The sequence below is a fragment of the Carcharodon carcharias genome, chromosome 4, assembly GCF_017639515.1.
Source record: "Carcharodon carcharias isolate sCarCar2 chromosome 4, sCarCar2.pri, whole genome shotgun sequence".
In the NCBI taxonomy this organism is placed as follows: domain Eukaryota; kingdom Metazoa; phylum Chordata; class Chondrichthyes; order Lamniformes; family Lamnidae; genus Carcharodon; species Carcharodon carcharias.
The window spans coordinates 122,932,983-123,077,161 of NC_054470.1; the positions used below are offsets into that span (position 1 = coordinate 122,932,983).

The window sequence follows — 144,179 nt, forward strand, 5'->3', positions numbered from 1 at the left end:
AAATAATTAGACTAATGACATAGTCTTTAGGTTCTACCAGACTCTCATCCCATCCCTCTTCCTTGCAATTGTCTCAGGCTGAACCTGTTTTCAACTTTGGTGTCATATTCAATCCTGAAATGAGCTTCACACCATCGATAAGTGCCAATTGCCATCTCCATAGCATCAGCCAATAGTTAGCGTTTCAGGCTGGTGAAACTTTGTCAGAACTGGGAGTGCTTGAATATAGTTCTATTAATTGAATACATTGTATTTATTGCTCACAATGCCATCTCCTCTACTCTAGGGAGGCCAAACGCAGATTGGATGATGGCTTTGCAGAACACCTCCCTTCAGTCTGCTGGCACTGAGCTTCCAGTCGCCTGTCATTTTATTTCTCTGCTCCAGTCACACTGGCCTTTTTCTCTTCAGACTACGCGGTTTCACTGAAGCTCAACTTAAACTCATGAAAAAACACAATCTTTCAACTTTCCTCTGTCTCTTTTCAAAAGCATCAGCTATTGGTGATATTTCTGCCTTCCCACTATATCACCTCAAGGCATTTTTTATGACCTTTACTGGTTTCATTAGGATCTTTGGTAGCAAAAACAGGAAGGCAGAGTAGCTGAATGGCTATAGATTAAGGGGTGGGGGGGCGTGGGGGGAGGCGGAAATGTGCAACAAGACCTGGGTGTCCTCATACATCAGTTGCTGAAGGCAAGCATTCAAGTGCAGCAGGCAGTAAGTAGTATGTTGGCCTTCATAGCAAGAGGATTTGAGTACAGGGGCAGAGATGTCTTGCTGCAATTATACAGAGCCTTGGTGTGGTAAGACCACACTTGGAATATTGTGCACAGTTTTGGTCTCCTTATCTGAGGAAGGATGCTCTTGCTACATAAGGAATGCAGCAAAGGTTTATCAGACTGATTCCTGGGATGGCGGGACTGACATATGAGGAGAGATTGAGTCGCTTAGGATTATATTTGCTACAGTTCAGAAGAATGAGGGGGGATCTCATAGAAACCTATAAAATTCTAACAGGAATTGAGAGGGTAGGTGCAAAAAGGATGTTCTCAATGGTGGGGGAGTCCAGAACTGGGGTCATAGTCTGAGGATGTGGGGTAGACCATTTAGGGCTGAGATGAAGAAATTTCTTCACCCAGAGTGGTGAGCCTGTGGAATTTGTTACCACATAAAGTAGCTGAGGCCAAAACATTGTATGTTTTCAAGGACTTAGATATAGATCTTGGGGCAAAAGGGATCAAAGGATATGGGGAGAAAACGGGAGCAGGCTATTGAGTTGGATGGTCAGCCGTGATCATGATGAATGGCAGAGCAGGCTTGAAGGGCCAAATGGCCTACTCCTGCCTCTAGTTTCTATGTATGGAAGATAGTTTAATTTCCACCTCTATATGCAGGGTTACGGGGAAAAGGTCGGAGATTGGCACTAAGTTAAAATGCTCAGTCGGTGCAGACACGATGGGCTGAATGGCCTCTTTCTAGACCATGATAATTCTGTGATTCGTCTATGCCAAATGTTCTTCATGCTACCTGAGGGATTTCCTGATATGTCATGAACTTACCTTTACTAAGGCATTGTATGCCCCCTTGTCCAATTCCTACAATTAAAATTTATTTTCAACCTATTTACTATCTTGAATATGCAATTTGTTTTCAGAGCTAAAATGCCGGAGATTCCAGTCTTTTCTCATATCTTGGACTGCTGACAATAGACACAACATATGCTCGGGGCACAAATTGGACAGACAGGAAGGACTGCATATCCCCATTGCTTCACCTGAGTGTGCAGGCTGGTGTCATCTCCCTAGCTTATTTTCATGATCACATGTAGGAAAAAGTCAACCCTCCCATTTTTCTGGCTACCTGAAGTATAAAGGGTGAATGCACTTGAACAGAACCAAAGCCCTGGACATAGCTGCCTGGAAAAAAACAAAGAAAGTTGCTGGCCTATTGCTGCATTTAAGCATACCTTCACATATATAGCTTCTCAGTACCACCTTAACTCTTGTCCCTTTCGCCTAGGCCTCCTCAGCAACTGACCCTTCAGAAGATGCCTTGCATCGTCACATTCCACCCTCCAAGCACCAGCATACACTGGCGCTACTTGTGATTTTAAAGAGAGTGAATAATCTGCATGTGGTGAACCACCCAGCATAAGTAAGCAGTATCAGGTACTGACAGCAGGGACATCCTAGTTGGGAACTTGCCACAGCGAGATTCTCTCCTAAGGACTTCAGGGGCACACCATTGAAAGACAATTACTTGCTTCAAACCTGTTATACGAGGGTCAGATGGTCCACTAAGGAGGTTCAGCCCTACAGAAAGAATGGAAAGCCTACCGTCAGGCTTTATGATGCTGCCTCACACTGCAGTACATTTTGGAAAGTATGACCACCCTCAGACTGCAGCTAGACTCTCAACAACCAATGTCACCAGCCTTTACAGCTTTGGCAGAAACTCAGCTGCCAAAGTTCTGGACTCTATAATCAGAGGAATAAATACTCACCTTAGATGGCTGGATAGGTACTTTCAAGGAGCCACTCAGCTTCTCTTCATGTGGACACTTCTGCAGATCAGTGGAAGTGATGGGCCACAGGCCAATGAGAGCCATGCGCTCATGAATCATCTCTCACCATCCCCCAATCCCCCCAACCTTATAACCTCTGCCCTTTCACTGCCTCAACCATCTTGTAATCACCAACCATGAGCATCAAGGGGACACCAATTTCAGGTCTGAAGCAACTAGTGGTAGTAGTAATAGTGGTATACATTTTATAAAAAGGAATCATGGGTTGAAACTTAGGTGAGAAATGAATGGAAGTCAATTATTGTGTTGGAAATGAAATAAAGCAATCACATTTAGCACTCTGAACTTCACTGCAGTTTAACAGCAGTTTCTGGTCCTGCATCACCTATATACTGCTGCTCTGAATGGTTTCAATGCTCTCTAATGAAGGATTGAGCAGTGGGAAGATTGGAACAAAGGCTTAATGTAAAGCAGCTTTGTGATAGCAAGTAATCATTCTCAAGTCTGTGCACTTCCAGTGAGTGAAGATTTTATTCAAGCATTTGCTGGAAGAGATCAGATCTATCCTGGTTGCTTTCCCAAAGATGTCTCAATAATACAAAGTCTGTGTCACAACTTACAGTTCTTGGTTCTCATTGCAATACATTGGTACAGTCCTCAATCACTGCTGTTGCTTTAGAACACACATCACATAACCTAATCCATGAGTGGGACAATCTATCCTGCAGATGTTCCCTGTATCTCAGCTTTTGGCCCCAGGAGGTTTGTTAGTGTCTGAGGCCTAATGACTCCGTTTCTTTATCTCCTTAACACTGTTTACCCAAGCAGTGAAGGCCATTAAGTTTTATGCCTTGTAATTTTTTAGCTGGGTTCCCACAGTACTAGTACATACCCCCCATGCCTAGAGTGTTGGCTATATTTCCAATCATTTGCAGAAAAAGTGCTCATAACTACATTTGTCTATTCTATAGCTATTAATATTAAGATGTGAAACAAAAACAAAAATACCTGGAAAAACTCAGTCATATATATGGACTCGAAACATTAACCGTGCTCCACTCCGCAGATGCTGCCAGACCTGCTGAGTTTTTCCAGATATTTTTGTTGTTGTTTTGGATTTCCAGCATTCACAGTTTTTTGCTCTTAATATTAAGATGTGCATTATTTGTTTTACATCAATTTGAATAAGAAATAATTTCAACTATCCCACTTCATTGGATTTTTTCAAGCTACAGGAACAAGCTGTTCAATTAACTCATCCCTCATATCACTTGGTGCAAGGTGGTGACATGGTCTTTGTCTACTGCTGTTTCTCTGCCCACTCCAAATGCAGGCTTCTCTATGATGAGGTTGTGGAGGATGGAAGAAATGACTATGAGGCATATTGTACGGAGCCCTACCGAAATGTGCATACTCCTAAACTGGTTCAACAGTCCTACAGTATGCCCGATTACTTGATTATACTGGTGTAGGTCTCTTAGCTACCCAATCACACTTCTCACTTTTGGCTATAATTTTTTACATTCCTCTCAATAAATCCCTTCTTGTTGCTTCCTGCAGGGATTTGAGGTGATTTTATTAGCTCTTATCAAATCACATTACGTCATGTTTGCTTAATCAAAACATATGGATTTTCATTATCTACTCACCCTACATGTTCAACTCATCTTAAAAGGCATTTAATTCAAGTTTGAATAAGTACTTATCAATTTAAATAAATAGGTTATATCTGTGTGACTATATCAATGATAAGATTTGCATGTAAGGTTACAGCATTAGATTGCAGTATTGTTCAAAAATAAACTGCCAATTTTATATCTGAAAGAGGTACTCTGCTGCAGTTCAAGAAAATCTCAGTCATTATTACTAATCCAGCATTCACAGGGCTTAAACCATTGGCAATGCATTGGAACAAAGCCTTCCATACCTGTGGCTTTACGAACAAGATGAGAGAATTCATTGGAAGTAAATAATGCAATTAATTTATATTTTTACTTTATTATAAACTATAAAATGTTTTATTTACTAATTGCAAATACAAAAGATTAGTCTCAAAATATTGAAGGAAGTAGGGAGCAAGAAAGCGACAAATGGATTGCAAGATGTTTAACTTCTTTGGGATGAATCCTAATGTGAAGGATGGCATTACCAAAGACACATTTCCAAATTTTACATTTAATGTTAGTGCCCAGCATGTCCAGGAAAGCTATAGATGGTTTACAACTGGAAATAAGTGGTCTAGACTCTGCTCCAAGAACATGTCTGAACTCGAAACTACCAAATACCCCAGCCACTGTGACATTTCAAAGACTACCAACTACTAGTAAAATGGTAGTCTTTCTGTACACACTTATTTGAATTGGATAGGAGGCAATCACAAAATTTAACGTTGAACATATTCATTCCATTATCCTCGACTAATCAGAACCAGAGTCAGAGATAAAAACAATATTGAGCCACCCAAAGTTGATTTAAGGCAAACACCATCTGCTGGTCAACAGAATTCATTTCCATTTCAGGTATCCAGCCAACAACAGATGGTCAGCTCAGGTGAAGGATAGCCAGATGCAGAGTAAAATTACCTCTGGCCTACTTCCAAGATAATTTAGATTGGCTCATCCCTCCTGGGAGTGGCGGACTGTGCGAATATTTTCCTTTCATCCCAACAGCTTGGGTTAGTTTGGATCTCAGTCCCTAAGGTGAAAAACTAGTGCTTAGCCCATCTAAGAAGTAACTGCAGAGAGAGAGGTGACACTGGTTAGGATTTTCCTAAATTACCAAGAATCTGGAAAAGTCCAGGTGAGTTTGAAAGTAGCAAATGCAACATCACTATTCAAGGGGGAAAAGAGAAATCAGGGGAGTACAGACCAGTTAACCTGACGTTAACCATCAAGAAAATGCAATCTATTCAGGAAGTCTTAGCAATGCACTAAGGTCATAATAAGGTCAGACAGTTGACATGGCTTTATGAAAGTGAAATAGCGTTTGATTAAATGTTTTTTGTTTGAAGATGCAACTAATTAGGTAAAGGGGAGCCAGGGAATGTAACATACTCGGAATTCCAAAACACAGCTGTTAAGGTATGACACAAAAGGAAGCAGAAAATAAACAAGGCATTTGCAAATTGGCAGGCTGTAAATAGTGGAATCCCACCAGGGGCCTCAGCTTTATATAATCTATAAAAATGACCTAAGAGACTAAGTAATGTATCCATGTTTACTGATGATACAGGCTAGGTAGAAATGTAAGCTTTGTGAAGGACACGGGCTGCAAAGAGATATAGACAGGTTAAGTCAGTGGGCAACAAGATGGCAGATGGGGTATAACGTGGGAAACAAAGGGCAGGATTTTCAGCACCCACCTGCCACCGGGATCTTCCGGTCCCACCGCAAGTCAATGGACTTGATGGGGCCGGCCAAGGAGGTTGTTTACTTTGGAAATAATAGAAAAGCAGGTTTTTTAAAATAGTGTGAAGTTTTGAAAAGTTAGGTCACAGACTTGATTGTACCCATACAAGGGAAATAGAAAGTTAGCCTGCAGGTGCAGCAAGCAATTAAGAAGGTAAATGGTCCTTATCACAGGAGGCTGGAATACAAGGAAGTCACACAACAACTGTAAAGAGCTTTGGTGAGACCACATCTGAAGTATCATGAACAGCTTTTATCTCCATATGCAAAGTACAGCTAAGGTTCACTAGGCTGGTCCCTGGGATGAGAGGGTTGTCCTATGATGAGAGGCTGAGTAAATTGGACCTATACTCTCTGGAGTTAATAAGAAGTGATTTCATTGAAACATACCAGATTCTGAAAAGGTTTCACAGGGTAGACATAGCTGGGGAAGCAGAGCATGGGGCAGTGTCTCGAGCTAAGGGGATCAATCATTTACAACCAAGATAAGGAGAAATTTCTTCACTCAGAGGATCGTGAACCTTTGGAATTATCTACTCGAGGGCTGGGGATGCTTTAAATCATACAGTGTATTCAAGGCTGGGATAGGTAAAAATTTCCTGAGCTCAGGTAATAAAGGGAAATGGAAAAGGGCAGGAAAGTGATGAGGCAGATGATCAGCCTTGATCGTATGCAATGACAGAGCAGGGCCAAGGGGCCATATGGCCTATTCCTGTTCCTAATTCTTATTGCAACATTCAGATCCTTCTAGAAGTTTATTAACTGTCCCACGTAGATTGAAAAATTCTCTCAGAAGCACTTTGAGATTCATCTGAAAATTAGAAAGAGAAAGAAAATTACTTAGAAACAAAAGTTGTTTATCAGCAAGAATCATTTAAAAAGCACCACCACCATAAGCAGTGAAGCTATAATACATTAAATGCTTACGGATCAGTTATTGGTCATTGGACCAAGTTGAAGTAAGGGTGTTGGAACTTGAAGTATTACATTGCATCTGTCATAAATGGTTCACCAATGGACCATTCACATCATACTCAATTTTTTCATGGATCTTGCTTCAATCTGGAGCAACTCTGAAGAGTGCTCCACTATTAAATTTAATGCAGGAAACACACAGTTGACCATCCTATTTATATAGGACACTAACAACTGGCACAGAATAAATTGCTTGTCTCAATCCAAGTGTGCATCAGTCCTTAGATATGGAGACCAAAGCTGTGCAGAGTGTTTCACATGTGGTTTAACCAAAGCTCTTTACAATTGCAGTGAGACCTGCCTTGTTGCACTCCCACCCCCGCAACCTAGCAATAAGGGTCATTTACCTTCCTAACTGTTGCTGTACCCACAAGCTAACATTTTGTTGTTCTTTTACAAGTACAACCAAGTCTTTCTGAACACAAAAGAAAAAAATCACCACAGAAACTAAAATGGACCCGATTTATTTCTGTGCAGCTCTCAATTTGCCACTTCCAATTTGCCTTCCAATACGATGCAACTATGAATCTTGGGGAATATTAGATAACAATGTTGTTTGGCTCAAAATGCTCTATTCAGACAATGTAATCCAAGACAGAAAATCTAGAATCATCATGCTTTTTAGTTAAAGTGAATACCATATACAAGCTCACTGTCAAACCCACAAGTATATGGTTCAGATCCATTCCTGGTGGCACCACAACCATTCAGTCAACAGAAGCCACTGAATGGATCATCAACCTTAATTTCCCCAACTATATGAATATAAAACAAACGTGGAAAGAACAACAGTCTCAGGCTTGGAACCAAAGCTGCAGGTAAATTGAATTTACAGAATTAGGCAAGTATTACCTATTCAGCCTTTTCAAATTGAAAACACCCTAAAGCACTATATAGAAGAGAGCTTGTACCATGGTGAGGGTGCAGGAGAGGGAGTGAGGAGAGTTGGGAAAATTACCCAAAGCAGCTTTGGAAAATAGAGAGATTTGAAAGTAGGAGACTGGGAAGAGAGTCCTGCAGTCAGTTCTTGTTGAAAATAAGAGTGACATCACAAGACAGCGTGAGACAGCAGTGGAGAGATCAGAACCAGCGTGAGTGCGGGGAAGCTTCAAAAAGTGACGTCAGCGCAAAGGTGAGAGCTGATTGTTCAGTAGTGGGTACATGTTTTTCTCCAGTTTAAAATAGATTAAGCTAAGGAGAGGAAAGGGTTCTAGTTTTTATTTAAAGTACATAAATAATTTAACTTTTATTTTTAAACTGTGTTTAATTTAAAGTAAGGCTTTTTTTCCAACTAGAGGCATGGCAGGGCAGCTCAGTCCTGTGTTATGTACCGCCTACAACAGGTGGGAAGACCTAGATGCTCCTTGCGCTCTGACTTGACGATGTGTGCAGAAAGTGCCACCAGCCGCAGCTACTTGAGCTCCGTGTTTCAGAGCTTGAGCGGCAGTTGGAGGTACTGAGGTGCATCCGCAAGGCTGAGTGTTTAGTGGATAGCACGTTTTTAGACATGGTCACCCCACAGCTTACAGAAGTGCAGACAGAGAGGCAATGGGTGACCAGTCAGAAGAAAGGTATTCAGGAAATCCCCAGGGTGCATCTCGCTCAAGAACCGTTTTTCAGTGTTGGAAAACAGTGAGTGACGGTTCCTCTGGGGAGTGCAGCCACGCTCATGGCACTGAGTGGCTCAGCTGCACATGGGGGCAGGGGGAGGGGGAGGAAAAAGAGGGGAAGAACAATAGTGGTAGGTGACTTGATAGTAAGGCAAACAGACCATCGTTTCTACAGCCATAGACGTAACTCCAGGATGGTATGTTGCCTCCCTGGTGCCAGGGTCAAGGATGTCACTGAACAGCTGCAGGGCATTCTAAACGGGGGAGGGCAGACAGGTAGATCATGGTGCATATTGGTACCAACGGCATAGGTAGAAAGAGGGATGAAGTCCTGCAAGCAGAATTTAGGGAGCTAGGAAACAGATTAAAAAACAGGACTTCAAAAGGTAGTAATCTCTGGATTACTTCCGGTGCCACGTGCTGGCGAGTGTAGAAATAGGAGGTTACTCCAGATGAATGAGAGACTGGAGAGATGGTGCAGGAGGGAGGGTTTAGATTTCTGGGACATTGGGACAGTTTCTGGGGGCGGTGGGATCTGTACAAGGCGGACGGGTTGCATCTGAACCGGAAGGACCAACATCCTTGCGGGGAGGTTTGCTAGTGCTGCTGGGGAGGGTTTAAAACGAACTTGGCAGGGGGATGGGTTCCTGAGAGGAGGTTCAGCAGGGGGAGATGCACAGCCAAAATTAGGAGAAAGAGCAAGTGAGTTTGGAAGGCATAGAAATTATAAGCCAGTTAAGACACAAGGGAGTTTGGCAAGGTTGGATGGTTATTTATTTTAATGTAAGGAGTCTGACGAATAAGGCAGATGAGTTCAGGGCACAAATTAACACATGGAAGTATGATGTCATTGCTGTCACAGAGACATGGTTGAGAGGGGGCAGGATTGGCAGCTCAATATTCCAGGATATAGGGTCTTCAGGCAAGAAAGGCAAAGAGGGGGTATCATAATACTGATCAAGGAATTAATTACAGCATTAAGGAGGGATGACATCTTAGAAGACTCCTCAAATGAAGCCATATGCATAGAACTGAAACAAAAAAGGAGCAATCACATTGCTGGGTGTGTACTATAGGCCCCCAAACAGTCAGAGAAAATAGAAGAGCAGATATGTCGGCAAATTTCAGAGAAGTATAAAAATAATAGGGTAGTAATAGTGGGGGAATTTCAACTTCCCCAACATTAACTGGGTTAGTCATAGTGTGATAGATTTAGAGGGAGCGGAATTCTTAAAATGTATCCAGGAGAGCTTTTTAATCCAGTATGTAGAAGGTCCTACAAGACTTAATTTTAGGGAATGAAGCTGGGCAAGTGGTAGAGGTATCAGTGGGGGAGTATTTTGCAGATAGTGATCATAACTCCGTTAGATTCAAGGTTATGGAGGAACAGGACAAGGATGGGCCAGAAATCAGTTCTAAATTGGAGGAAGGCTGATTTTAATAAGGTCAGATATGATTTGGCCAGGGTGGACTGGGAGCAGCTACTTTTAGGTCAATCTGCATCAGAGCAGTGGAATTTTTCAAAGAAGGAAATAGGGAGAGTACAGGGCCAACACATTCCAGTAAAGACAAAGGGTGGGACCAACAAATTTAGGGAAGCCTGGATGCTGAGGGATATACAGGATTGGATAAAGAGAAAAAGGGAGGCTTATGACAGATACCGAGGGTTCAAAACAGCAGAAGCCCTAGAGGAGTATAGAATGTGTAGGGGGGGGGGAACTTAAAGAGGAAATTAGGAGAGAAAAAAGGGGCATGAAAAAACATTGGCAGGTAAAATAAAGGAAAATCCTAAGTTATTTAACAAGTACATTAAGAGTAAGAGGATAACTAGGAAAAGAGTAGAGCCCATTAAGGACCACAATGGTAGAGTGTGTGTGGAGCCAGAAGACGTAGGTAGGGTTCTAAATGAATACTTTGCGTCGGTGTTCACAAGTGAGAGGGATGACGTGGGTATGGAAATCAGGCAAAAGGATTGATGTAATTGAAAAAATTAGCATAGAAAGGGAGGAGGTTCTAATTGTTCTGGTAGGCTTAAAAGTAGATAAATCTCCAGGTCCGGATGAAATGTACCCCAGGCTTTTGAGTGAGTCAAGGGAGAAGATAACAGGGGCGCAGGCAATTTTCAATACCTCTCTGGTCACAGGAGAGATGCCAGAGGACTGGAGGGCAACCAATGTGGCACCATTATTCAAGAAGGCAGGAAGGGATAAACCAGGGAACTGCAGGCTAGTCAGTCTAATCTCAGCGGTGGGGAAACTATTGGAAGCAATTCCGAGGGACAGAATTAATATACACATGGAGAGGCCGCGAGTAATCAAGGACAGTCGGCATGGTTTTGTTAAGGGGAGGTGATCAGGTGTATAGATGAGGGCAATGCATTTGACATAGTCTACCTGGACCTCAGCAAGGCTTTTGATAAGGCCCTGCATGGCAGACTGATAACGAAGGTAAGAGCTCATGGGATCCAAGGCAATTTGGCAAATTGGATCCAGAATTGGCTGAGTAGCAGGGAGCAGAGGGTAATGGTCAAGGGGTGTTTTTGTGACTGGATGCCGTGTCCAGTGAGGTTCCACAGGGATCAGTGTTGGGTCCCTTGCTGTTTGTGGTATTATAAAACGATTTAGACTTGAATGTAGGAGGGTTGATCAGTAAGTTTGCGGATGAAACGAAAATTGGTGGGGTGGTAAATAGTGAGGAGGATAGCCTTAGATTACAGGAGGATATAGATGGGCTGGTCAGGTGGGCTGATCAGTGGCAAATGGAATTTAATCCGGATAAGTATGAGGTGATGCATTTGGGCAGGACAAACATGGCACAGGAATACACAATGAATGGTCGGACCCTGGGAAGTACCGAGGATCAGTGGCACCTTGGCGTGCATATCCACCGGTCCCTTAAGGTAGCAGGACAGGTAGATAAGGTGGTTAAGGCGGCATATGGGATACTTGCCTTTATTAGCCGAGGCATAGAATATAATAGCAGGGAGGTTATGCTGGAACTAAATAAAATGCTGGTTTGGCCACAGCTAGAGTATTGTGTGCAGTTCTGGAATCCACGTTATAGGAAGGATGTGATTGCACTAGAGCGTGTGCAGAGGAGATTTACCAGGTTGTTGCCTGGGCTGGAGAGTTTTAGCTATGAAGAAAGATTGGATAGGCCGGGGTTATTTTCACTGGAGCAGAGGAGATTGAGTGGACGGGGGGGGAGGCATGATTGAAGTGTATAAAATTATGAGGGGCATGGATAGGGTGGACAGGAAGGAGCTTTCCCCCTCGGTGGAGGGATCAATAACCAGGGGGCATAGATTTAAGGTAAGGGGCAGGAGGTTTAGAGGGAGAATTTTTTAACCCAGAGGGTGGTGGGAATCTGGAACTCACTGCCTGAAAAGGTGATAGAGGCAGAAACCCTTATAACATTTAAGTAGCATTTGGATGTTCACTTACGATGCCATGGCATACAAGGCTATGGGCCTAGTGCTGGAAAATGGGATTAGAATAGATAGGTACTTGTTTGATCAGGGCCTTTTTCTGTGCTGTAGTCCTCTATAAATATGAGATGGGGCAAAATGGAAAGGTTTGAGAAGAAAATGTTAGTGTGGAGGCAAGGTGGTTGAAGGCTGCAAATAATGGTGGATGAGGAGGAAAACTAGAGGTCAGAAGAGTGTAGTGAAAAGGAAACTATGGATGGCCAAAACTGCACGCGTATAGTCAAAGGTTGAAAATTCTTTGAAAGGCATTGTAAAGTGAAGCAAGCTTACGTTAAATGGATAGGCTATGAAGAATATTTTTTTTTAAATTAAAGTTCTCAAACACTGTGCAAATCACAGGTCACAAATGAAATAGTTTGTGCAACTTTCAAAAGGATAGCGCTGGAAAATTTCAGAGCAATAAGCACATTTCTGGGACTCAGATCAACAGAATACAATCTATATGTCATTTGAAATAAATGATATTGATCATCGATGTTGATGAGTATACTGAAACAAGGAGGGTAACAAGGAGTGATTTGATCGAAGTTTAAGATATTAGGGAGAACAGATAGGGTAAATTGGGAGAAAATATTTCTGCTAATTGGAGATTGCCCTCAGCCCTTGGAGAGTCAAAGCCAAAAAATTAGAGCCTGGCCTTTCAGGACTGAAATTAGGAAAATGTTCAGATAGAGGGTTATAAAAATTTGGAGCTTTCTCCAACAATAGCAATGGCAAAACCAATTGTTAATTTTTATTCTGGGATTGATGGATTGTTAGTCAAAGGTATTAAGAACTTTTGGGCTAAAGGCAGATCCATGGAGTTAAACCCCAGTCAACCAGGATTCCATTTGAATGGTGGGACAGGCTCCAGGGACTAAATAGCCTTGTCCTGTTCCTATGCTGTATGAAATGGATCACATTGTCCTCAAAAACACTTTTTAAAAACAATATGGGCATTTAGCAATCACCCAACATAAAGAAACAGGCTTCCACTCACCTACTGAAGCAAAATCACAACTATTTATCTGCTAACATTATATGCTAGTAATCAAATTCGTAAAAGACAAGTAGGGACAGAAACAGGAGGAGTAGACCATATAGCCTGTCAAGCTTGCCCTGCCGTTCAACATGATCATGACTGATTTTGGGCTTCAACTCCACTTTCCTGCCTGTTCCCCATTTCTCTTGATTTCCTGAGAATCCAAAAATCTGTCTATCCCAGTCTTAAAGTAAATATACTTACTGTTGGAAGGATTGAGCTCGAAGATGACCTCTTTGGCATTTCTAAGTCCTGGGTCATTCAATGGAGAGCTGCCCAAAGAAGCAGGAAATAAGCCAAGCTTTTGGGATTCCACAGACACTGGTGAAAGATCTTTCAAAAACTGTGCTTCCAGGGAAAACAGTTTATCTGTTTCAATTTCCTCACTCATATAATTTATTTCACCATAAAGTTCTGGCTTATATTGGTCTTTATCTTCACTGTTACTATTGAAATCAGAAGCTCCCATAGGTTCAATTAAGTCTTTTCTTTCACTTCCACCATATGCTGTGGTCATATTTTTATACACTTGCGCCAATCTACTGCGCAAATTCTGTATGTCCAAATGGGAATCATCCAGTTGATCGATCTCCATGCTTTTAGAACTGTTCAAACTATCATTGCCAAGTACATCAGGAATAGTCTCCTGCAAAATGCCAAACATAAGAGGCTTTGTTGAACTGGAAAGGTTAGCAATAGAATTCTGTGATCCGTTCCAAGGTAATGTACGGTCTGAGTCACATTCAGCAAAGGATGGAAAAACAACAGAACTTTCCAATGTTTTATCATTTTTGCACAGTTCCATTACAAAACTTTTAGACAGTTTCTCCTTCTTAATTGGAGATTTGGAGCTTAATCTGTCGAGTGTCAAAAATTGCAGACAGTGATCAGATTCAGTCTCATCTGAGAAAGCTGCATTGCTAGAGACACTTGTTTTAGAAGTGACGTGACAATCCTCACCAACATCTAAAACTTGGGAATCAGAAGGAGGGGGGAGAATTTTACTGGCCAATGCATCATTTGCATCACCATCTGTGACTTTATTATTGAAGCAATGTGGTTCATCTTCAGATCCAAAATCTGAGCAATCTATTCTGGATTCCTCCCAATTTCTACATTTGTATTTGTTTTTTTCCCATAGGGGTTCAGCTTTCAGACACTGGCTGTTCTGCTTTTCATTTCTGATGGATTGACAGTTTGAGCTAGTTGATTCTGCATCAAGATTAGGAGCATTTTCACTCCAACAGGTCCTTCCTTTGACAGATGGCAATGCTTCTCTATCAGCTGACACAATCCAGCTTTCCTGTGTTTCATTAAGACAAAGAGCAGTTGCAACTGGGGGAGTATTCTTATCGATAGATCCAGTTAGGTTTACACATGTAATAGATGAAGATTCTTCAGGCTCTAATAGAACTTGGCCAATGGTATTGTTTCTGTATTTTGGACACATCGAGACAGACTCTTCCTGGTGTTTCCTCTGCGCAAGTTCCGATTCTTGAACTGCACATCTCCAGGAGTTCCTAATATCTGTAACTGTAACAAATTAGTTTTAAAAACAAAAATGACTAAACTAAGGAGTGAAACTTGGAGTTGTAAAATTTCTTACAAGGGTGTGAAATTCAGCAAATCAACTTTACTCAAACCAAAATATTCATTGCACAGGTCTTCCTTAAAAGGCAAGATCAGGGTTGGTGTTCAGTTTTTCATGTTCACTTGCTTATATAGTTATGATTTAATTTGACATTAGGCCCTGGATTAACCTTGCCTTATCTTGTATAACTCCAACTTCTTTCCATTCATTTGCTTACTTGCAAAGTTCAGAAGTGTTTTTCTAAACATTTTCTTGTAATTTAATCTTCTGACACCTAAGATTAGCTTCATTGAGCAAGTCCATCAGGTCCAAACACTGTACTCGAGACAAGGCCTGAGCATAACCATTGGATATCAGAGCTGCCTCAGGCTTGCACTGATGTAGCAGTATAGCGCCGCAATTTTTTTAAACCTTTTATCAATTGTTGTTCTGCAGAGACTGACATGGCAAACGTTGAAACAAACAATCTGCAGGTGTCAACAAGTTTGTAGTTCCCAACTCCTTGCGGTGTCTCAAATAGCTAGTTTCATAACTTCATTAAAAAAAGGAAGAACTGTGCAACACAAACTAGATTTCTTCTATGATAGTTCTGACTTTTACAAATTTAATTTGCATACTTCTGCAGGTATTCATCCAGCTGCCAACCTTTCACACTCCAATAACTTAAACTTCATTGGTTAAGGTGAAAAGCTTAAAGACCTGAATGGTTAACGTAAAGCTCTCAAGCTAAACAGTTTATAAAATCAGGCTACTGAGAGGAAAAAAAATGCAACTCTAAGTTTTGTGCTTGAGAAACATAAATCATCAATAAGCACCTCCTGCCGAAGCTCAGCCTACATAATTCATGAACTGAAAGTTACTGCTGCCTACACATATGCTCAGTCTTAGGGCGATTCGAATGCTCAGTCTTAGGGCGATTCGAATGCTCAGTCTTAGGGCGATTCGAATGCTCAGTCTTAGGGCGATTCGAATGCTCAGTCTTAGGGCGATTCGAATGCTCAGTCTTAGGGCGATTCGAATGCTCAGTCTTAGGGCGATTCGAATGCTCAGTCTTAGGGCGATTCGAATGCTCAGTCTTAGGGCGATTCGAATGCTCAGTCTTAGGGCGATTCGAATGCTCAGTCTTAGGGCGATTCGAATGCTCAGTCTTAGGGCGATTCGAATGCTCAGTCTTAGGGCGATTCGAATGCTCAGTCTTAGGGCGATTCGAATGCTCAGTCTTAGGGCGATTCGAATGCTCAGTCTTAGGGCGATTCGAATGCTCAGTCTTAGGGCGATTCAGTCATGATGTTACCTATGGAATCAGCATGGATATTGTATACTCCTTCCTTATTGGAAGCAACATTTACAGGGTTGACGCTCAATAAATTAATATGACCTTTCATGTTCCTAGAAAACAATTCCATATGCCCCAAAAGTATATGGGTCACTAGTGTGGAGATAGGGCAATGCAGATAAGGTAACTGAATCTGGACTAGCTGAAATTAATTTAGCAGTGACTTTATTCTCAGCTAGAATCCACAAGTCAAATTTGATGATCTTCCTCTCTGTTCAAACACGGGATTTAGCAGCCAGTTACTAGCTTGTATATGCTCAATAATAGTGTCCATTAGAACACTTTCCAATAGTTGCTCTGTTTCTTTTTACTCATCTCAATTAGGTGTATTTCCTAATGTATTCCCCCAACTTCCAGCAAAGGATTTACTTTCCCAATTTAACTTACACCATGTCAAGTATGCAATCAGGATGTGTGAACAATTCATTGATGACAGGTTTCAAAATGGAAGGCCAGTGGAACAAATACCACCCCATGAAACAGCAATTCTAACTTCCTGCTGCCCAGTTTAATTCATATTTATAGTGCAAATGCAGCAATTTCTTTACACTCTGGTGTCAGTGCACTGCTATTTTTTTTTTCAGTCAACATCACAAACTTTCCAGCAATTTGTGGCACATCTCTTTCTCAAGCTGTTAGGTTTTTATTTTGCAGCAAATTTTAGGCTATTGGTCCTCCAACTGGCCTTCTCTGCATTGTCTTGACTCTGCATCATTGGGGAGATAACCCTCGACCATCTACATTACATACTCTGGAAAATCTGGCTCAAAACTCTTCACCATAAAACCCACGTCCGGATAAGCTGTTGGTCACCTTTCCAACTAGCTCCTTTTGCTTAGTGTTTTTGATTTTACATCTGATATACTATATAAATGCAAATTGTTATTGTATTAGCTTCTCATGTAACTTTATCAAGGCCATCCTTGAAGTTTAGATGAACTACATTTTGCAGTATTCTAATGTCCTAAAGGTCATTCAAAGAAAGTCAACAAGATTGCTCAGGGAAGATCATCTCCTTCTGAAGCTATTCTGAAATAGTGCTATGAGGAATACTGCACTTGGGTGAGATATCAAACAGAAGTCGAATCTGCCCATTTCCCCAATACTTCAGACATAGCCAATGATCTGCCAAACATTCATCCTTCAATTAATGCTACTGAAACAGAACAACATGCAATTTCTCATTCTTGCTTTGATGACATTGTTGTAAGCTAGCTGCAAACATGCTTCTTTACATTAGTAACAATCTTTTAAAACAATCAATTTGTTATGAAGGGTTTTGGGACACCAGGGCATGATAGGAATGCAAGTTTGTTCTCTTTGTACCCATGTAATTTGAAGCTTTGATTTGCTAAAGCTGTGCAAACTGACATCTGCTTCCACATCACAAATTCAAATTCTTGGCTATTTTAACAATAATTTTACAAGTAGTCAGCTGCAAAAAACCAACAAATTTAGGATACTGAAAAACTAGTAATTATAGTGTTCACAACTCGGTATCACTGAGTGTATGACTAAACTTAAATTCAACTACAAAACAGAAGATTATCAGAAAGCTTACTCAAATGTTCAGGTGTCCTTGGTAACTCAGTTTGTGCAGTGAACGGATTGCTTGCTGGCGAGCCAAATAAGTCAAGGGGCACATCTTCCTTTTCAAATAATCCAGATGAATCTTTGATGACAGTATCTGCTACCTGTAGTAGAAAATCATTCACCAATAAATATGCATTTGGTCCTCAGTGTGAGAATGAATCCAGTTGGAGCCTTGAACAAGCTGTACATTGTAATGAGTAATACTCTTCTACAAACCTAAATTAGATCATCTGAATTAATTACCTCACTTGACCCAAATAAATGCCCCTTCCAGATGAGGTACTAAGCCAGGAGAGATTTGGCATGCGCTTTGACTAATATAAATGATTATGTATATCAGAGGTGCCTTCAAGGAGGAGAGTGCTTGGAAACAGGCCACAGACATTACTGAGGGGTAAAAGATGGGCATCCAATACTGGAGCTTCCTGGTCACTAAAGAAATAAAGAATCTCTTTTGTTTCATTTTAAATAATTTGAAAAACTACAGAGAACCAAAAGGGGAAATGAGAGGACCAATGAATAGGTTAGCAGGTAACACAAATGGGATGTCTTTAATAAACAAATAATTTTAAAAAGTCAAAGGAAGGTTGGGGTTGATTAGTGATCAAAAAGCAGATGGCATGGCTGGGGCATTGAATGAATACTTTGCACCTGTCATAGTAATGGAGGCGGGGGTAGAGAAATTGGATAGGTTGAAACATCAATAAAAAAGGGAGGCACTTAAATGCTGGCAATAGACCAAGTAGAAAAGTCATCTGGCTCAGACGGTCTGCATCCAAGGTTGCAGAGGGAATAGTGAAAGCTTTGACTATAATCTTTCAGTCTTCCTTGGATGGAGTAGGTAACTACAAGCCAGTCAGCTTCACATCTATAATTGGGAAAACTGAGACAACCTGGGACAAAACTGCCACTTGGAAGAATGCAGATTAATAACAGCCAACATAAATATCAAAAGGTAAAGCACAATGAGTTCTTTGAAGTAGTATCAGAGATATCAATGAACATAGTACCATTGTGCATATATGGACTTCCTGACAGTGGGAGATAAAAGTGCCATGTAATAGACTTGCTCGCAAAGTTGAAGCTCATGGAATTGCTAGGGCAGTATGGATATGAAATTGGTCGAGAGAAAGCAGGGTAGTGGTGAAACTGTTATTTCAAGTTGGAGGAAGTATACAGTGGTGTCCTACATGGACATTATGACCATTGCTCTTTAATCTACTAATGGCCTGGACTTGGGTATAGGTGGCATAATTTCAAAGTTTGCAGTTGACACAACGTATATAAATGTATTAAACGGTGAGGAGGATAGTAGATTTAAGCAGTGCACAGACTAGTGAAAGGGGAAAACACTTGGAAGAAATTTAATTCAAAGTGTGGAGTAATGCATTTTGGAAGAATGAATAAGGAAAGAATTAGTTAAAAACAGTACCATTTTAAGGGGTGCAGGAACAGGGAGACCTGGTGGCTCCAATGCACAAATTCTTGTGGGTAGCAGGGCAAGTTGAGAAGGCCTTCAAACAAATTGCAGTATATGGGATCCTTCGCTTTATAAAAAGGCACAGAATTCAAAAGGTAAGAAGATATGGCAAAGCTGTATAAATTACTGGTTAGGCCCCAGCTGGAACAGTATCCCCAATTCTAGGCACACGCTAAGGCAGATATCAAGACTTGAGGGCGCAGAGGAGATTTACCAACATGACACCAGGGTTATGAGTTTTTGATGAACATAGGCTAAAGTTGGGATTGTCTTCCTTAGACTTAAAACATTTAATTGAAGATATCCAAGAAAGGGTAGATGGCAAGAAACTTTCCACTTGCAGGAGGGCCAGTAACCAGAGTTCACAAATTTAAGATAACTGGCAAAAAAGCCAAAGGGGAAAAAGGAAAGGTTTTCTTTTTAAAGGTGGAGAGTTATCACCTGGAATAGACAGCCTGAAAGGGCGGTGGAATCAGGTTCAAGAGTAACTTTCAAGATCACACTGAATAAATACTCGACAGGGAGAATTTTGCAGGCTATGGGAAAAGTGGGAATAATTGGATAGTTCTTGTAAGAGCCAACATACATGTTGGACGGAATGGCCTTTTAGGTTGCATGACTCAATGGTTATTTTTTTTAAAAATGGGATGTTTACTAACCTCTTCTGCCAACTTGTCAACAGCCTTCTGGAGATGTTCTTCTCTTATCTTAAAGCGATTTTTAGGTTTATTCAGAAGTGCTGGACTTTGAGCCTTGTCCCTTTGCTGTCTTCCCATCATATTTGCATATGGAGTCTGCAACTTACTTCCAAGAGGATGCATATTTACCAATGGCAATTCAGATTCCTGAGAATAAACATTTTTATATCAGTTTAATACTGGTAAGATGCCCACTTGCATCATTAGAGGCACAATTCTAGTACTGAAAAGATTTCTTACCTCTCCAAGATATGAAAATTGTATTTCGTCAGCTGGATCTCCAACTGCAATGCTGCACCTACAAGATCAAAAGCTTGAATTAAGCGAATATTTCCAGTCATGGTTCTGAGGTGGAATTCAATCTTAAGTGAAGGTCAAAGCAGATATTTAATGAAATATAGATAAACCATTAATATTCAAATTTAACAGTACTTTGGGCTGGTGAGCAACATTTGCAATGATCTCTCCTCAGTACCTGTCTCCAGGTCATTCCACTTAAAAACCATCCTTCTCTTTGCATCTACCCATGAATACTAGTTCAAGGACTATTGAAAATCAGATCACTGTGTTTTCAATTTCAGTAAAACCACCCTTCCCTATTTTCACTACCACCATAGGCAGTTTTCAACTATCAGTAGCAGTGACTCATTTAAATCTATTATCCTGGTCCTCTGCTCTGAATCTTGGCCCATCATACTAGCTTGTTAAAGCTTGTTTTTTTTTTTAAATTTTCTAGTAGGGGTTAGAAAAGCAAGACCCGTAGATCTGGTGTACTTGGATTTCCAAAAGACATTGGATAAGGTACCATATCAAAAGTTAATACACAAAATAAAAGCTCATGGTGTAGGGGGCAATATATTAACATGGATAGAGGATTAGTCAGCTAACAGGAAGCAGAGAGTTGAGATAAATGGGTCATTTTCAGGTTGGCAAACTGTAACCAGTGGAGTACTACTGGGATCAAAGCTGGGGCCTCAACTATTTATGATCTATATCAATGAATTGGATTAAGGGACAGAATGTTTGGTTGCTAAGTTTGCTGATAAGTAAGAAAGTAATTTGTGAGGTGGACATAACCTGTCTATATCCCTTTGCAGACTGAGTGGCCAAAAATTTGGCAAGTGGAGTATAATGTGGGAAAATGTGAACTTGCCCACTTTGGCAGGAAGAACAGAAAGGCAGCATAATATTTAAATGGAAAGATTGCAGAACTCTGCAGTAAAGGGGGATCTGGGTGTCCTGGTGTGTGAAACTCAAAAAGTTAGTATTAAAGGTATAGCAAGTGATTAGAAAGATAAAGAAAACTGTTTATTGCAAGGAGAATTAAATATAAAAATAGGGAAATTTTGCTACAACTGTAAACAGATATTAAAGAACATTCAGTTTTTCTTTCTCACTGGAATGCATCTTTTCTAAGGGAAGGACACACCATCCATGGCTAACTAAAGTTGTTAAAGATGGTATCAAATTGAAAGAAAAAGCGTTTTAATTCTGCAAAGATGAACAACAGGTCAGAAGGTTGGACAGAATGTGAAGAACAGCAAAGAACTGCTAAACAATAAGAAAGGAGAAATTAGAGTACGAAAGAAAGCTGGCTGGAAACAAACATAGGAGTTTCTATAGGTATTTGAAAAGGAAAAATGTAAAGTGAACAGTGGTCCCCAGTGAATGGGGAAATAATAATGGAAAATAAAAAAACGGCAAATGAACTAATCAGATAATGTGTCTGACTTCACTGTAGCACATGCAAACAACATCCCAGAAATAACTGAATCAGGAGGTAAAAGGGAGGGAGGAACTTAAAACAATTAGAATCACCAGGGAAAGAGTAGAGAAAATTATTAGAACTAAAAGCTGACAAGTCCCCAGGCCCTGACAGACTTCATCCTAGAGTCTTAAAAGCTGCTGCTGCTGAGACAGTAGATGCATTATTTACCAAAATTCCCTAAATTCTGGAAAGGTCCCATCAGTTAGGAAAATAGCAAACGCGGTTCCACTATTCAAGAAAGGGAGGAGATAAAAACAGGAAACTACAGGCAAGTTAGCTTAACATCTGTCATAAGGGAACTGTGGGAATCTATTAAGGATGTTATAGCAGATTTATTGGAGTTCTTTGAAAAAGTAAAAAGCAACTTAAAGGGGAACCTGTGAATGCGCTGTAGATTTCCAAAACACATCTGACAAGGTGCCACATCAAACGTTACTACACAAAATAAGAGCTCATGGTGTAGAGGGTAACATATTAGCATGGATAGAGGACTGGTTAGCTAACAGGAAACAGATTGTAGGAATAAATGTGTCTTTTGGGTTGGCAAGATGTGACGAGTGTGGTGCCATAGGGATCAGTGCTGGGGCCTCAACTATTTACAATTTGTAATAATGACTTGGATGATGGGACTGAATGTATGGCTGCTAAATTTGCAGATAGCACAAAGATAGGTAGGTCAGTAAGTTGTGAAGAGGACATAAAGAATCTGCAAAGGGACACAGATAGGTTAAGTGAGTGGGCAAAAAAATTGGCAGATGGAGTATAATATGGTGAACTTGTCCACTTGACGGGAAGAATAGAAAAGCAGCATATTATTGCAATGGAGAGAGTTTGCAGATCTTGGAGGTACAGAGGGATCTAGGGGTCCTGGTACATGAATCAGGAAAAGTTAGTGTGCGGGTACAACAAATGCTTAGGAGGGCAAATGGAATGTTATTTATTTCAAAGGGAACGGAATATAAAAGCAGGGTTGCTTTGCTACAGTTGTACAGGGCATTGATAGGACCACATCTAGAGCATTGCGTACAGGTTTGGTCTCCTTACTCAATATAATTGCATTAGCAGTTCAGAGAAGGTTAACTCGACTGATTCCTAGGATGAAGGGGTTATCATATGAGGAAAGATTGGGCAGGTTGGGCCTGTATCAGTTGGAGTTTAGAAGAATAAGAGGTGATCTTATAGAAACCTACAAGATTCCAAGGGGATTTGACAGGGTGAATGCTGAGAGTGTATTTGAACTAGGCCATGCAAGTTTAAAAATAGGTTGCCTCCCAAAGCAGTGACAGAGAAGGACTTTTTTTTTCTCTCAAATCATTAGTCTGTGGAATTCCCTTCCCCAGAGAGGAAGAGGCAGGTTCATCAAATATTTTTAAGGCTGAGTTAGAATCTTCATTGGCAAGAGGGTCAAAAGATATAGGGGGTAGGTAGGAACAGAGAGGTCACAATCAGGTCAGCCATAATCTCATCCAATGACAGAGCGGGCTCAAGGAGCCAGACGGCCTTATCCTGCTCCTAATTCTTAAGCACTTCAAATTCCCTCCCTCCCCCAAGTCACTTTCTGATCAAGTTTGTCAACTACACTACAGACAAATTTGCACTATTTAATCCAATTCAAATAACCAGTCTTCAGCAAGATCCTCTTCATCAGTCTACAACTCCACTTCAAATTAATTCAGAACTTAAAACATGTACTTCTGCTCCTGTCAGCTTTTTTTTTTTGCCATCAAGGCTTCCCTGATACGTTTTTAAAAATTCATTAACTGCCCTCCAACAATCACAACCCCATCTTCCCGTGCGGTAGGTATGACTCCAACTAGCGGAGTTTTCTCCTATTCCTACTGGCTTCAGTTTTGCTAGGGCTTCTTGATGCCACACTTGGTCAAATGCTGCCTCAATGTCAAGGGCAGTCACTCTCACCTCACCTCTGCAGTTCAGCTCTTTTGTCCATGTTTGAACCAAGGCTGTAATGAGGTCAGAAGCTGAGTGACCTTGGCAGAACCCAAACCAAGAGTTAGCCAGCAGGTTACTGCTAAGCAAGTACCACTTGGAAACATTTTTAATGGCCCCTTCCATCACTTTACTGATGATTGAGAGTAGAGTGATGTGTCAGTAATTGGCCAGGTTGGATTTGTCCTGCTTTTTGTGTACAGGACATACCTGGGCAATTTTCCACATAGTCAGGTAGATGCCAGTGTTGTAGCTGTACTGAAATAGCTTGGCTAGGGTCATGGCAAGTTCTGGAGCACAAGTTTTCAGTACTATTGCTGGAATGGTGTCAGGGCCCATAGCCTTTGCAGTATCCAGTGCCTTCAGCCGTTTCTCGATATCACGGAGTGAATCAAATTGACTGAAGACTGGCATCTGTGATGCTGAGGACCTCCAAAGGAGGCAGAGATGGATCATCCACTCAGCACTTTTGGCTGAAGACTGCAGCAATTGTTTCAGCCTTACCTTTTGCACTGATGTGCTGGGCTCCTCCATCGTTGAGGATGGGGAAATTTGTGGAGCCTCCTCCTCCAGTGAGTTGGTTAATTTTCCACTGTCATTAGGCCACTTTGTGTCAGCTGTTGCCATTGACTGAACCATCCCACACCCCTCCCTCCAGCCTATGGACTTCTCACTTCTTTCATCAAGAACATCATCTGAGATACCAGCCACTACAGTATCACCATTGAGCAGAAATCTCACTCTCTTGCCACCCCTAAAATATCTAAACAGAAACATTGCAACAACAGCATGAATCTCATTTGGCAAATTAACAAAATCATTGTGCACACAATTATTTCATTAGTCCACTTATAGGGAATAAACTACTTATGAATAGCTCATTTTTCCACTCTGATTGTAATTCATATCAGTTGTTAGCCCCGTATCTGTCCGCTCCGATTTCTCTCAAGTCGGCTCAGTCATCAAAAGGCTCATTTTATTCTAGGGAGATATTGGTGGCAACTAGAGAAAATTTGACTCTAGTTGTGTATCAACCTCCCAGTAGATTAGGAATATACAACAGGAATAGGCCATTCAGCCCATTGAGCTGGTTAACTGTTGTGTGGATTCAAAATTCACATGTTGAGGTAAAGATTTTAAAAATGTGATGCACATATTGTAATCTGAAGTAATATTTTCTTAGGAAGTTAAAATGAGTATTTTCAACATGTCTAATTTAAGCACTACAAACGCTAGCAGTCATTTTTCCCTAGGTTTATGATTGGGGAACTGCAATGACCTCATCGTCCACCCAAGTTTCTATACAATATGCTGCATGGTTGCCTGCATGAGTGCTTCCAATAAATTGGATTCTGTACCAACCAGTTCCACAAATAACCTCAACCCCAATGACGAGGGTGCCTAGCACAGTGCAGGAGTTTCTAAAGGTATTTAAAAAAGGAAAAAATGTACAGTGCTGGAGTCAGGTGGTGAGTTACTCATCACACGATTCCCAGCCTCTGACCTGCTCTTGTAGCAGTATTTATTTGCTATTCCAGTTCACTTTCTGGTCAATTGTAACCCTCAGGGTGTTGATAGTAGGGGATTCAGTGACGGTACCATTGAACATCAAGGGGCGATAGTTGGATTCTTTCTTGTTGGAGATGGTCATTGCCCAGCACTTGTGTGGCACGGTGTGCTCACAACCCCAATAGATTCAAGGTTGTTAAAGGAAAAGGACACGGATGGGCCAGAAATCAGCGTTCTAAATTAGGGGAAGGTCGGTTTTAATAAGATTAGATATGGTTTGGCCAGAGTGGACTGGGAGCAGCTACTTGTAGGTAAATCTGTTTCAGAGCAGTGAGACTTATTCAAGCGGGAAATAAGGAGACTACATATTCCAGTAAAGATAAAGGGCAGGGCCAACAAATCCAGGGAGCCCTGGATATTGAGGGATATACAAGAATGGATAAAGAGAAAAAGGGAGGCTTATAGCAGATACCGGGGCTCAAAACAGAAGCCCTAGAACATAGGATGTGTAGGGGAGAACATAAAGGAAATTAGGAGAGCAAAAAGGGGCATGAAAAAACATTGGCAAGTAAAATCCAAAGTTATTTTACAAGTACATTAAGAGTAAGAAGATAACTAGGGAAAGAGTAGAGCCCATTAAGGACCACAGTGGTAATTTGTGTGTGGAGCCAGAAGTCATAGGTAGGGTTCTAAATGAATACTTTGTGTCAGGGTTCACAAGTGAGAGGGACGACATGGGCATGGGAATCAGGCAGAAGGACTGTGATTAGCATAGAAAGGGAGGAGGTTCTAAATAGTCTGGCAGGCTTAAAAGTAGATAAGTTTCCAGGTCCGGGTGAAATATATCCCAGGCTGTTGAGTGAGGCAAGGGAGGAGATAGCAGGGGCGCAGGCAATAATTTTCAATACCTCTCTAGCCACAGTAGGAGGTGCCAGAGGACTGAGGACAGCCAATGCGGTACTGTTATTCAAGAAGGCATGAAGGGATAAACCAGGAAATTACAGGCCAATCAGTCCAACCTCAGTGGTGGGGAAACTATTGGAAACAATTCTGAGGGACAGAATTAATCTACACTTGGAGAGGCAGGGATTAGTCAAGGACAGTCAGCATGGTTTTGTTAAGGGGAGGTCATGTCTGACCAATTTATTGAATTTTTCGAAGAGGTGACCAGGTGTGTGGATAAGGGCAATGCATTTGACATGGTCTACTTGGACTTCAGCAAGGCTTTTGATAAGGTCCCCCATGGGAGACTGATAACGAAGGTAAGAGCCCATGGGATCCAAGGCCATTTGGCAAATTGGATCCAGAATTGGCTGAGTGGCAGGAAGCAGAGGGTGATGATCGAGGGGTGATTTTGTGACTGGATGCCTGTGTCCAGTGGGGTTCCATAGGGATCAGTGTTGGGTCCCTTGCTGTTTGTGGTATATATAAATGATTTAGACTTGAATGTAGGAGGGTTGATCAGTACGTTTGCTGATGACATGAAAATTGGCAGGGTGGTAAATAGTTAGGAGGATAGCCTTAGATTACAGGAGGATATAGATGGGCTGGTCAGATGGGCTGATCAGTGGCAAGTGGAATTTAATCCAGATAAGTGTGAGGTAATGCACTTGGGCAGGACAAACAAGGCACGGGAATACACAACGAATGGTAGGACCCCGGGAAGTACCGAGGATCAGAGGGTACCTTGGTATGAACATCAACTGGTCCCTTAAGGTAGGACAGGTAGATAAGGTGGTCAAGGCAGCATATGGGATACATGCCTTTATTAGCTGAGGCATAGAATATAAGAGCAGGGAGGTTATGCTGGAACTGTATAAAACACTGGTTAGGCCACAGCTAGAGTATTGCATGCAGTTTTGGAATCTGCATTATAGGAAGGATGTGATTGCAGTAGAGAGAGTGCAGAGATTTACCAGGATGTGGCCTGGACTGGAGAGTTTTAATTATGAGGAGAGATTAGATAGACTGGGGTTATTTTCCCTGGAACAGAGGAGATTAAGGGGGGACATGATTGAGGTGTATAAAATTATGAGGGGCATAGATAGGGTACACAGGAAGGAACTTTCCCCCTTGCTGGAGGAATCAATAACCAGGGGGCATAGATTTAAGGTAAGAGGCAGGAGGTTTAGAGGGGATGTAAGGAAGAATTCTTTCATCCAGAGGGTGGTGGGAATCTGGAACTCACTGCCTGAAAAAGTGGTTGAGGCAGAAACCCTCATAACATTTTAGTATTTGGATGTGCACTTGTGATGCCATGGCATACAAAGTTATGGTCCTAATGCTGGAAAATGGCGTTAGAATAGTTAGGTACTTGTTTGACCAGCACAGACTCAAGGGGCCAAAGGGCCTCTGTGCTGTAGGCTTCTATGACTGAATGTTACTTGCCACTTGTCAACCCAAGCCTGGATATTGTCCAGGTCTTGCTGCATTTGGACGTGGACTGCTTCAGCATCTGAGTCGTCGTGAATGGTGAACATTGTGCAATCATCAGCGAACATCCCACTTCTGACCTTATGATGGAAGGAAGGTCATTTATGAAGTGGGGATGTACTTTTCATGTCAGCAGTCTGTTGTATGTTTTATATAATTGACTATTCAAATACAACCAAAAGCTCATGCAATACTCTTCAAATCTGTCCTTGCCCTCACCACTTTCCTAGCCCTACAACCTTCTGAAATCACTGCATTGCTCCAATTCAGGCCTCTTGCACATCACCAATTTTAATCATACACCGCTCGCAGCTGTGCTTTCAGCTGCATAGGCCCTTTATTGCCAGGGAATGGGGTATAAAAGTAGGGAAGTCTTGCTGAATTGTACAAAGCATTGGTGAGACCACACCCAAGTGCTGCAAACAGTTTTGTTCTCCTTATGTAAGGAGGGATGCACTTGCATTCAAAGCAGTTCAGAGAAGGTTCAATAAGTGGACTCCTGAGATGAAGTGCTTGCCTTATGGAGAAAAGGTCGAGCAGATTGGGCTTTCACTTTCTGAACTCCAATGAGTGAGAGATGATCTTGTTGAAACATAAAAGATCCGGAGGAGGCTTGACCAGGATGGATGCTGAGATGATGTTTCCCTCGTTTCCCTTATGGGGAATCCAGAACGAGGGAGCACAGTTTCAAAATAAGGGGTCTCCTTTTAAGACAGAAATGAGGAGGAATGTCTTCTGAGGACAATCAATCAATCTTTGGAATTCTTCAGCCCAGAGACCAGCGGAGATTAGGTCATTAAATATATTCAAGGCTGAGTTAGACTTTGATCTATAAGGGGGCCCAGGGTTATAGGGGACAGGTAGGAAAGTGGCACGTCCATAATCATATCAAGCACGAGTTTACTGAATTGTGGAGGAAACTTGAGGGGCCAAATGGCCTATGCCTTGTTCTTATTTGTGATGTTCTACTTTTAAGACGTATTTACCTCACATGAGCTTCAATACCTCTTTGTCCTTTTGTCTATGACATCTTTTGGTTATCTCCACCTATCACTAGCCCTCTATCCAGCTCTTCTTGTCCCACCCCCCCTTAAACCAGCTTATATTTCACCTCTTTTCTATTTTTACTTAGTTCTGTTGAAGAGTCATACGAACTCGAAACATTAACTGTGTTCCTGTCCGCAGATGCTGTCAGACCTGAGTTTTTCCAGATATTTTTGTTATTGTTTTGGATTCCCAGCATCCACAGTTTTTGCTTTTATCTTAATGAATGTCATCTTAGGCAAGGAACCTGTTGAATTATACCCCCAATAAGGATTAAATGCTTTGCAGAGAGAAGAATGGTATAGAAAAAGTTGACAAGATAGATAAAAAACAGAATTGAAACTGCTTCAGAGCAGATTTTAAGAAGCATAAGTTGCATTCTATTCTGAGGAAAAACATCTCAAAGCACAATAAGGAGCACAAATTAAACCACCAACGAAAGAAAGCAGCCAAATGGAAATTCAGGTATGCCAAATAAATTTTTTGCAAAACGCAACCACTATAGGCCACATACTGTTGAAAAGAAACATGGATTCTAAAATTCCATGTTAAAAGTAATGATATAAGATGAAAATTACATTAATTAGAACATGTAAAAGTTGCAGCCTTCATTGGATTCAAGGATATAGCTTGATTGAAAAAGTAGTGAGGGCACAGAACATACCTTCCAGAACACTGCAATTTTGATGTGCTCAGATCATTAAAGCTTCTCGTAATGCTTTCTATACCACTGTCACCTTTTTCTGAACCTCTTATACATGTTTCTTCAGGCCCTAATGAAAATGGAGAATTACAAAGAGTTAGGCCTCAAATTGCTAGTTGCAGAATGGATTATCACAATCTAAGTAATAAATTAAACCACACTCTCTAGTGTAGGTATTTTCATGTGTGACAGAAGTATAATAATTTTCATAATTTTTTCTGGTTTAGTTTGAAGTATGTTTATGGATGTGATTATAGTTGGGTCTGTGTGAGATTGAATTACATTTGGAGTTAAGTAGACTGCAAGCTTGAAATCAAAAGAAGCTAGGTGTAAAAATGTGCTTCACATGCTAATGATTAAACATGAATGCTGGCTTAACATGTAAGGTGTGAAGGGAATTTGCATTTTTAGATAAATGAAAGGATTGTTGGATTTCAAAGGATGTTGGTGTTTACAACTAGCCACATAAGGCTAAGGAGTGTGTTTATTTTTCCCAAAGGTTACTGACAATATTGGCAACATGAAAATTTCTATATTATGAGGGAGATATACTTTCAAAGGCTATGGAACAATAGAATTTACATATTAAAGAGAAACATATAAAGGAGTATGAAAAGCTGTGTGAGAGAAAGCCATGTAAGATTTAACAGGAAGAGTGTGTGAAAAAGCCTTCAAGAGGCCTCCAACCATGTGTATATAAGTCTAGGTAACTGAAGTTGGAGAAAAAAAATTTGGAATTCCACTGTCAAGTGGGTACTGTGTTAACTTGCTGGGTTTGTTTTAAATCTAAAATCTATTTTGGACTGTTGCCTTAACAAGGTGTATAACTGGGAGTCAGGTTAGTTAGGAATTTAAGGATTTGTTATAGTAGTAAGTAATTGTAGTCTTGTGCTTGAAATCTTTTGTTAATAAATATTTTAACTTAATTTTTAAAGTCTCTAAAGGTCTTGGTGGACTCATTACTTCTGAATTCAGTGCACACATCTCGTAATAAATTCAAATTGCAAAACCATTCTGATAGCATGACCAAGTTTCCCTTGTGGATTTGGTCCACCTGGCACACATCTGCCACGTCACTACATGTGTTTGTATAAAAAGGAGTTAATTTCAAGTTACAGAACTCAGTATTAAAATTTGCACTTCCTTGCATCCAATTTGTTTTAAAAAGGTAAATCCATATTGTATTTCCATGATGAGGCAGCAAGTAATCTGCAGATTCCCTCGATTGCTGCTCTGAAACCAACTGATTGAAAGACATGAAATGAAATGAGCAGGAAAATAAGACGTGGTAGGTCTATATAATTAGAATTCCGATAACAATTCTCTAAAACATCATGAAAATAATTGAACTTTTCAAGACAACTTAAAAACTGGATTTTCATTATAGGATCATATTTAATGTTCTCTAGACTATGCCAAACTAGGAATGAAAAAGTGGTACTTCCGCTGTAAAGGGCAAAGAAACAGCTATGATATCATTTAGCACAAAAATATGGACACTGACCTTGCTGCAACTGTTCCAATTAACATCCAAAGAGGCAAGGTTGGGAAGGTGTGCATGCGTGTGCACGTATGTGTGGTTGGAAAAGAGGTAACAAGATGGAATAGTTTAGGTAGTGCTCTAGAATCTGGAGCCCAGGTTCTTGAAGGTTGCCACAGATGGTGAAATTCAAGTAAGGTAGAGAGTACAAGTAAGGCCAGGGTTTGAAGAACATATTAGAACATAGAATTGAAGGAGACTGAAACCAAAGCCTGGCGCATACAATTTTTAGAGAAGCCTTTGGTCTGGTTGATGCTAGCTTGACAATTCTGGTGAATTCACTCGATAGTAGGAAAGCAGTCAGACAGCACAGTGCAGTCAAGGGAGGTGGCAGCGGTGGAGAGTTAGAGCATCAATGTTTCAGTGTTGACAGTGAATACTGATGATATCACATCAATAACAAATGCAACAAAGACACAATGAGAAATAAGGACAAGGAATTTTAGCTATGTTGGGAAAGGCTGGAATGGAAACTAATGGGCGACAGTGCTTGACAGCACTTAATGCCATGTAAACTAAGTAAAATCTTCCATAAATTTAGCAATTACGCTTTTACCATAACGTAAAGCAGCAGAGGCCAGTTGGGATGTTCACCGGGTACTCCTGTCCCCTCTTAAAAGGTAGAAGTCACACTACCACATTTGTCAGCATTGGATAAAAAGGGAATATTTATTTATACCACTCAGGTGAATGATATAAAAGCAGCAATATTTTTGACTGGTAGTCATTAAGAAATGCCACAATTAATGAATGAGTTCCACATACACCTCAGTGACAAACTTGCGTACATCATTTCAAGAACTTCCAACAATAGTCAAACAAGGTTTATTCGATTAGGTTCTAATTAGTCAGTGGCATCAACGGTGGGCCACCATTCCTTGTAACTTACATTTGCAAAGAGTTGTTTATAGCTTTTCTTTCCCTAAAGCACCTTAGGAGGAGCCTAATTGAAATCAATTGTCTGTGCGCACAAGCATTAAGTTACTTTATATAAACTATACTAGGCTGAAACTGCAAGATGGATTAACTTAATCTTGTTTTCAATTGTTCAACATCACACCAGGAAAGGAAGAAATTCAGCTGGGAAAGTGGGATAATCTAATTAAGAACTGAATTTATGAAGTCATCCTGTTTATAAAGAAAAATACATTTACCATGGTCAGAAGTTGAGATGGGAAATGAAAGTCAGCAAGAAGCTAGTTGACACACTCTTCAAACTCAGTTCAGGAAGGCCAACAATGCAACGCAATGCAAGTTGAGCAGTAGAAAGATGGACAGGCAGATTTAAAAATCTCAACTGAAAGTGCAACATTAACACATTGTTGTATAGAGTTAGGAAAGAGAGCCGTAGGCGGAGGAATTACAAAAATGGGCTTTTGTTTGACTTATAATAAAAGGATTTAAGGCACTGAAGGTGCGCAAAAAATATTTATTACAATCTCTTGGTTCTGATAACATCCGCTCCATCAGGAAAACAGAGCCCCAGCCGATTAATTCTCCAGAAAAAAAGATCAAGGGAAAAGGCTTGCTATCAAGTCATGAAGATTATGAAAAGGTTCCACAGGTTGGATGCAGGAGATGCTTCCACTTGTGGGTGAGACCAAAGCAAAGGATCGTAATTACAAGATAGCTGCTAATAAATACACCAAGGAATTCTAAAGAAACTGCTTTATCCAGAGTGATTAGAAAGGCAGAACTCTGCCAGAGGGAATAGTTGAGATGATTAGTGAGGTGACTAGTGCAGATACATTTAAGGCAAGTTGCATAAAATGAGGGAGAAAGGCATAGAAAAATATGTTCATGGGGCAAGATGAAGGAGGGCATTGGTATAGAACAAGATGACCGGTTTGGACCTATTGGGCTAAATGACCAATTTTTGCTCTGTACATGGCTTCTTGAGGCATAGAATGACAGATTATAGTTATGTCAGAAGTAAAACAACACCTTCAATTGGAAAAAGAACAAGCAATTCGAAATGTGGTCAGGTAATGGAAAGATCAATTTTTAGAAGATATATATCTATCATCAAGTCAATCAAAAATAAGTTCAAGTAAACTTCAAGGTGGTTCACAGAAAGGTTATAAAGAACTTTAAAACCAAGTCACTTAAGGAGACAGTAATCAAAAGCTTGGTCAATTGGATGGGCATCTTAGGAGGACAGAATTCCAGAGTTTTGGCCCTAAGCAGCTGAAGGCACATCCAGCTATTGTGGAAGGATTCAAAACCAGATGCTCCAGAGGTCAGAATTAGATGGGGCAGATATCTCAGAATGTTGTGGACCTGGAGGAGATTAGAAACAGGGAAGGGCAAGGCCATGAGAATTAGAAAAGAAATGCAAATTAACTCTTAAATCTAGATAAAAAAAAAGGAATAAAAACAGAAAATACTGGAAAAACTGCCAGCACTCATGGAGAGAAACAAAGTTAATGTTTCAGGTCAATGACACTGCATCAGATCTAGAGACCTGAAACAACTGTTTCTCTCCACAGATGCTTCCAGCCCTACTGAATATTTCCAGCATTTTGTATTTTAATTTCAGAATCTTCAGCATTTTACTTTAATGTTAGAGGCAAATTATAGAGAGTGCTCAATGGTGTAATTTGTACCCTTGCTGAACCCACCTGGAAGTGTCGCAGAGTGTGTATAAAATATACTGCTTTTGTAAGCTTCTTCTGAGGCTGGTTCAAAAGACAACGGTGGCATGGTTGGTAGAAGATCAAGGACCTATAAAAATGCAACATGTCCCCATTAATTAAACCACCATAAAACAGTTTGTTTTGATGCATCGGGATCACAGTAAATGACAATTACATAATACACAAAAACCATTTGAAGGCAACGTGCTAATGAATTGGCAGAATTGAAAAGATCACAATAATCAAGCCAAGGTTGCAAAATTGTCTTCAATTCACGATTCATTTTTTGCCTTGTCCAACTATCTTATTTCACTCAAATTTTACTGTACAATCAAGTTTAGTAGGGTGTGAAACAAATCATGTAATTTTGGAGGAGCATTCCAGCTTGGAGAATTTTAAGAAAAAGAAGTTACCACTTTTAGAACAGTCAAGCATTAGAAAAGACCACTAAGCCCATTAAAGCTTGTCTCTCCAATAGCCCAACTTGCTTAGGGTGGCAATGAATCTTACAGCAAAGGAAGCCATGTTGGTTCTTTGAAAGTTGGCCAATTTTGTCCATCACCCAGTTATTTCCCCCACAGCTCTGCAAATTACTCCTCTTCAAGTGTATGTCTATCTGCATTCTGTATTCCTCAATATCTGTCTCTACTTAAAAATACCTAGGGGGGGGGGTTATTGATAATGATTAATTATTGATAATCACCAGCATTTGAGCAAAGAACATATTTCAAAAATGTCTCACATCTCACATAGGAGTCGAAGTGCCAAAGATTTTATGCACTGATAACATTGTCCCTTCTTGTACAACTTCTCTCTAGGCTACTGAATTTGAACTTCATTCTTTCCTCACATCAATACACATCATTTTGTTCTGATACACATTTTATCTTTGGATTCAATCATACAGGAAATCTATTTATGCGCTCAAAAATTGTAAAAGTTTTGACATCACTGATACAGGAAAACATTCCCACTTTGCTACTTACAGGATATTTTCTCCTCACTGGGGAATAACCAGTTCTACTTGTGTACTGTTCCCATTTCTTATCCCACGCGCTTTCCATTTTGCCGACTGACACTTTCACAGAAGGGAAAACTTCTTGTGTTATTTTCTGGCTGTAAAAAAAGTTTCAATACAACTGGAAGTTCAGCAGCTGAGTATTACTGAGAAATAACATCTTTTATATATTATTACCTAAGAATGCTTATGGATTACATGCAAATTAGGAAGTGGTTTCAATGAATTTGATCACAAATTGACCAAATGAAATAGTAGCAGAATGCACTAACAGGCAGCTACTGCAAAATTACACCATTATAGTCTCAAAGCAAGGTCCTTGCTAACTACTTAATAAATAGCATATTAAATGGGAATTTTACAGTTTGTTTTTAAAGAGGATGTGTTAAAATGTACTAGCAAAATTATATAACACCAGAAGTAGAATTTTAGTCTTGGTAATGTCAATGTTGGTGAATATTACTGCCATGTAAATAAAACAAGAAAAAATGACACCTTAATTCTATGTAGTTTTACTCAAAAGATATTAGAGAATTTGTATTTTAAGCAACTATATTAAAAAAATTGAGGAAAGAGTTGTTAAGCCCAGAGAAGTCGGTCTATGGATAGTTTCAGATTTCCCTGTATGAGGGTTTGAAAAGTAACTTTCTAAATATGAACTTAAGATTTATCACTAGCTATTTCTCCAATTCGCAAATATGCACAAAAATTTAACAGATGCAATTATGTCAAGTTGTTACTCCCCTAAACAACAATTTATCAAAATAGAGCCCAAATAAGAACTCATAGGGAAGTCTGGTAATTGCAAATAAAATACAGTTCATATTGTGCAACCAGGTAAGAGAGAACAGCTAGTACAATCCAAAAACGAAAAAAAAAAACTAGTCCAATTTCTAGGTCTGGAGGTGGGAAAGGGTCAAGGCAGCTTCAACAATTTGCTTCAAACGCCTAAGATAACAGGCCTTAAACAATGACAGCACACAAACATTTGTGAAACAAACAACTGAACAATATAAACTGGTATAGTGTATTAAAAGCTTCCTGAATTTTTATTCTAAACAATAGATGTTAAAATACATACTGCCAATAAAATGGAGGATTAGCTTTTAAAATAGAACAATACTGCAGACGTTGGAAATCTGAAATAAAAATAGAAAAGGCTGAAAATACTCAGCAAGTCAGGCAGTAAATGGGTAGCGAGAAACAATTATATTTCACGTCAATGAAGGTTCATCAGAATGTGGAAAACCGAAGGAAACTCCCCTAAACAACAAGTAAAAAAAACAAAGGTTTTAACAGAAAATGTTGGAAATACTTATTCAGATTTCTTGCCCTTCACAGTATTTTGGCTTTGTAAACAGAAGTTTTCTAGAGGAAAGTATGATTAGTTGCTGTTCAAAAGCAAAAAAGGGAAAAAACGGGAGTAAAAAGATAAAGGAAATCAATTTTTTTTTATTTGTTCATGGGATGTGGGCATCACTGCCTGGGCCAGCATTTATTACCCATTCCTTGTTCAGGGTGCATTTTAAGAGCTAACCATATTGCTGTGGGTCTGGAGTCACATGTAGGCCAGGCAAGGATTTCCTTCCCTAAAGGACATTAGTGAACCAGATGGGTTTTTACAGCAATGGTTTCATGGTCAGGCTTTCAATTCTAATTTTAAAAAAAAATTAAATTCAAATTTCACCATCTGCTGTGTTGGGATTTGAACCCTTGTCCCCAGAGGACTCTGGGTCTCTAGAATACCAGTCCAGTGACAATACCACTACGCCACGCCCTCCCCAAACTGGGGCAGAGATTTTGACAGGCAATCATTGAATTCAATGTTGAATGGGGAAAACTATAGAGCACCTAAAACATAAGATGCTGTTCCTCAAGCTTAGGTTGAGGTTCACTGGAACACTGCAGGAAGCAAAGGTCAGCAAGAGCAAGGTGGAGAAATAAAATAACAGCTGACCAGAGTTTAGAATCACGCTTGTGGGCTGAACAGAGGTATTCCACAAAGTGGTCATCCAATCTGCATTTGATCTCCAGTGTGGAGCAGACCACATCAGGGACAACAAATACAGTATATTTGCTGTTTCACCTGGAAGGAATGTTTGTGGTCTCGGTCTGCAAGGAAAGGAGGTAAAAAGGCAGGTGTTGCATTTCCAGTGCTTGAACGAAAAGATGAAGGGAAGGGGAAGAGAGAACCAGGGTGTCATGGAGGGAACAATTCTTTCAGAGAGGAAGAGAAGGGAAGAGGTGTCTGAGGTGGCAGAAATGGCAAGGATAACCAGTTGAATAGAGGCTGGTGGAGTGAAGGATGAGGGCAAGAGGAACCCGAGCATGGTTCTGGAAGGGATGGGAAGAGGTGAGAGCAGAAGTGCAGGAAATGGGATGGCCAATTCGAGGGCCCCATCAATCACAGTGAAAGAGAATCCTTGGCTAAAGAAAAAGGAAGTCATTGTGTTATGTCTGAATGGAAGGTTGCAACGGAGATCAGGACAGATGCAAAGGAGACCGAGAAACAGGGAGAATGGAATGCAGTCCTTCTTGGAAGTGTAGTCATGGCAGCTGTGGGAGTCAGTAGGCTTATAGCGAATATTCAAAGAGGTCAAAGAAAGAGTCAGAGATGGACTATGTGAAGGTGAAAGTTGGTGAAATCTTCAGTTCTGTGAAAGAACAGGAAATGGCACCAAAAGTCATCAATATGTGAGAAAAAGAAGTGAGAGCGAGGGGTAGGCCCTCCCCACTCCCCAAGTAGAGCCAAAGGAATATTCCACATATCTGACAAAAGGCAGCCATAGCTAGGGCCCATATAGGTACCCATGGTCATCTTTTATTTGGAAGTGGTGAGGGAAGTTTTTTTTTAATTTAATCATGGGATGTGGGCTCAACTGGCTAGGCCAACATTTATTGCCCATCCCTTGTTGCCCTTCAGAAGGTGGTGGTGAGCTGCCTTCTTGAACTGCTGCAGTCCATGTGTAGGTACACCCACAGTGCTGTTAGGGAGGGAGTTCCAGGATTTTGACCCAGCAATATATTTCCAAGTCAGGATGGTGAGTGACTTGGAGGGGAACTTCTAGGTGGTGGTATTCCCATCTATTTGCTGCCCTTGTCCTTCTAGGTGGCAGTGGTTGTGGGTTTGGAAGGTGCTGTCTAAGGAGCCTTGGTGAACTCCTGCAGTGCATCTTGTAGATGGTACACACTGCTGCAACTGTGCATGTGGTGGAGGGAGCGAGTTGTGGATGTGGTGCCAATCAAGCAGGCTGCTTTGTCCTGGATGGTGTCAAGCTTCTTGAGTGTTGTGGGAGCTGCACTTATCCAGGCAACTGGGGAGTATTCCATCACACTCCTGACTTGTGCCTTGTAGATGGTGGACAGGCTTTGAGGAGTCAGTAGGTGAGTTACTCACCGCAGGATTCCTAGCCTCTGACCTGCTCTTGTAGCCACAGTATTTATATGGCTACTTCAGTTTCTGGTCAATGGTAACTCCCAGGATATTGATATTAGTTGGTAAAAAGGAGAAGTTACTCAACGTGAGAATAAGTTCAGCCAGGCAGAGGGTGGTGGTGGGCCTTAGTTCAAGCAAGGAGTGGAGAGCCCTCAGGCCGCCCTAGTAGGGATGGATGTCCGTGATTTTAAAATAATGTTAAATTCCTATTGGTTTTAATAGCTCTTAAGAGTGCTAGAGCAAAGCCGGAGGCTAAGAATTGTGGATGGAGAAGACGACTTGAATGGTCTCATCTTAGCAATAAACAGAAGGAAATAATTAGGGTGAGAAATTAAGTGAAAACTAAGTGCTTGTGTATCACATGCTTTTCAGATTAACCTTCAACTTTCTCCTGAAGATTGATCCGAACAGGCTGATTCACATCTAAGCCAGGCACTCTATTCCTGTTTCCCAACATTGTCTTTCATTTTAGTTTTCACAGTAACATGTTTTTTGTTATTAGCCATTTTTTTGGCACTTTTAATTGTTTCATGCTTTTATACAACCTCTACATCCCTTTAGTCTTACAATTAAAACTATTGTAATATTCACCTACAACTCCATTGCCTTCCCAATCATCCTTAGGTTATTTGCTCAGGTTTGTTAAATGTTTGTTTTATCTTCCATTTATAACATCTAAAAGGTTAGAATGGACTGATGCTGTCCATTTGACATTAAACCATTAGTTGCTTAAATGTTATATTTGTTGCACGTTGCTTCCAAAAGTTAGGTTCAATAATTGGTGACATTTAGCAACTTTCATTGGGCACTAATGAATTTCACCTCACTAAGTAGCACTATAAGACCATAAGACATAGGAGCAGAAATGAGGCCATTCGGCCCATCGAGTCTGCTCCACCATTCAATCATGGCTGATAAGTTTCTCAACCCCATTTTCCCACCTTCTCCCCATAACCTTTGTTCCCCTGACCAATCAAGAACCAATCTATCTCAGTCTTAAATACACTCAATGATCTGGCCTCCACAGCCATCTGTGGCAATGAATTCCATGGATTCACTACTCTCTGGTTAAAGCAGTTTCTCCTCATCTGTTCTAAAAGGTCTTCCCTTTACTCTGAGGCTGTGCCCTCGGGTTCTAGTCTCTCCTACTAATGGAAACATCTTCCCCATGTCAACTCTATCCAGGCCTTTCAGTATTCTGAAAGTTTCAATTAGATCCCCCCTCATCCTTCTAAACTCCATCAAGTATAGACCCAGAGTCATCAAACATATGTTAAGCCTTTCATTCCTGGGATTGTTCTCATGAACCTCCTCTCCAGGGCTAGAACATCTTTCCTGAGATACGGGGCCCAAAATCACTCACAATATTCTAAGTGTGGTCTGACCAGAGCCTTATGAAGCTTCAGCAGCACATCCCTGCTTTTATGTTCTAGTCCTCTCAGAATAAATGCCAACAATGCATTTGCCTTCCTAACTACCAACTCAATCTGCAAGTTAACATTAAGAGAACCACTATGTCAAGTTTCACCATCAGTAGCTGGATTGAAAAAACCCCACCCCTAATTGGCTGTACATTTACCTTTTTTCCTTCATTTCAATCAATTCATTTTTCAGGAACTCTGCCAGCTTTTCCAAGGTAAGATGATGTTGCTCCAGTTCTGCTGGGCCCACTTGATTGTGCTGGTCACCATGAAGTCTGAGACACCAATTACATAGCTGGATTATTGCTGCAAGATTCAGTTTACCAGCTTTGTACAGGTCACCAATCTGTTAATAAGCATTACAGATGTTAGGAAAGGATTCAAATTAAGAAGGACTGTAGTGTTGAAGGTTTTTTAAAAAAAAAAAATAAAATAATATCACTAAAATTTCAACCACCCACCCTTCAATAAATATTTGTAATGTTAAACAGGCCATGCTTAATGACTCAAATGGATTTGACAATATATTACAATAAAATATTCATATTTCCCCACTCTATATGGAGTGAGTTTCTGAATTCAAGTCACTGATATAAATCAGAACCAGTAGTGCTTCCAACACCAAGCACACTACCACTCAATTCAGAGCTCTCTCCTTCCCAACATAACAAGGTACCTTCGCTAGTCCTTTTTTATTCTTCAGCCACCTTATCCTTTCCAGGTTTGCCTCAGCTTTAAACTTTTCCATGCGAAATGCTATTGGTTCTTTTGTCAAATGCCTTTTGATGGTCCAGGTACACCAATTGCTTGGGTGGGGGGTGGAATGCCCTATCACTTCTGTGAAGTTGAGGAGATTGGTCAAGTGGGATCTTTTCCTTCTGATTCCATGGCAAGTTTAACAAGTCACAATGACCTAAAAAATTTAACATCTTCACCATTTCTCTCTGAATACACAAAAATACAAAAAGGCCATTCAACCCAACTTGTCTATGCTAGTGTTTATGTTCCACAAGATACTACTCTCAACCCACTTTAACCTCACCAGCAAATCCTTCTATTCCTTTCTGCCATGCTTATCCAGCTTTCCCTTAATCTATGCTATCTATGGAGAACTGTGCACCCCTCCTGTCTCCCACTAAGGCAAAGTTTGACATACCTTCTGCTTTTTAGCTCTGTCCCTCTAGAAATGAGCCCCACTGTTTGATTTATGCAATTTATGGTCTTAACTCGCAACACTACTTTTATATACATGTGAACATATGAATTAGGAGCAGGAGGCCATTCAGTCCCTCAAGCCTGCTCCGACATTAATGAGATTGTGACTTAGTGCTTTGTGCATCTGTAGCACTAGATCCCTTTGCTCCTCTACTGCATTCATTATCCAAGCAGTCTGCAGCCTCATTCTTCCTACCAAAATCTACTGCCTCACCTTGTTTATTACATATACATTGTGCTTTTTTTTTTTTAATATCATCACCCCTGTGCTTGCTGATCTATATGGACAATTCACCTCTATTAGTTCTACAATTCAAATAATCGCTTATAAAAAAATTGAGGTACTTGTTGTATTCATCACTTACTCACTTCCAATTTTGTGACCATCTCCTTGCAGCCTTGTCCAAACCAAGACAATATGGCTACAACTAAATTCTATTTTCTTGCTATTTTCCCCCTTGCATTTTTAATTTGGGCTTTCCAAAGTCCTAGATTCAAAACTGTCCTAAAACTATCTACCAGGATCACTAAATACTAAGTTTCACATTTGATCTATATTTCACCTCCAAAGGCTCAGATTTTCTCGGCAGACTCCTTTATTCAACATTTATTTTAATCACAAAACATTTTCCCTAATTCACCTTTCTGGGCTCAGTCTGGCTTCTTCATACACAAGATTCGAGTGTTCAAAATATATAGGATAAGGAGAATCTACTGTCCCTGTCCCAGTCCCAGCTTATGATGGAAATCAGCTTGGATCGCCAGTCAGAGTTATTTACAGCAGAGGAGGTGGTCATTCGGCCCATCAACTCCACACATGCTCTGCAAGGAGCAAGCCAGTCAGTCCCACACCATTCAGTCCCTGTAACCCAGCAGGTTTATTTCCTTCAAGTGCCCATCCAATTTCCTTTTCAAATCATGGATTATTTCCACAACCACCACCCTCGTGGGCATTGGGTTCCAGGCCATTACCACTTGTTGCATAAAAAAGTTCTTCCTTGCCTCCTGCGTTTCTTGCCCAAAACCTCAAATCTGTCCCCCATAGTCCTTACACCATTAACTTAATGGAAACTGTTTTTCTCTTATCTATCTTACCTAAGCCTGTCATTATCTTGTATACCTCTATCAAATCTCCCCTTTGTTCCAAGGAAAACAAACAGCCTTTCCAAACTAACCTTTAACTAAAATTCTCCATCTCTGGAACCATTCTTGTAAATTTCCTCCACACGTTAGGAAAGATATGTTGGTCCTTGACAAAGTGTGACGACCAGAACTGGCCTGCACTGGAGTGCTGCTTTGGGCTGCATTAGAGTGCTTCAGTTGGAGTTTGGTAAGAGAGGGAGTATTATGACACAGCCAATAGTAAAGGCAGAGTTGTTCAAATCCCAGAGGGAAACTTGAAACAATTGTCATAGCCCATTTCTGCAATATGTATATTTTGAAATGCAGGCTTTGAATTCAGACCTCTGAGTCTCAAGAGGGTTTTTATAAAACTAAATTAAACATTTATTAGTACAAGATCACATTGTAAACACATACATATGTCTACAAAATTACTGTAGTAACTACAAAAATCCCAGATTTAAAGAGACACCTGGCAGAGCACAACCTGGACGGTCGCATTTAAAATGAGTTTCTTTCAGCTCTGGGTCCTTGCAGGCAATTTCTTTGAATGTAGCATCCTTTCATTCCACCAATTTTATTAGAAAACTGAAAAAATAACAGATTGCTTGGCGTCTTCTAGCCAGGTGCAAGATTTCACCCATTCTTTTGAATGGTTTAAAAAATGCAAATTGCCCTCCTGACACCCACGTTTCTAAAACTTCCCCACGTTTAAGGGCAAGTCCCACCACCCTGAATTGAACTCCTACCAGCGTCTTACTAAACAACAAGTATTTTAAGTATACACCTTTGCCTAGTGGGTTAATAAAGGTTTTCCACAAAGCGGAGATTGGATCCATAGTTTTTTTGGTGTTGCTGATACCAAAGTATGAGGTAAGGACCTTAGGGGGTAGCGAGACCCCCTGTTGAGTCTTACACCCCATTCCCCCCACCCACCCTTGGAAGTTCTGCAAAAAAGGCACAAAGATGTTAGAATCTGCCTGGCTTCTGCACTGGGTTTGCCACATTACAAGCAGAATTTTGATGTGTTATTTTAGTTTGTAACTTCAAATATGTCTGCTCTGATCAGAGCTATATTTGAACCTGTATCACATGGAACTATGGCAATACAAATTTAACAGACTGCCTTGAATATATCTCAATGATTGAGCATCTGCAACCTTTTGGAGGTAGAAGATTCCAAAGCTCCAGAGTGAAAAAATTTCCCATGCCAGTCTTGAACAGTTGACCTTAATCTGATGTTGTGACCCCTCGTTCCAGAACCTCCAAGCTGGAGGAAAGATTCTTCCACCATCTACTCTGTCTAGCCCCTTAAGACGACTGTTTCAAAAGAGATCCTCAATTTTTTTGTAATTCTAGAAAAATATGCTTAGTCTACTCAATCCCTCCTCATAAAACAATCTCATCATCGCAGGAATCAGATTGGAAATCCTTCATTGCACTCTCTCCAAAGGTAAGGAGGCTTAATCTGTGTATATTGCTCTAGGCATGGTCTCACCAAGGCCCCACACAGGTGCAGTAAAACTTCTTTACTTTTGTTTGATTTTTTTTTGTAAGACATGGGCTCGCTATCAAGACAAATATTTGTCGGCCATCCCCAATTGCCCTCGAGATCGCGGTGAGGCCATGCGACCCCTCCCACTCCCCCGACCCTCTCGTTTGCCGCTTCCCGCTCCTAAACCCTTGCTGAGAGAAAGGAATTGGTGACGAGTGGGCGGGACTGCTCCAAAATGGTGCCAATCAGGTCACATGACGCTATGGAAAGCGGAAGCCCCAGTGCTAAGTGCACATACTGGTCTCATTAATAACTTAAAATGGGGCAACTTAAAAGGGTACAAAAATAAAAACAAAAAACTGCGGATGATGGAAATCCAAAACAAAAACAGAAACAGAAATACCTGGAGAAACTCAGCAGGTCTGGCAGCATCAGCGGAGAAGAGTACAGTTGACGTTTCGAGTCCTCATGACCTACTGTTGAAGGGTCATGAGGACTCGAAACGTCAACTGTACTCTTCTCCACCGATGCTGCCAGACCTGCTGAGTTTTTCCAGGTATTTCTGTTTTTGTTTTAAATGGGGACACACTGTACTGGGTTTCAGTACCTATTTAACCAGGATAAAATTGGCACCTTTGGGAGAGATAAAAATGGGGAGGGAAAGCTTTAAAAAAATTTAAGTTCACTCACCTCGCTTCATGGACATGAATTTTCCATATTAAACAACTAGAATCACCCAAGCTTCACCCCTCTTTTTAAAAAATTCTGTTCAATAATCTGGAATTTTTATGCAGCGAAAAACTTCCTGAACAAGCACAACATTTGCGATACGATGAAGTGTACTGACCTGATCTGCTTCATCCTCAATCTTAACTATTAATTGTCTTGGGATTTTTAAGGTCACATCTGTTCCATCAAGAGTGTATAGATCCACTCTTCCCTCCACTAACGAATCAATTACTTCCTTCTCTTTTTCCAATTTGGACAAAGTGTCCATTACAGTATTCCACATCTCACGGAGCTGAATGGAAAAGATTTGTGATGTAATAAATTAATTCTCAACAGCACTCACATTAATTCAATGTTACCCAAAATAAAATAAATCTTTCCTCGCATAATATCACAATTGAGTGACCACCAATGTGGCTTCAAATGCAACAGCACAAAAAAGACTATTTGGTCAAACCACATTGCTGATTGCGGGAGTTTGCTGTTTGCAAATTGGTCACCATGTTTCTGACATTAGAACAGTGTTGGTTAAGCTCTCTGGGATGTCCAGTGGTCATGAAAAACACTTTATAAATGTAAATCAGTATTTTGTTTCATGCACTTACTATAATTCAAAACTTATCTGAAACAATCTAATCGAGAACCTCAACAGGAAGTTTCTTTGCCCAAAACTTTTGGATCAATCTGAAAAAACATTACTGACAGGAGTACCAGACGACAAGGTGCAAAAATCTTCTTGGCTAATGTTATGTTATTGAGGGGAATCAGGTTCTCATAACTTTGAAGGCACTAAGATAAACCTAAAAAGTAGTGAAAGGATTTATCCAACTGTAACTGTAACATAAATATAAAAGTTAGTGATCTTGAAATATTTCAAGAACATGACTATGAAATACAAGCAAATTTCTAGACATGTCTTTGGTACTTCCACGGTACCTCAGTTCAGGGCAAGGATTTTTTTTATTCTTTCACAGGATTGAGCATTACAGGCTGGGCGAGCATTTATTGCCCATCCCTATTTGCCCTCGAGAAGGTGGTGAGTGAGCCAACTTCTTGAAACACTATAGTCCATTTGGTGTGGGTACACCCACAGGGTTTTTAGGGCGGGTGTTCCAGGATTTTGACCCAGTAACAGTAAAGGAACAGCGATATAGTTCCAGATCAGGATGGTGTGACTTGGAGGGGAACTTGCAGGTAGTGGTGTTTCCATCTATCTACTGCCCTTCTCCTTCCAGGTGGTAGATGTCACAGGTTTGGAAGGTGCCCCACCCCTGGTGATTCACGAGTCACTCCAAGATGTACATTACACAAAAAAGAAACAACACAGACTGGATAGCCTGGCAGGTAAAAGGCTGCGCACTCCACTAGCAATAATACCAACAGCCAATTTTTTAAATCAAAAGAACATTTTGTGAATACTCTATTTTTTTTTAAAAAGTAGAGTAAGAACACAAAAAAAGGGCCATGGGATGCACACAATAAAAATGCTCTTTGGACTTTCTTGAACTTCAGCTGCAGGTTATTGATCAACAATCTTAAAAAACATCCAAAGATTTTGTAGCTTGTCTAACAAACTAGAGTAGAATGACTTAACACAAGTTGGTCATTTAAGCACTAGATAAAAGGTAAATTATATTCGTCATTTGTTTATCCTAGCAACAGGCAATGATTCACCTGCCAATTTAATCCAGGTACAGAAATTCACAAGTTAAACACACATTATTTTTTCACTACCAAGATCCTTGATAGTATCAAAGGTTTGATGTTAGGTAAAGATTTTGTACAAACCTCTTCCTGTTTCTGAATACGTGCTTCTGCGTAGTCACAAGTGCCTCTAGCAAAAGAAGTCAAATTGTAAGAATTTTGCCAAATTAACTCAAGTGCACAAAACAATTCTTATCTGAGCTATTGCTGATTAGTAAGAAATTTCTGATGCAACGAGATATTTCAGGCCATCCTTTTCAGTCTACTTCAAGGTGAATTATTTGAGACTTGATTGGTAATTACTAGGGACTTGAGCAGTGACTGGGAAAATCATGTCAATTAATAAAATGCCAGATATTTGCCGGCTGCTACCGCATTATAAGTGCTGTAAACAGCCTATCTATTGCAAGAGATATTAGCAGTCTCACCATCCTTTCCCCACAGATTATAGAAATGATCTTTACACTTGATGTTATTTCATGGAGGTGTTACACATTATACAGCAAAAGTTTGAGAGCATGTCTCATTTCACTCTTTCATGCCAAGCACAATTACAGGTTAAATTTTGTTGTGAGAACTAGTACTTGACAATCTCAAAATTCCCTAGCTACTAATCTGTAACTGATCCAGTTGAATCGCTTCCCTGCAAAAATTGGGAGTAGTCTTAAACAGGACAAGTTAGCAGCAAGACATCACAACCGTCTCCAGACTGAATATCACAAGACAATTAATGTTAAACATACAACATATCTAGTAATGCATGCTACACAAGTAATCCCTTAAACCACCAAGTTGAGAATTCTTTGGGTTAACCATGTTACTATTTCCCGGTTCTATGGTGACACTGAAATAAATACTGTGCTACTGGAACTATTCAAATATCACGGTTAGCTTTATTTCTGCAAAATTAACCCTATACAACACAGCTTTCAATTTCCTGTATCCTCCCTTTCATTTCAACTAACTTTTAGATACTATAAATCCTATTTTAATCATTTACCCTTAAATACTGCATAAGTCCCAGTTCAGTTTGGCTATCAGGCAAATCAGGGAAAAACAAACATCAACTGAAAACATTTTTGAAAAAAAAATGACAAAGATCATGACATGGCCAGATGAAATATCAATATTGTCGTTTTGGTATGTAGACTGACATATATATCACTGGGTCAACTATCCTTGAAAATAGCTTTATGATCTACTACAGACCTACCAGTGGAGTAAAACCAAAATAGCATTACTAGAATCTTACTTTTCCAGGCGACTCCTCATTTCTACATAATGTTTCTTCAAGATTGAATTTTCTTTAATCAATAATCTAAAAACAAAACAAAAATAAACATGCAATGGTTAAAAATGTTTTCAGTTTATTACAAATGAAAAGTTAAGTCAATGTCATAAGATTAGGAGTAGCGGACCATTCAGTGCCGCGAGCCTGCTCTGCCATTCAAGGTTATGACTTTAATCTGATTAAAGTTAAGGCCATACTTTCCTACCAGATCTTTCCTCCCTCCCCTCCCACAATACCCTTGACTTGTTGATCATGTCCTAGTCACCCACTAGAGAAATGAAAACATTTATGATATTTTTAATGTACTAGTAAGTTAAGTGTTCTAAGGTGCTTCACAGAAGCAGAACCAATGAACACCAAAAATGTCCATTCTTAGCCTGCTGCATCGTTCCAGTGAAGCCCAATGCAAACTGGAGAAACAGCACCTCATCTTCCAATTAGGCACTTTTACAGCCTTCCAGACTCAACATCAAGCTGGAGGGTAAAAGAGGCCGGGGGAGAGCAGCGCGGGAGGCCGGGGGAGAGCAGCGCAGGAGGAGAATGGGAGGGCAGAGCTCTAGGGTGCTAAGTATAAAAACCTGACCTCGGGTCTTAAAAAAAAAAATTAAAAGTGGCGTCACGGTAAATCTGTGACCTGATTGGCTGGTAAAGAATCTACACTGAATTTGAAACTAAAACATTGTTAAACTAATTAAACCAAATAAATTAATCACTAATTAATAAGTAGAGGGTATCTAGACCAGAATCAGGGGATTACTGTCCTTAGGATTTAGCATTTATAGTAGAAATCTAGCCCTAGGGAACATATAGTTAATAAGGAGTCAATAGGCAATTATTAGATTTAAATTAATTTATTAGATTGTTCTAGAAATGGCAGTTGCTGGGGTGAAGTGCTTCACCTGTGGGATGTGGGAAATCTGTGACACTGCAAGTGTCCCGGACAACTACATCTGCAGGAAGTGTACCCAATTGCAGGTCCTCACAGACCACACGGATCGGTTGGAGCAGCAGTTGGATGCACATAGGAGCATTCAGGTGGCGGAAAACGTCATTGACAGGTGTTTTGGAGACGTGGTCACACCCAAGGTACAGAGAGATAGATGGGTGACCGCTAGAAGGGGCAGGCAGTCAGTGCAGAAATCCCCTGTGGCTGTCCCCCTCTCTTAACAGGTTCTAAATGGCTCAGATAGGCGCTTTTGTGGTCGTGAAAGAGACACCAGGATGGTATGTTGTCTGCTGGTGCCAGGGTCCAGGATGTCTCTGATTGGGTACAGAACATTCTGAAGGGGGAGTGAGAATAGCCAGAGGTCGTGGTACACATTGGTACTAACAACATAGGCAGGAAGAGTGACGAAGTCCTGCAGCAGGAGTTCAGGGAGTTAGGCAGTAAGTTAAAAAACAGGACCTCTATGGTTGCAATCTCAGGATTACTCCCTGTGCCACGTGCCAGTGAGGCTAGAAATAGGAAGATAGTGCAGCTGAACACATGGCTGAACAGATGGTGTAGGAGGGAAGGTTTCCAATATCTCAATCAGTGGGATCTCTTCCGGGGCAGGTGGGACCAGTACAAGAAGGACGGGTTGCATCTAAACTGGAGGGGCACCAATATCTTGGCTGTGAGGTTTGCTAGTGTCACTCGGGAGGGTTTAAACTAGTATGGCAGGGGGGGTGGGAACCAGACCGATAGGTCAGCAGGTGAAATAAATGACTGGGAATCAGTGAATATGGCCAGTAGGACTAAGAGGAAGGGTAGGCAGGGAGAAATTACTGAACACAGTGGGACTGGGGGTCTGAAATGCATTTGTTTCAATGCGAGTATAACAGTCAAGGCTGTTGATCTTAGAGCTTGGATTAGTACTTGGGACTATGATGTTATTGCTCTTATAGAGATTTGAAGGATGGACAAGATTGGCAGATAAACGTTCCAGGATTTAGATGTTTCAAGCAGGATAGAGAGGGATGTAGAAGAGGTGGGGGAGTTGCACTGCTGGTTAAGGAGAATATCACAGCTGTACAACAGGAGGACACCTCGGTGGGCTCATGCAGTGAGGCAATATGGGTAGAGCTCCAGAATAGGAAGGATGTAGTCAAATGTTGGGGGTTTACTATAAGCCTCCCAATTGCCAGCGGGAGATTGGGGAACAGTTATATAGGCAGATTTTGGAAAGATATAAAAGCAATAGGGCTGTTGTGGTGGGTGATTTTAAACTTTCCCTATATTGATTGGGAATCACTTAGTGCTAGGGCTTTGGATGGTGCAGAATTTGTAAGGTTCATCCAAGAGGGCTTCCTCAGACAATATGTAGATAGTCCAACTAGGGAAGGGGAAATACTTGTATTAGGGAATGAACCCAGCCAGGTGGTCAAAGTTTCAGTAGGGGAGCATTTCGGGAAAAGTGACCATAATTCAGTAAGTTTCAAGATACTGGTGCATAAGGATAACAGGAGTCCTCAGGTTAGGGTGTTTAATTGGGGGAAGGCTAATTATAACAATATTAGGCAGGAACTGAGGAATCTAGACAGGAGGCGGATGTTTGAGGGCAAATCAACAACTGACATATGGGGGACTTTCAAATGTCAGTTGATAAGAATTCAGGACCGGCACGTTCCTGCTAGGATGAAGGATAAGCATGGCAAGTTTCAGGAACCTTGGATAACGAAGGATATTGTGAGATTAGTCAAAAAGAGGGAAGCATTCGTAAGGGCTAGAAGACTGGGAACAGATGAAGCCCGTGGAGAATATAAAGAAAGTAGGAAGAAACTTAAGCAAGGAGTCAGGAGGGCTAAAAGGGGTCATGAAAAGTCACTGGCAACCAGGATTAAGGAAAATCCCAAGGCCTTTTACACATATGTAAAAAGCAAGAGGGTAGCCAGGGAAAGGGTAGGCCCACTCAGAGACAGAGGTGGGAATGCGTGTATGGAGCCAGAAGAAATGGGAGAGATACTAAATGAGTATTTCTCATCAGTATTCACCAAAGAGAAGGACTTAGCAGTCGATTTGTCTAGGGAAGAGTGTGTAGATAGCCTGGATCATGTTGAGATCAAAAAAGAGGTGTTAGGTGTCTTGAAGAATATTAAGGTGGATAAGTCCCCAGGGCCAGATGGGATCTATCCCAGTGTACTGAGGGATGCAAGGGAGGAGATTGCTGGGGCCTTGACAGAAATCTTTGTATCCTCACTGGCTAAGGGTGAGGTCCCAGAGGACTGAAGAATGGCCAATGTTGTTCCATTGTTTAAGAAGGGTAGCAGGGATAATCCAGGAAATTACAGGCTGGTGAGCCTTACATCAGTGGTAGGGAAATTATTGGAGAAGACTCTTCGTGATAGGATTTACTACCATTTGGAAGCAAATGGGCGTATTAGAGAGAGACAGCATGGTTTTGTGAAGGGGAGGTTGTGTCTCACTAACTTAATCGAGTTTTTCGAAGAAGTGACAAAGATGATCGACGATGGAAAGGCAGTGGATGTTATATATGTTATATGGATTTCAGTAAGGCCTTTGACAAGGTCCCTCATGGCAGACTGGTACAGAAGGTAAAGTCGCTTGGGATCAGAGGTGAACTGGCAAGATGGATACAGAATTGGCTTGGTCATAGAAGAGAGGGTAGCAGTGGAAGGGTGCTTTTCTGAATGGAGAGCTGTGACTAGTGGCGTTCTGCAGGGATCAGTGCTGGGACCTCTGCTGTTTGTAGTATACATAAATGAACTGGGCTAATTAGTAAGTTTGCAGATGACACTAATGTTGGAGGAGTGGCAGATAGTGAAGAGGATTGTCAAAGGATACAACAGGATATAGATTGGTTGGAGACTTGAGCGGAGAAATGGCAGATGGAGTTTAATCCGGACAAGTGCGAGGTAATGCATTTTGGAAGGTCTAATACAGGCAGGAATTATACAGTAAATGGCAGAACCCTTAAGTGCATTGATATGCAGAGGGATCTGGGTGTACAGGTCCGCAAGTCACTGAAAGTGGCAACGCAGGTGGATAAGTTAGTCAGGAAGGCATATGGCATGCTTGCCTTCATTTGCAGGGATATTGAGTATAAAAGCTGGGAAGTCATGCTGCAGCTGTATAGAACCGTGGTTAGGCCACACTTGGAATACGCGTGCAAATCTGGTCACCACCTTACCAGAAGGATATGGAGGCATTGGAAAGGGTGCAGAGGAGGTTTACCAGGATGCTGCCTGGTCTGGAGGTTATTAGCTACGAGGAGAGGTTGGAGAAACTTGGATTGTTCTCACTAGAGCGACGGAGATTGAGGGGTGACTTGATAGAAGTTTACAAAATTATGTGTGGCATGGACAGAGTAGATGTCAGAAGCTTTTTCCCAGGGTGGAAGAGTCAATTACCAGGGGACATAGACTTAAGGTGAGAGGAGAAAACTATAGAGGAGATGTGTGGGGCAAGTTTTTTTTTCGCAGAGGGTGGTGAGTATCTGGAATTTGCTGCCAGAGGAGGTGGTGGAAGCAGGTTCGATAGTGCCGTTTAAGAGGCAGCTTGACAAATACATGAATAGGATGGGAAGAGAGGGTTACAGACTCGGGAAGTGCAAAATGTTTTGGTTGACGGGCAATATGATCGGCACAAGCTTGGAGGGCCGAAGGCCCTGTTCCTATGCTGTACTTTTCTTTGTTCTTTGTTCAACAACTTCAGACCATGAACACTTTCCTCCATCCTCTCCCCTTTCTCAATATTAATTTTTATTTTTATCCACTTTTATTTATTTTCATTTTTATTCATAGTTTCATCCCACCTTTTATCCTCTTTGATCTTTTTTCCCACCACTGTCCCTTCCCTCCACCCCACAGGCCATCTGTTACTTGTTCTTTCCGGAGCGCTTACCCTTTTCCTATTGTCACATTCTGCTTTCTTACCTTAATCATCAGCGCCTCCTTTAGCCATTACCACTACCATTAACACCCTTTTGTCCATGACACCTTTGTCAATCTCTCCTTTGCCCTACCTATCACTGGCCTTCTATCCAGCTTCACCTGTCCCATCCACTTAAACAGTATAAATTTCATCAGATCTTTACTTCTCTTTAGCTCTGAAGAGTCATATGGGCTTGAAACATTAACTGTTTTTCTCTCTGCAGATGCTATTAGACATGTTGAGTTTTTCTAACATTTTCTGTTTTTGTTAAAGAAAACACTAGATGACTAAAAACTTGGTCAAAGAATGGAATGGACAGGAAGAAGGTAGAGGTATGGGGAGAATGTGCAAGAGGCCAATGTTTTAGAGGTAGAGGCAAAAAGGAAGCTGGAGAGTATAAGAGTAAAAAGGTCTTAAACAAAAAAAAAAAAGAGGCAAAATTGAGTTGGAGGCACTGGAGCTCTTCAAGGGCCAAAGGATAGTACACCCTCAACATCCCACTCAATTGGGATTTTCAAACTATTCCCCACATGCAGCCACTAGGGCTAAGCAACAAGTTTTGTGAGCTTTGAGGTTTGGAAGAGGCTCTGTCCAGCACTGTTGCTTCATTTCAAATTACTGAAAGTTTATCTAGCAATGTGTAACTCTGTTTGGAAGTAGTATTGAGGATGGCAAGCACAGAATGTACTCTGGGTGGGGTACATTAATGTCAGTCACCAAAAGTGACTTGGCAGCACCACAACTGACCAAGCCCTGAAGGACATAGCCGCCCAACGAGGACTGTGCAAGGTGATTACAGAACCAATAGCAGGAAAAACCTGCTTAACCTCACCCATGTGCCTGTCGCAGATGTATCTGTCCCTGACAGTACTAGCAGGATTGATTGGTGCACAACTAGGATTGATCGCTGCACAGTCCTTGGGAGACAAAATTTGGCTTCAGCAAGTGTATTGTTCATCATGTTGCGCAGCACTACCACTGCGTGCATACGATCACTTATTCATTTATGGGATGTGGGTACCGCTGGCTAGGCCAACATTTATTGCCCCACCCTAATTGCCCTTGGGTTGTGGTGAGCTACCTTCTTGAACCACTGCAGTCCATGTGGTGTGGGTACACCCACAGTGCTGTTAGGAAGGGAGTTCCAGAATTTTGACCCAGCGACAGTGAAGGAATGACAGTATATTTCCAAGTCAGGATGGTGAGTGGCTTGGAGGGGAACTTCTGGATGATGGTGTTCCCATGAATCTGCTGCCCTCGTCATTCTAGATGGTAGTAGTTGTGGAATTGGAAGGTGCTACCAAAGGAGCCTTCGCAAGTTTTTGCAGTGCATCTTGTAGGTAGTACACACTGATGCCACTGTGCGGTGGTGGAGGGAATGTTTGTGGAAGGGGTGTCAATCAAGCAGGCTTTGCCCTGGATAGGTGTCAAGCTTCTTGTGCTGTTGGAGCTGCACTCATGCAGGCAAGGGGAGAGTACTCCATCACATTCCTGACTTGTGCTTTGTAGATGGTGGACAGACTTTGGAGAATCAGGTGGAGAGTTACTCGCCATAGGATTCCTAGCCCCTGACCTGCTCTTGTAGCCACAGTATTTATATGGCTAGTCCAGTTCACTTTCTGGTCAATGGTAACCCCCAGAATGTTGATAGTGGGAGATTCAACAATGGTAATACCACTGAATGTCATGGGGTGATGGCTAGATGCTCTCATAGGAGATGGTCATTGTCTGGCACTTAAGCTGACAAATGGCAAGGTAACATTTGTGCCACACAAGTCTGGATATTGTCCAAGTCTTGAAACATTTGGACATGGACTGCTTCAGTACCTGAGGAGTCACGAATGGTGAACATTCCCACTTCTGATCTAATGACGAAAGGAAGGTCATTGATGAAGCAGCTGAAGATGGTTGGGCCTAAAACACTACCCTGAGGAACTCCTGCAGTGATGTACTGGAGCTGAGATGATTGGTCAACAACCACAACCATCTTCCTTTGTGCTAGGACTCCAACCAACAGATAGTTTCACCCCCAATTCCAACTGACTCCAGTTTTGCTCTGGCTCCTTGATGCCGCACTTAAATGCTGCCTTGATGTCAAGGGCAGTCAGTCACTCTCACCTCAGGAGTTCAACTCTTTTGCCCATGTGTGAACAAAGGCTGTAATGAGGTCAGGAGCTGAGTGACCCTGGCTGAACCCAAACCCAGCATCAGTGAACAGGTTATTGCTGAGCAATTGCTGCTTGGTAGCGCTGTTGAAGACCCTTTTCATCACTTTACTGATGGGATGGTAACTGGCCAGGTTGGATTTGTCCTTTGTGTGCACAGGACATAACTGATAGATGCCAGTGTTACAGCTGTACTGGAACAGCTTGGCTAGGGATGCAACAAGTTCTGGAGCACAAGTCTTCAGTACTATTGCTGGAATATTGTCAGAGCACATAGCCTTTGCAGTATCCTGTGACTTCAGCCGTTTCTTGATATCACGTGGAGTGAATCTAATTGACTGAAAACTGGCATCAAGGTGGCAAAGATGGATCATCCACTTGGCGCTTTTGGCTGAGGATTGTTGCAAATTCTTTAGCCTTATCTGTTGCACTAATGTGCAGGGCTCCTCCATCATTGAGGATGGGATATTTGTGGAGCCGCCTCCTCCAGTGAGTTGTTTAATTGTCGACCACCATTCATGACTGGATGTGGCATGACTGCAGAGCTTAGATCGGATTCATTGGTTGTGGAATCACTTAGCTCTGTCCATCACTTGCTGCTTATGCTGTTTGGCACACAAGTAGTCCTGTGTTGCAGCTTCATCAGTTTGACATCTTCTTATGGTATGCCTGGTGTTGCTCTTGGCATACCTTCCTGCAATCTTCGTTGAGTGAGGGTTGATCCTCCAGCTTGATGACGATCGTAGAGTGGTGGATATGCCAGGCTATGAGGTTACAGATTATGGTAGAGTACAATTCTGCTGCTGATGGCCCACAGCACCCAGTCGAGTTGCTGGATCTATTCAAAATCTATCCCATTTAGTCCAACTATAGCGCGTTCTAACATGGTTATAGAGCCCAACTGCAGACCTGCATGGTTTCCAGTGTGGGAAAAGATGAATTGTCTAATTTGTTGGGAGCCCCAGTCTTTCTAGCTTGCCTTTTGTCTTTGGCTGTCTGCATTCTTTGCTGTCCAAAGGAAACAACACCACTACAAGATCCCTCCCTAGGTAGTCTGTTCTTGTGCATTTTTCTCCCAGCCTGCAGTTTTCATGCCACATTCCTTGGGCCTCAATGTTGGCCTACCTTGCAGGTCGTATCCAAATTCAAGTTGCGAACATATGACCAACTTGGGGGTTTTATCTGTCATATATACATGGTCACTCTAATGAGTGCTCCAATTCCAGACATTTCTGCTTTGAAGTACTTCAGCATTGCGAACTTAATTCTCCCATTTGATACCCATGATGTTCCAAACATCTCATGGAATCTGTCCAACTTAATGTCTGGGGTACATAATCCATGTCTCATGGGCACAGAGAAGGGTAGGTATGACCAGTTTTGTATACAGCAAGTTTTGTTATAAATCAGATACCTCATTTCCTCCATGGTCTTTTGTACAAACAGACAAATGCTGAGCTTGCTCTGGCAATTATTTGTCACCTTGCTGTTAATGCAGGCATTTCTGGACATTGTACTTCCAAGATAGGTGAAGTTATCCATCTCCTGCTGAGCTGTGTCATGAATGGCATATGTGTATGTTCATAGGTTCATTGCTTTCATCAAACTAATCTTGATATTTTCTTTGGTATCCCAGGACATCTTTGGCAACTTCCAGAACTCTTCATCAGAAGGCTGGCCTTGCCACTTCAACATTACAACTTTGGTTTTCTAAGGGCAGCTGTTCATCAGTGCTAAGCCTGAATTGTTCACAGCACTCTGCAGACGACAGTTTCTGTACATCTCGCTTTCTTGGGTCTATAGCATATGTTGTTATGCTTTTCAGTGAGTTAGTAAATTTCATCTTCAAGTACAGCATCCTGCTGTTTGTAGAGCACTCCGCTTCACTCATAACTCTGGTGGTCAGAGCATCTCATCACCCAGCAGAGCAATATAAAGCCCATCTGTTGCCTGTTTTGGTGTAGGGTGCATCCAAGTGATTTGGAACTTTGCCTTCTGTCTAAAGATGGTGTTGGTGATTGAAATATTCCAGCGGGTGCAAAGACACAGGGAAAGCATGCCATCTCTGCAGGAGACCATCCCAAGCCTAATGGTCAAAACAATGAAACATAGAAAGAGGAGTAGGCCATTCGGCCCTTTTAGCCTGCTTTGCCATTCAATATGATCATGGCTGATCCTTTATCTCAATGTCATATTCCTGCTTTCTCTCCATAACCCCGATGCCCCTAATATCCAAAAATTTATCAATTTCTTTCTTGAATATACCCAGTCCCCGGCCTCCACAGCCTTCTGTGGTAGAGAATTCCACAGGTTGACCACCCTGAGTGAAGGACTTTTTCCTCAACTCAGTCCTAAATGGACTGCCCCATATCCTGAGACTGTGGCCTCTGGTTCTAAACTCCCAAACCAGAGAAAACATCCTCCCTGCATCTAGTCTGTCTAGCCCTGTTAGAATTTTACACGTTTCAATCAAATCCCTTCATTCTTCTAAACTCTATATACTGGCTCAATCAAACCAATTTCTCCTCATACGACAGTCCTGCCATCCCTGCTATCAGCCTACTGAACCTTCGCTGCACTCCCTTTGTGGCAAGTATATCCTTTCTTAGGTAGGGAGACCAAAACTGCATGCAATGCTCCAGGTGTGGTCTCATCAAAGCCCTGTATAACTGAAGAAAGACATCCCTACTTCTGAACTCAAATCCTCTTGCAATGAAGGCCAACATACCATTTGCCTTCCTTATTGCTCGCTGCACCTGCCTATTTACTTTCATTGACTGGCATACAAGGACACTTTGTACATCCACATTTTCCAACATATCATCATTTAAGTAATACTCTGCCTGCTTTTCACACTGAAGCGTATGACTTCATTTATCCACGTTATGCCATTTGCCATGTACACACACACACTGTCTAAACTCCTACTCTTGCACTGAAGTTCCCCTGTCACAATGAGCTTACCTTCTTGCAGTATTGACAACAGCTCTGTCCAGATGTTCTTGATATCATCAGGATTAGTCATTGTTGAGAGTGTATGCACTGGTGACTGTCACATACTTGCTCACAAAAGTAATGGGTAAAGTCATGAAGCGCTTGTGCACCTAAGCCCCAAACCTTTTGCAATGTCAGGTTTGATTGCAAAGCCAACACCTGCCTCACCCTTTGGCTTGCCTATCCAGAAAAGTGTGTAGCCTGCTGATAGCTGTCAGCTCACCCTTCTTTGCTAGATGGATTTTGTTTAAAGCAGCAATGTCAATATTGAATCACAATAACTTCCTGCCAATCAGAGTGGTTCCGTGCTGTGGTCAAGAGCTGCTGTCTTTATCAAGTAAAGCTCATATGTTCCAAGAAGCTAAGTTGAGTTCCTGTTCCTTCTTTTTGTCTCTCTCACAATATACTATAGTACATGTGCGAACACTAAAAGGAGTGCATTTTGGGATACAAGGAGATGGGCAAGATGCATAGACAAGAAACATCTGACATAACCTGATTACAGCAGGGATTACAGTGTGCCCAGTCCCACACTCGGTCTTACACATCTGTTCCCAGTGGCTTGACAAGTCAAGACAACTGGAGACTGCAATGGATGACCTGCAGCACCTTCTGTGCCTGTGGCAATGAGCTTTTCAGCTTTCCACACAGCAGTGCTGCAACACTTTCAATACCATTTCCTCTGCTACATCCATCAAGGTAGCTATTTTTGTGCACTTCAAAAAGGTTAGCTTGGAGAAAAGCATTCCCCCTCACATATGGAGGCCTGCCTGCAATCTAACCTCACCTGGTTTGACCTTCGAACCAACACTGTTACCAGCGTGTGGCCACTACATGGAGCAACAGGTGAGCTGCGTGAGTGTCAAGAACCAGGTGCAATTATCCATCCAGCTACGAAGTAGGATGTGGCCAGCTCCTGCAGAAGGGACAACCTCTGGTAAACAGCCCACACCCCAAGTACAGCTACCACACTAGGATGGGCAACAAATGCTGGCCTCACCAGCAATGCTCATTTCAGAAAGAATTAAAACACAAATTGGCAGAAATTTGGACTCAAGCATTGATGTGGCCCCAAGGTACACTGTCTTCCACCAAGTGCTTGGGCATTCTTATGTCAATTCACTGACATCTACACATATAAATGTCCTTTTCACCCAACAAGAACATGCACTCTTCAAACATCTGCAATCTTACTTGATTGCTATATTCACAAATCCAAATTCTTCCATGTTTTCTCAAAATAAATTTTTTCACAGCAAGACTGAAAGACAACATTCGTATAGGAAGCCTTTTTTCCTACACATTTGCTGAATTGGTGAAACTAATTACATCAATGGGTAGCAGAGTTTATTCCAAGGTCTCTGGTTGATACTTTAATGGAAAGATACCAGGATTAGCTTTTCAGTAAAGATCAAATAGTTGTAGGAATTTAAAACTTAGGCTGTGATCATTTTTGTTTTAATTAAATGGCTGGTCAATGTTCCGTGTTTCCCGTTAGATTCCAGAGGTACATCTGCACTGGATCAGGCTAAGGGAAGCAGAAAACCTTGGTATGCCCTTAAGATTCATGTGTATATATCCAGGGCTTTGCACATTGTAAAATTCAGACACCCAAATACACTCACGCTTCTCGTCTTTTATATTCTCCAACAACAAAAGCTTCTTTCTGAATTCCTTCTAAAAACCAGTTAGCTGCAATGCAACTTTTCATTGCTGTTAAATGGGGATCATCTTGTTTTCCTCGGAATGTCATGGTTTTCCAGGTACCATCTTCTTTTGTTAATCGCGCCAGGAGTAAAAAAAAAGAAACATCATACCAATTAATTTAATTCAGTGCCAGAGGTTTGACTCTAAATTCACAAAAGTAGAAAGAATCCATGCATGCATAGTAAACTCTCCTTCAAACCAAAGCAAATGCCAAAAATATTACTGCATAAATCTTTTTCAGCCCCCCTTAACAGATGTGCTAATTTGTGAACCTTCAAGAATTCATCAATTCAACATAAATTTTAATAAGAATGTCAATACATTAGAATTTTCAAATTACTTGAAAAACTAGTGATGTTCATAGTTCGGGGGTTTTTTACTCAGCGGGTTGCAAATTTTCTGAATCGTTTATCCAAGAAGGTTATCAATGCTCATATTGTCAAATATATTAAGGTCAAGATACAAATTTGTGGTCAGAGGCATTCAAGGGATATGAGGAGCAAGCAGGAAAGTGGAGTTGAGGCCGATCAGCCATGAATAGTGGATCAAGCTCGAGGGGCCATAACGTCCACTTCTACACCCCAACTATCACACTTAACAAGGACCATTGCTTTTAAAACAGAAATGAGCAGAAACACCCAGAAAGCTTTAAAGTGTAGGAGCAACCTATTTTTCCTGAAGCTATCATGCAATCAAAACAAAGTATTTTCCCACTCTACAGAAAATCTTATGCACAAATTGCTCTCATTCATAGAACTGTTTTATTTCAGGTTGATGAAGGTTACTTGCTGTTAATTTTTAATCTGCAATAGCGAAGAGAAAAGCTTCTGTTACAAGTTTCAGTTCCCAAACAGAATGAGAAATTTCTAAGCACTAGAAAACAGCCCAATAAGTTAGCACTTGAACAGGCTCATATAGAAAATAGTTCTGTACAAAAACAATCAACTGGTTAAAGAAAGGTTTCTGAGGAAAACACTTGTGCAGTTCAATTTGCTAAGTACTGGTGGACAAACAGCTGCCCTCTCATGGGTAGCTATATTAGGAGGTTGAAGATATCAGCTATGTAGTTAAGGTGGAAGCTAAAGTGGTGTCAACTTGTTTTAAACTAGACCAGAATTAAATCAATGATGCAATGGCAATCCTTTGCCATCAGATAGCATTTCAATTTTATATACTGCACACAAACAGCCATAACAGGGCTAAAAATCAAGCAGGACATCACACGGCATACACCATTAAGACATTTTGTCGACTCTCAGTTCTTTATTTTGCATTTTGCACCGCAACTTGTTGCAAGTGTGAAGCAAGAACAGCACGTTGAGGGCAATGGGACATCAGGCACAAACAAGACTAATTAATTTATTTTTAAACAGTTAAGTATCACCCAGGCAGCACACTGTGGAAGTTCAAGTAAATACCCAGGTTATACATTTGAAGATTACTTATCTGACAAGCAATCAACACTTAAACATCATGAAGAGAGAAGCTAGTCTGTGAAATCTACACAAAACAATGTGCCATGCAATCAAGGAGTGTAACAAAGTGCTGGCACTTATCCCTAAACAGGAGAGCAAAAAGGTCATTCTGATTCAACTCTACATATTGCAGTAACTACAGGGCAGTAAAAAGTTAGGAAAGATCAACAACTGGCCCTCTTGACAAGGCAAATCAGATAGATTTGTACAGTGCAAGCCTTTAAAACTGTTTTCAGTCAATGAAAGTCCATTTTAAAAGTTTTGCTCCCAATTCTCAAACAGGCAGTGGCACTGCCCAATAGGGCAGTGAATACAGGATTAGTGACATTTGAAAGGAAATTGAAGAGATACAAGGAAGGAGTGGCTTGAATCTAACCAGATGGCTCTTGAAAAGAGCCAATGCAGAACTTTTATACTATACTATGATTTTATGATCTCAGTCAGTAATGTTACTTTAACTTTTATTCTGTAAGAATGCGTATTACCAAGAACATTCCCTGCTACAGTCAGGAAAAAAATACGATTCATGAATGCAATTCAATAGTTCGAATGAAGTTATTACAAAGACCATTTTAAGACTAAAAAAAAAAACTTACTTTCAGTTTCATTAAACTTGTGCATGAGCACATATTTTATAAAATGGTACATCAGGTTACCAAATTTAGGGCCTCCGGGGGACAGGAATAACGATGCCGTGACTTGAGGAAACTCATTTCCAACTTCATCCTGGAGGAAATAAAGACAAATAAGCTAATTTAAGATGTTAACTTCCCCATTCCATGAATATAGTTCAATTTCATTTTAATCTACCACTGGGGAATACATCCCAGAATACTACCCCTATAACCACTGACAGGCTCTCGTTCGACATTACCTACAGTGCCCTCCAACATGAAATCACAGCATCAGATTCAAAGTCCACGTTGACAACACCCAGCTCTGCCTCACCCACACCTCCTTTGATCCCTTTATGTCACCAAAACATCCAACTGTTTGTCCAACAACTAGTCTGATGGGACAGAAACTTCCTCAAACTAAATATTGGAAAGAGGCTTGGTCTTGAACTCTGTTCCCAAGCCAGCTCCATCCCACTCTCTGGCAACGGTCTGAAGTTGAACCGGGCTGTTTGCAACCTTGGCGTCATATTTGACAATGAAGAGAGTTTCCAACCATATGTCGAACACCAAGTTCACATTTATACCTCTAACAGTGCCCAATTCCAGCACCATCTCAGCTCATCTGCTGAAATCCTCATCTATGCCTTTGTTACCTCTAGACTTGACAATATAAACACACTCCCCGGCATGCTCCCACTAGCTACCTGCATTAAATTTCAGGCCATCCAAAGCTCTGCTGTCTTAACTCAAACCAAGTCCTGCTCACCAATTACCCGTGCTCACAGATCTACATTACCTCCCAGTTGAGAAATACCCCTATTTTAAAATTTCCACCATTGGTTTCAAATTTCTACCCCCCTTAACTCCATGGCCTCACCCTCCCTATCTCCAATCCTGCAACCTTCCCAGACGTGTTTCTCCAATTTTGGCTTGAGCATCCGATATTTTAAAACAACACTGCACCATTGGTGGCCATACCTTCAGCTGACAAGGCCTTAGGCTTTGAAATTCCCTCCCAAAACCACTGTACCTTCTTTGAGACATTCTTTAAAACCTACCTCTTTGACTAAACTTTGATGATCTGCACTAGTTTCTCCTTATGCAACTGCTAAAATTTGGCTGGCAACACTCCTGTGAAGCAACTTGGGACACTTTACTACATTAAAGATGCTAGATAAATACAAGTTATTGTTGATCATAACTAAGAGAGGTATATCTGAGAAATAAGCAAGGGTATGCACAATAAAGTCGATTGTGTCATGTGCAAGAACAGTAAAACATGCAAAATATGGGAGATTTATCTGCACTAGCGGCAGTTATCTCCTGAGCCATCAAAAGGTGAGCACAATCACCCGAGAGGCCCTTGCCATGTGTCAGGATTAGACGGTTTGAAAGATTCCATTCTAAATTTCTCCATCACATTTGTTCTGATGATCACTTTCCATGCCTTTGCTTCAACTGGCTGAGTGGCAGGAAGCAGAGGGTAATGGTCAAGGGGTGTTTTTGTGACTGGATGCCTGTGTCCAGTGGGGTTCCACAGGGAACGGTGTTGGGTCCCTTGCTGTTTTTCATATAGATAAACAATTTAGACTTGAATGAAGGAGGGTTGATCAGTAAGTTCACAGATGACACAAAAATTGGTGGGGTGGTAAAGTGAGGAGGGTAGCCTTAGATTAAAGGAGGATATAGACGGGCTGGTCAGGTGGGCTGATCAGTGGCAAATGGTATTTAATCTGAGGTGATGCACTTGGGCAGAACAAACAAGGCACGGGAATACATGATGAATGGTAGGACCCTGGGAAGTACCGAGGTTCAGAGGGACTTTGGTGTGTATGCCCACCAGTCCCTTAAGGTAGCGGGACAGGTAGATAAGATGGTTAAAGCGGCATATGGGATACTTGCCTTTATTAGCCAAGGCATAGAATATACGAGCAGGGAGGTTGTGCTGGAACTGTATAAAACGCTGGTTAGGCCGCTGCTAGAGTATTGTGTGCAGTTATGGAATCCTCATTATAGGAAGGATGTGATTGCATTAGAGAGTGCAGAGGAGATTTACCAGGATGTTTACTGGGCTGGAGAGTTTTAGTTATGAGGAGAGACATGATTGAGGTGTATAAAATTATGAGGGGCATAGATAGGGTAGACAGGAAGGAACCAGATTGGAGAGGTAAGCTGTGGGGAAGATGGGTATGGATTTAGGAAGCAACAATCAAGCAATGATTTGAGTAAAGGGAGGGAGTTTAGAGCATACAAATGTATGAAAATGATCGACGTGACTAGATCAGCTAGTCTATCAAGCCTGACCCACAAGCAGAATGCCTTCAGCATCATAATGTCCAACCAACACCACATTAACCTAGACTCAACTATATGTAATACATCCCACCACTTGTTGCACAACTATTCTATTTACTTACCGCAATTTTCTTCATCCACTCAAAGCACACTTTTCTAAAGCATGCAGCCCTTTTCTTATCATAAATAGGCCAGCAATCCCTTGAGAGATAAACAAATGTTAAAAACTTAGACAAAAATTACCATGCAGTTATCTGAATTTGCTATAAATTCAAATGAGGATTTCTAATAATGACAATCCAGGTGTGCACACAAACTAATCTCCACATCTTAATCTAAATTCCTCGATGTCCGGGGGCTCTAGATTTGGTCATCCCACCCTTTTTCTTTCCGGGAACATACTTACTCTTAATCCTCTTGAATCTCCCCTTTGAATGCCTCCCACTGCTCTGACACTGACTGTTTCCAGTCCACTTTTGCTAAAATCACCCCTCAGCTTAATAAAATTGGCCCTGCCCGAATTTAGAACTTTTAACTCCTGTTTTATCTTTGTCCATTTCCATGATTATGTTAAAACAACTGAACTATGACCACTACCACCAAATGGTCTCCCGTTGTCACTCCTTCCACTTGCACAGCTTCATTTCCTAAAATGAAGTCCAGAATTGTGCCCTTGTTAAGTTCACATGCTCCCTGGAAGTGGTACATGATCCAGGAAACAATCAAATATGAATGACTCCAGTTAAGAACCAGATATGCTGGAATCTGATTTTGCCATTCTTTCCAGCAGGCTAGAAAACAAATACCAACTGAGCAATTCAGCCCATTTTTTATTTACAGCTGATTTCTTTTTAAAAAATGCAGTAAATGGATTTGAGCAACAAGGCTCAAATTTATAGGTCAGTAAAAATAATCTATTTGAATAAACCTTACCCTGCAAAACAATCAATTGAATGGTTGCGTAACAGCATGTCACTTTTCCTGAAAAGTTTAAATATCAACTTCCATTGCTTTAAGCTACAATTCTGTCCACAGACACCCAATTAAAGAGGGAACGGATAAGTAAATGGACAAGTACGCAAAATGAGCACTTCAAAAGAAAAACAGTTTACAATAAATCTGAAAATTAAAATGGTGAACACAATTGTGCCGGCAGCCTCAAATATTAACTCAGAGCCTGGAACATCTGTTATATGTGCAACAGTAAACAAAATGATTTTAAACACCTAACATTACTCAAGAAAATTGTTAAGAACAGACAACTCCAATATACTGTACATTGCTACAATCTGTACCCAGTAACATTTCCCTCCCCCCAACACTGTCAAAGCAGTTCACTCAGCTCAATAATTAAACTACATGCTCAACCTCATAATTAGAGTACATATGATCGAAGCACAGGAGTCCATTTTCACACTGCAAACTCTAAACTTAAATTATATCCCATTATAAATCTTCCACATTTATAAGACTAAATGCTGCTTAAATGTGTTGTACACAACTGGGCGGGGTTGTGAGGAGGATGCAAGGAGATTTCAGGGCGATTTAGACAAGTTGTGCATTTGGGCAAACACATGGCAGATGCAGTATAATATGGATAAATTTCAAGTTATACCCTTCAGTGTGAAAAACAGAAAGGCAGAGTATTATTTAAATGGCGATATATTAGGAAATGTGGATGTACAAAAGGGGTCTGGGTGCCCTTGTACACCAATCAATGAAAGTAAATAGGCAGGTGCAGCAAACAATTAGGAAGGCAAATGATATGTTGGCCTTCATTGCAAGAGGATTTGAGTTCAGAAGTAGGGATGTCTTACTGCAGTTATACAGGGCCTTGGTGAGACCACACCTGAAGCATTGTGTGCAGTTTTGGTCTCCCTACCTAAAAAAGGATATACTTGCCATAAAGGGAGTGCAGCGAAGGTTCAGTAGGCTGATACCAGGGATGGCAGGACTGTCGTATGAGGAGAGATTGGTTTGACTGGGCCAGTATTCACTAGAGTTTAGAAGAATGAGGGGATCTGATTGAAATGTGTAAAATTCTAACAAGGCTAGACAGACTGGATGCAAGAAGGGTGTTTCCCCTGGGTGGGATGTCTAGAGCCAGAGACCACAGTCTCAGGATACAGGACAAGCCATTTAGGACTGAGATGAGAAAAGTTCTTCACTCAGAGGGTGGTCAACCTGAGGAATTCTCTACCACAGAAGGCTGTGGAGGCCGAGTCACTGACTATATTCAAGAAAGAAATTGATAATTTTTTGGATATTAAAGGGCATCAAGGGGTACAGAAGGAAAGCGGGAATATGGCGTTGAGAGAGAGGATCAGCCATGATCATACTGAATGGCAGAGCAGGCTCGAAGGGCCAAATGGCCTACTCCTGCTCCTAGTTTCTATGTAATCAAAGGGGATGATTTCCTCAGAGCTTTTTTCTACTCTGCAAGTTTCCCCTCTGCCAAAGGTCCATGTGACTAGATAAAAACAAAAAAAAAAACTGCGGATGCTGGAAATTCAAAACAAAAACAAAAACAGATTACCTGGAAAAACTCAGCAGATCTGGCAGCATCGGCGGAGAAGAAAAGAGTTGATGTTTCGAGTCCTCATGACCCTTCGACAGAACTTGAGTTCGAGTCCAAGAAAGAGTTGAAATATAAGCTGGTTTAAGGTGTGTGTGTGGGGGGCGGAGAGAGAGAGAGAGAGAGGTGGGGGGGGGGCGTGGTTGTAGGGACAAACAAGCAGTGACCAACCCTGACATTGTCATCAAACCCGTGACAAGGGTGGTGCTGTTGTTGTCTGGCGCACTGACCTCTACCTCGCGGAGGCTGAGCGTCAACTCGCAGACACTTCCTCCTACCTCTCCCTGGACCATGACCCCACCACTGAACATCAAGCCATTGTTTCCAGGACTGTCACTGACCTCATCTCCTCTGGAGATCTCCCTCCAACAGCTTCCAACCTGATAGTCGCCCAACCTCGGACGGCCCGCTTCTATCTCCTACCCAAAATCCACAAACAGAACCGCCCCGGTAGACCGATCGTCTCAGCTTGCTCCTGCCCCACAGAACTCATTTCTCGTTATCTTGACTCCCTTCTCTCTCCCCTTGTCCAGTCCCTTCCCACCTACATCCGTGATTCCTCTGACACCTTACGTCACATCAACAATTTCCAGTTCCCTGGCCCCAACCGCTTCCTCTTCACCATGGATGTCCAATCCCTCTACACCTCCATCCCCCACCAGGATGGTCTGAGGGCCCTTGGCTTCTTCCTCGAACAGAGGCCCGAACAATCCCCATCCACCACTACTCTCCTCCGTCTGGCTGAACTTGTTCTCACGCTGAACAATTTCTCCTTCAATTCCTCTCACTTCCTCCAAATAAAAGGTGTGGCTATGGGTACCCGCATGGGCCCCAGCTATGCCTGTCTCTTTATGGGGTATGTGGAACATTCCTTGTTCCAGTCCTACTCCGGCCCCCTTCCACAACTCTTTCTCCGGTACATCGATGATTACTTCGGTGCCGCTTCATGCTCTCGTCGGGACTTGGAAAAATTTATTAATTTTGCTTCCAATCTCCACCCCTCCATCATTTTCACATGGTCCATCTCTGACACTTCCCTCCCCTTCCTTGACCTCTCTGTCTCAATCTCTGGTGATAGACTGTCCACCAATATCCATTACAAACCCACCGACTCCCACAGCTATCTCGACTACAGCTCCTCACACCCCGCTTCCTGTAAGGACTCCATCCCATTCTCTCAGTTCCTTCGCCTCCGTCGCATCTGTTCCGATGATGCTACCTTCAAAAACAGTTCCTCTGACATGTCTTCCTTCTTCCTTAACCGAGGTTTTCCATCCACGGTCGTTGACAGGGCCCTCAACCGTGTCCGGCCCATCTCCCGCGCATCCACCCTCACGCCTTCTCCTCCCTCCCAGAAACATGATAGGGTCCCCCTTGTCCTCACTTATCACCCCATCAGCCTCTGCATTCAAATGATCATCCTCCGCCATTTCCGCCAACTCCAGCATGATGCCACCACCAAACACATCTTCCCTTCACCCCCCCTATCGGCATTCCGTAGGGATCGCTCCCTCCGGGACACCCTGGTCCACTCCTCCATCACCCCCTACTCCTCAACCCCCTCCTATGGCACCACCCCATGCCCACACAAAAGATTCAACACCTGCCCCTTCACTTCCTCTCTCCTCACCGTCCAAGGACCCAAACACTCCTTTCAAGTGAAGCAGCATTTCACTTGCATTTCCCCCAACTTAGTCTACTGCATTCGTTGCTCCCAATGTGGTCTCCTCTACATTGGAGAGACCAAACGTAAACTGGGCGGCCGCTTTGCAGAACACCTGCGGTCTATCCGCAAGAATGACCCAAACCTCCCTGTCGCTTGCCATTTTAACACTCCACCCTGCTCTCTTGCCCACATGTCTGTCCTTGGCTTGCTGCATTGTTCCAGTGAAGCCCAACACAAACTGGAGGAACAACACCTCATCTTCCGACTAGGCACTTTACAGCCTTCCGGACTGAATATTGAATTCAACAACTTTAGGTCGTGAGCTCCCTCCCCCATCCCCACCCCCTTTCTGTTTCCCCCTTCCTTTTTTTTCCAATAAATTATAAAGATTTTCCTTTTCCCACCTATTTCCATTATTTAAAAAAAAAAACACCCCTACTAGAGCTATACCTTGAGTGCCCTACCATCCATTCTTAATTAGCACATTCGTTTAGATAATATCACCAACTTTAACACCTATGTGTTCTTTTGTATTATTGTTGTTGACATCTTTTGATGATCTACTTCTATCACTGCTTGTTTGTCCCTACAACCACACACCCCCCTCCACCTCTCTCTCTCTCTCTGCCCCCCACACACACACCTTAAACCAGCTTATATTTCAACTCTTTCTTGGACTCGAACTCAAGTTCTGTCGAAGGGTCATGAGGACTCGAAACGTCAACTCTTCTTCTCCGCCGATGCTGCCAGACCTGCTGAGTTTTTCCAGGTAATTCTGTTTTTGTTTTTGTCCATGTGACTAGGACTCTCACCAAACATCTACTGAAGTTAGTGGCAAAGTGAAAAAGCCCTAAGGGTATTCACCTCATGGTTGAAAATTATCTTATCAGGCACTCAAAAATGAGATATTTTCCACTGCTAGTATCTCAATATTTTATGGTGCTATTTTACAGCCACAATCTCAACTGCCCAATCAATGAAAGGATTCTCTGAAACGACCTAGCAATCCAGTCAGTTGTGCCAAACCATTACAGAAAAGTCAAAAAGGAATAAAACCAGACAGGCCACCTGGCATCATCTTAGGCACTGGAAACGACAACACACCCCACCCTGTTGACCTTGCAAAGTACTCCTTCCTAACATCTGGGGGCCTATGACAAAATTGAGAGACCTGTGTCACAGCTTAGTCAAGCAACAACCTGACACAATCATACTCTCAATCATGATGGTGATGGCTGCCCTTCAGAGTTCAACGACAACAATGGATCTGCAGACTCATCAACAATGAATATGGAGATGGTTACGGATCCCAATCTGAATGTAGAGTCAAACAGTTGGGGCATTGGAACAGACATGGACAGATGCTGCTCTATGACATTGTTCACAGACAGCATGACGTCAATCATTTTCAAAAGGGACAGAAGCTCTATGGATCAAGGCTCTCCAGCAAATTCCTTCTCGCGCTGAATCTTCCAGCTTATCAGGTTTGATGCCGCACCACTTCAGGTTTCCCTTAAGCATGCCTCTGTAAAATGCGTGACTGAACTTGACTTCTTTTGCCAGCTGCTAGCTCTCAGAATGGTCCTCCATTCTAATTATACACCCTACCCAGCACAGTTGGGCTCTCGGGAGCATTGCTACAATATTTTTTGTCTGTGTTTGATCTAAGATTTTGAGGTTTGCGATCCGGTCTTGCCTGTGGATGCCAAGAATGGAGAGAAGAGTATGCGCGTGAATTTTTTCCAACTGCCTTATGTACTTACAGTATAAAGTCCATGACTTTCAGCCAGAGTAATGACAAGAGCGTTGTACATCTTGATACATACAAACATATGAATTAGGAGGAGTAGGCCACTTGGCTCTTCAAGTCTGCTCTGCGATTCAATAAGATACGGCTGATCGGATTTTCGCCTCAACTTCACATTCCTGCCTACCCCTGGTAAACAACAGGGTGAAAGGTTGTCAAGAATCTATCTACCTCTGCCTTAAAGATATTCAAGGACTCTGTCTCAACTACTTTTTGAGGAAAAGAATTTCAAAGTCTCACAACCCTCAGAAAAAGATTTCCCTCAGCTGTCCTCAATGGGTGGCCCATTATTTTTAAACAGTGACCCTGGATTCTCCCACAAGAGGAAACATCTTTTTCACATCCACTACCAAGTCCCCTCAAAATATTATATGCTTCAATTAAGGCACCTCTTACTCAAAATTCCAATGCATACAAGCCTAGCCCATCCAGCTTTCCTCATAAGACAACCCACCCATTCCAGGTTTTGGTCTGGTAAACCTTCGCTGGACTGCTTATAATTCATTTATATCTTTCCTTAATTGAGAACAATACTGTACACAGTACTCCAAATGTTCTCTCACCAATGCTCTGTATAACTGAAGTATAACCTCTTCACTCATGAATTCAATTACCCTCACAATCAACGATAACATTCTATTGGCTTTGCTAATTACTTGCTGTACCTGCATAGTAGCCTTTTGCAACCCATGCACTAAGGCACCGAGGTCCCTCTGCAATCTCTCATTTAGACATGCGTCCTTTTTATTCATCCTGCCAAAATGAATTTTCCTCATTTTCCAGATCTTTGCCCACTCACCTAACCTATCTTTATCCTTTTGTAACCTGTCATCTTCACAACCTACTTTCCTACCTGTCATCCACAAATTTAGCAACCATACTATCAGTCCCGTTACCAAAATAATTTATATAATTTCTAAAAAGGAGGTTCTAGTACTGATCCCTGTGGCATACCACTTGTCACATCCTGCCAATCAGAAAATGCCCCATTTATGCCAACTGTTTCTTGTTAGCAAGCCAATCTTCTATCCATGCCAATATTAGCTCCTACACCATGAGCTTTCACTTTTTCCCCCACAATAACCCTTGTGGAGGCACCTTATCAAATGCCTTCTGGAAATCTAAGTACAGTACATCCACCAGTTCCCCTTTATCCACAGTTCATTACTTCTTCAAAAAACTCCAATAAATTGGTTAAACATGATTTCCCTTTCACAAAATCATGTTGGCTCTACGCGATTACCTTGAATTTAACTAAGTGCCCTGTTATAATGCTTTTAAGAATAGCTTCTAATATTTTCCCTATGACAGATGGTAAGCTAACAGGCCTATATTTTCCTGCTTTCTGTCTCTTTCCCTTTTAGGATAAAAGAGTTAAATTCGCTATTTTCCAATCTAATGGAACTTTGCCTGGATCTAGTGAATTTTGGAAAATTAAAATCAATGCAAACTATCTCACTAATGACTTCTTTTAGGACGTTAGAATGAAATCCATCAGGACCTGGGGACTTCGCAAATAGTTGGAACCGCGGGTTGACAAGTACCACTTCCCTAGTGATTGTAACTTTCTCTAGTTCTTCCCTCCCTTCCAATTCCTGACTTACAGCTATTCTGAGTTGTTACTTGTATCCTTTATACTGAAGATCAATACAAAATACATTGTGTTATGTGGCACTACTACCGTGCTAAATGGGATAGAATCAGAACAGATACATCATCTCAAAACTGCGCATCCAAGACGCACTGAGGGCCATCATAGCAGAATTACATTTAACCAAAATCTAGCCTCATGGCCCAACATATCTCTCACTCTACCATTACTATCAAGCCAAGGGGATCAATTCTGGTTCAATGAAGAATGCATGAGTGCAGGCTAGAAGCAGCACCAGCATACCTAAAAATGAGGTACCAACCTAGTGAAGCTACAACGCAGGACTACTTGCATGCCAAATAGCAGAAGCAGCATGTGATAGACAGAGCTAAGCAATCCCACAACCAGTGGATCAGATCAATGCTCTGTAGCTCTGCCACATCCAGTTGTGAATGCAGGACGATAATTAAACTAACCAGAGGCGGCAGCTTCAGAAATATCCCTATCCTCAAGTGCTGACCCTCATCAATCACTGCAAAAGTCAAGGCTGAAGCATTTGCACCCACCTTCAGCCAGAAGTACCAAGTGGATGATCCATCTTGGCCTTCTCCTGAGGTCCCTACATCACAGATGCCAATCTCCAGTCAATTTGATTCACTCCACGTGATATTAAGAAACAGCTGAAGGCACAGATACTGCAAAGGCTATGGGCCCTGACAATATTCCAGCAATAGCACTGAGGACTTGTGCTCCAGAACTTGTCACACCCCTAGCCAAGCTGTTCCAGTACAGCTACAACATTGGTATCTACTCAACAACGTGGAAAATTGCCTAGTTACGTCCTTTCCAAAAAAAAAAGGCAGGACAAATCCAACCCCACCAATTACCACCCCATCAGTCTACACTCCATCAGCAAAGTAATGGAATGTGTCATCAACAGTGCTATCAAGTAACACTTGCACAGTTACCTGCTCACTGATGCTCAATTTAGGCTCCACCAGGTCCATTGGCTCCTGACCTCATTACAGCCTTGGTCCAAACATGGACAAAAGCTGGATTCCAGAGGCGAGTTTCCCACACCCCCTATTCGCATTGACATTAAGGCAGCATTTGACCGAGCGTGGCATCAAGGAGCCCGGGCAAAATTGAAGTAAATGGGAATCGGGGAAGATTCTCCATTGGTTGGAGTCATACCTAGCATAAAGGAAGATGGCTGTGGTTGTTGCAAGTCAAGCACCTCAGCCCCAGGACATTGCTGCAGGGGTTCCTCAGGGTAGCATGCATCTTCAGCTGATTCAATGTCCTTCTCTCCAACATAAGATCAGAAGTAGGGACGTTTGCTGACCATTGCACAATGCTCAACTCCTCGGATACTGAGGTAGTCCGTGTCCATACGCATCAAAACCTGAACAACATTCAGGCTTGGATTGCTAACTAACATTCATGCCACATAAGTGCCAGGCATCAATAATTTCAACGAGAGAGAATCTAAAGATCACCCCATGACATTCAAAGGCATTACCATCACTAAGTCTCTCACTATCAACATCCTGGGGGTTACCACTGAGCAGAAACTGAACTGGACTAGCCATATAAATGCTGTGGCTAAAAGAACAGCTCATGAGGCTGTGAATTCTGCAGTGAGTAATGCACCTACTCCACAAAGCCTGCCTACCATCTAAGAGGCACAAGTCAGGGTTGCAATGTAATACTCTCCACTTGACTGGACAAGTGCAACTCCAACACTACTAAAAGGAGCTCGCCATCATCCAGGAAAAGCAGCCCACTTGATTTGGCACCCCATCCAGCACCTTAAATATTCACTCCCTCCACCTACAAACAGTGTGGCATGATATAGAAGATGCACTGCAGCAACTCACCAAGGCTCCTTCCAAACCCATGATCTCTACCACATGGAAGGATAAGGATAGGAGATGCATGGAAATGCAACCACCTGCAAGCTCCCCTCCAAGTCACACACCATCCTGACTTGGAACTATATCACTGTTCCGTCACTGTCCTCGACCAAAACCCTGGAACTCCCTTCCTACAGCACTGTGGGTGTTCCTACAACACAACTGCAGCTCTTGAAGAAATCAGCACACTACCACCGTCTCAAGGGCAAACAGGGATGGGCAACAAATGTTGGCCATTGCCAGCAGTGCTCATGAAAAGAATAAAAAAAATTATTGCAGACAGCTACTCGTGCCATTTTATATCGTTTTTCGTTTTCAAAGAGGTAATAACTAGTTACACAGACATTCTATCCACCCTTTCAACTGTAGAATAAAAGAATCTATTCAAGAAAAATTACTTCCCAATATAAATTCACTGCTTGGTTTGGAACAGAGTTAGAAAGAATAGAAAGGCGGCACCCCCCACCCCCCGACCTCAACGAGTGTGGGCTTCAGTAAAAGGGCAGGGATTATATTTTGAAGTGTTATAACCCCCACAGGCGACTAGTCTGACAAATAATTCAGTGCACACTCACATAAATAGCCTCTAGGGCAAGTTACTCAACACCCACCACCTATTAAACTGCACTTTACATCATGACTTAATATCTCAGAGTACATGAGAAGAATAGTTTTCACATTGCGATATTGTGAATACCCAGTTCAGTGATAATTATATTTATCTCTACTCTAAACTGTAGGACAAACAAACCTACGCAAACACAAAGTTGAAGTTCATTAGCATAATAAAAATTCAGTTTACCTGAAAAGAGAATTGGCACGAGTTTGGTCCAATTGCAGGAACAAGTAATGCACAACCACTTGAAATGCTTCCATATTTGGTTTGTCAAACATATCCCTGTTTGAAGAAATATGCAGCGATCTTTATTGTGGGGACAGTATATTGAAATTTCAGGCATATTCAACAGGTTTATTATACAGCATTTTCAAAGGATTCTGCACCAGAACACACCATCATCAATAGAGCATCACAATCCTGACTGTATAGCCAAGTTAATTTTCTGTTACACTTCAGTTATTAATGTAGATTTAAAAACAAAGCAAGGAAATTGTATTTCTAGAACTAAACCTGAAAAAGAATGATGCCATAGCAATAACAGAGACCAGGAGGAAAAGTAAACTTAATACTCCCAGCTACAAGCTATTCAGAAAAAAAATAGCTAAAGAAAAGGGAATAGTAGCATTACAGATCAAAGACACATGGTCAACCTTGAAAGGAACGTGCTCGAAAGGGCACAAAGTATTTCATAAATATACAAATAGTAAAGGATAGTCAGAGGAAGGGCAAAGTCAATTAGCTTTTGTGGATGCAGACAGCATCAGTTGAGATACTGAGTGAGTATTTTTGTGTCTTTACTGAGGTAGCATCCTTTTCAGTGAAGGGAGTTGAAAAATTGAATAAGATAAAAAGAGGGGGGAGGAGGGGGGCCTGTGGGAAGGAGAGAGGGAGTGGGGAGTGGGGGGGGGCAGGGCGAGGGGGCCTGGGGGTAGGAGGAGGAGGAGGGGGGGGTGCCTGAGGGAAGGAGGGGAGGGGCGGGGGAAGGAGGGGAGGACAGAAACAGGGGCCTCAGGATTTCAATCTCTCACCTGCCGAAGACGATGCGGCTTCTTCCGCCGCCGCTCCCGCTCTCCAGCGGCCGAGTCTCATCCCCGGGCGGAGTGAAGCCCAACGCCAACAGCCCGCTCCATAGGCGCTCCTTCCGCCAGCTCCCAGGCCCCGCCGGCCCCCTGCTCATCCTCCCGGCTCCTGGGCCTGTCTCTCTCTCTCGCTCTCGCCAGACGGTTTCTTTCTGTTTCTTTCTCCCGCCTCCAGAATTTGAAAGCTTTCGGCCGCAGTCGCAGCAAAATAAACCGTCCCAACGCCCCACAGCCAATCACAGCTCAGCTCGCCCACGGCCAAACACAAATTTAACACAAGCCCGCCTTCCGGCCGCCGGAGCGCGTCACATCTCTGCCGCTCTGATTGGCTGCGAGGCAGAATGGGTGGGGCTGAGAGGATGATGATGTTTCCGAGTCCCGCCCCCCTCCGCTACGCCGAAGATTCGCTGGTGGAAATTCCCAGGTAAAGGATTTGCAGCTTCCCTCTGGGTAATGAACTGCGCTGGGAACCGTGCGAAATTGTGAAAGTCGCAAACTTCGGATGGTTCTGACAGTGTTAAACACACACCCCCAACCCCACCCCCTCTCCCCCTCCTCACCCCCTACCTCCACCCCCATCCCCACACTCCACCCCTAGACCCACCCCCTTCCCTCTCCTCTCCCCTCCCCATCCCCTCCCCACTCCCTGCCCCCCTCCTCATCCCCTCCCCCCAACCCCTCTCCCCTGCATCACCTTGCGACCCCCACTCCACCCCCATTCCCTCCCCCTCTTCCCCATCCCCACCTCCTCCCCCACCATCCCCTCCCAGCCCCCATACCCCTCCTCACCCCACCCCTTCCCCCTTACCACCTCCCACCTGCTCACCCCCTCCCCCACTCCCTCTCCCACATCCTCACCCACCCCCTCTCTCCCCTCCTTACCCCATCCCCCACCCTCTCTCCCCTCTCCTCACCCCCTCCCCCCACACGCTCTCCCCATCCCCTCCCCCCTCCTCACACCCTACCCCCTCCTCACACCCTACCCCCTCCTCACCTCCTACCCCCTCCTCACTCTTCACCCCCTCCCTCACCTCCTCTCCCGACCCCCTCACTCTCCCTCTGAGCCCCCTCCCCTGACCCCCCGACCCCCCCTCCCCCCACCCCCTCACCACCTCCCCCACCCCACCCCCTTCCCCCATTTATTAGCAAAAGAAAATAAAACTTAAACACACAAGACTATAGTTACACCGTTACATTTCATGTTATAACAGTTCTCACAAGATTTCTACTTAACTAAACTCCCGACTACACACCCCTTCCAGACAACAGTCCAAATAGATTCTTAATCTATAAAACATCAAGCAATATTACCACTAACACCCACTGTTGCTGTAAGTGGGGGTGGGATTTCACAACTTCTTTCTCCCTCTCACTTGACAATGCAAATCCAAAGGCTTTTAACAAAACCTTGGTTACTGGAGCAGCAAATTTCTCCAGGGTGACTAGAGGCTTTATTCCACAAGCCTGTTTCACACCTTTCAAGATCTTACACGGTCACACCCCACACAGCTTTCCATCTTTCTTTAAATATATTTCCTCCCTTATGATCTGTAAATCCCATAGTTTTACCCTTTCTTTGTAAGTTACTTTTTCCAAAAAATAAAAATCTCCCATGTTGTCCTTATGGCCAGCACTTTCAGGAAAAATAAATGTAATATCTTTGCCTTACTTATCTTGCCAGTTGTAAACATCTTATCCTGTCCCTTTGAAAATCAAACAACCGCTCAACTTATCTAAAAATGCAAATTCCTTTCACACTGTATCTGCTGAGACTTCGTCCTAGCATAGCCATCTTCATTTCAAAATGCATTTACACCTAACTCCTTTTCATGATTCAAACCAACTGTCTACAGTTTAATTAGACAAGCGCACACACATGCACACGCACACACACACACACACAGACCCCATAAGTCTAGATTAAAGTATCCCACAGTAATACAAGGGAAAAAAATTGATATTTCCTTTACAAAGTGGCAGGGACGGTGTAACTTAGAACTTGGGCCATAACGTCTGTGGAGCAGCAATCAGAGTCAGATTGCCACTTCATTCCAAGTTACTTACACTAAAATGCAGCTGCATCTTTCTCGCCCGACCTTCCGACTTGGGCCAGCTGAGAAAAGTGCAGTGCAGCTGTTCAGGAATCCTCTCTATTGAGTGCAGGTGAGTTGGACGAAAGGAAGACACAGCCCTTTTTTACGGCACTAGCTGCTGTAAAGCAAGTAAGTTTAAAGGTCCAGCTACTTTGAGAAGCTGGAGAGAAGGTAAATGTGTAAAGGTAAGTGGGTAGGGGAGCTCAGTGGGTGGTGGGTTCGTGGGGCTTGGACGGGTTGGGTGGTCGGTGAGAATGGTCAGGGAGCGGGAGGAGGGTTCAGGAAGGACTGCAGTTTGGTGGGGGGGTGGGTTTGGGAGGGTAGTTGGGTGGCCAGTGGAGGATGTAGTTGAAGGGTCCAGTTGGGCAGGCCAGTGTTGGCCGTACTTGGGTTGGGGGTGGGGGTTAGTCAGGGGTCCAGTGTGGGGATGGGGGGGTGGTCAGAAAAATGGTGGGGGGGTGTATTGGGGGGGGCGGTAGTCAGGGGTCCCGTGTGGGGATGGGGGAGGGGTGTTCAATACTATAGTTACCCAGGAGTTAGAGATGATTTTAATTCTTCTAATTTTCCTGGGTAACTATTGCTGTAAGACGGTTGGAACCACCTGAAGTCTGTGATTTTAATCAGAGTATTGGATGGTTCCTGGTGCAGAGTAATTGCCCAATGCAAGTTTGAATTTCCTGGGCAATTGCGATCCTTACAGGGGGACATCTGGGAGGGACCCCAGGCCATCCTTAGAGTAGCTCCCAGGTACAACACCACAGAGGTCGGAAGTTATGGGTCCTTGCTGTGTTGAGTCACATTATCACCTCTCTGCTGTCCAACATATTCACTGGCATTCCTAATCGAGTGCTGAAACCCACCCTGCAGCCTCCCACAAGCTGTCCTAGAAACACAGGACGGAACTCTTCCCTTAAAGGACATGGAACAGTCAAAATAAAGGACAAGTCCGTAAGATACAAGATAGTTGGTCACCATATCTCAGCCTGTTTCATTGTAATTTCAACCACATAAAATGGCGAGTTTAGGTGAACAGGGTGGTTAAAGTGTCACAAATCAGAATGCTGACAACAGCCTGCCCACTGATGGAGGTGGGGTGGTGGATGGGTGACCAACCCTTCTAAGGAGCCAGGTTGTTGTTTTAAGCATTAGAATGAGATTTTGAGCTTTATTGTTAAGTTTTCAATGTTAACTGTGGACAGTCAGGTTTCCTGAGCCTCAGGAAACCCAGTAGCTACATCCAGGTGAGGACTGATGGATCCAGGACTGAGGCCTCAGATTGACCTGCTGAATCCAATGTGCCTGACTGGACAATCCCGCACAAACAGACACCATCACCACCTACTCCACATTTCCTCTCTCCAGCCCTCCAATCACTTACTCAGGCCATCAATGTCCCCCTATCCCCACTGAGATTACCCAACATCTTTTCGACTACCTCCTCCCCTCCACCACCTCTTGCCCCTCCCTCCCCACACTCCGGTCTGCTCCCAGCGAGCCAATATATTAAAATCCAGCCCGATGTTTCTTCAATGACTCAGTATGTAAAGCTGCAGCCTGTTGTAGCTCTATCTAAGGTGGTATTTTATGCATGTTTGGAGACGGAGAGGACACTTGATCAGGTGGGAGGGTGATATGCGAGCACCCCACCACCTGCGCCAAAATTAGGTCAGTAGCCCGTGGTCAGACTTCCCGCCCCACTGGCAAGCATTCTGCCACCGCCTGTATGAACCCAGCAGCAAGCAATCCTATCGCCATACAGGGATTGTGACAAGCAAAGCTGCCTGGGCAGCCTGTAGTCTCCCTTGTTCATAGGCATTCAATGCCTGATTGAGGGACCTGGCATCAGGAAGAAGGGAGTCTACTGAGAACTGCCCCCATGCCCTTGCTGCCCATTCCGCCTACAATCCTCAGACCCTTGTACCCCTCACCCCACGAAGCCCCTCCCGCCATCACTTAGCCCTGGCCTGGGTCACTTCGCGATCCTGGGCCTCCAATGGGCACATTTCCTGCAGCAGCCACCACTTCCCCTCTGGTGCTACTGAGATAAAGAGCTGCCAGCCTCTTATTGGATGGCAGCTCTTGATGGGCGGGACTTCCATCCCCAGGGTCCTTGATCCGATGGCTACTTAATACTGGCAGGCCTTTCCAGAGAAGGCAACATAGATCTCTCACCGGCTGTCAAGTCATCAGGTGAGATCTCTTATACTTCCATAAAATCCATCCCCCAGTCTCAGGTTTGATTCACAGTCTGTGTTGAGTTAGCTGAGTTCAGTTCAGTAAGTGATCAGAATGATCAGACAAGGGGCTTCTTCCATTGCTAACCAGTGATCGATATTCGAAATGAGGGTGTGAATGTTGGATGCTGACAGGATTGGGATTGACTATAATGCTGTCATTATTTAATAGCCTGTTGACACTACGTACTAAAGCCAAGCCTCGTACCTGTAAATGATTTATCAGAAAGCACCAAACCAGGAACAAATAATAAGTTAACCATGCCTATCTCTAAATTGAATAAAGCTTTCATGTCAAGAAACTAAATTAATGCTTACTATAAAGTAAAGAATGGTTAGGAATGATGGTGTATGTAAAACAAAACAATTTCAACTAGTTGTTTAAAAATTTAGAACATTTATACAAATATATCTACACTAACCTTGGAACAGATGTTCCAAGCTTGCTCAGAATGTCAGTTGTGTTCCAACAGGAGATGTGAGCATGTTATAAAGTTTGCAGTATTCTTCTACACGATATTAAATTTGGACAAAATCCTGTTTAGAACATGGATTCTGCTCATATCATGAAGCTTCCTCCAAAAATATCAAAAACCACATTTATTTAACTTGAAGTCTCATATTCATTTGGATGGTTGAGACCAAAAATTACTTATTATCCTGAAAGCCATCAACCTAATATGTCCCTTCATCTCTTGGCAACAAAGGGGGAGCCAGTGGCATCATCATATTGCCACTTGAATGGTAATCCAGAGACCCAGAGTAATGCTCTGGAGACCTGGGTTTGAATCTCACTACGGCAGATGGTGGAATTTGAATTCAATAAAAATCTGGAATTAAAAGTCTAATGATGACCATGAAACCATTGTCAATTGTTGTTAAAAATCTAACTGGTTCACTAAGGTCCTCTCCTCATCTGATCTGTAACATAGCTGCTGGACTGTGTCTGCAGCAGGTGGTGAGGGAACCAACAAGAGGGAAAAACATACTTGACCTCATCCTCACCAAGCTATCTGCCACAGATGCATTTGTCCATGACAGTATCAGTAGGAGTGACTACCGCACAGTCCTTGTACAGACAAAGCCTTGTCTTCACATTGAGGATACCCTCCATCCTGTTGTGACATGACCACCATGCTAAATGGGAAAGATTGTGAACAGCATCCATGAGGCACTGTGGGCCAGCAGCAGCGTTGTATATAACCACAATCTGTAACCTCATGGCCTGGCATAACACCCACTCTACCATTACCACCAAGCTAGGGGATCAAAGCAAAATACTGCAGATGCTGGAAATCTAGAACAAAAACAAAAATACCTGGAAAAATTCAGCAGGTCTGACAGCATCTGCAGAGAGAGATCAACCCTGGTTCAATGAAGAGTGCAGGAGGGCATGCCAGGAACAGAACCAGGTATAGCTAAAAATGAGGTGTCGAGTGGTGAAACTATAATACAGGACTAAGCAAATGATAGGCAGAGCTAAGCGATTCCACAACCAACGGAACAGATCTAAGCTGTATAGTCCTGACACATCCAGTCGTGAATGGTGGAGGCTCCACAAATACCCCATCCTCAATGATGGAGGAGCCCAGCACATCAGTGCAAAAGGTAAGGCTGAAGTATTCACATCAATCTTCAGCAAGATGTGCTGAGTGGATGATCCATCTCAGCCTCCTCCGGAAAGTCCCAGCATCACAGATGCCAGTCTTCAGCCAATTCAATTCACTCTGCATGATATCAAGAAATGGCTGAAGGCACTGGATACTGCAAAGGCTATGGGCCCTGACAATATTCCAGCAATAGTACTGAAGACTTGTGCTCCTGCCAAGCTGTTCCTGTACAGCAACAACACAGGCATCTACTCGGCTATGTGAAAAATTGAGGCATGTCCTGTACACAAAAAGCAGGACAAATCCAACCCGGCCTGCTTCCGCCCCTTCAGTCTACTCTTGATCATCCATAAAGTGATGGGGGGGTCATCAACAGTGCCATCAAGCAGCACTTGTGTGGCAATAGCCTGTTCACTGATGCTCAATTTGGGTTCCTCCAAGGTCACTCAGATTCTTACCTCATTACAGCCTTGATTCAAACATGGACAAAAGAGCTGAACTCCCGATGTGAGGTGAGAGTGACTGCCCTTGACATCAAGGCAATATTTGACCGAGTGTGGCATCAAGGAGCCCTAGCACAACTGGAGTCAATGGGAATCGGGGAAAACTCTACGCTGGTGGGAGTCAGACCTAGCACAAAGGAAGATGCCTGTGGTTGTTGGAGGTCAGTCCTCTCAGCTCCAGGACATCACTGCAGGAGTTCCTCAGGGTAGTGTCCTCGGCTCAGCCATCATCCACTGTTTATCAATGACCTTCCTTCTATCATAAGATCAGAATTGCTGATGATTGCACAATGTTCAGCACCATTTTTGACTCCTGAGGTAATGAACATAGGAACAGGAGAGGGCCATTCAGTATGATCATGGCTGATTGAACACTTAAATGTCTTTTACCCACACTATCCCCATAACCCTTTACGTTGTTAATGAGAAAGCACCCCTTCCACAAACATTCACTCCCTCCACCACCGACACACAATAGCAGCAGTGTGTACCATCTACAATGTGTACTGCTGAAACTCACTAAGGCTCCTTTGACAGCAACTTCAAAACCCACGACCGCTACCATCTAGAAGGACTCACCATCCTGACTTGGAAATATATCGCCGTTTCTTCACTGTCGCTGGGTCAAAATCCTGGAACTCCCTCCCTAACAGCACTGTGGGTGTACTGACAACACAGGGCCTGCAGCAGTTCAAGAAGGCAGCTCACCATCACCTTCTCAGGGCAATTATGGATGGATAATAAATACTGGTCTAGCCAGCGATGCCCATATCCCATAAAAAGTGAATATAAAAAAACTCAGATCTGGGCTGTGGGCAGAAGAGCAGGAACACATGCAGCAACACACCTAATGAAGGTGGCAGTGCTCCAAAACTTATTATGAAATGCACTGCTTTACTTCAGTCTTTTCCAATAGAAATTGTTGATCAGCTGCAGGGGTATTAACAGCTACAGTGTTTTAGACACGTACTAATTTCAGCAGAAATCACCTCACGCAACACAGGTATTGTGAGTATCTATATTTACTGACCAAACATCTCCCACCATTCATTATAAAACTTTGTAGGCTTACTATTGCATCAAAATTTGGAATTCTGGCAATTTTTGTATTCCTTCGTGGGATGTGGATATCGCTGGCAAGGCCAATATTTATTGCCCATCCTAATTGTCCTTGAGAAGCTGTTGGTAAGTCGCCACATTGAACCACTGCAGTCTGTATGGTAAAGGTACTGTTAGGTAGGGCATTTCTGCATTTGACCCCATGACAGTGAAGGAATGCCAACATATTTACAAGTCAGGATAGTGTTTGCATAGGAAGGAAATTTACAGGCAGTGATGTTCCCTTGCATCTGCTTTCCCTGTCCTTGGTGGTAGTGATTGTGGATTGTGAAGGTTCTGTCGAAAGAGCATTGGTGAATTACTGCAGTACCACTGTGTGCCTGTGGTGGAGGGGAAGCCAATCATGTGGGCTGAATGGTGTCAATCTTCTCCAGTGTTGTTGGAGCTGCACTAATCCAAACTAGTGAAAAGCATTCTTTCTACCCTTAATGTCACCTATTAGCATATTCCTTAGATAATATCAACACCTTCAACACCTCTTTGTCCTTTTGTCTATGACATCTTTTGGTTATCTCCACCTATCACTGGCCCTCTATCCAGCTCTACCTGTCCCACCCCCGCGCCCCCCCCCCCCCCCCCCCCCCGCGCCCCCCTTAAAACCAGCTTATATTTCACCTCTTTTCTATTTTTCCTTAGTTCTGTTGAGGAGTCATATGGACTCAAAACGTTAACTGTGTTCCTCTCCGCAGATGCTGTCAAACCTGCTGATTTTTTCCAGCTATTTTTATTTTTGTTTTGGATTTCCAGCATCCGCAGTTTTTTGCTTTTATCTTAGTAAAGAGCATTCCATGGCTGAGATTTTATACTGGGCCAGGGTCACCACCCCACCCCCAACCCCTGACCCCGCATCTCATCGCCTGGCTTAAATGTCAGAGGACAGCCCGCCTCCCTTCTAGTTTAACCCGCAGCCATTTCAATGGAATCATGTACTCTTTGTTCAGTCTTCAAACACACAATACCAATGAATCATCCATGTAACTTACTAAAATGCAAACAAGAATAGGTTAGTTTCACTAGGGTTGGCTAAAGATTAGGACACTATAAACTGGGATATCTTTCTTTTATTGCTTCTTGTTCTGAAACACTAAGGTGGTTCAAGTGAACTCACTTTCTGGTTCCTGTGCTCTCATTTCCATTGAAGATGCAGCCTGGAACGTAAACTCATACCATCAATGAGTGATGCACGTTGCTGGGAGTCGGAGCAGAGTGGACCTGCAGCAGACAGTCTGGAGCTGAGGGGGAGAAATACCTGGATACTTTGTTCCAGAAGATAGTCACACCTCTTAGAAGTGGATCATCTGTTTGGTCAGTAGTGAGGGACAGGAGGATGTGACTGACAGCAAGGCAGGTAATGAGACCAAGCAGACAGTAGGGGAGGAGCCTCAGACTTTGCAATTGTCAAACAGGTTTGAGGTGCCCACAACCTGTGTGGGTGAAAGCGAAGTCTGCAAGGTGAATGAGCTGGCTGACCATGGCACTGTGGTACAGGAAGCCGTTCAAGCGGGAGAGCAAAAAGGAATGTAGTGGTAGTAGGGGATAGTATAATGAGGAAGATTGATACTCTTCTCTGCAGCTAAGAGCGATAGTCCAGATGGCTATGTTCCCTGCCCAGTGTCAGGGTTCAGGACATCTGCTTAGGGCTGGAGAGGTACTTGCAGTAGGAAGGGGTGGATCCAGTTGTCATGATCCATGTAGGTACCAATGACCAAAGGTAGAACTAGGAAAAGGGTTCTACAAAGTCAATATGAGTAGTTGTTTGCATGAGCCAACCTGTCTGAAAAGCCTCATCAGGAACAATTGTTCTGGAGGAGTTTGAATGGGGGCCATCTCCTACTCATTAGCAAAGTATGCAGACAATTACCTGGGTACTCAACTAGGTGGAGACAAACCATTAGACATAATTATTTGGACAATTGGATTCTGGATGTGAAAGGAATTTGTCCAATCATCATCTCATCATGGAGGACAGGCAACTGGAATCCACTGTACCACAACCATATTTGGGTTAACTGGATAGTTGGAGAAAAAGGGTCAAGTGACAAGTTTTCTTTGCAAACAGGCACAAGAGATGCTGAAGAAGCAAAATCCCTGTGTGGCTCTCTCTCTCCAGACAACATGCAAGTTTCAGACCCTGTCTGCTTTTTTTTTGACACTCCATGTGCCACAGACAGAAACTTTATAAGGAACTTGACCCCGCAGCTGTTATCTTCAGAAGAACATCTTTAACTGCATCAATTCCAACCCAGAAGGACCACCAAGTTCAGCCTGAAGCCAGCCAAGTCAGCAACCTTCAAGAATCATATACTCCTTTAACTTTACTGGGCTTTACAGAGTGGGACAATAGATGAAGCAATTTAATCTACTCGTGTGAATGTGAACTTCGAGTGTATGGTGTGTGAAAGAGGATTTTTTTATTACTTTTCTTACAGCAGGTTAAGTACAATAAAAACTATCCTCCTTTTCAAAAAGCTGAAGAAAACCTGTGTGCTTCTTTTTATAGCCACAGTATGTAAGCAGTTAAACATTCAATGAATTGGCAAGCATATCCTTTTTTAAAAAAAACCATGTTGCAGTCAAATGAGTGGAATTCGACTTGTCATCACCTGATTGTAACACCCTTGACTTCCTTCACCACCACATGCTTCTTTTCTTGTCCCAGCATCAAGTCTGACATATGTGGCTTCAAGTGTCATTATTTACTAATGTTCAGAAAGGAAAACTGCAGTAACAGCAAGCACTCCAAGCCCGGCCCCTATGATCTCAGAGGTGGAGACTGCTTGCTCACTTGTCTTGGCTTGTGACTGAGATGCACATGACAACTGTCCTCTTCATGGGGTTACCTGTAAGGGCATCTCCAGAGGCTGCTGCACCTGAACTATTGCAGGTTTGGCCTCTGTAATTGGTACACTGATACTCCTACTGTCAGAAGAACCAAGGAGTCTGACAAGGATGGCACTTCTCAAGGGGTAGCACCCTCATCCTCCTCAGTGATATCCTCAGCCCTTGATTGGTGCTCTGGATAGCTGGAGAAAAGCACCAGCTGGATCACAACTGGCGTCCCCTTTAAACATCCTGTAACATCAGCACTGCTGACTGGTCCAGCCCACATAAGTGTGGCATGCATCCTGTGGACATCAGTTTGCAGTTCTAATATGCACTCCAAGTACTGCTGCATATGGATCTCCGTGGGCCTGGCCACTTTCTCCATGAAGGAGCTCATGTCTTCAAAGCCCTGAACCATTGTGGATCACAAGAGCTCAACGGGCTCCTCCACTCTCTCAGGGAACTCCAAAATGAGGGAGCACATCTGCTGCTGCTAGCCTAAATAGACCCTGCTTTACAGTGACTCCTGAGACCCTGCATCTGTGCATGGCTGAGCAGGGCTATCTGTCCTCTGTCCCTTGAGGGGTACTGCCCACAGCTACCTCTGGCATCTCTTCCTGCACAATAGTGTTATGCTCCTCACCTGGTGTTATCCTATCTAAATGTGCACAAGAACCGATCAAGATGGGTGTATTTGTACAAGTGGATGGTGTGTAAGTTATGACAGTGCTTCTTCAGAGCTTTGCTGGTCACCTTGTCCGAGTGATGGCAAGGGAGACGATGTCCTTGTATGGTCATCTGTACCTGTGGGATTTACAGAATTGTTAGAGCTAGCCTCAAACAGCAGATGCCTCAGACAGCAGACACTTCTGCAGTGCTGAGCTTTCTCAATGCAACTCAAATGTTCGGTGTTGTGATGACCCATGTGCTGGGAAGAGCCTGTGTTTTAAACAGTCATCTGGTAGTCCAGGACTTGAATATCACTGAATAGAGAGAAATGTTGCTGAAGCTTTTCTTGCACTCATCAGGACAAATGCAAGAATGCCAAATTCCAAATGATCACAACAACTTATACTACAGGAGAAAAGGATGCTGATTGGTTGGCAAATCAACTCTGATTGGCTGAGGAGTTGCCATGGAGAAGGCAACAGGGAATTATAGGCTTGTCTAGTTCCCGGCAAGATGCAAGGCCTGAACGTATTCCTTTTGTCTGCAGAGAATGGGTCCTTGTGTAGGAATGTAGATCACTTCTAGCAAGTGTAAATGAGCCACATTATGAGCTGGATGGATTATCTTAAATTGTTTTTTAGTCTAGCTATTAGCATGCTCAGAATTGTTCAGCAAGTGCTGCCTAACTGCAGATTTACATCTAAGTTTTGGGTTTTACCGTTGCAGGCAGGTTAAGTATGGTTTGCACTCTGCCTATAATGAACAACTGAAGGGACATGCTGTTTGATTCAATCAGCCAATTGCTGGGACGTACAGCCCAAGTACCCAGCCTCACACCGGCACTGAAATTCATACATGACGGTGCTGAGTTGTGTGGTAGACAGAACAGTTTTTTGGACTGATGACAACATCCTGATAGTGGAAAATACCGCTTGCATAGCCAGTGTCTAGCAGCAGCATGAAACAGCTTGATTAACCTGTTGTTCAAATTTTTGAGATACTTTGACTTTTCAAGGTACTTGTGTTGCCATGGCTGGCCATTGGTCCTAGTTACACCTGTCTTTTTGTGGTGTATATGGAACATTCCCTGTCCAGTCCTACTCAGGCCCCATCTTAACCCTTTATCTGATACATTGTTGACCGTATCAGTGTTGTTTTCTGCTTTCTTCTGGAACTGGAAATTTTCATGAACTTTGCTTCCAATTTCCACCCTTCCCTCACCTTCACATAGTCCATCTCCAACCTCTTACTTTGGATGTTGGTTTCACTTTAGAGTGGGGCCAGCAGGTCTGGAGCTTTGCTTGTATACCTACATTTTAATGAGGTTTTACGACCCTTGAAGTGATTTTGGAAGTTAAGACAAAGTAGGGAAAACTGTGCTGTTGCCTAGCAACTGGGGGCCCACAGAGATGGGGAGAACAGAAAACAGTTTTAGTGCAGTTGGAAGTAGGTACCAGGAGAAGCTGAACACAGGAGAGGGAACGGCAGGTGACAGGTTCAAAAGAGCAAAGAAGAAAGCCCCAAAACCAGGGAGTGGTATAGGAAAAGGTCCCAAGATGGCAGTTAAGCCAAAGGACGAAGACCTGGAACAGAACCTGTTCAGTGAAGTTAAAGTAAGGAGCAGAGGAAAGGGCTCTAAAGAGAGTGTGGAGAACACAATCAAGGCAAAGTGGGCTTGTGAGATGCCAGAAAATCAGAAGAAACAGCCAAAGGTGATTCACTCTTTAATACAAGCCAATGAAGCAGTGGTGTCCTGCTTGGCACAACCAAATATCTGAGTGTGTGTGTGTTTTAATTTGTTTACTTATTTTGTTGGAAGAGTAAAGGAACACTTCTCCCTTTGAAACAAAACATCAAGAACCTCCAGCAGCATGTCTTTACAGTAATCAAATAAAAATTCTCTAGATTATCTTGAGCCACATCCTCCTTCCCCATAGATTCTGAGGGAATACATTTCACCTGTACCACTGCTACAGTTTTAACAGACATTTCCTTTTCTGAGGAATCCTTATGCGTTCCTACTACTGCAATAGGTCTCTCATTTAATTTCCAGCAATTACTGTTTGTGTGTGTAAAGTAAACTTACAAAGTGACTTCGTAAATGGAATTATCATGGCGGGAATTATTCCTAAACCACCTGTTGAAGGGGTAGAATTTATTCTAGTTAATGATTTGGCTAGAGGAAACAGTAATGTGGCAACGACTACTGCAGCAGGTGGGTGATCATGCTGACCTTAACCAACTCGTGGGGCCAAAAATGAGATACTTACTGCAGATAACAAGCAATTGAAGGAAAAACTGATTGATGTGCAGAACCAACTTTCATGCGTAAAAGGAGTTTGCTGATAAAAAGTGAGAATTGGGGAGAACAAGTCACAAAGTAGAACACTTGACGGAGGATTTGATATGTCTAACTGATAAACTTGTAGAAGCAAATTTAACAAAGATTGATCTTCAAGATTTAACTGATGAACTTAAAGCATCAGAAGTCTCTATGAAGTAACATGGTAAATGCCTTGAACAAGAAAAGGAAATACTAGTTGGTTAAATATGGAGTTAAAAACTAAACTTAGTGAACTGTTAGAACTTTGTTGTGAAAAGAGTAATGAGGTTCTTGAATCTCAATGCAAACTTGAGGAAATGAAAGATGTGTGGTCTGGAGTGTTACAATTCTGAAGTTGTTCCTGTGAATAAAAACTCCTTGCTGAATTGTGGTCCAGTTGAACAAAGAACTGATCCAAGTAACATCAGCTGGACTGACATTTTAATTCAACACCGTGCTGTCACGTTTCAGTCCTCAGCCCGCTGACGTGTTCCAATGAAGCTCAATACAAGCTTGAGAAATAGCACCTTGTCTTCTGATTAAGGATCTTACAGCCAAGAGTTTAACAATTTCAGACCATGAACTCTGCCCATTTTGATTTTTGTTTTGCCAAGTGCCGATTTGAATCTTGTTTTACATGGTTACTTTCTGACACTACTGTTCAATATTCTAGTAATTACACTCACTCTCGCTTAATTCTTTACTGCAACCATTACCGCTTCCTTTGCCTTTTGTTCCATGACATCTTTGTCCTCTACCTTATTTCAGACCTTGTGTTTTGTTCTTCCTCCTCCCAACAGCATAAATCTCATCATCTTTCTACTTTCCTTCAGTTCTGAAGAGTTATATTTGGATTTGAAACATTAACTCTAGTTTCTCCCTCTACAGATGCCACCAGAACTGCTGAATATTTCCATTACTTTGTTTATTATAGTCAGACAGGGCACAAATCAGCAGTGTTGGAACTGAGAAAATTGCATATATTCTAAAGAAAGAATCAGGAATAGGGTTCATGGAAAGTCTTGGGGCTGGATAGGATTTCAGAGGAAGGAACGGACAAGGCTATGGAGGGATTTGAATACATAGACCAGAACATTTGGGCCAATGCCAGAACTGCTATGGCTGATGCTGATCAGTCAGAAAATTACACATTTAAAGCATCTGACTTCTTATGCAGCAGTCAGAGACCTTGCTCAGCACAGGAATTCAGTGCAGACCTGCAAAGAAAATCAGTGCAGAAGACATGCCGCCTTTTTACAGTACTAGTTGCCAGATGCTAAGTTTAAAGGCCCAGTGTGAGAGGGTGGGAGGAAGGAGTAGTTAGGTTAGTTTCTGTAGTTACCCAAGAGTTAGATTAGGACTTTTCTGAATAAAGCTTCCTGGGTAACTGGTCAGGTAAGTAAATCAATCAGAACTGTCCGAAGTCTCCGACTGTAGTTAGGAGTTGAAGACATTCACAGTGGATCCGTTCGAAGTTCAAACTTCCTAGGCAATTCCCACAGAGATCAGCATGCCAGGATTTCTGTGGGGTCCCAACACACATCTTGGGTCGTACATCCAGTCACCAATGAGTTGGAGACCAAAAGATCTGGGCCAATGAAAATTTGAAGCATTGCTGGACCAGGAACTAATGTAGGTCAGTAGGTCAACAAGTCCAGTAATGATGGGTGAACAGGACTCTGGTTTAAGAAAGGATGGAAGCAGAGGTCAGCCAGGTGAATTTCAGAATGGCTGAGGCTGCAGTAGTACAAGCATGGACTAGGGCAGGGTAGAGATAGGTAAAAATCACACCAGAGTACAAAATAATATTTAACTTGGTCAGTATTGTATAAATTCCTTCAGAGTGTTATTAGCTTTATTTAGTGCTTTAACATCTTGACAAGAGAGTCACTTTAGGATATTAACATCTCCATTCCATCTTCCAAATCTGGAATATTAAAATTTCTGGAATATTAAAATTTCCAGCAGAAAAACTTCAACTCTGCCAGTTTAGGAAAGGCCAACTGAAGTCTGGAAGATTAATATCATCAGATAACCATGGCAGCTTGAGAATTTAAATGCATATATAATGAAATACAAAGTCTTAACTGTCCAAAGGAAGAATACGGCTACCACTGTCATTAATTTGTATTTCATCCCCTTCCCCTTTTAAGAAAAGGAAGTTTTTGCGCAGAGAAGTGATTAAAACAGAAATTGGAAGTTGCAAAACAAATAAACACAAACAAAGGGTGTTCAAGTATCATGACAATTATGCAGCTGCTCAGATTGTCTCTCTTCCATGGTCTGTCTCCCCTTCCTGCTGAGACCCAATGAGTTGTGGGTAAAAGGGACCCACCAGCCAATTCAGAGGCGTGTTATTCACCAAATAGTCCATTACTCCATCCACTGAGTCTTTCATTTTAGAGAGTTGATCCTTGCTTGTGGAGAGGATCTGGCTAGGAAGTTCTTTGAAGGATGTTTTAAACTTGAATGTAGAGTACAACTCTCTTGCCAAAACATTTACAGAGTGAACCTGTTCTTGAACATTCTGTGGTAAACTCTGGATGGTGTTTACAAGCACAAAACAGGTTGTCTGCAATCGTTGACCAAGATTCTGAGCAATAGCCAGTGTATGGAATTCAATTTGCTATATAAAAAGGGTACAACAGTTACATTTGAAGAGATCAGAACTTTCTGCTGAATTTATCTGGATCCCTCTTCCCCATGATGGATGTAGTAGCCTTAGAAGCAGTGCAAAGAGCTATGAGAATAATTCCCAACTTAAAGAACTTCAGCTACTCTGGTTCACTGGGACCTTAGTCTACTGACTGAGCAGTTTGACTTGGGAGATGACCCATTAGGAGGTCAATAAGTGCTGGACAGCACCCTTGGTGATAACTTTATTCAGTTTAGCAGATTGGAGGAGCAGGGCACACAAATTTAAAATTGTGCAAAAATAGAAATAGACCGGATGGTGGGGGATTCTTTTGCTAGAGAATATTGAGCCTCTGGAATTTGTTCCCAGTTGACATGGTGGGTGCTGATTCTGCTTCCAATAAAGGAACTGGACTAGGACAGAAATCATCACATTAAAGGCAAGTGTCGAAGAACACTTGCTCTGTGTATTCTGGGCCAGTTTAGATCTCCCAATGGTATGGAGGGGAACTTTCCTGGAGTACTTCTTCCCCCAATAGCTGCTGTGTTTTGAACTATCTCCAGATTACATGGGTGCTGGGTGGCGAGATGCCACATTTCTTCAACCAGCAGTGATTGGTGGGGGAGGGTAAGGCTCACTAGATTAGCTGGTCTTTTCCTTCTTGATTCTGCATACTTAAGTGCTTTTATTTTAAAAATTTTGCCATACAAGTACCATGCGGTGATAATGAAAACAATGAATCAATGGAAGATATGGTTGCAGTGGTTAAAAACTTTTAAATTTACACATGCAAGACTCGTTGATACTGTCATAGGTTCCCAAAAGTCTGAATCTCAGCATGTCCTGATCAGCCTGTTGAATGAATTAGTAACTAGAGATTAAAGGCACATAATTAAGTCACTCTCCATCATAAATTAAGTGGTGGGGAAGGAGCAATTTCAAAACAATAGGAATTAGAATAGAACTTTCTCCAAATTCTCCTTCTTCCCTCTCAATCCTAGTCATAGAACATTAAATTAACCAAGCACCTAATGTAGCTAGCTTTAAGTTCACATGTTCACCTTTAAATCCCCCTGTTGACAAGGGTCTCCACCTCTAAAGATACTACTTTGTGTCCAACACAGGCCTATTTCTATCTCATTGCAGCATAATTGATGGATTCTCCAGTTTGTGAATTCAGTATCTGTCTTGCCACTTACCTCATGCTCAAAAGTCTTTTTTGCCTGGTTTTCTCACTATATCTTCAACCTGTAGCTCTCCCTCAGCAATAAAACTCACCAGGAACCAAGTTGTCGTAGTACTCAGGCCAGTAACTTAGAAAAGACTGCCACAACATGCAAACTCACCTCTGCTGCATGGGATTCATAGTCTTCACATTCCATATTAGATTTTCTCCATTCTGCCCATGTCTGGTGTAGCTTATCTTGGGCATCATGGATTTTTTTGTTTGCTGTGCCCATATTTTCACTGGCATACTCTATCTGGAACATGAAGGACAGTTTAGCATTGTAATTGCAATTGTGCAATGCATCTAGATAGGTACAGGATTAAATCTGGATATTGGTCACAGCCTTCAGTACTTATAATAGAATTGCAAAAAAAACAACCTGCATCTCAGAAACCAAAATCGATTTCACTTACTGAAACATCTGCACGATATTCTCCATGGGATGGTGGACTAGTAATCCAGAGATCCAGAGTAATGCTCTGGAGATCCAGGTTTGAATCCCACCATGACAGATGGTGGAATTTTAATTTATTGAATTGAATTCAATAAATATCTGAATTAAAAGTCCAATGATGACCATGAAACCATTGTTGATTGCTGTAAAGACCCATCTGGCTCACTAATCCCCTTTAGGGGAGAAAATCTGCCGTCCTTACTTGGTCTGGCCAACATGTGATTCCAGACCCACGGCAACGTGGTTGACTCTTAAATGTCCTCTGAAATGACCTAGCAAGCCATTCAGTTGTAGCAAATTGCTAAAAAGTCTAAAAGAAATGAAACCGGCTGGACCACCCAGCAGCAACCTAGGCACTGGAAATAACAATGACAAACTGAGCCCTGCTGACCCTGCAAAGCCCTCCCCTGGGGGCTTGTGCCAAAATTGGGAGAGCTATCTCAGACTAGTCAAGCAACAGCCAAACAGGCATACTCAAAGAATCATACCTCAGAGACAATGTCAGCACCATCCCTGAGTTCTATCCTATCCCACTGGCAGGGCAGACCCAACAGAAGCAGTGGCACAGTGGTTTAAAAATCAGGACGGATTTGTCCTGGGAAACCTCATCATTGATACTGGACCTCAATGTCCCATGGCAACAAGTCAACCATGGGCAAGGAAACCTCCTGCTGATTACCAAACACACACTTGTCTCCCCGCCCCCAACCCCAGTTGGTAAATCAGTATTCCATGTTGAACACCACTTGGAGGAAGCACGGAGGGTGGCAAGGGTGCAGAATGTACTCTGGGTGGGGGACTGCAATGTCCATCACCAAGGGTGGCTCGGTAGCACCACTATTGACAGAGTCTTAAAGGACATAGCTGCTAGACTGGGTCTGCGGCAGTGAGGGAAACAACAAGAGACAAAAACACACTTATTTTCATCCTCACCAACCTGCCTTTTACAGATGCATCTGTCCATGACAGTATTGGTAGAAGTGACTTCCGCACAGTCATTGTGGAGACAAAGTCCTGCCTTCACATTGAGGATACCCTCTATTCTGTTTGTGACACTACCACTGTGCTAAGTGGGATAAATTTCAAACAGATCTAGCAACTCAAGTCTGGGCATCCATGAGGTGGCTTAAGGGCCAGCAACATAATTGTATTCAACCAATCTGTAACCTCATGGCATAGCATATTCCCCCACTCTACCATTACCACCAAGCCAGGGAATCAACCCTGGTTCAAAGAAGAGTACAGGAGGGCATGCCAGGAGCAGCACCAGGAACACCTAAAAATGAGGTGTCAATCTGGTGAAGCTATAACACAGGACTACTTGCGTGTCAAAACAGCAAGCAACAGACAGAGCTAAGCAATTTCACAACAAAAAGATTAGATCCAAGCTCTGTAGTCCTGCCACATCCAGTAGTGAATGGTGGACAATTAAACAACTCACAGAAGGGGGCTCCACACATATCTCCATCCTCAAATGATAGTGCAGCCCCGCACAAGGCAAAAGATAAGGCTGAAGCATTTGCAACAATCTTCAGCCAGAAGTGCCGAGTGGATGATCCATCTTGGCATCCTCTGGAGAACCACAGCAGAGATACCAATCTTCAGCCAATTCGATTCACTCCATGTGATAAAGGAATTGGACACTGCAAAGGCTATGGGCCCTGACAACATTCCTGCAAATGTACCAAAGACTTGTGCTCAAGAACTTACCACACCCATATCCAAGCTGTTCCAGCACAGCTACAACACTGGCATCTACCCGGCTATGTGGAAAATTGCCCAGGTATGTCCTCTACAGAAAACGCAGGACAAATCCAACCTGGTCACTTACCGCCCCAGTCTACTCTCAATCAGGAAAAAGTGATGGAAGGGATCAGTGCTATCAAGTGGCACTTGCTTAGCAATAAATTGCTCACTGACACCCAGTTTGGGTTATGCCAGAGCCACTCAGCTTCTGACCTCATTATAGCCTTGGTTTAAAACATGGACAGAAGAGCTGAAGTTGAGTTGAGGTGAGAGTGCCTGCCCTTGACATCAAGGCAGCATTTAACCAAGTATGGCATCAAGGAGCCCTAGCAAAACTGGAGTCAATAGGAATCGGGGGAAACTCTATGCTGGTTGGAGTCAGACCTAGCACAAAAGAGGATGGTTGTGATTGCTGGAGGTCAAACATCTCAGTTCCAGGACATCACTGCAGGAGTTCCTCAGGGTAGTGTCCTAGGCCCAACCATCTCCAGCTGCTTCATCAGTGATCTTCCTTCTATCATAAAGGTCAGAGTGGGGATGTTCGCTGATGATTGCACAACGTTCAGCACCATTCATGACGCCTCAGATACTGAAGCAGTCCAGATCCAAATGCAGCAAGACCTGGACAATTTCCAGGCTTGGGCTTACAAGTGGCAAGTAACATTCATGCCACACAAGTGCCAGGTAATGACCATCTCCAACAAGAGAAAATCTAACCTTCACCCCTTGACATTCAATGGCATTACCATCACTGAATCCCCCACTACCTACATCCTGTTGATTGCTGTAAAGACCCATCTGGCTCACTAATCCCCTTTAGGGGAGGAAATCTGCCGTCCTTACCTGGTCTGGCCGACATGTGATTCCAGATCCACGGTAACGTGGTTGACTCTTAAATGCTTAAATTGACCAGAAACTGAACTGGACCAGCCCTACAAATACTGTGGCTAAAAGAGCAGGTCAGAGGCTAAGAATCCTGCGATGAGTGACTCACTTCCCGAATCCCCAAAGGCAGTCCCCCAACAACAAGACACAAGTCAAGAATGTGATGGAATACTCGCTACTTGCCTGGATGAGTGCAGCTCCAACAACACAAGAAGTTTGACACCATCCAGCACAAAGCAGCCAGCTTGATTGGCACCCCAACCACAAACAAACATTCACTCCCTCCACTGCCAATGCACAATAGCAGCAGTGTGTACCATCTACAAGGTGCACTGCAGGAATTCACCAAGTCTCCGTAGTCAGCATTTTCTGAACCCACGACTGCCACTATCTAGAAGGAGAAGGGCAGCAGATAGATGGGAACACCACCACCTGGAAGTTCCTCTCCAAGCCACTCACCATCCAGACTTGGAAATATATCACCATCCCTCCGACACTGGGTCAGCACTCTGGGCGTACCAATACTACAGGGACTGCAGCGGTTCAAGGCGGCAGCTCACCACCACCTTCTCAAGAGCAATTAGGGATAGGCAATAAATGCTGCCCTAGCCAGCAATGCGCACATCCCGTGAATAAAAAAGTTTCACTTTAAACCCACTAACCATTACACAGGTCAATGCACAGATAGTTAATACTTCTTGAAATGGAGATTCACATCCACAATATAAATTCTAACCGAAACATAAAAAAACCAAAGTGTTCCAAACAATTCCTTCTGCAGCAAAAAACTGAAATATCTATATTTGTTTTTAAGCAAGCTGATTCACAGGTCATTTCACCAGTCATGCCTGTGTCAATCAAAATACTGCAACTTGTGTACTCACCAGATCAGTGGTACGGCAAAGCTGAGAAATTGCCTCTTGACCATGTTGCTTCGCACTGTGAATTTTAACTACGGCCTGCTGATAAGCTCGCTGGCATACTTTGGTAGAAAGTGATCCCAGCCTCTCAAAACAACTCTGTTTCAGAGGGTCAACTTCAAATCCATCAATTCCATTGGTTTCTTGAGCTGCAAGTACAAATTTTTTGAAAAAGTCTACAGCTGGAATCTGATTACAACCCAATTCAACACTAAACTGATAATCTCAGAGGTCAAAGTGAATGGCAAGAAATGACATGGAAGGGAAAAATGCCAAGTCTTTGCATCTCAGGTTTTTAAGCAGAACTCCGATTATTTTCCCCTGCACCCAGAACAAACATCACATCTCAGCTGAAAACATTTGTAAAGGTTACCAAAACCAAACAGTTACATTCTGTGCAACAGTTAACGTAAGACAATTGTCCTTTCGCTATCTTAGTTTGACCTGATATAGAGGAGCAGCCACCTATATTTTTGGAACTAGTGAAAGGCTGCTGGTTGCTCAGATCAGCAAAATTTCCAGCAGTTGCGTGAAGGGACAGTGGTGACACTGGATTTATTTCAACATCATTTGGAGATATGCAGAGCTACTCCACTTGCATCATGAAGAGGTCTGCCCCAATTTAAAGGTTGCCCATGAGCCTCATATCATGCTTCCATTTCCCACATAGCATACATAGCAGCTGCAGAGGAATTTTAAAGGCCTCCAGGTACATTAAAAGGTGTGTAGGTCTTCAATATAATCAGGAGTGGATGAAGTTTGTGTTTTCTAGATACAATTCCATAGTCACACTTAAGACAAGACCCAATTAAAAGGAACAACTTTTCAAAACAGAGATTAAATTGGAATGCTTTTCCGAACTAGATGCATTTCAATTTTCACTTGACATTTTGGACCAGGTTGGAAGTAGGTGTATGCAGTACAGTAAAAGCATTTGTCACATTTATTAACTGTACCCAATTGAAATGTATTAAACAGATCAAAGCACTCTAGCTATTATGCATTTGCTAGCCTTTTTTTAAAAAAGGTTTATCACATCTATTATAACAACATTTCAACACTCCAGCCTCCTGTTACTCCTAGCCAATTAATTAGCTGCCAACAATTTGAATCCAGATTAGACAAGCTATGTTAATGCTGCCACTATAATTGACAAGGATCCCTCATTTTGTTAATTTAGTTTCTCAATTATAACTTTTAATTGAACCAGAGAAAATGTTGATTCAGTTGACAACTGAAGTTGGGGAATGCAAATAATTCTTTGCCAAGAAGTAACCAGCAGGACTGATCTCCAACAAAATAAAATTTAAGGAAAATTTCAAAAAGTCATTAACAAGATTTTACTTGGGAGTAAATGTACTGTTTCTCACCTTGCTTATCTTCAGTCAGAGGAAGGTAGTGGTCCACAAGCACTTCAGAAGTGACCAAAGCAGAATGTATTCCATTGGTCAACATCTTAGCCATACCTGACTCAAGTATATGGCTCATGCTGTCATTCACCACAACTTTGGTAATTTCAATACTTTCCTGGACAGTCTCTTTTGTCTTGGCCACTACCCTGGTAATTTTACTTGCCACAGTCTCCTTGGCACCAGTAACAGTATGGGTTACAACATCCTTGGCATTAGATACTTTAGTAGCAAGCACATCTTTTGCATTAGCAACAACCTGTGAACAAAAATGGCCAGAGCTCACACGACTTGAAGTTGTTCAAAATTTTCTAGTATACAAGTTTGTTCCAAGACACATGAAATGAGTTTGTTCTGCCATTTAACAATCACAATTGGTCAGTCATAATTCCAGTATCTCATCTGCTCCCCACATCCCTCAATTCTCTGGCACCCCAAAAATCTGTCTCAATCTTAAATATTTTCAAAGATGGAGTATTCCTAACAGTGATTTCTGTTTTTACTCAGCAGCAGGAGGTTAACAGCAGCTTTGCTGTTATACATGGCTTCTTCTGGGGGGTGTGTTAATTTTTGTAACCACAAAACCATAGTTTTACCTTCTCCATTTGCAACAATGGTTCTGTCAAACAAGTATTAAATTAAGTTTGAATGTTATTTGGGTAAAGTTTATTTCGGTTTTAAATAAGAGCTCAATCTTGCACGTGGCCATGTAATGAGACCAAGCGAAGACTTGGACATAAACAATGAACCTTGTACAAGGCTCTGACATTATACTATCAGCACATGTTTCCTTCAGAGATTATCTACAAAGCATAAACAGACGAAAAATGCTTTCATGTCATTCCCAGTCTGTGCATCATTTGTAACCATGGGGCCACATGGTGAGCTGCACGCAGAAAGTTGAAAAGTTAAAAGCATATGATTGCTACGTATTGAAGCTATAATAACAATATAATGCAATCATAGCTTTATAAAGACAGCAGTGAAACGTTTTCAGCTTTTTCTTATAGCTATAGAACCAGATAAATGAAAAGAAAATACATTATTTCATTACAGCAGCAAGCCTAAATGTGTATCGTTAAAACTAAACTTACTCAAAGCAGAACACTTCTAGTCAGATAATATTTCACTGCATCATTTTCATCGCAGAATACCAAATTAGCAACTTGACGATGGAACCCTACCAGATGCATTTGGCCACTTTTAGGAATCTGCAAGTTACTGAAATAAAGAACTGTATCCTAAACAATTAAATTTCCTTTATAATTCCAAGAATACCAAACTATTCTCATTAATTTGCCATGCTCATGTAAAAAATTGAAAGCAAGTACTGGTGAATAAATGTACCATTGGACCATGAGAGATTAGCTTTGCACCTTCAAAAGAACTTGCAATTTCACAAGAGATGAGCACTAAGCACCAAGAATCAGAAAACTTACCACTTTGCTCCATAGACAGATGTCCAGAGTGTTTTTTTTAATGTAAAAAATGCATAGTAAGTATTGCTAAAAAAAAATGCTGTTGAAGCTTTGTCTTGAAATCAGGACAGACCCCAGGATATCAAATTTCAGGATATCAAATTTCAAAGGGAGCAACAATTTATACTTCATGAAGAAAAGACGCTGATCGGCTGACAAGTTGGCACTGATGAAACCATAAGACGTAGGAGCAGAAATAGGCCATTCGGCCCATCAAGTCTGCTCTGCCATTCAATGAGATCATGGCTGATCTGATAATCCTCAATTCCACTTTTCTGCCTTTTCCCCCTTAACCCTTGATTCCCTTACTGATTAAAAATATGTTTATCTCAGCCTCGAATATATTTAATGACCCAGCCTCTTACAGCCCCCTGTGGTAAACAATTCCACAGATTCACTACCCCCTGAGAGAAGAAATTCCTCCTCATCTGTTTTAAGTGGGCACCCCCTTACTCTGAGATTATGCCCTCTGGTCCTAGGCTTTTCCACAAGGAGAAACAACCTCAGCATCTACCCTGTCAAGGCCCCCAACAATCTTACATGTTTCAATAAAGGTTGCCTCTCATTCTTCCAAACTCCAATGAGTACAGGCACAACCTACTCAACTTCTCATAAGAAAATCCCTCCATACCCAGGATCAACTTAGTGAACCTTCTCTGGACTGCCTCCAATGCCAGTATATCTTTCCTTAGATAAGGGGACCAAAACTGTTCACAGTATTCCAGGTGTGGTCTCACTAGTGCCTTGTATAATTTTAGCAAGACTTCCCTATTTTTATATTCCATTCCCTTTGAAATTAAGGCCAATATTCCATTTGCCTTCCCTATTACCTGCTGAACTTGTATGCTAGCTTTTTAGGATTCATGCACAAGGACTTCCAAATCCCTCGGTGCTGCAGCTTTCTGAGCTCTTTCTCCATTTAAATAATATTCAGCTCCTCTATTCTTGCTGCCAAAGTGCATAACCTCACATTTTTCCACATTATATTCCATCTGCTAAGTTTTTGCCCACTCACTTAACCTGTCTATATCTCTCTGTTGACTCTTTGTGTCATCCTCACCACTTGCCTTCCCACCTATTTTTGTGTCATCTGCAAACTTGGTGATAGTTCATTCCCTTCCCTCATCCAAGTCATTAATATATTGTAAGTAACTGAGGCCCCTGCACTGATGCCTGTGGCACTCCACTAGTTACAGGTTGCTATCCTGAAAATGCCCCCCCTTATTCCAACTCTCTGTCTTCTATTAGTTAGCCAATCCTCTATCCATGCTAATATACTGCCCCCAACACCATGGGCAGTTATCTTATTAAGTAGCGTGACGTGCGGTACCTTATCGAATGCCTTTTGGAAATCAAAATATATTACATCTACTGGTTCCCCTTTATCTATCCTGCTTGTTACCTCCTCAAAGATTTCTAATAATTTTTTAGGCATGATTTCCCCTTCATGAAGCTATGTTGACTCTGCTTGATTAGATTATGCATTTCTAAATGCTGTGGCAATGCCTCAACCAGTGTCAACTAACAGCCCCCTTCTCTCATACAGTATAAATTGTTGCTCCCTTGGAAATTTGATTATTGCATCTGTCCTGATGAGTGCAAGACTAAAAGCTTCAACAGTAGGTCTCATTTCAGCAATGCTAAAGCAAAATAAATCTGAAGTTCCCCTGCTCCCACTCTTCCCCCTCCCCACATACAACTAGACAAAAATTAAAATCTCAGGTACTGATGCCAAGTGGACAACTGGTGATTTTGTACAAGCTGGTTTGATTATTATTGTAACATATGCAGTCAGTACCTGGTCAGCTGGTTGGTGGAGAAAAGGCAGTTTCTCTTCAATTTTGTCTAGTCCTTTGCAGGCATAACCATTTGCAAAAGCAACTGAAAAAAAGTTGGAAACAAGGTCACATTTAAAACTCAAAAACTTGTCAACTGAAGAATATCAAGCACTTACTAGTGTACACAATTAACCAAGATAATGTAATTACTCTTAAAATATATACCTACATTCCCATTACTTAAAAAAAAACTACCCAATGCAGCGACTCACATAGCAAGTAGCTTTTAACCTGTATCGTCTGTGAAAGGTAATTTTGTGGTGAATTAAGTCTCAGAAGTGGTCACAAAGAAAGGATCGGAGAACAGCACAGAAACAGCTGCTTTTCACAGCACAGGATGGCTTTAGAAAGTGAATGCACATTTTGCACAATTAGAAATGAAAATAAATTAATGATAACCTCCAATCTGCAAAAAATTTAGTCTTAAGAGTTGGTTATTCTCCAAATAAAAAAAGTGCCAAAGCTATGTTTAAACACGGTATTCAGCAAGCAAATTCCCCAAAGATTTATGTATAAATAGAACAGACTCTGAACAAGGTGAAAGGCAAAAGAAAAATGCAACTCAGCAAATCATCAGTTCACAATTAGGCTAAATGTCAGCAGTTTAAAGATTTGTGCATTACTGAAACTGGTTTCTCAATACTGCACCACCAGTCAGGAGGACAGGACTAACACCAAACTTACGAGTGAACACCACAACACTAAACATAGCACTTAGTGATGCTTAATTGTAGCAGTTATAGCTTGCACATAATTTGCTTTTCAGGAACAGAGTTTCACTAACAGCTCAGGATCAGTTAAATATTGTTCCTTTTTATGCCATTCCTAGCAGCCCAATGACTATTATGAAAACTGCCTCTGTTTGTTTCAATTTTAGTATATAATAGAACGGTCAGAATGAAGACCAACTTGGCAAAAAAGATTTGTTCCCATTTCTTACTTTGTGGTTCCAGTTTCTGAAGGATTGGCACAGCACTGGTGACAGCTACAGATGTAATGGCCGTCACTCCTCTTTCTGCAGCATCACACACAGACTTCAGATAAGGATGATTTTCCTTTGTGCTGCTGTATACAGAGGTCACCATATCATAGGCATTGCTTAAAAGTGGCAACTTAGCCACCCTAGCAATCACGTTCTAAACAAGAAAGAAAATAAATCCAGAATGAAAATAGAAAAGTACACTGTCTCCTCAGTTCAGTTCCTGTCACTCATAATTGCAAAGATTTGCCTTGTGTTAGTAGCGGCCAGGAAAATACAACCAAAATCATAATCGCACCCATAGATCCAGGTCAATTGCAACCCAGCCAAATGCTGGGATTGAATCAAGGCAACCACTGCTGCCTTCCCGAGAATGATCCAACCCGGAAACATCCTGGGTTGTGACCTTTACTCCAGTTAAAATTTACTGAGCAATTACGGAATGCTAATAAAAACCGAAAAGGCCGTCAGGTTTTCAGTTATAATTAGCCAGCATTAGTGAATACGAAGTTAACTATTTTTAAGATTAAGGTCTAAACACAATTTGAATGTACCTGCGGCATATCTACAGTTGCTGGGGCCATGGCTTCCGCTCTGTATCAAAAAACAGATGGAATGAAAGTTCCGAACAAAAACAGCCCCCGCGATCTTCATGCGAAACCTGCCCGGATCCCGAGTCCCGAACTCTCACACTGCAAACAGAACATGGGAGTGATCAACAACCGCGACTCGCAACCACATCAGAGCCTGACTGATCAGAGTCAACACCGACAGCCGCTACATCCAACCAGCATTTCCAATTGGTTAGGACACAGCTTCACAACAAACTTTCCGACTAACCCACCCCAAACCCGAACACCCTCACCCGCCTCCGCTCCAATTGCACCCATCACCCTCACCCGCTCCATTTGCGGCCATCACCCTCACCCGCTCCATGTGCGCCCATCACCCTCACCCGCTCCATGTGCGCCCATCACCCTCACCCGCTCCATGTGCGCCCATCACCCTCACCCGCTCCATTTGCGCCCATCACCCTCACCCGCTCCATGTGCGCCCATCACCCTCACCCGCTCCATGTGCGCCCATCACCCTCACCCGCTCCAATTGCGCCCATCACCCTCACCCGCTCCATGTGCGCCCATCACCCTCACCCGCTCCATGTGCGCCCATCACCCTCACCCGCTCCATTTGCGGCCATCACCCTCACCCGCTCCATGTGCGCCCATCACCCTCACCCGCTCCAATTGCGCCGATCACCCTCACCCGCCTCCGCTCCAATTGCGCCCATCACCATCACCCTCACCCTCACCCTCACCCGCCTCTGCTCCAATTGCGCCCATCTCCCTCACCCGTCTCCGCTCCAATTACGCCGGTTCTGAGTCTGGGCTCTTATTATCCCGGAAAACGTGTGCGCCACTCCTTGCCCAATGACGTCAGTGCAATGAGATGGGAGCCTAATTAATGATTAACCCCAGGTCATCACCCTTCCATCTCTAACACACAGCGAGAACGCTGCAAACTCTGTCACCTATTTTCACTAACAGTGACCTATTTCTAAAATCAATCACATTTCTTCATTATTCTTAAGTGTAGAAAGTCTTTGAGATTGAAATGATCTTCTTTTCAGTCACTCCAAAAGAATGGATAACTTGGGGGGGATTAATCAACATGAATGTCTTTTAGACTGGCCATGGAAAAGCAGAACGGCAAGAAGCTGCTGTCGGCTTTGCTGTCATGAACCATCTCTCAGTAAGTTAATTTGTCTTCCTATGGATGTTAAAGATCCTCTGATGGTGCTTAAACTCCCCCACATGCATCAGGCAAGCAACTCTCAGTTAGTACACCCCTACCTCTGAAGAAGAGTCATATGGACTCAAAACCTTAACTGTTTCTCTCTCCACAGATGCTGTCAGACCTGCTGAGTTTTCCCAGCATTTTCTGTTCCTAATTCAGATTTCCAGTATCTGCAGTATTTTGCTTTTTCCTATCATGACCAACCCTGATGAAGTCAAGGATAAATTCTAAATTACATAATAAGGTATTTTATTAATACAAGTTCTCCTTTTTCTCTACTATGATAGGAGTATATTATATACAGTTTTAATATTTAATCTATGTAGGATAATGGATATTGTTACAACCAGGTAAAGACAGGTGCAAGGACTCCCATTTTTTCCCACTCCTCGATTGATTGTAACAGAGTTTTTTGAAATGTGTAAAGATGAATGTGCCAATTCAGCGTATGTGTTTAACCGTTTATGTGCTCATTCCAAAGAATTCAGTCTGACAGACTTTCTTGAGTTTAAACAGAAATGGGGTTAGTTTTTATTGTGCTAAAGGCACACCCAGGTAAAGATATAAAAACATTTAAAAAGGTAACCACACGTCCTAACCATCGCAATACACACACAAACATGTTAAATTATAAATTAATGGAGGTTAACTTTTGGCCAAATTAAGGTTCAACAATAAAAGGTAAATAAATAGAGTTCACTGAGTCCTTTGCCATTGTTCATGGTTGAAGCAATTCTTTAAATGGTAGTCCTTGTTTTTTTTCCTTCAGAATTTGAAGCCTTCTTCAGAATTTCTCTGCCTGTTGTCCACGTTATGATAATAAGCAGGCTGAGCTCACTTTAGTGGAAAGAGAGTGACACACACAATTTTGGTGCTGCTCTCAGATATTCCTGCTCCAAAAGCAACCAGGGTGTTGTTAAAAGACATTTCAAAATGGTCATCCTGATTACATGACCTCTCTCTTTCCATAATGATTTGAATATTCCACAGAAGGTTATTGATTAGCTTATATCTGGACAGACCTTGGCTATTGTGTTATGATTTAGGTGATTTTTTTATGTTCAAGCTATCACATCTGAATGTCTCATTCTTCCCTGAGTTAGGAAGAACATATCAACACCCCCCAATGTAGCTATTGTCTTTGTCGACTTTCTGTCTCCAACTGATGGAATGGAATGCAGATTTATGTTAATACAAATGGTGACAGCTAGTTAAGTTTCAGTCAATCTTTGAAGTAATCCTTGCCATCAGCAGGTGTGAAATCCCACAGGAGATTTGCCTGGGCATGTCCCACATGGGAAACTTCAAGAAACTTGACCAACTTGTAATTGCAGATGTGTCAGATGACCTGTGGCTGCCATCTTAAATCAGTGTCTTTGTTTTAACATTTGAAACTGCTTTTTAAAAGTGTTCCACATGTAAGTCCAGCAGATTAAATTGAAATTTAATATTTGACATCAACACACTGCCATTACAATGTTCCAATATTTCCTTTTTAAATACATTTACATAGATTTAGCCTTATCACAATCAGAATGAAGTATAGCATTAAGGTCTAAATAATTCTCCTTCCCCATCATCACATGCAGTTATATACATGCTAGCATGACTGATGGCATCATAAATTGAAGTAAGGACATTTACAACAAATATTTGGCCATATTATTAATCAACAAAATATTTATTATCATTGGCACCACCAAACGTAATGTCATCAAAGACAAATCTGGATTTTGCTTAATGATATGTGCCCAGAGATAATTCTACTCTTCTTATTGGTCAATGAAAATAAATTTAGCAGAAGTGCCCTTTTTAATAGGGCGGAAAAAATAAACACCCAAATTATAAAAAAATGAGAAACTTAAATAAGAATTCTATTATGTGTCTGCTACAAACTTCAGTCTCTGCAGCGCCCATCGATCCCAGAAAACCTAACACATTTCAGTGGAGACTGCGTGCTCGTTCTAAGACCTGGGGTCACTGTTTAAAAATAAGAGGTTACTCATTTAAGACAGAGATGAAAAGAATTTTTTTCTCTGAGGGTTGTGAGTCTTTGAAACTCTCTTCCTCAAAAGGTGATGGAAGCAGAGTCTTTGAATATTTTTAAGGCAGAGCGAAATAGATTCTTGATTAACAAGGGGTTGAAAGGTTATTGGGGGTCAGTGGGAATGTGGTGTTGAGGTTACAATCAGATCATCCATGATCTTATTGAATGTCATAGCAGGCTTGAGGGGCTGAGCAGCCTACTCCTGCTCCTAATTCTTATGTTCTTCTCCAAGCCAACCAGAAGCACACGTATGCATGGAAGAGAGGCAGGCAGTTGGACCGATGACTTGATTGCCTGCTGATTGAACCTATGAATTGCGACCTTGGCCAGGAAAGTGCAGTCCTGAGGAGATCCTTCTATCTGCCCACTCCCCTTCACACCAGGTGGCCAAAGATCAGAAATTGAGGAGCAGTCTCTTCAAATAATGGGAGCTATGTTTTACAGTTTGTAATTGCAGTGAACTTCAACAATGTTACAGTTTGCATTCATATTGTCACCTACCAGGTTTCAGCATTTGGCATTTCCTGGGAATCATGAAAATGAAACAATCTAGTTCTACATTTTAAAATGTCGGCATTGTAGTGGCTTTGCCTTATCCTTGGATGTGTGCTTTCTCTTATAAAATTCCCTGTGACAAGTCCACTTTTCATTGTCCACTTTCTCTGGTGTTATCTTCTTGTCCTAGTTTAATCTCTTTATGGCAAAAAATCTTAACGTGTGTTATACACATTACCAGTTTTAGCTCTTTTCAGTTAAACACTTAACAGCCTAGAACTTTGGAGTGTATCTTTTTAGGATAGGACACTGGTACAGAAATTGGGCCATGGACCTCATTCAAATATGGATACCACTGTAGGAGAAGCACAAGAAGCTGAGTGGAGAACTGTCAGGCCACTGCAGTGTGTGGCATAATGGGTTAATAGTTATGCTAATGAGATAGTGATGTTTATCATGATGTAACAGTGACATCAGCAGTCATGTGCTAGAGACTCTGTAGAGCAGATGGAATAGTCTACACACAAGAGATACGTATGTACTAGTAGCTTACCATGTGTATAGTGTTAACAAAGTAGTTTTGAAATAAATTACCTACCTGAGTCAGATGTGAGTCACTCGTGAGTAGAGGGAAGCCTTCCCAGTACAGATTAGGCCATGAGATATAACCCACAAAACATGGTAGCAGTGGTGGTGACATCAATCTACCAACATACGAACATACAAAATAGGAGCAGAAGTAAGCCATTCGGCTCCTTGAGCCTGCTCCGCCACTCAATAAGATCATAACTGATCTATTTGTATTTTGAATTCCACATTCCCATCTACCCTGATAACCTTTGATTCCCTCAACTAACAAGAAACTATCTAATTCCGCCTTAAAAATATTCAATGACTCCGCCTCCACCGCCTTCTGAGGCAGAGTTCCAAAGTCGCACAACCCATAGAGAAAAAAATTCTCCTCGTCTCTGTCCTAAAAGGGCGACCCCTAACTTTAAAACTGTGCCCCTTAGTTCTGGGCTCACCCACAAGAGGAAACATCCTTTCCACATCCATCTTGTCAATACCATTCAGGTACCATTCTTATATACTTCAATCAAATCACCCCTCAATCTTCTAAACTCCAGTGGAAACAAGCCCAGTCTGTCTACCTTTCCTCATAAGACAGCGTGCTCATTTCAGGTATCAGTCCAGTAAACCTTCTCTGAACCGCCTCCAACACATTTACATCCTTCCTTAAGCAAGGAGGCCAAAACTGCACATTTGCCTTCCTAACTACCAACTGAACCTGCAAGTTAACCTTGGGAGAATCCTGGACTAGGACTCCCAAGTCCCTTTGCACTCCAGATTTTTGAATTCTCTCCCCATTTAGAAAATAGTCTATGCCTCTATTTTTCTTACCAAAGTGCATGACCTCACACTTCCCCACATTGTATTCCATCTGCCACTTCTTTGCCCATTCTCCTAACCTGTCCAAATCCTTCTGCAGCCTCCCCGCCTCCTCAATACTACCTGTCCCTCCACCTATCTTTGTATCATCTGCAAACTTAGCCAGAATGCCCTCAGTTCCTTCATCTTGATCATTAATGTATAGAGTGAAAAGTTGTGGTCCCAACACTGATCCCTGCGAAACTCCATTAGTCACAGGCTGCCATTCTGAGAAGGACCCCCTTATCCCCACTCTCTGCCTCCTGCCAGACAGCCAATCTTCTATCCATGCTAGTACCTTGCCTCTAACACCTTGGGCTCTTATCTTACTGAGCATCCTCCTGTGCGGCACTTTGTCAAAGGCCTTCTGGAAGTCCAAGTAGATAACATCCATTGGCTCTCCTTTGTCTAACCTACTTGTTACCTCCTCAAAGAATTCTAACAGATTTGTTGGGCACGACCTCCACTTGATGAAACCATGCTGACTATTTTGCCATGCACTTCCAAGTATTCTGAAATCTCATCCTTAATAATGGACTCTAAAATCTTACCAATGACCAAGGTCAGGCTAATTGGCCTGTAATTTCCCGTCTTTTGCCTCACTCCCTTCTTAAACTGGGGGATTACATTAGCAATTTTCCAGTCCTTTGGGACCCTCCCTGACTCCAATGATTCCTGAAAGATCACTACTAATGCCTCCACTATCTCTTCAGCTATCTCCTTCAGAACTCTGGGGCGTAATCCATCTGGTCCAGGTGATTTATCCACCTTCAGACCTTTCAGTTTTCCTAGCACCTTCTCCTTGGTAATGGCCACCATACTCACCCCTGCCCCTTGACTCTCTTGAACTTTGGGGATGTTACTCGTGTCTTCCACCGTGAAGACTGACGCAAAGTAGCTATTCAGTTCCTCCGCCATTTCTTTGTTTCCCACTACTACTTCTCAAGCGTCATTTTCCAGAGGCCCAATGTCCACTTTTGCCTCTCTCTCACCCTTTATATATCTAAAAAAACTCTTGCAATCTTCTTTTATATTACTGGCTAGTTTACCCTCATATTTAATCTTCTCCCTCCTTATTTCTTTTTTAGTTGTCTTCTGTTGGTCTTTGTAGGCTTTCCAATTCCTTGGTTTCCCACTGCTCTTTGCCGCATTGTATGCTTTCTCTTTAGCTTTTATGCTGTCCCTGACTTCCCTTGTCAGCCATGGTTGCCTCGTCCTCCCTTTAGTATGCTTTTTCTTCCTAGGGATGAATTTTTGCTGTGTCTCCCAAATTACTCCCAGAAACTCCTGCCATTGCTGTTCCATTGTCTTTCCTGCTAGGCTCATCTCCCAGTCAATTCTGGCCAGCTCCTACCTCATGCCTCTGTAGCTGCCTTTATTCGACTGTAATACTGTTACATCTGATTCCAGCTTTTTCCTCTCAAATTGCAGGGTAAATTCTATCATATTATGGTCACTTCCTACTAAGGGTTCCTTCACCTTAAGCTCCCTTATCAAATCTGCCTCATTACACATCACTAAATCCAGAATTGCCTGTTCCCTAGTGGGCTCCACCACAAGCTGCTCCAAAAAGCCATCTCGTAGACATTCCACAAATTCCTTTTCTTGGGATCCACTACCAATCCGATTTTCCGAATCCACCTGCATATTGAAATCCCCCATAATCACTGCCTTTCATACATGCCTTTTCTATCTCCTGGTGTATCTTGTGCCCCACATCCTGACTACTATTCGGAGGCCTGTACATAACTCCCATTATGGTTTTTTCACCTTTGCGGTTCCTCAATTCTACCCACATAGATTACATCATCTGACCCTATGTCATTTCTTGCTATCAATTTAATTTAATTTCTTACTAACAAAGCAACCCCACCCCCTCTGCCAACCTGCCTATCTTTTCGATAGGATGTTTTTCCTTGGACATTTAGCTCCCAGTCCTGATCCCCTTGCAGCCATGTCTCTGTGATGCCCACCACATCATACCTGCCAATTTCAATTTGCGCCACAACCTCATTTACCCTATTTCATATACTGGTACTTCTCAGGGTCCTACCATTCATCGTGTATTCCCATGCCTTGTTTGTCCTGCCCAAGTGTATCACCTCACACTTATCTGGATTAAATTCCATTTACCACTGATCAGCCCATCTGACCATCCCGTCTATATCCTCCTGTGATCTAAGACTATCTTCCTCACTATTTACCACCCCACCAATGTTTGTGTCATCCATGAACTTACTGATCAACTCTCATACGTTCAGGTCTAAATCATTTATATATACCAAAACAGCAAGGGACCCAACACTGATCCCTATGGAACCCCACTGGACACAGGCATCCAGTCACAAAAACACCCCTTGACCCATCACCCTCTGCTTCCTGCCACTCAGCCAATTCTGGATCCAATTTGGCAAATTGCCTTTGAACCCATGAGCTCTTACCTTCGTTATCAGTCTCCCATGTGGGACCTTATCAAAAGCCTTGCTGAAATCCAAGTAGACCACGTCAAATGCACTGCTCTCATATACACACCTAGTCACCTCTTCAAAAAATTCAATAAATTGGTCAGACATGACCCCTTAACAAAACCATGCTGACTGTCCTTGATTAATCCCTGCCTCTCCAAAAGTAGATTAACCCTGTCCCTCAGAATTGATTCCAATAGTTTCCCCACCACTGAGGTTAGACTGACAGGCCTGTAGTTCCCTGGTTTATCCCTTCCTCCCTTCTTGAATAATGGTGCCATGTTGGCTGTCCTCCTGTCCTCTGGCACCTCTCCTGTGGCCAGAGAGGTATTGAAAATTATTGCCAATGCCCCTGTTATCTCCTCCTTTCCTTCATCAACAGCCTGGGATACATTTCATCCGGGTCTGGAGATTTATCAACCTTTAAGCCTGCCAGAATACTTAGAACCTCCCCCCTTTCTATGCTAATTTCTTTAATTATATCACAGTCCTTCTGCCTGATTTCCATACCCACGTCATCCCTCTCACTTGTGAACACCGACATTTAGAACCCTACCTACGTCTTCCGGCTCCACACACACTCTACCACTGTGGTCCTTAATGGGCCCTACTCTTTCCCTAGTTATGCTCTTACTCTTAATGTACTTATAAAATAACTTTGGATTTTCCTTTATATTACCTGCCAATGTTTGTTCATGCCTCCTTTTTGCTCTCCTAATTTCATTTCTAAGTTCCCCCCCCCCTACACATTTTATACTCCTCCAGGGCTTCCACTGTTTTGTGCCCTTGCTATCAGCCATAAGCCTCCCTTTTTCTCTTTATCCAATCCTGTATATCCCTCGACATCCAGGGTTCCCTGGATTTGTTGGTCCCAGCCCTTATCTTTACCAGAAAATGTTGGCCCTGTACTCTTTCTATTTCCTTCTTGAATGAGTCCCACTGCTCTGATGCAGATTTACCTAAAAGTAGCTGCTCCAAGTCCACTCTGGCCAAATCATATCTGATGTAATTAAAATCTGCCTTCCCCCAATTCTGTAAATTTCTTGAAGTATTCGTTCGTAAACTGTGGCCCATTGTCCTAAATAGTTTTGGCCGGAAACCCATGTTTGGAGGAGATATTCCGAAATGCCCTTATCAGTCTCAATCATCATACTGTGGAGTCTGGTAGCTTCTAACCACTTTGAATAATAACCCATTATGGTGAGGCTTTTCCACAAAAGTCAAAGAGATCTAGTCCCAATCTTTTCCAAGGTCAGCATAATCTTTCAAACCTTAAACATAAACCTTGAATATCAGAGGACTGGAAGGTTGTTAATATAAAACCACCATTCAAAAAAGGAGAAAGCACTGGGTTGGGTCACAGCTAGTGTATTGTGTCCAATTCTGTGCACCATATCTCAGGAAGAATGTTAAGACCTTCGAGAAGGTGTAGAGAAAATTTACTAGAATGGCGCCAGGGATGAGGAACTTCAGTTATGTATAAAGATGAGAGAGCTTGGATTATTCTCCACAGAGCAGAGAAAGTTAAGGTGAAGCTTAAAAGAGGTGTTCAAGATTAGAAGGAGTTTTGATATTGATATAGGAAGAAACTGTTTCTACTGGCAGGAGTGTCAGCTACAAGGGAACACACATAATTGGCAAAATATTTCTAGGGGAAGTTGAGAGGAAATATATTTATAGAATGGGTTATTATGATTTGAATCTGCCTGAAAGGTGCAGATTCAGGAGTCAATTTCAAAAGGAAATTGAATAAACACTTGAAGAGGAGAAATTTACAGGACTATGGGGAAAAATCAGGCGAGTGGGACAGATTGGATAGATTTTTCAAAGAGCTAGCACAGGAATGATGTGTCAAGTGAATTCTTTCTATGCCGTATCATTCTATGAGAACAATTAACAGAGTAACTATTGATCAAAACATCCTAACATCAGTAGTTGGTATACTTTGAGTTGTCTCAATAGGGGTGAAAATTAATACCTGGAGAAACCTAGGCTAGTTAAGGACTGCCAACATGGATTTGTAAAAGGAAAGTTGTGTCTTACAAATTCCATAGATGTTGTATACATGTATACTGAAATGTTATTATTTATATATGAATATAATATATATAAAACCTTCACTTTTGATGCCTTAGTTCCCAGAAAAGCCATTAGACCATAAGACATTGGAGCAGAAAGAGGCCATTCAGCCTATTGAGTCTGCTCTGCCATTTGTTGAGATCATGGCTGATCTGATACACCTCTACCCTACTTTCCTGCCTTTTCCTCATAACCCTTGATTCCCTTAATGATTAAAAATCTGTCTCAGCCTTGAATATACTTAATGACCCAGCCTCTATAGCCCTCTGCGATGAAGAATTCCACAGATTCACTACCCTCTGAGAGAAGAAATGCTCCTCATCTCTGTCTTAAATGGGCAACCGCTTACTCTGAGATTTTGCCCTCTGGTCAATGACTTTCCAAGGGGAAACAACCTCTTAGCATCTATCCTGTCAAGCCCCCATAAATCTCATATTTTCAATAAGGTTGCCTCTCATTCTTCTAAACTCCAATGAGCACAGCCCCAACCTACTCAACCTATCCTCATAAGAAAATGCCTCCATATCTGGGATCAACCTAGTGAACCTTGTCTGGACTGCCTGCAGCACCAGTATATCTTTCCTTAGGTAAGGGGACCAAAACTGTTCATAGCATTCTAGGTGTTGTCTAATTAGTGGTGTTATGACACAGCAGTTGGTAAAGACTGAGTTGTTTAAATCCCAGAGGGAAACTTCAACAACTTCATAACCTATATTTTCAATTGGTATGTTTGAGATGCAGCTTTGAATTCAGGATTAAGACCGCCAATCCTCAAGAGTTTTTTTTATATAAAACTAAATTAAACATTTCTTAATTTAACAACAAATTAAACACGTATGCATGTCTACAAATTACTACCATAATAACTTTTAAACAAATCCTTAAATTAATCACTCCCAGGTAAATCTTCACCAAGGCAACAATAACCCATAGACTTTAAACAGACACCAGGCAAAGCACATTTGACCAGACAAATTCAAAATGACGTTCCTTTATAATCTGGTTCCTTTGCAGAAAGTTGTAGGCTGGTTAGATCTTAAATACCTCTGACTTACACACACAAACTCCTTTCTGTTTATACCTAGCTTTCCCTTTGAATTTAAATTTTCTATTGTATTACTAGGTTTTTAAATTTTACCTCTCCTAACAATAATACTTTTATTCCGCCAATTTTATTAGTAATGTAAACACATTGCTTGGCGTCTCCCAGCTTGCTGCAAGGTTTCAATCATTCTTTTCAATGGTTTATTAAAACTGCAAATTGCCCTTTACCTTCTCCTCCTTACGTTTATCTAATTAACATCTCAAACTACTATACATCTAAGCACCCAGATTAGCTAGTTTAATCCAATTAAGGCACACACAGACATACATGTAGACACAGACCCTACTACAATTCCAATTGAATAATAATTTCCAATAACATTATAGACATTAATATCTCAAGTGGCTGTATAGTTTTAGCAAGACTCCCCTATTTTTATACTCCGTTCTCTTTGAAATAAAGGCCAACATTCCATGTACCTTTCATATCACCTACTGAACTTGTATGCTAGCTTTTCGGGATTCATGCAAGAGGACCCCCAAATCCTCCTATGCTGCAGCTTTCTGCAGTCTTTCTCAATTTAAATAATATTCAGCTCCTCTATTCTTTATGCCAAAATACACTTCACATTTTCCCACATTATATTCCATCTGCGAAGTTTTTGCCCACTCACATAACCTGTCTATATCCCTCTGTAGACTCTTTGTGTCATCCTCACCACTTGCCTTCCCAACTATTTTTGTGTCATCTGCAAACTACATTCACTTCCCTCATACAAGTCATTAATATATATTGTAAATAATTGTAGCCCTAGCACTGATTCCTGTGGCTCTCCACTGGTTACAGGTTACCATCCTGAAAATGCCTCCCTTATCCCAACTCTCTGTCTTCTATTAGTTAGCCAATCGTCTATCCATGCTAATATACTACCCCCAAAACCATGGGCTCTTAGCTAAATAAGCAGCCTTATCTACTGGTTCTTCTTTATCTATCCTGCTTGTTACCTCCCCAAAGAATTCTAATGAATTTGTCAGGCAAGATTTCCCCTTGGCCGCTCCCATCTCCCCTTTCTTAAGTCAAAGGCATACAGATGTTAAAGGGTTTGGTGGATGACTGGTTTACCAATCTACCACCAGATCTGGCTGGGACACTTGAAGCACTATCAGCTCTTATTCTTGTCTGCTGAAACTGCTCACTATTCCAGGATCATCCTAGAATGCAAAAAGAACCTCCAGTTTCTTTTCTCTACTGCAAAGTATATTCTGAAATGCCTTTCCTCTGTCTCCTCCATCTTCACCTCCATAATAAGCGCAAGTAGTTCATGGACTTGTTTTTCACTAAAATCATGACAATTTGATCAGCTGCTGCATTCCTTCTTTCCATTAGCCCAATGGCCAAACTTTTTCTAAGGTTCCCATTGCCCTATTCCTGAACTTGCACCACTCTCCAGTTTCCATCCTATCTCCCTTCATAGCCCTTCGAGCTCATCTTCTCCATGAAGAAACACCTCCTGCTTCCTCAACCCTATTCCTAACTTCTGCTCTTTGTCCACATTTTAGCTAATAGCATTAATGATTCCCTCTCTTCTGGTGTTGTACCACTCTCCTTTGAGTCATCCATCATCACCCACCTCCTCAAAAAAATAACCTTGACCCTACTGTCCTTGCAAACTACCATCCCATCTCCAACCTCCCTTTCCTTTCCAAAGTTCTTGAACGTGTTGGTATCTCCCAAATCCATACTTACCCTTCCCAGAACTCCATGTTTGAATTCCTCTAATCAGATTTTTACCCCTGCTATAGTATTGAAAGGGCTCTTCTAAAAGTCACAAATGACACCCCATGTACCTGTGACAAGGGTAAACTTTCCCTCCTCATCCTTCTCAATTTGCCTGTAGCCTTCGACAGGGTTGACTACACCATCCTCTTCCAGCACCTCTCCACCATCATCAGGCTGAGTGGGACTGCTTTATCCTGATTCCATGCTTATCTATCTAGTTATAGCCAGAGTATCATCTACAATGGCTTCTCTTCCTGTTCTCGCATCATTACATAACATAAGAACATAAGAAATAGGAACAAGAGTAAACCATCCGGGCCCTTGAGCCTGCTCCGCCATTCAATAAGATCATGGCTGATCTTCTTGTGTTTCAAATTCCACATTCCCATCTAACCCTGATAACCTTTGATTCCCTCGCCTAACAAGAATCTATCTACCTCTGCCTTAAAAATATTTAATGACTCCACCTCTACCACCTCTGAGGCAGAGAGTTTCACAGCCCTCTGAGAGAAAACATTCTCCTCATCTCTGTCCTAAAAGGGAGACCCATAATTTTAAAACAGTGCCCTTAGTTCTGGACTCACTCACAAGAGGAAACATCCTTTCAACGTTCACCTTGTCAAGACCGTTCAGGATCTTATATACTTCAATCAAATCACCCCTCACTCTTCTAAACTCCAGTGGAAACAAGCACTGTCTAACTTACCCTCATAAGACAACCCACTCATTCCAGGTATCAATCTAGTAAACCTCCTTTGAACAGCCTCCAATGCATTTACATGCTTCCTTAAATAAGGAGACTAAAACTGCACACAGAATTGAGGTAGGTCTGACCAATGCCTTGTATAACTGAAGCATAACATCCTTACTTTTATGTTCAACCCCTCTCGTAATAAAGGATAGAATTCCATTAGCCTTCTTAATTACTTGCTGTACCTATATACTAACATTTTGTGACTCATGTATTAGAACACCTAGATCCCTCTGCACCTCAGAATTATGCAACCACTCTCCATTTAAGTAATACTCTGCTTTTTTTTGCTGCCAAAGTGAACAACTTCACATTTTCCACATTAAACTCCATTTGCCAGATCTTTGCTCATTCACTCAACCTATCTATATCCATCCGCAACCTCCTCATGTCCTATTCACAATATACTTTCCTACCTATCTTGATGTCATCTGCAAATTTAGCTACCATGTCTTCACTTCCTTCATCTAAGTCATTGCTGTAAATTGTAAAAATTTGAGGCCCTAGCACAGACCTCTGCGGGACTCTACTTGTCACATCCTGCCAATCAGAAAAAGACCCATTTACGCATATTCTCTGCTTTCTGCCAGCCAGCCAATCTTCTATCCAGGCTAATATGTTACCCCCTCCACCATGGGTGCTTTAATTTTCCGTAATAACCTTTGATGTGGCACCTTATCAAATGCCTTCTGGAAATTACCTTTGATATATATCAAGCCCTTGGCCTCATTCTATTTTCCATTTACATGCTGTCCCTCAGTGACATCATCTGAAAGTACAGTGTTAGTTTTCACATGTACACTGTTGACACCCAGCTCCATGTCACCGGCATCTCTCATGATTCCTCCACTTGCTAAATTGTCAGACTGCTTATCCAACATCCAGTACTGGATGAGTAGAAATTTTCTCCAATTAACGGGTGAAAGCATTGTTTTCAGTTCATGCTCCAAGCTCTGTTCCGTAACTATCGATCCATCCCTCCCTCTGGCAACACCCATGAGATGAGATTAAACCAGTCTGCTTGTCATATTTACCCCTGAGATGAGTTTCTAACCTTGTATATATGCCATCTCTAAGGCCTATTTCCACCTCTGTAACATCGTCTGACTTTGCCCCTATCTCAGCTCATCTGGTGCTCATTTATACCTTTGTTAGCTCTAGACTTGACTATTCAAATACACTCCAGGCTGGTTTCCCACATTCTATCCTCTGTAAATTGAGGCCACCCAAAACTCTGTTGACCATGTCTTGACTCGCCCCAAGACGATATCAATCTTGTGCTCAATGATCTACATTGATCTCTGGTGAAGGTTACATCTTGACTTTAAAATTCTCATCTTTGCCCCTCCATGGTCTTCCCCCATGTTGTCTCTGTATTCTCTTCCTGCCCCACAGCCCTCTGAGATGTCTGTGCTCCTCTAATTCTGGATTCCTGAGAATCCTCGATTTTAATTACTTCAACTTTGATGGCTACACTTCAAATTGCCTAGGCCCTAAGTTCTAGAATACCCTCCCTACGGCTCTCTACCTTGTGTTCCTCCTTTAAGGCACTCCTTAAGATCAACCTTTTGAGCAAACTTCTGGTCATCTGATGTAACATCTCCTTGGTGTCACATTTTGCTTTATGATGCTTTATTGCAGTGCATTGGGACATTTTATTATGTTAAACGCATTGTAGATTCATAAGCTGCTGCTGATGTACATTGATTTGAAAAAAGAAAGACTTGCATTTATACAGCGCTTTTCATGATAACTGGACATCACAAGTATTTTACAGCCAGTGATGTACTATTGAAGTGTAGTCACTGTTATAATGTTGTTTGACAAGGTTCTGCAGAGACAGCTTGTTCACAAAATGAAGGCACCTAGTTGTAAAGGAAATGTGACAATATAGATTGAGAGTTAATTGTTTAGATGACAAAAAGCAGAGATCAATTGATGTTTTTCGGGCAGGAGGGTTGTAAGCAGTGTCCCACAGCAATCATTGTTGGAACAATTTGTCTTCTTAATAAATATAAATTATTTGGACTTGACTATAGGTGATAAAAGGCCAAAATTTGCAGTTGGCATAACAATAGAGATCATGGTGATTTGTGGAGAGGACTTTGAGCGATTTTAAGAGATATGTAGATAGGTTAATAGATTGGGTAGATAGATGTTAGATTAAATTTAATATGGAGAATAGTGAAATGCTACATTTTAGGAGGATGAATAAGTAAAGGTTGCAAATACTAAATTGTAAAACTTTACAAACAGTGAAGTTTCAATTTTTTTGTTCTTTATTCTTTCATGACATGTGAGTGTCACTGGCAAAGCCAGCATTTTTTGCACATCCCTAATAGCTCTTTGACTGAGCAGCTTGCTTGGCCATTTCAGAAGGGCAATTAAGAGTCAACCACATTGCTGTGGGTCTGGAGTCATATGTAGGCCAGACCAGGCAAGGATGAGAGATTTCCTTCCCTGAAGGACCTTAGTGAACCAGATGGGTTTTTACAACAGTTGGTGATAGTTTATGGTCACCACTACTGAGACTAGCTTTCAATTCCAGATTTTTTTATTAATTTACTTAAATTCCACCAGCTGGCATTGTGGGATTTGAACCTATGTCCCCAGTGCTTTAACCTGGACCTGGATTGCTCAACCAGTGACAACTACACTGCTATCCTCCACACTATGCTCCTCGTGGCACCACCACCCCCCCCCCCAACCAAAGTATTTATTTGATTCAAACTGCTTTGTTTAAATCTTTGCAAATTGAAGTAACCAAGTTATGTCTGTAGTTCATACTGCTCTGTGAATTTTTAAAAATTAATTCATTGGATGTCACTGGCTAGGCCAGCATTTATTGCCCATCCCTAACTGCCATTGAGAAGGTGGTGGTGAGCTGCCTTCTTGAACCGCTGCAGTCCATGTGGTGTAGGTACACCCACAGTGCTGTTAGGGAGGGAGTTCCAGGATTTTGACCCAGTGACAGTGAAAGAACGGCCGATATATTTCCAAGTCAGGATGGTGGGTGACTTGGAGTGGAACCTCCACGTGGTGGTGTTCCCATGTGTCTGCTGTCCTTGTCCTTCTAAATAGTAGCTGTTGTGGGTTTGGAAGGTGCTCTCTATGGAGCCTTGGTGAGTTTCTGCATTTCACCTTGTAGATGAAACACATTGCTGCTATTGTTCGTCAGTGGTGGAGGGAGTGAATGTTTGCGGAAGGGGTCCAGGTCTTGCTGCATTTGGACATGGACTAACTCAGTACCTGAGAAGTCACAAATAGTGTTGAACATTGTGCAATCATCAGCAAACATCCCCGCTTCTGACCTTATGATGGAAGGAAGGTCATTGATGAAGCAGCTGAAGTTGGTTGGGCCTAGAACACTACCCTGAGGAACTCGTGCAGTGATGTCCTGGAACTGAGATGACTGACTTCCAACAGCCACAACCATCTTCTTTTGTGCCAGGTAAGACTCCAACCAGCAGAGAGTTTTCCTCCTGATTCCCATTGACTCCAGTTTTGCTAGGGCTACCCGATGTCACACTCGGTCAAATGTGGCCTTAATGTCAAGGGCAGTCATTCTAACCTCACCTCGGGTGCTCAGTTCTTTTGTCCATGTTTGAACCAAGGCTGTAATGAGGTCAGGAGCTGAGTGACCCTGGTGGAACCCAAACTCAGCATCCATGAGCAGGTTATTGCTAAGCAAATGCCACTTGATAGCACTGTTGATGACCCCTCCATCACTTTACTGATGACTGAGAGCAGACTGATAGGGTGGTAATTGGCTGGGTTGGATTGTCCTGCTTTTTGTGTAAAGGACATACCTGGGCAATTTTCCACTTTGCCGGATAGATGCCAGTGATGTAGCTGTACTGAAACAGCTTGGCTAGGAGCGCGGCAAGTTCTGGAGCACAAGTCTGCAGTACTATTGCTGGAATATTGTCAGGGCCCATAGCCTTTGCAGTATCCAATGCCTTCAGCTATTTCTCGATCTCACTCGGAGTGAATCGAATTGGCTGAAGCATCTGTGATGCTGGGGACCTCTGGAGGAGGCCGAGATGGATCATCCACTTGGCACTTCTGGCTGAAGATTGTAGCAAATGCTTCAGTCTTATCTTTTTACACTGATGTGCTGGACTCCCCCATCATTGAGGATGGGGATATTTGTGGAGCCTCCTCCTCCCGTGAGTTGTTTAATTGTCCTACCCCATTCACAACTGGATGTGGCAGGTCTGCAGAACTTAGATCTGCTGTGGAATCGCTTAGCTTTGTCTAACACCACCTGTCTATCACTTGCTGCTTATGTTGTTTGTAATGCAATTAGTCCTATGTTGTAGCTTCACCAGGCTGACACCTGCATTTTTAGGTATGCCTGGGTCTGCTCCTGGCATGCCCTCCTGCATTCACCATTGAACCAGGGTTGATGCCTGGCCTGGTTGTAATAGTAGAGTGGGGGATATGCCAGGCCATTAGATTACAGATAATGGTTGAGTACAATTCTGCTGCTGCTGATGGCCCACAGCACCTCATGGATGCCTAGTCTTGAGTTGCTAGATCTGTTTGAAATTTATCCCATTTAGGATGGTGGTAGTGCCACACAACACGAAGGAGGGTATCCTCAATGTGAAGGCGGGACTTCATCTCCACAAGGACTGTGTAGTGGTCAGTCCTACCAGTACTGTCATGGACAGATGCATCTGTGGCAGGCAGGTTGGTGAAGGTGAGGTCAAATACATTTTCCCCTCTTATTGGTTCCTTCACCACCTACTGCAGACCCAGTCTAGCAGCTATATCCTTTAGGACTCAGCCAGCTCTGTTTGTGGTGGTGCTACTGAGCCACTCATGGCAATGGACATTGATGTCCCCCACCCAGAGTACATTCTGTGCCCTTGCCACCCTCAGTGCTTCCTCCAAGTGGTGTTCAAAATGGAGGAGCACTGATTCATCAGCTGCTCTCCCAATTTTAGCGCAGGCCCCCAGACGTTAGTAAGGACGACTTTGCAGGGTCCACAGGCCTTTTTTCACCGTTGTCGTTTACGGTACCTAGGTTGATGCTGGGCAGTTTGATACAACTGAGTGGCTCGCTCGGCCATTTCAGAAGGCAGTTAAGAGTCAACCACATTGCTGTGGATCTGGAATCACATGAAGGCCAGACCAGGTAAGGACGACAGATTTCCTTCCCGAAAGGACATTAGTGAACCAGATGGGTTTTTACAACAATCATTAGATTTTTAATCCCAGAAATTTCTTTTTTTATTGAATTCAAATTCCACCATTTGAGGTGGTGGGATTTGAACCCGGGTCCCTGGAGCATTAAAAATTCATTTTTACAGAATTTGGACATCGCTGACTGGGCTGGCATTTATTGCCCATCCCTAATTGCCCTTGAGAAGGTGGTGGTGAGCTGTCTTCTTGAACCACTGCAGTCCATGAGGTGTAGGTACACCCACAGTGCTGTTAGGGAGGAAGTTCCAGGATTTTGACCCAGCGACAGTGAAGGAACGGCGATATATTTCCAAATCAGGATGGTGAGTGACTTGGAGGGGAACTTGCAGGTGGTGGTGTTCCCATGTGCCTGCTGCCCTTGTCCTTCATAGTGGTCATTGGTTTGGAAGGTGCTGCCTAAGGAGCCTTGGTGAGTTTCTACAATGCATTTTGTAGATGGTACACACTGCTGCTACTGTTTATCGGTGGTGGTAGGAGTGAATGCATGTAGATGTGGTGCCAATCAAACCAGCTGCTTTTTGCTGGATGGTTTCAAGCTTCATGCATGTTGTTGGAGCTGCACTCATCCAGGCAAATGGGGAGTATTCCATCACACTCCTGACTTGTGCCTTGTAGATGGTGGACAGGCTTGAGGAAGTCAGGAGGTGGGTTACTCGTCAAGTGACAATACCACTAGGCCGCCACCTCCTCTATGGGAATGGCGATTGTTCCCCTGTGGCTGGACTACCTGTCTTTTTGTGTCTCAGTAAACTAGTTGGTTTTTACACTCTATTTGAGTATGACAATGTAAGAACAAGTGAGGAGGGCACTCAATCGAGTGCATACCTGCACCACACTGAGCTAACTCAACATTATTACAATTCTACAGCTCCTCCTTGAGGATTTTCCTGGCTGGTTGGTGCTTTGTAATGTCAAAGCTGAAAAAATAAATCTTTTTGTTAAGAGATTCCATCTTGCTGAGGAGGCTTTGGGCCAATACACATCCAACAACCTGCACTGAAAACTCTACTCACATTTTGACAGCTGTGACAAATTTCATCACAACATTCTAAAACAATCCACAACATTCTTTAAAAAATAAGAGTCAATTTGCCTCATCTCCCAGTGTTAACCGATGATCAAAAAGAATTCCAGGATTTGGATCCAGGTTTACATCTTCACCAAAAACTAATAAGCTCTTTCACGGTCCAGACCCTCTCTGTGCACTAAGTTTTGTTGAAATCTATCTATTAGTTTTTGATATAGATTGTTTACAGATGAACAGACTAACAAACAGGGGTGAAAACATTACCTGCACCATCTTCAGTGGCAGAGTTAATAAGTGTGGAATGAGACTGAAAAAGGCCCAAGGAAAAGTAGAGAACACAAGGACACACTTACATAAACTCATATGATATCTTGGGGTCCACCTGCTGTGACATTTACTAATTTAATGGTTAATAATGTTGCATACAGCTTTGAAATCTACAAAGAGATGGAACAGTGTAAAATAGCAGCTCTAACATGTATTTAGGTTCCAGAAATGATTACCAGAAGTAAAGCTGTGAGCTAATAAATAACTGAAAGAATTGAATTCTTGAACAGATATTTATTTGTACTGTACTCTGACCATTAGAACCTTCTCTGGAAATGGTGCAATATATTTGATGACATTAACAAGGTTAGTCATCAGTATACTTGTGTAAGTGTGTCAAGTGTCAAATACTTTACAATTTACAGTTTTATACTTTTTAGGGGAGGTATGCCTGGATCTCAAATGGAGGAAAATCAATCAGGTTTTTTTTTTTAACAGGTATGCTCTCTTGAATCCCCAGCCCATTCCACACCACTTCCCACCGCAACCCCACCGCCCCACCCCCCCCACTCCGCCCACCGCACCCCCCCCCCCCACCTGCCCCCACCCTCTGCAACCCCTGCCGAATATTTCAGTATTTGTTGAACCCAGCTGATCCAATGTCCCTCATCAGAGGCGATGTTGGCAGCTAGATAGCTCCTCAAGGCGATTCCCCTCAATCCCAGCAAACTTCTACTGATGCTTTAACAAGCTGCCAGAGGCCCACTCCCCCAACCCCTTCCCGGATCCTTTGAACTTTGAATCAGAGGCAGAGTTCAGCAGGGGCTCAACCTAGGTGTAATTGCTATGATCTCACCTTCCTGGATTTACAGGGCCAGTATATTTATATTAATTGAGTTTCTGTAATTAACAAGGTTTGGATATTTCAAATTAAGCTCTGAGATTGTAGGGGTAAAAATGCTTGTGGGATACAAACAGTGCCTCATTTGACCTGTTATCTTAGGTAGGGACATGCAAACTATGGCCAGGTCCATTTACAGGCCTTGGCTGTTCAGTCTATAAGATTTGGTGACACAGGATGGGATCGTTGAAGTTCCCGGAGTGGAAGATGAGGCAGGCGGGGGCGCTTAATTGTGTGGGAGGCCAAGCTTCCCAGCAGCAGGATGAAACTACGGAATTATGTTTACAACAAAATAATGGCGGATTGAGCTTCCTGACGGCAAATGTCGGCAAGCTCTTTTTAATATTTTTGCATGTCATACATGCTTATTAAAAGGAAATCCCACCAGAATTAAGTGTACCTTTCCAATTAAGTAACCAGTGAACAAGAAACATGAACCTTCTGATTCACAATTGCTAAATGTGACGTGCAGCAGGCGAGGTAATCTTCCTGTTGTACTAGGGGTGGGTAGGAGCTGCTTGTTCTTCTATGGGGAGCTTTGTTCAACTAGAGAGGAGGCATTGAAAAGATGAGGCAACAGTAGTCAAAGGGGAATGGGGCATGGCTGAGTGAAGGAGGAAGGGAGAGAGGTGGCAGCCCTACAAAATTTCATGGGGGACATGGGGAGGAAGCTGGACTATACAGGGAAGGTCAATGTTGAAAAGCAGAAGCATGATTGTGGGGAGATCAAGGGTTATATAGGGAAGGCCAAAGTTGAAGTCCTGAGAGTCGAGAGTAACAGAGGGAAGGTCGAGGTTGATAGAGGGAAGGTCAAAGGTGATTGAGGGAGGGTGCAGGGGAGTTCTAGTTCCAGGATTACTGTGCAAATGGCCACAGACATAGCTGGGTCAACAAGGCAAGTTCTCTGCAGTAAACCTCGAGGATGGAGTTGGCCATCGTGGGGCAGGTGGAGACCAGGGTGTGGCTGATACTCAGTATAGGGCTCCCCGTTGGTCAAAAGTGCTCAGGACAGGAGGGGGGCCTCAAAGACTGTGCTGACCAGATCTTTTGTTCACAGTTCACCTCAGTTGGATAAGATGGAACAAGTGGACCCATGCTTCTGCTAGCACTGGCACAGCTGCAGAGGAACCGCCAGAGGGTATCCCAGGATCAGGTGCAACAACCATCTGAACACCAACATGGGCGACAGCAGAGGGTCATGCAGCTCAGGATGCCAGCAACCAGGGGCCTGTGCGTCATTGAGCATTAACATGCAATCGAATGTAACACAAGAGGTGTACCTGCAAATGTCGGAGGCGACTGAGGATGCCATGGGCTTTCGTCAATCACCTGTGTCAGTTTCTTGAGGACAACATACATCCTCGTAGATAGCGGGATAATCCAATTCCAGTAGCTTTAAAAGTCACCATGGCATTGAATTTCTGCGCTGGCAAGTCTTACAGTGCTCTGAGGGGGACATGTGAGGCACATCTCACAGTGTGGAGCCACTCACAAGTGCATCAGGGAGGTCACCAATTCCCTGTTCACAACTGTGAATGCATTTGTGCGATTCTTTACAGACCTTGAGAGGCAGAGAGCCAGAGGGTTTCACTGCCATCGCTGGGTTTCCTCAGCTACAAGGGGGCACTGAGAGCAACCTGGGATCATCCAACAGTCTTCATAACCTGTAAGGGGTTCTATTCTCTCAATGTACAGATTTTTAAAAATTTGTTCATGAGATATAGGCTTCGCAGGCTGGGCCAGTATTTATTGCCTATCCCTAGTTGCCCTTGAGAAGGTGGGGGTGAGCTGCCTTCTTGAACTGCTGCAGTCCATGTGGTGTATATACACCCTGAACAGAATCATCCCACATTTGCTCTAAGTGCAGTAATGGGCGGTAGCCGCGATGGTGGGGTTTTCATGCCGTATCGTCCTAAACCAGCCACGTTATTTATACATTCCCGGGAAACATGCCGTTTCCATGGCGGGTGGGCTCTCATTCGCCGGCCCGCTATTACCTCGCCGATTTATCATGCCGGGCACCATATTTAAAGCCCAGCCACGTGCACACATCTCAGAGCTTCCAGCCCACAACTGCTGCAGGGAAGATGTCCATGAAGGGCAAAAAGACTGCAGCCCCCAGGTTTAATGACAGTCACTGGAATGCCATTTGGATGCTGTGGAGACCCATCAGGATGGCCTCTACCCCCACTCTGGCTGCAGGATGGGCAGAGGCATGGCCAACCAGGCTTGGCAGGCGGTGGCAGTGATGGTCAGTGCCAACACCCCACAAAAAAGGACAGTCACCCAATGACACAAGAGGATGAATGATCTCCTCCGTTCCGCCAGGGTAAATCACTTTTCTCATCACTCCCAACTCACACACTCACAAACCCATCAAACATCCACAGGGATCTCACTCACTGCCAGTTCAAGGAGCATCACCATTCACCCTCTCACACACATCTTCATTGTCCTCATCCCATCCATGGGACCGCGCACCACCCACACATGTCAGGCATACTTATCATCTGGCCTGGCAGACATCCTGCTTACATTCTCCCAATCTCTATCCATGCAGGACAAGCTGGCACACATCAGGGAGAGGTCGCTTACCAGTGGAGGAATGTCTGAAATCAAGGTCCTCACAGACTTTGAAAACAGAGCCATCCAGCTGGCCGGCGAGGATCTGGACCGGTCCTGTGCTGACAGTGAGGTCGGTGCTGTTCTATCAAGTGAGGATCCAGCAGTGCAACATCCATCAGACAACCATGCTGTGCGTGATGTGTCCTCTTTCACAGGCCACTGCCATGCAGTAATTATCTCTCCTTGCTTTTGCAGGCACATCTGGGAAACAGCTGACAGAGTCCATGACCCAGGGTCTCCAATCAAGCCCCGAAGAAACCTCTGAAGAGGAATCTTAAGGCACCCTCCCTGAAGTCCCATCACAGTGTTCACCCACACCCTCCGCCAGCGCAGAGATACACACCTCAGTGCCTCAGTGGGACCAAACTTCAGAATAATCTGATGAACATTTTGCACTGTCTGATCCACAGCAGGTAGGGGCAGGGACTTGCCAGGTTTCCAGCACTTGTAGGACTGCTGGAGGCCAGAACATCGCTGAGTCTGAGCCAGATGACGAGTCTCTGGACCCGTTAATACCTCAGTTGCTGGAGCTGCAAAGGCAAGCTCGGGAAGAGATGTCCGCTGCACTCCTCAGATTGCAAGGCATGATGGAGGAGTCCATCTGCCTTCAGGCTGAGATGATAGTGCTGGCATGCCAATGCACCGAGGTCAACACTGGTAAGATGGCAGCTGCCATGGAGACCTTGGTCCAGGACATCACTCCTGCACTGCTGTGTGGGCTCAACTCCATCGCTAATGCCATAGTCAGCCTCCAACAGTGTTAATGCGAGAGGGGTGCAGGGCAGGTCAATCTTATTCCAGCTACCCCTTCCCAGAGATAGGTAGAGATAGCCGAAAGATGTCATAGACAAAAGGACAAAGAGGTGTGGAAGGTGGTGATACTATCTAAGGAATGTGCTAATTAAGGGTAGAAAGCAGGACCAGCAAGGTACAGATAGCCCTAGTGGGGGTGGGTGGGGGGGAAAGGAAAGGATCGAAATAGGCTAAAAGGTAGAGATAAAACAATGGATGGACATACATTTAAAAATAATGGAAATAGGTGGGAAAAGAAAAATCTATATAAATTATTGGAAAAAAAAAGGGAGGGGAAATGGAAAGGGGATGGGGATGGAGGAGAGAGTTCATGATCTAAAATTGTTCAATGGTCAGTCCGGAAGGCTGTAAAGTGCCTAGTCGGAAGATGAGGTGCTGTTCTTCCAGTTTGCATTGAGCTTTACTGGAACAATGCAGCAGGCCAAGGACGGACATGTGGGCATGAGAGCAGGATGGTGTGTTGAAATGGCAAGCAACAGGGAGGTCTGGGTAATGTTTGCGGACAGACCAAAGGTGTTCTGCAAAGTGGTCACCCAGTCTGCGTTTGGTCTCTCCAATGTAGAGGAAACCGTATTGGGAGCAACGAACGCAATGGACTAAATTGAGGGAAATGCAAGTGAAATGCTGCTTTACTTGAAAGGAGTGTTTGGGCCCTTGGATGGTGAGGAGAGGGGAAGTAAAGGGGCAGGTGTTGCACCTTCTGTGGTTGCATGGGAAAGTGCTGTGGGAGGGGGTTGAGGTGTAGGGGGTGATGGAGGAGTGGATTAGGGTGTCCCGGAGGGAACGATCCCTACGGAATGCCGCCGGGTGGAGTGAAGGGAAGATGTGTTAGGTGATGGCATTATGCTGGATTTGGCGGCAATGGCAGAGGATGACCCTTTGAGTGCGGAGGCTGATGGGGTGATACGTGAGGACAAAGGGGACCCTATCATGGCTTTGGGAGCGAGAGGAAGGTGTGAGGGAGGATGTGCGGGAGATGGGCCGGACACGGTTGAGGGCCCTGTCAACCACCGTGGGTGGAAAACCTCGGTTAAGGAAGAAGGAAGACATGTCAGAGGAACTGGTTTTGAAAGTGGCATCATCAGAACAGATGCAATGGAGGCGAAGGAACTGAGAGAATGGGATGGAGTCCTTACAGGAAGCGGGGTGTGAGGAGTTGTAGTTGAGGTGGCTGTGGGAGTCGATAGGCTTGAATGAATATTGGTGGACAGTCTATCACCAGAAATAGAGACAGAGAGGTCAAGGAAGGGAAGGAAAGTGTCAGAGATGGACCATGTGAAAGTGATGGAGGGGTGGAAATTGGAAGCAAAATTAATAAATTTTTCCAGGTCCAGACGAGAGCATGAAGCAGCACCGAAGCAATCATCGATGTACTGGAGCAAGAGTTCTGATGATGCCACTTTCAAAAACAGTTCCTCTGACATGTCTTCCTTAACCGAGGTTTTCCACCTACAGTGGTTGACAGGGCCATCAACCGTGTCCGGCCCTTCTCCTGCGCATCTGCCCTCACACCTTCCTCTCCCTCCCAGAACTATGATAGGGCTCCCCTTGTCCTCATTTATCACCCCATCAGCCTCTGCATTCAAAGGATCATCCTCCGCCATTTCCGCCAACTCCAGCATCATGCCACTACCAAACACATCTTCCCTTCACCCCTCCGGCAGCATTCCGCAGGGATCATTCCCTTCGGGACACCCTGGTCCACTTCTTCATCACCCCCTACACCTCAACCCCCTCCCACGGCACCTTCCCATGCAACCGCAGAAGGTGCAACACCTGCCCCTTTACTTCCCCTCTCCTCACTGTCCAAGGGCCCAAACATTCCTTTCAAGTAAAGCAGCATTTCACTTGCACTTCCCTCAATTTAGTCTATTGCATTTGTTGCTCCCAATGCAGTTTCCTCTACATCGGAGAGACCAAATTCAGACTGGGTGACCGCTTTGCAGAACACCTTCAGTCTGTCCGCAAGTATTACCCAGACCTCCCTGTCACTTGCCATTTCAACACTCCCCCCTGCTCTCATGCCCACATGTCCGTTCTTGGCCTGCTGCATTGTTCCAGTAATGCTCAACACAAACTGGAGGAACAGCACCTCATCTTCCGACTAGGCACTTTACAGCCTTCCGGACTGAACTTTGAGTTCAATAATTTTAGATCATGAACTCTCTCCTCCATCCCCACCCCCTTTCCGACCCCCCCCTTTTTTTCCAATAATTTATATAGGTTTTTCTTTTCCCACCTATTTCCATTATTTTTACATGTATTTCCATCCAATGTTTTATTTCTACCTTTTAGCCTATTTCGATCCCTTCCCTTCATCCCACCCCACCTCCACTAGGGCTATCTGTACCTTGCTTGTCCTGCTTTCTACCCTTAATTAGCACATTCCTTAGATAATATCACCACCTTCAACACCTCTTTGTCCTTTTGTCTATGACATCTTTTGGCTATCTCTACCTATCACTGGCCCTCTATCCAGCTCTACTTTTCCCACCCCTGCTTAAACCAACTTATATTTCACCTATTTTCTATTTTTACTTAGTTCTGTTTAAGAGTCACACGGACTTAAACTATTAACTGTGTTCCTCTCTGCAGATGCTGCCAGACCTGCTGAGTTTTTCCAGGTATTTTTATTTTTGTTTTGGATTTCCAGCATCCATAGTTTTTTGCTTTTATGATTTGGCCAGAGTGGACTGGGCACAGCTACCTTTAGGTAATTTTGTGTCAGAGCAGTGGGACTCATTCAAGAAGGAAATTGGCAGAGTACAGGGCCAACATATTCCAGTAAAGATAAAGAGTGGGACCAACAAATCCAGGGAACCCTGGATGTTGAGGGATATACAGGATTGGATGAAGAGAAAAAGGGAGGCTTATGGCAGATACCGAGGGCTCAAAACAGCGGAAGCCCTAGAGGAGTATAGAATATGTAGGGGGCAACTTAAAAAGGAAATTAGGAGAGCAAAAAGGGAGCATGAAAAGACATTGGCAGGTAAAATGAAGGAAAATCCAAAGTTATTTTACAAGTACATTGAGAGTAAGAGGATAAGTAGGGAAAGGGCAGGGCCCATTAAGGACCATAGTAAGGTGACCAGGTGTGTAGATAAGTGCAATGCATTTGATGTAGTCTACTTGGACTTCAGCAAGGCTTTTGATAAGGTCCCGCATGGGAGACTGATAACGAAGGTAAGAGCACATGGGATCCAAGGCAATTTGCCAAATTGGATCCAGAATTGGCTGCGTGGCAGGAAGCGGGTGATGGTCAAGGGGTGTTTTTGTGACTGGATGCCTGTGTCCAGTGGGGTTCCACAGGGATTGGTGTTGGTTCTTTTGCTGTTTGTAGCTTATACAAACGATTTACGCTTGAATGTAGGAGGCTTGATCAGTAAGTTCCTGGATGACACGAAAATTGGTGGGGTGGTAAATAGTGAGGAGGATAGCCTTAGATTACAGGAGGATATAGATGGGCTGGTCAGGTGGCCTGATCAGTGGCAAATGGAATTTAATCCGGACAAGTGTGAGGTGATGCACTTGGGCAGGACAAACAAGGCACGGGAATGCATGATGAATGCGAAGTACCAAGGATCAGAGGGACCTTGGTGTGCATGTTCACTGGTCCCTTAAGCGGGACAGATAGATCAGGTGACTAAGAAGACATATGGGATACTTGCCTTTATTAGCCAAGGCATAGAATATGAGAGCAGGGAGGTTATGCTGGAACTGTATAAAACGCTGGTTGGGCCACAGCTAGAGTATTGTGTGCTGTTCTGGAATCTGCATTATAGGAAGGATGTGATTGCACCAGAAAGAGTGCAAAGGAGATTTACCAGGATGTTGCCTGAGCTGGAGAGTTTTAGTTATGAGGAGAGATTGGGGTTATTTTCCCTGGAGCAGAGGAGATTGAGGCGGGGACATCATTCATGTGTATAAAGTAATGAGGGGCATAGATAGGGTAAACAGGAAGGAACTTTCCCCTTGGTGGAGGGATCAATAACCAGGGGGCATAGATTTAAGGTAAGGGGCAAGAGGTTTAGAGGGGATGAGAGGAAGAAATTTTTCACCAAGAGGGTGGTGGGAATCTGGAACTCACTGCCTGAAAAGGTGATAGAGGCAGAAACCCTCATAACATTTAAGAAGTATTTGGATGTGCACTTACGATGCCATGGCATACAAGGCTAATGGACCTAGTGCTGGAAAGTGGGATTAGAATAGTTAGGTACTTGTTTGGCTGATGCAGATTTGCTGGGCCAAAGGGCCTTTTTCTGTGCTGTAGTCCTCTGTGACTCTATGACTCCACAGAACACCTGGCTCATGACACCTGTACAGAACCCACAGTCGAGGCAACTCAATGCCTTCCATGCCTCAATAAGGGCAACAATAGAGCAGACCATCAGGCTGCTGAAAATGAGGTTTTACTGCTTGGACAGCTTAGGTAGAGTGCCACAGTCCACGCCACACAAAATCTCCAGGATCATTGTGGTCTGCTGCACCCTACACAAACTTGTGGACTGAAGGGGTGAGGATGTTGCAGATGGAGTGATAGAGAAGCTGGATGCCTCCTTAGACAATGAAGAAGTGGAAGAATTTGATATTCATGAGGGAGTAGATGGTGCGGCTGCCACTGCAGCTGCCAGGGCATTGGAACAACTCGCTATCCAGATCGGTAACAACCTCATTGCAACAAGGTTTCAACCAGAATAAGGCACCTACAGGACCTCCTGAGCTGGTGGAGGGTGCAGGTGGATGACACGATGGCACATCCTCTGAGTGTTGTGTCTCTTCATCCTCTGAGGTGGAGGTGGAGGTGGGGGAAAGCTGCCTCTTCCTATTGGTTTTGCTGCATGGACCTGCGGTGGAGTACCTACACGTCCAGTTGTCAACACCAGACTGTAGACCTCCTCACTCGAATGCTGGCTCACAATCTTCCCATTTCTAATGCCTCCTCTTCAGCGGGTTCAATATGCGAATGTCAGGGATAGCTCCAGCCACCTTACAGGAAACAGGACCTTCCGCCATTCCCAGACAGACTGGAGGAGAACCTGCAGGGAGGCATTGCTGAAGTACAGGGCCACTAAATGTCTGTGCTCACACATTTCTCACTTTATGTGATAGCAGCATCTGCAGGGATCCAGGTGTCAGGTGGAGAAGGGGTGGCAGTGTTTGCAGTTCCAAGAAGTTCCTCAGACAACAAGAATGATGTTCCTAGCTTGAAGGTAGTGAATTGCCTGTCCAGATGCTCTTTAACTATGGTGCCCAAACCTTCGACCTGGTGAGGTGATGGCAGGGCATGGACTTCCTGCCTGTCCCCTCCACAAGATTCATCATGCTCCTCAACTGTGAGTAGCTAATAGGCTGGTTGCTGTATGATCACGCATTGCCAGCCATCCTGCCTACTAGCGGACATGCCACCCACAACCTTGCCACTATTAGAAAATCCCATTCACAATTTCTATTTATGTTTGTTTCACATATACTAGTAACTTTTCCTGCTTGACTTTTGCAAACTGGCAGAATGTAAGGATATAGGAACTATCATCTTTACTGCTTACTTTCCTATCATGTCTTGTATAACTGAGTTTGAAACTTGGAACCTGGACTTGAGTCCAAAGTTAATCAACTCAAGTGGCCTTTATCCAATAAGGAGGTATTAGTCTCTTTGCAAAAATAAAAATACTACAGATGCTGGAAATCTGAAATAAAAAAGGTAAATGCTGGAAATACTCAGCAGATTGGGTAGCATCTGTGAAGGAGAAACAGAGTTGATGCTTCAGGTTGATGATCTTTCATCAGAACTGAGTATCTGAGTTGAGCTGGAAGAAATGGGAAAAGAAAAGCTGGTAATCATACAGTGCCTGATCACATTAAACTCTTGGACTGTAAGTGAAATGTCTCATGTTCTTCTGAGATGCCGAGTAGCAATATGTAACTTGATCAAACAGCCTAGTCAGAGAACAGCCAGTATACACACTGCCTGATAACAGAAGCCAAAACTGGGAAGTTCCTAATGACCACTGTTTTGATGGTTTAGTGTTGGCATGACTGAAAAGGGTATGAAAATACACATGAAGAAGTATCTTGTGCAGAGAGCAGCAAAATTCATCAAGCTGAGAGATTTTTTCTATTTATTCATGGGATGCGAATGTTGCTGGCAAGGCCATGCTTATTGCCCATCCCTAGTTGCCCTTGAGAAGATGGTGGTGAGCTGCCTTCCTGAACCGCTGCAGCCCATGTGGTGTAAGTACACCCACAATGTAATTAGGGAGGGAGTGCCAGGATTTTGACCCAGCGACTGCGAAGGAACGGCGATATAGCTTTGAGGCAGAACAGTGTGTGACTTGAAGGGGAACTTGCAGGTGGTGTTTGATAAACAACCATTCATTCCTACACAAAAGCAAAATTCCATGAATGCTGGAGATCTGAAATAAGAACAGAAAATGCTGGAAATGGTCAGCAGGTCTGGTGGTGTCTGTGGAGAGAGAAACAGAGTTAATCCTTCAGGTCGATGAGAGTCCTTCATTCACCAGAATACTCTCTGCTTCCTATCACTCAGCCAACTTCATATCATGCTATCCTTTTCATTCCATAGCTTTTAACTTTGCAGACAAGTCTGTTTTGTAGCACTTTTAAAAAAAATCGTTATTTGGATGTGGGCTTCGTTGGCTGGGCCAGCATTTATTATCCATCCCTAATTGCCCTTGAGAAGGTGGTGGTGAGCTGCCTTCTTGAACCACTGCAGTCCCTGTGGTGTAGGTACACCTGCAATGCTGTTAGGGAGAGAGTTTCAAGATTTTGACCCAGCAACATTGAAAGAATGGCGTTATAATTCCAAGTCAGGATGGTGAGTGACTTGGAGGGGATGTTGTAGGTGATGGTGTTTGAAAAACAATCATTCACTATGACAACAAAAGCAAAACTGAGAATGGCCTTTGGAAGTCCATGTACATCACATCAACTGCATTATCCTCACCAACCCTCTGTTACAAATTAGTCAAACAAAATTTTCCCATACCAAATCCATGCTGGCTTTCCTTAACTGATCTGCTTTTGTCCAAGTAATTTGGATTTGTGAATTTTGCCCTGGATTATTGTTTTTAAATGTTTTCCCACCACTGAGGTTAAACTGACTGGTCTGCAATTTCTGGGCTTATCCTTACACTCTTTTCTGAACAAAAGTGTAACATCTGCAATTTTCCAGTTATAGAATCGTAGAAGTTTACAGTACAGAAGGAAGCCAATCAGCCCATTGTGCCTGCTCCAGCTGACAAGGAGCCATCTCAGTAATCTTACTTTTCAAATCTTGGGTCGGGATTTTCTGTGCCCACTGGTGTCGGGTGTGTTTGGTGGTGTGAATGGACAATATAGCGAGAAGGCCAAAAATCAGTTTCACGACGTCATGAAACCAGTTTGTGATCGTCCACTCAGCCCCTCGATGGCGGGACACGCCCCCTGCTATTGGACATCGGGAACCTCATTGTAATACAAGAGGATATCATTATAAGGCCAGCCTGCTGGACTCATCCCCCACTGCTGGATCATCTGCTCATATCAGTGGGGAAACACGCCAATGTGTTTCACAACAGCACATATTAGGCATGCACCTGGTGAGCTGCACCTCACTTGGGACTTCGAGGTTTGTTTGCCTACCTTGCTTCGGGCAGCACTTGCAGTCATTAGCGCCAGGCTTCACAGGCAGCACCATGTCACTTTTAGTGGGGCTCAAGGGGTGGTCTCTATCTACCAGACCAGCCATATGTGTTTGGCTTTACAATGGCTGCAGGGCTAGGACTTGCTTGGGGAAGGGGGAGAAGTGGCCTCAGGCAAGCGAAGAGGCTACAGGATGAGGGCTGTACTGAGGAGGGGGGTATCCCAGGGTGTGTGTGGGGGAGCCTATGTTGATCTGTGCAAGTGGCCTCAAGATGGTGAGGGCTGAGGAGGCATTCTCCAGAGGAGATGAGGCTGGATGGAGATGTGAGGGTGTGTGTGAGAGAGTGAGTGGTGATGTCCCTTGAGCTGGCAGTGAGTGAGATGCCAGTGAACGTGTGATGGGCTTGTGAGTGTGTGAGTTTAGAGTGATGAGATGGTTGACTTATCCTGGCTGTGTGGATGAGACCATTCATCCTCTATCTGCATTGGATGGACAACCTTTTCTGTACAGCATTGGCACTGATCACCACTGCCTACCAAGCCAGAGAGGTAATGTAACTGCCCCTCCTGTAGCCAGAGCCGGGGTAGAGGACATCACAGCGAGCGTCCATGGTGTCTAAAAGATGCTCGAGAGCTGCAGTCTTTTTGTCTTTCGGGGCCATGACTTCATTGCTGCAATCCTGGGCTAGAAGCACTGAGCGCGGCTGCACTTTAAATGTGGTGCCTGGTGTGATGAAGCATTCATCTGGCATCCAATAATATTCATTATCAGCCCACTGACACCCACAGTTACCTTAACTACAGCTCCTCACACCCCGCTTCCTGTAAGGACTCCATCCCTTTCTCTCAGTTCCTTCGCCTCCGTCACATCTGTTCCGATGATGCCGGCTTCCAAAATGGCACTTCTGACATGTCTTCCTTTTTCCTCAACCGAGGTTTCTCCCACTGACAGGGCCCTCAACCGTGTCTGACCCATCCCGTGCACCTCTGCCCTCACTCCTTGCCCTCCCTCCCAGAACCGTGATAAGGTCTCCCTTTTCCTCACACTTCACCCCACCATCTTCTGCCATTTCCGCCAACTCCAGCATGATGTCATCACCAAACACATCTTCCCCTCACCACACCCCCGTCAGCATTCTGTAGGGATCATTCCCTCTGTGACACCCTTGTCCACTCCTTCACCACCCCCAACACTTCATCCCCTTCCCATGGCACTTCCCCATGCAATCGCAGAAGGTGCAACACCTGCCCCCTTTACCTCCTCCCTCCTCACCATCCAAGGCTCCAAACACTACTTTCAGGTGAAGCAGCGCTTCACTTGCACCTCCTTCAATTTTGTCTACTGTATTCGCTGGTCCCATTGCTGTCTCCTCTACACTGGGGAGGCTAAATGCAGACTAGGTGACCGCTTTGCGAAGCATACGAATGAGGAGGAGGAGTAGGCCATTTGGCCCCTCAAGCCTGCTCCACCATTTAATAAGATCATGGCTGATCTGGTAGTAACCTCAAATCTACATCCCACCCACCCCCAATAACCTATCACCCCCTTGCTTACCAAGAATCTATCCACCACTGTCTTAAAAATATTCAAAGACTCTTCTTCCACTACCTTTTCAGGAAGAGAGTTCCAAAGATTCACGACCCGCTGAGAGAAAAAAATTTCACCTCATCTTAATGAGGTGAACACTTGTTTTTAAATGGGTGACCCCTTGTTTTTAAACAGTGACCCCTAGTTCTAGATTCTCCCACAAGAGGAAACATCTTCTCCACATCCACCCTGTCAAGATCCCTCAAGATCTTATATGTTTCAATCAAGTTGCCTCTTACTCTTCTAAACTTCAGTGGATACAATCCTAACCTCTCTAACCTTTCCTCATAAGACAACCTTCCCATCTCAGGTATCAGCCTGGTAAACCTTCTCTGAACTGCTTCCAACACATTTACATCCTTCCTTAAATAAGGTGACCAATACTGTAAACAGTACTCCAGATGTGGCCTCACTAGTGCCCTGTACAGCTGAAGCATAACCTCCCTAATTTTGTATTCAATTCCTCTCACAATAAATGATAACATTCTATTAGCTTTCCTAAATACTTGCAGTGCCTGAAGACTAGCCTTTTTGTGATTCTGCACTAAGACACCCAGCTCCTTCTGCATCTCAGAGCTCTGCAATCTCTCAGATAATATGCCTCTCTTTTATTCTTTCTGCCAAAATGGACAATTTCACATTTTCCCACATTATGCTTCATTTGCCAGATATTTGCCCACTCACTTAGCCTATCTATGGCCAGAATTTTACGTTGGGTGTGCGGGCATGTGCCCGACATGTCCCAGCATAATATGATGTGCGATGACATTGGGTGTGCGTCCTGACTTCACCGGGCACCCTCGTGATATTTCGCTAGGCGGGTGTGCAATGAAAATGGAGGCACACCCGCCATTAATTAATGGGCCAGTTAAGGCCCTTGAGGCACAAACTGTCTAAGAGTTTATGTAGCCAGTGTGATTTTCAGGGGATTGCACAGGCACAACGGGCAGACGGGGTAGGCCACATTTTCAAAAACCTCATCCACAGGTGGGATAAGAGGGGTGAGTGGGCTTGCTAATGCGAGCTGTTTGTATTTTAGCTTATAAGCTGCTGCTGCTTGCGTGAACAAGACAACTTCATTTTGCTTAAGAGCTGCTTTGACAATAAATAAGAGGCTTCAGTTCTGGACTCCAGAGGAGTCATACCACTTTGGTCCTTCCAGATATCAGACAGCCTTCTGTTACCCTGGTAATGGGGATTGTGGTCTCTGTTGGAGGCACCTCCTCTGAGGAGGAAGAGAGGGGCAGAAGGCCAGGTGTCCCAATGCAGCTTCCAGGGGAGGGACCTGTGGGAGGAGAAGTGCAGGCACAAGGGGCACAGGGCCGGCAGGGAGTCCAAGATGGAAGGGCTGCAGAAGGTGCCACTATCCTGCTGCCAGGGTTTACAGGCGGCGATGCAGCTACCTCAATATGTCTGGGGTGCAATTCTGAAGGAGGCTCTGCCTCTCAAGAGAGACAGTGACCTCCATTTGCCAGATGATTGGGCCTGAGATCAGCTCTGACTGTGTGGGTGGACATCCCATGCCAGTGGCTCTGAAGGTCACAGTGGCCTTCAACTTCTATACCTTCGGCTCTTTCCATGGGTCGGTGGGTGATCTTTGTGGAGTCTCCCAATCATCTGTCCACAGTTGTGTCAAGCTGGTGATAGAAGCTCTGTTCAGGCAGGTACTGACCTTTATTCACTTCTGTATGGACAAGGTCAGCCAGGCTGAGCAAGCCAAAGGCTTTGCAGTGATTGCTGGGTTCACCCGCATCCAGGGTGCAATCAACTGCACACATGTGGCCATCAAAGGCGCCAGCAGGTGAGCCCGGTGCCTTCCTCAACAGGAAGGGACTCCACTCCATGAACATGCAGATAGTGTGTGTCCACAGGATGCAGATTCTGCGTGTCTGTTCAAGGTACCCTGGCAGCTCCCATGATGCTTACATCCTGAGACATTCATGGGTGCCAAGGTTCTTCGGTGCTCCAGCACGACTGGATAAATGGCTGTTGGGTGACAAGGGCTATCCATTAAAGAGGTGGCTCATGATGCCTCTCCGCCATCCAAGAACAGAGGCAGAGCAGCGTTATAATAGGAGCCAGGCCTCCACAAGGGCAACGTTAGAGAGGACCATAGGTCATCTCAAGATGCGCTTCCGTTGCCTGGACCATTCAGGGGGTGCACTGCAATACCCCCCAGATTGTGTGTCAGCGATAGTGGTTGCATGCTGCATTCTCCACAATCTGGCACTGGAGAAAGTGGAGGAAGATGTTGATGCAGCTGCTCTGGCAGCAGATGATGAGTCCAGTAGTGAGTCCGAGGATAAGGACACTCAGGAGAATGCTGAGGGGATAGATGCTGTCCTGCGCACATGGTCGCCAGGGATACTGGAAGCATCCATGACTTCCCACATAGCACAAGAGAAGTATATCACGGGTGTGAGCTCTGCTGCCATGACTTGCCTTTAGATTAAGCTCGTTAGTTACTCCCTTTAAAGAATATTAACTATGCTCATGGCCTTATTCCACTCCAAAAACTCCCACTACAGTCCAAAGTCCTCAACTTATTTTGTTTAAGCTAATGGACTGCAGCAGTTTAATTAGTAGAAAAAGTAGTAGAAGTACCCACCTGACCCTACTTCCCAATCAGCTGCCTCCTCCAGGTCAGCGTCACTTTTGAATCCTGATGTCACTTTGCACTCCACCGCCTGAAGGTCCTTAGGGATGCCTCTCCTCTCCAGTCTTGGCCTCTCCTTTTTGCACCCTTTTATACCACTCTCACTGGCCTCTCCTTTCTGGTCTAAAGCTCACCTTCTTCCAACCCTAATAGCAACTTTTAGTTATTTGCTAAATTAAAGAAAGGCTAGACCTTAGATAGAATTTAACCCTTAATTTAACCCTTAAACTTCCTCAGTCACCAATCTCCAACTGAAGCTCTCTACTGCAGCCAAACACAGCACTCCTGTGCAGACAAAGTCATCATTATACGATCAACACCCATGCCCAGGCTCTGAAACTACCTTTACCTAACTTTCCTCACCCTGCTGATATGTCTTGGTGCTCCTCGCACATCCATAGTAGGGGTGGAGGCAGCCTGCTGACTGCTACACCCTGTCTGTGATGACTTTGGCGGGTGTCCTGTGGAGGGCTGAGACCTGGAGGGCCCTGGCCTGCTTTCGGGGTCCTGCTGTGTGGCAGTTGCACCCTCCTCGGCCTGTGGAGATGGAGCTGCTGAGGTCACAGGAAGAGGGGATTCGAATGGGCTGGTCACTCCCGGAGTCACTTGGGTGGATGGCCCCGGGGGGTGGGGGCACCTGCCGATCCTCCTCCCTATGGGTGCCGGAGGGCCCCAGTCTGACTCCATGAGCAGAAGGGTAGCTGGAGTGAGATCAGGCTGCCTAGCACCCCTTTCATGTACACACTGTTGGAGGTCAACTATGGCATCAGCGATGGAGTTAAACCCGCACAGCAGTGCAGGAGCAAAGTCCTGGACCAAGGTCTCCATGATGGCTCCCATCATATCAGTGTTGACCTCGGTGCGTTGCAATGCCGGCGCTATCACCTCAGACTGAAGACGGACGGACCTCTCCATCATGCCTTGCAATCTGAGGAGTGCAGTGGACATCCCTTCCTGATGTTCCAGAGCTTGCCTTTACATCTCCAGCAACTGTGACATGATCGAGTCCAGAGGCTCATCATCTGACTTGGACTCAGAAATTTCTGGCCTCCAGCAGTCCTCCGAGTGCTGGGAACCTTGGAAGTCTCTGCCCCCGCCTGCTGTGGATCAGACAGTGCGATGTGCTCACCAGGTTGTGATCGTGAGGCTACTCTAAAGCTAGGTCCACCAAGGTGTGTGTCTCTGCGCTGGTGAAGGGTGTGGGTGAGCGCTGTGATGGGACTTCAGGGAGGATGCCTCCAGATTCCCCTTCAGAGGTTTCTTTGGGGCTTGATTGGAGGCCCTGGGTCATGGACTCTGTTGGCTGCAGATGTGCCTGCGAAAGCAAGGGGAGATAATTAGTGCATGGCAGTGGCCTGTGAAACAGGACACATCACTCACAGCATGTTTGTCTGATAGATGTTGCACTGCTGGATCCTCACTTGGTAGAGCAGCACCAACCTCACAGTCAGCACAGGACCAGTCCCGGTCAACACCGGCCAGCTGGATGGCTCTGTTTTCAAATTCTGTCAGAACTTTGAATTCCAGCATCCCTCCACCTCTCTGCAACCTTTCCCTCCTGTTGTGAGCCAGTTTGTCCTGCATGGATAGAAATGGGGAGAGTGTATCAGGACGCCTGCCAGGCCAGATGATAAGTATGCCTGGCCTGTGTGGGTGGTGAGTGGTCCCATGGATGAGATGAGGACAGTGATAGCGTATGTGAGAGAGTGAATGGTGATGTCCGTCGCACTGGCTGTGAGTGAGGGCCCTATGGGTGTCTGATGGGTTTGTGAGTGTATGAGTTGGGAGTGATGTAAAGTGTGACTTACCCTGTGGAACGGAAGAGATCATTCATTCTTTTGTGGTTGGGTGCTGTCCTGCTCTGCAGGGCATCTGTGCTGACCACCGCTGCCCCTGCCTCCCAAGCCAGGCTGAGTGACTTCGCTGCCCATCCTATGGCCACAGCGGTGGTAGAACACATCCCATTGGGCCTCCATGGCATCCAGCAGTCACTCGAGGGACCCATTATTGAAGTGGGGGCTGCAGCCTTTTCCCTTTGCTGGCCATGTCTCCCAGTTAGCGGTGGTGAGCTGGTGGCAATGAGTGCTTTGCTGGTGGCTGCCTTTTAAAGATGGTGTGATGCAACAGCAGGGTGATGGAGAGCAGGCAAACGAAAGCCCACCTGCCATGGAAACAGCGTGTTTACTGGGAGTGCATAAATAATGAGGCGGGCTAGGGGAGATACAGTGTGAAAACCTGCCATTTTTGTTGGCTGGTAGGAATCGATTTTACCCACCCTTTACTGCACTTAGTGCAATTCTGGGAAAATTCCGCCCCAAGTCTTGATCATTAATATATATCAGGAAATACAAGGGTCTCAATAGCGACCCCTAGGGAACTGCACCACAAACCTTCCTCCAGCTTGATAAATGTCCATTAACCATGACTCTGCATCAATGTTGCTACTGCCCCTTTTATTCCACGAGCTATAATCTTTTTACAAGTCAGTTGTGCGGCATTGTACCAAATGTGTTTTGAAAGTCCATGTACACCACATCAACAGCATTGCCCTCATCAACCTTCTCTGTTACTGCTTCAAAAAACTCTGGCAAGTTAGTTAAAAACAATTTCCCTTAAATACATATTGGCTCTCCTTAATTAACCTGCATTTGTCCATGTGATTATTAATTCTATCCAGAATTATACTTTCTAGGAGTCTCCCCACCACCAAAATTGAACTGACTGGTCTGTAATTGCTGGGCTTACACTTACAGCCTTTTTTGAACAGGGGCATAATGTTTGCAATTCTCCAGCCCTCCGGCACCATCCCTGAGTCTAAGGAAGACTGGAAAATTATGACCAGCGTCTCTGAAATTTTCACTCTCACTTGCTCCGACCCAAAATTATTGCCTGTGGGAAGTGGCTACTTTAAACTCAGGTGAGGGTGATTGTTGAGGGAGAGCTCCCAACCTGAGGTAGCCCCAAAATGGGGTTATAATTATAATCTGCTTCAACACGGTCCGTAGCCAGTGGAGGCAGTGACAGCTGAAGTCTCTGACACTCGGATGACTGAAGACGAGGTCCCTGTTGAGCTCTAAGCAGACAATGAACCTCTGTATTCGGCATAAAAGACCTGTTGACATTGCAGAGAGAAGCAGGGGAAAAATTAGGCAGAGTTTCTGGAGGCCATGGGCAGACTGGACCGAAGGCTGGAGGGGTCCTTCCACATTCTGCCTGCTGGCCTGGCTCCAGCATGCGAACACTTGGCTGCCTCCATGGAAAGGGTTGCACTCACCTTGGAGACCCCAGTCCAGCAGAATGCACAGTTCCTGCTGGATGTGTGCTTGGACCTACACTCTGGCTCTAGCCATGGGTGCAGTGTAGCAGTGGCCAGGCCATAGGTGGATGGGGCATCTTGACCTCCCTCCAGATGCCCCTTCTCCTCAAGCAGTCAGGGAGGTGCCATGGGGCATCCACAGGGTGAAGGTGTGCTAGCCAGTCAGATTGGGGGCTTTGTCCCAGGACACTCCAAGGGTGCCCTCCTGCTCCACCTCCCCTCTGCCAGTGACCCCATTAACTCCAGCAGGTCAGGCTGAGGAAGGTGCACTTGGGCCTGAGCAAGAGACCCTTAGCACGCTGGGGCCCTCAAGGATTCGAGCCACTAAAGATCGCCCGCCAAAGTCATCACAGCCAACAGGGCACAGCAGTCAGCAGGCTGCCTCCACCTCAGCTGCAGATGGCGGGGCTGCACCAAGATGTGACGATAGGATAAGAAATATTTAGAAGTATTAAAGACACACAGGCTGGCACTCGTTTGGAGACAGGTGTACATTCATTGTAAATATTTCATGCTATTCTAAATATATGTTCAGTTTTAACTGTTTGGAAGTTTGATGAATTCCTTCTTGCTAATAGTTGCTTCATTGGCCTTGGGCATTTAAGACTGAGGAAAGTTGGCCTCCATCAAAGTCCGATCAGGATCTCCTATAGATTCAGTTCTTCCGCATTCTCGCCACAGCGATTTGTCTATAATCCCACATGTGCAAGATTAAACACTGGCCATCAGTTGTCAGTGTGCTGCCTGGCCACTGTTCATATCAGCCATTTCTTTCAGCTCACCAAGTTCTGACTTCTGAAAATGTGTTCATTGAGGTTATTGCATCTCTTGCTACAGTTGCCCTGTCAGTGGTGGGTGGATAGCACGATTACTCAAGGGCAGTTAAATCTGTGAGTGGCAAGGTTCGATGTAGATGCAATTTCAGGGTTAAGAGACTTAAGTTCAGCTCTGTCGTCTTGACATTTGAAAACCAGAGGCCTCCCTAACTGTCTGGAGGAAGATGTGGTGGGCATGCTCAATTGTGAATGTCCTTCCTTGGTGATTTGTCATTTGAAGTTAACATGCAGCCAAACGAAACAAGTGAGGAGGCAACAAGCACATTAGCCTTGACTGCAAGGATTTGAGTGTAGGATTTAAGAGCTGTGCGTGTACTTGGCTGACATCTTTGTCAGATCTCACATGGAGAATTGTTTGACTTGTTCATCATCCTTATCAAGGGTGTCACTAGACCTCGGATAAAGAGTTAGCAATCAAAATGATTCGGACCTCATTGAATGACAGGGCTTTTAGTGCATGAGGAAAGTGAGCGTAGAGTGAACCTGTGTGCTGGACTCTGTCGAGGACTATGAGGCTATCAATGTGCACTGTCGTCTTTAACAGGCCTTTGCAGGGTCCATGCAGGAAAGATTTTTACCTTGGCTGGTGTGTCCACAATGATGGATCATGGTCTCACACTAATGCTAAGGCCAACTAGGAATGAGACTTGTAAGAGTCTCTATGATTGCAAGGTCTGAAGTTGTTGCACTTCAGCAACCCCATAGTCCAGGTGAGGCACTCTAAGTGAGTGGACTACAAAGATACCTCGAAACTTATAGGTATGATTAAGAGGTCAAGGGATATGTGTTTAAGATGTGCAAATGGTGATCGGGGGGCAGGAGCACATTCATCCTGCATCAATGTGCAGTGAGGAACAACCTTGAGGGGCAAGATGGTACTCTCCTGCTGCTTCTCCTTGTTGAACCATCTTTGTGGTTCTGCCTGAAAGAGTTATCTGCCTGGTTGGCACCTCTTTGGAAATAGGTGTCAGGGTGATATGAGTGCATTCCTGGACAGTTATGGCGTCAGACCAGTTATAAGCTGCTTTGCAAATTGACTTTGTGAGGGCATAGGTGATATCACTATTCTAGTTAAAGTTGTCTAAAATCATGGGAGAATGGAGCGATGTTTAGGTTCTACAGCAGCTATTTACTGCCAGGGCTCAGCATTTAACTACAGTTTATGGCATTCAATGATCAAGCCAACTTGAGGGGACATAGTGGGTGGTGCTATTTTACCTGCCCGCTACTGCACTTAGTGCAATTCTGGGAAAATTCCACCTAGGGTGTTATTTATCACCAGTTCCTTTCAATGTCCTTGCAGAAGCAATGATCAAAGGATCGTTTGAAAACATAGAATCTGGTGCTAAGATTCAGGGAGTGGGGCAGTGATGGACTGTGACATGGGTTAGATTTGTGGATGACGGAGCACTTGCAACAAGTACAGAAAAGAATTGCAAGAACTAGTAGGCAGACTAGAAAAAGCAGGCTGGAACTTCAAAATGAAGGTGAACATTGGCCAAACCAAAGTGATGCAAATCTCAAAATCACCTAGAAATATTTAGAAATTTATTGAAGGAAAAGAACTAGAACAGGTGGAAGAATTCAAATATTTAGGAAGCATAGTATCTTTTTTTTTAAACTTGTTCATGGGATGTGGGCATTACTGGCTAGGCCAGTATTTACTACCCATCCCTAGTTCAGGGGGCATTTAAGAGTCAACCACATTGCTATGGGTCTGGAGTCACATGGAGGTGAAACCAGATAATGGCATTAGTGAATCAAATGGGTTTTTACAACAATGGTTTCGTGGTCATCATTAGACTTTTAATTCCAGAATTTTATTGGATTCAAGTTCACCACCTGCCATGGTGGGATTTGAAGGAAGGTCCCCAGAGCATTCCCTTGAGTCAGTGGATTATTAGTCCAGCAACAATACCACCACCCCATCAGCTCCCAACGGAAGATTCAGTAAAGAAATAAGAGCAAGGATATCAATGGGAAAGTTTATATTTAGTAACAAGAGACAGTTGCTCACCAGATATCTGACTAAACAATTCAAGAAGTAATTTGTAAAGAGCTTGATTTGGAGTGTTGTTTTGTAAGGATTGTAGACATGGATCTTGGGTAAGGAGGGCAATTTTCTAAATAGTTTTGAAATGTGAGTTTGGAGGAGAATAGAAAGGATCAGCTGGACAGAGAAAAAAAAAGATGAAATGCGGAGGAGAGAGAATAAACCAAGAAATTTGTTGAATGTAATTAGGAAAAAGCAGAGAGCCAAGGGGGAGGACACATCTTAAGAGGAAAGGGACTAATAAGAAACATTATGGATGGAAGTTCTCACAGGAAGAGAGGAAGAAGACGGAAGAGAATAT

The 144,179-nt window shown here is 43.2% G+C and overlaps 2 protein-coding genes and 1 non-coding gene across 5 annotated transcripts; all 3 read right to left on the reverse strand.

Moving 5' to 3' along the window:
• Positions 1-3,039: 3,039 nt before the first annotated feature.
• haus6 (HAUS augmin-like complex, subunit 6) lies at positions 3,040-74,344 on the reverse strand. Of its 2 annotated transcripts, none has more exons than XM_041186959.1 (17): positions 74,065-74,344; positions 73,220-73,315; positions 62,985-63,063; positions 60,547-60,676; positions 58,394-58,538; positions 46,698-46,763; positions 45,530-45,575; positions 43,860-44,033; positions 39,339-39,526; positions 34,292-34,421; positions 33,291-33,393; positions 29,091-29,199; positions 19,966-20,023; positions 19,687-19,872; positions 17,516-17,648; positions 13,232-14,560; positions 3,040-6,745 (listed from the first exon to the last, which is right to left on the reverse strand). In XM_041186959.1, the coding sequence occupies exons 1-17, from the start codon at positions 74,211-74,213 to the stop codon at positions 6,693-6,695; spliced, it is 3,174 nt and encodes a 1,057-aa protein (XP_041042893.1). In that variant the 5' UTR covers positions 74,214-74,344; the 3' UTR covers positions 3,040-6,692. The 2 variants fall into 2 exon arrangements, with proteins under 2 accessions (XP_041042893.1, XP_041042892.1); XM_041186958.1 differs by having other exon boundaries at positions 58,394-58,541.
• Positions 24,350-24,481, reverse strand: LOC121277533. The gene has a single exon (XR_005942905.1).
• A 14,087-nt stretch (positions 74,345-88,431) lies between the features above and the next one.
• Positions 88,432-101,836, reverse strand: LOC121276921 (perilipin-2-like). 2 transcript variants are annotated; one of them, XM_041185581.1, is made up of 7 exons: positions 101,616-101,836; positions 101,023-101,218; positions 100,043-100,125; positions 96,728-97,025; positions 95,322-95,506; positions 91,471-91,605; positions 88,432-90,028 (listed from the first exon to the last, which is right to left on the reverse strand). In XM_041185581.1, the coding sequence occupies exons 1-7, from the start codon at positions 101,643-101,645 to the stop codon at positions 89,750-89,752; spliced, it is 1,206 nt and encodes a 401-aa protein (XP_041041515.1). In that variant the 5' UTR covers positions 101,646-101,836; the 3' UTR covers positions 88,432-89,749. The 2 variants fall into 2 exon arrangements, with proteins under 2 accessions (XP_041041515.1, XP_041041514.1); XM_041185580.1 differs by having other exon boundaries at positions 88,432-90,115.
• Positions 101,837-144,179: the final 42,343 nt, after the last annotated feature.

Excerpts from the sequence above, each read along its gene's own strand:
- haus6 (XM_041186958.1), bottom strand. The coding sequence starts at position 74,213 with ATGAGCAGGGGGCCGGCGGGGCCTGGGAGCTGGCGGAAGGAGCGCCTA. Across the intron at positions 46,764-58,393 it reads GAATATAAAAGACGAGAAGC|ATTATTGATTAAAGAAAATT; the intron begins GTGAGTGTATTT and ends TTTTGTTTTTAG. Across the intron at positions 45,576-46,697 it reads ATGAGGAGTCGCCTGGAAAA|AGGCACTTGTGACTACGCAG; the intron begins GTAAGATTCTAG and ends TTCTTTTGCTAG.
- LOC121276921 (XM_041185580.1), bottom strand. The coding sequence starts at position 101,645 with ATGGCCCCAGCAACTGTAGATATGCCGCAG. Across the intron at positions 101,219-101,615 it reads CAACTGTAGATATGCCGCAG|AACGTGATTGCTAGGGTGGC; the intron begins GTACATTCAAAT and ends TTTCTTGTTTAG. Across the intron at positions 100,126-101,022 it reads TCAGAAACTGGAACCACAAA|TTGCTTTTGCAAATGGTTAT; the intron begins GTAAGAAATGGG and ends ACTTTTTTTCAG.